This window comes from Rhineura floridana, chromosome 1 (genome assembly GCF_030035675.1).
Source record: "Rhineura floridana isolate rRhiFlo1 chromosome 1, rRhiFlo1.hap2, whole genome shotgun sequence".
Taxonomy (NCBI): Eukaryota; Metazoa; Chordata; class Lepidosauria; order Squamata; family Rhineuridae; genus Rhineura; species Rhineura floridana.
The window spans coordinates 291,848,345-291,992,523 of NC_084480.1; the positions used below are offsets into that span (position 1 = coordinate 291,848,345).

The following is a 144,179-nucleotide window of genomic DNA, read 5'->3' on the forward strand; positions in this document are numbered from 1 at the left end:
TTTTTTTTGACGAATCTGCTCACTCTTTCTGCTACTAGTTATTTGGATGCTGTGAACTAAAGCTGTTTTTGCACTTCTGGGCATATAAGAGATAAGGAAATCCGTGCTGTCTAGAGTGTGACGTCAGTTGGTTTGAAAGATTAACTCCTTTGTAACTGGATAAAGAAATAAACTGCTCTTTGCTTGGGACATTGAAAATTGAAGGAGTTTTGCTCCTTTGGTTTTAAGAATGACAATTAAGAAGATCATGGATGTACAAAAAGGGACTTTATCTTTAGATATGTTTCAGAAAATAATGAATGGGATTAAGTCAATAAAACAAGAACTGAGAAATAATAGACAAGCGTTGAGAATTGAATTTGACGAAATGAGACAGGAGCTGAAAGAAATTCAGGATTCTATGAGAAAGGAGAATAAAGATAGATCTGGAAAACCAAAAAAGGATGAAAGAAAAATTAAAGGCAAGGTTCAAACTATGGAGATTGGATTAAATATGGACTTGGAAAAAGATTTGGATTTCCTGGCTGTGATGGATCCTGGAGACAAATATTATGGTTTGGAACTCAGCGCTGTCCCTGAAGGAATTGATGAAGAGATTGGAGATAAAGATATTATCGGTTCGAAAAAATTCCTGGACTGGAAGGATTTGATGGAACTTGAAATGGAGAAAGTTAACAGAATTAATCCCTGTTTTGTGTCAATGGAAAAATCTTCAAGAGATGTGCTAGTGTATTCTGTAAAAAAGAGGAACAGAGATGCGGCTTTGCAACAATACTTCAGTGATACGTTCGGAATTGATGGCAAGGAAATATCTGTGATAAAGGAAATTCCTATCAGACTCTTATTATATGACTATGACAGCAAGATTATTGGGTGCGTAAAGATGGAAGATGGAAGATGGAACCAACACTGATAATGGAAGAAGAGCGATTTGAAATTACTGGACTTAGTAGACTTGATGAGTTGGATTAATTGACATGTTTATCTAGAAAAAAATTGATGGACATATATCTCAAGGATTGGAAACTTCTCTTTGACTTTTTGTGGAAGAATAAAATGATATGATGTTAATGAGATTTGATACCAACTAAGATAACCGCTGGAGGAAGGTGATTTTATAATATATTAAGAGACAGGCTTGTTATATATTATAGACTTATAGCTGAACTACGACAAATCGGAAGTCAATATTTTAATATTTTTTTCTTTTTTTATTGTATTAGTTATTGATTTGTGTTTTTTCTTTTTGTATTGTTTTGGTTTTGAAAATTTGAATAAAAATTAATTGAAAAAAAAAGATAGGAGCAGCTAAACAACTTGTGCATCTTGACTGAACCAGCTCTCAGCCTAACCTCACAGGGCTGTTGCAAAGATAAAAGGGGGAGACAGGACCCAGGAAAAAAAGCAAGGTGCAAATATATCATGTTATATTCACAAACCATGCAGTGAGGGGAGAAAACATGCACAAAGACACTGCTCCACAACTCCTCCATGCAGAGTGTGTGTTAACTTACCTAATGGACTATGTAAAGGTCAAGTAAACAGAAAATTTAGTACGAACACCAGGGATTAAATTACTGGCATATTTTTGGTGTCATAAAAAAAAAGGATGTTAAGAGCCAGTGTGGTTTAGCAGTTAGTGTTGGACTGGGACCTGGGAGAACAGGGTTCAAATCCATACTCAGCCGTGAAGCTCACTGGGTGCCCTTGCCAGCCAGCCAGCCAACTGTAATGTGCATAGTGTGCACAGCTGTGTTTCTATTCCTTTTAAGTCTGCTTTAATCCTTTGCCATCAAGTACTGAAGCAAGTCACTATGCGTATGAGTATAGTGAGTGCTTTAAAAAAGTAAAGGGTAATTTAGGGTAGGGTTTTTTTAAAGATCACTTTAAACTGTCTTTATTTCACCCTTCAGCAATAGGCACCTAATCCTGCTCCGCTCATCATAGTAACTGAAGAATAAACAAACTCATAGTTCTTACTGCAGGAAAACAAAAACTTATTATTCATGTCTGGGTAGAGACCAAAACTGAAACTGAAAAGCAGAGCAAAGGAAAGTCTAACTCTAGCCCATAATACAAAGTTCTAATATTTAACTCTTCAAGGTCATGCTACTATACTGGTGTTTTTGGGGGGACTACTTAAGTAATTATAGGCTGTTTTTCAGAGGATCACTGAAGTAATTATAGGATGATTGTGATAATGAAAAATCCTCCCTCAGTCAGGAAAAGTCTTGAGTGAGCAGACTTTTGCAGGCTCCTCCGGATTAAGCTTTTGTTGTGTCCTAGCCCTGCCTTATTCACTTAACTTTTTGGAGGGTCCTATTCTTAAATTTTCTCTGTTAAAACAAGCTGTTGAGGCTGCCACTGCTTGTTATGTCACAAATTAAAAAGACAATTTTCCCCAAAAAGTCCTAGAGGGGAATGAAGCACAACTCTGGGGGAGGGGTGCACCCACCCTGGCTACAGGGCTGAGAACACACAAATATGCTAACCATTTGCAGCTTGACTGAACCAACTCTCAGCCTGACCTGCCACTGAAAATGTAAAAATGCATACACCCCATATAATAGTTTACTATCAAAACCAGCTGGTCATTGTAGAACTTTTTTTAAAAAAATCAGTATTAGTTTCCTGCCAAGTAACAGCAGTGACACCTAGGTAAGGCCTGCCTAATTGCCTTAGAAACAGGAATGGGGAAGGGAGGGAGGGAGGGAGAGAGAAGCATTAACAATACAATCCTATGCTATGTCTACTCATAAATCCCATTGATTTACAGCATAATTCTAACCATGTCTACTCAAAAATAAGTCCTATTGAATTCAATGGCATTTACTTATTTAGGATTGCATAGTTACACCCAGAAAAGTGAATATAGGATTAAAGCCTTATGTAGGGAAGGTATTCAACACAGGCCATGAATTAGACAAAGTAATTGTCCTGTCCAGCAGCCCAGGAAAATTTAAACTTATATGACTCCTTATATTTAGAAAATTATAACACATTGTAATGGCATCATAAGCTGCATGTACACTTGTTTTATTTCTGTTCAAAAGTATTTGATAAGATAACATGTATAATATGCTACTTTTTTTTGCAAACAATTAGAAAACCCTACATGTACACTTTTGTTATCATCATCACTGAAATTATTTACTGTGCATGCCTACCAAGATCCTGCTATCCTATGTGTGCTTCTTTGATTTTCTGGACCTCATGCTGGATGTGCAGAGAGAGAGAAAAGTGGGCAGGCAGACACATGTGCTGCTGCTGAAAGCTATACTCTTTCTCAACTTGTGATGTTACATAAACACCATTAACCAATTTGCAGAGGCAAGCAGGACAAGGCAGCACTTTTCAATACTTCCAAGGCCTGCTAGCTATTGCTTAGTGTTCAACAAATCCCTAGTCAATCACAACTATACTCATTGGCTAAAACCTGAAAGGGCAGGGATTGAAGCAGCTGGTTAGCTCATTTCATAGAAACTGTGGGGAGTGGCGGTTCACATTTTGGTGTATAACTTTTGTTCCAGAGCACTTAGAAACTTACTCTTTTTTAAAAATGAAAGCTAAGAGCTTGGGCACCTGATGACCCTGGGCCTGGTAGAAATGGACCTTTTCTACTTGTCTGTCAGCTGCCCTGCATACAAACATATGTACATTAGGAGAAAAATCACACTAAAATACTGATGAATTTTCATCATGAAGAAGTAAAAATAATAATCGCAAACTCATTTGGACATGTGGAGAACTGAACTTAAAACTGGAAAAATAAGAAAATGAATCAAAATCATCCCTACTGCTCCAGCCCTCCCCCAAGACATCAGTGGGCCCTCATGTGGCATTTTGAACTTGGTTGCTACCCTGGCTTCTCACTTCACATGAAATGGCCTGCATGGGAACTGGACTGTTGAGAGACAAAAGAAGAGACACTATGGCAGGAAGTTGTTGGATGCCAACTCCCATCAGCTCCAGCCAGCATGGCCAATGATCGGGGATGATGGGACTCAGACTCCAGCAACATCTGAAGGGCCACCTCTGCGCTATGGATACAATACCATGAAAACATGACACACACACAAGCTTGAGGGCAAAGCTGATGCAAGTTTATTTTAGTATTTTGTGGTAAGGAAGAACATTAAGTGTTGAGGTGAAAGCTCGGATATTCATAACAGAAGGGAAATTCAACAGAGGAGAAGAGGGTAAAAAAGTTAGGTCAGCTGTTTTGCCAAAAACAGACCCCTCAGATTTGGAGGTATGTGCAAAATCGGAGTCCCCTTCCTGTTTGCCATATCCAACCACCTGAAAATGCAAAGGCCAAGCAATTACCCAAGAAGGCAGCAAATATCTGGATTCTAAAAGCTTAAACAAAGTCTGGTTTCCTGCAAACACAACCCCTTACATTACGTTATGACATTTCTGTCTAACTTCCTATCAACAGACGATACTTGAATAAACTAAGTACGCTTTCACCTATCATAAACTGGCCCGAAACTGTTGGGTTACCGGCTGCAAACTGATTTCATGATGTACAAATTCAATAAACATAGAACAAGTTTGCAGGGGAGATGCCATGAGGTCAATCTGGAGATGAATTCACTGAATCTCAAGATGGCAAGCATCTGCAGTGCAAAACCCCAAAACATTCCCCACCTGCAAACTTTTTCTAGCAATGTAGGACAGGGGTAGCCAACATGGTGCCCTACAGATGTTGTTGGACAACTCCAATCACCCCTCTCCATTGGCCATGCTGGCTGGGGCTGATGGGAAGTCGAGTCCAGCAGCATCTTGAGGGCACCACATTGGCTACCCCAGACATAGAATTTATAAAGGAACTGATGGAGGAACTTCCATGTTTGAGATTTATTTCTAAGACACTGCAGTCTTTATTCAGCAAAATTTAAAATTGCACTGCTTTGGTTTGTATGGATTTAAGTCAGTCAAAAAATATGAGGGGCTCATAATACTATAAAAGTAGGGAGCATTTCCTTAATGTGTTCAAATAACTGTGTTTCTTTTTTCAAAGCCAAAGTTCATGACAAGGAAGAAAACATGTATTAAATTGTAAAAACAACCAAATCAATGTTGTAGAGCTCTGATGCAAATATCATCATAAGGATTTTTGAGTACGTAGGTATGGAATATTTATTTATTTTGATTTTTGTGGGTGGGAGAAAGGCTACAGCTCAGGAGGAGATCATATGTTTTGCATGCAGAAGGTCCCAGGTTCAATCCCCAGCATCTCCAGGTAGGGCTGTCTGAAATCCTGCTGCCAGATAGTGTAGACAATACTCAGCTAGATGGACCAGAAGTCTGACTCAGGATAAGACAGTTTCCTATGTGAGCGGTGAGTGCTGAGTTTAGTTTGATGTGTGCATGCAAGTGAGTTGCAATCCCTTTTAAGGGTCCAAAGTAGAACCTACTCATCTCCCACACAAACTCCCAGGGCTTGGGTTCCCCACACCTGATCTAAAAAATGAAGCATCCATTGATGCTCCTCCACATACATACATATCTATTGGGGGGGGGAGCATGCACTCTAATTTAAGATATACTCACATGGGTGCTCAACACTCTCCTGTTCCTGCCCCTGAATGTCCGGAACCAATCAAGCAAATGGGATTTAGTAAAGCTCTTCAGTGCTACAATCTATAGGTCATACATAAACAGAGTATCTTAGAATCTCCAAGTATTACTACACAAACTTTGTGATATAAACAAATTGATCTCCCATCCTAATGCAACTCTGTAGCCAACCCTGCTGCCCCCTTAAGTTTTCAAACAAAAGCAGAGAATGAAAATGCCATTTGCTGTTTCTGTGGGGAAAAGAACATGACAAAGTTCTCAGTATATAGTTTATTATTATTACATTTATATCCCACCTTTCCTCCAAGGAGCTCAAGGTAGCATACAAACATGGTTCTCCCCCTCCTGATTATATCCTGTGAGGTAGGTTAGGCTTAGAGAAAGTGCCTCGCCAAAGATCAACCTGTGAACTTTATGGCTGAGCGGGGATTTGAACTCTGGTCTCCCAAGTCCCAACCTGATACTCTAACCACTATACCACACTGGTTCAGCAGAACTGCCCTCAGCATGCACTACCACTTGAGGGTCAAGGAAGCAATCTGATGCCTGAAATAAACGCTAGCCCTCCAGCACATGTTGAAAAGTCATCTGACTGCTGCCAGCATGGGCAGACTTCAGCATGGTGGCATGCTAAACGGACATCTGTGCTGAGGCTTGCTGGGCCTGGCAGAGGCTGAGCATTTTTTGACAAAGACTTGGTGGATGGGGGCCATGTGAAAGAGATCTAAGCCTTATTTCACATCAAACACAGATGAGGGGTGGCACTGTTCTTCGGTTTCACTGTTTCAGGCTGCAGGGATGTTTTTGAAGGCACATGGTTGACTGTTCTTGCCTTTGATAGTTAAACCCCTTTGTTATTTTTCTTAGTCTCTGGTATTCTTGATTGGATGTGCTGATGGTTTCACACTGGCATTTGTTCATTTTGGTTTTATTATTTAAAAACTGATTTTTATACTTTGGTAGGATAATAATTATGTCAATCATTATGTAAAATGTAAACCAATTAGGAGACATGAAACCATTATCGGCACATAAAAATGTATTGTGGAGAAACGTTCTAGCTTAGCCTTCTCTCTGGTTTGCTTCTTGTCTCTATGCAAGGATTGCATCCCTCTATGAAGAATTGTGCAAATTCTCTTTCCTACCTGCAGTACCTGCAGAAGTAGGGCTGGTGAGGGTTACGACTAAGTAAGAGGTTTAGCTTGGTTGGGGAAGGCCAGGCAGATAGGCCTGGAGGAATTGCATTTGGGCCCCAGTACTGAGGTGCCTCACCTAAAAGGAAATGCTGATATTGCCCTAATAGAGGGTTCAATGCACGAGCACTATAAATTATCTCCACTGAACCCTGCCATTACATGAATTCTTCCATTCCATCCTCACTTTTTCCACAGTATGATGAGATATCCCTTGAACAGCCTTATACTTCATTGTTTATCTTGCAGTCCTATGGCCACTTAGTTGGAAGACTCCCAAGTAAAAGAGTTGATCTGGATGTCTTAACAATTCTCCATAAATAATAGAGGCTTGTTACACATCAGTGCTCCTATTACAGGGATTCTCATTTTGGAACTCACCCAGTGCAACAGTTCCAATAGCCCTGTACACTTGTCATACTTTATAATCCTGTTAATAGACAAAGCCCATATTAATAAACTCAGTTGTCTGACAGACAACTCTCACTGGTGCACAGCTGTGATATATAACACCAGAAAAGAACATAAGGTTAGCATGTGCCAGAATAGTTTCCCAACTTGGGGCAGGAGATGAGAGGCAAACGAGATGTTTATTCCTACACATCCCAAGAACGAGAAGATCTGACACAGATTTAAGAAATTTTCTCCAGTAACCACATTTTGGTTTCTTGAAGATCTCAGTTGCAGCTGCCTCACACATGGCATATACCAAGAGAATATTCATGTGACAAGCTGTTCATTTTCACTTTTGAAGAGCTGTGTGTTTCGTTTTTCTGCAAGAACGTGATTCAGGAAACTTAGATCTCAGTTCTTTCCTTTTTTTGCCACGTCCTCACCATATAGCAAATGACACATAGCCATCCCGCTCTCATGAAGGCAATAGATCAAAGTGAATTAAGTCTCCATTTTCCATTCTAGCTGGTTTGTGGACCAGGGTGAAAGTCACTTACAGAGAAATCCTAACCAAAGAAAACCAGCATAAATATAGCGGTTAAGGTGTTGGAATACAACCTGGGAGACCAGGGTTCGAATCCCCACATAACCATGAAGCTTACTGGGTGACCTTGGGCCAGTCGCTGCCTCTCAGCCTCATGAAAACCCTATTCATAGGGTCGCCATAAGTCAGAATCAACTTGAGGGTGGTAATTTTACATTCAAATTATGCTGGTGTAAACCACCCCTGTGCAAAACTATTTGCAGGACGAATTTGAGTTATACCACCCTTTTTGCTGGCTAAGTTCCTCTGGGCTGCTAGGTCACATGACTGAGCTGAAAGGGGTTTGGAAGAGGTGCAAGTCTCTCCTTGCCCTGTTCTACTCCTGCCACCCCCCTGAACACCCTCTTTTTTGGATTGATGCCAGCCAGCGTAAGTTAGGGACGTATGCCAATGTATCTCTGACTCAGCTGGGGAAGCCCAAGATCCACCACATCCAAACTCGTTCATCCCAGTGGATCTTGAGTTTGGATTGCACTGCAAATGGTTAAATTTTAATAATAATAATAATAATAATAATAAGCTTATATTTAATCTATCTATCCATCCATCTATCTATGCTGTGCATAAGATGTAACAAACAAATATCAAGAGACTAAGACTAGCAGTGTTCTTAATTTATTACCTCTCGGGCAAGTCTGTCAAACAAGTACTGCTGAGTAAGCACTTCATTCCAGTTCCTGTCCACCTCTTCACCAAGATGGGAATCATCAGTTTGCTTAAGCGTTATTAGAGCAGAGACCTACAAAACAAGCTGTTCCTTACTGCTCTCATAGGAATATCTCTGTTTATGAGAAAGTGACAAAATTCTGCTCCCAAAACGTTTCTGTAAAACTCTATATGTCTCAAAGCAAAGCTAGTGTGTTGCCATGCACATTGTTTCTAGTTCCAAGGCATTCTTTCAAACTTCATTGTGATTTGAATTAAGTGGCTAGCACACTTTTTATATCCTGATGCAATGAACAGGTGGGCAAAATCTGTGCAAACATGCAACAATGGTTAGGGACAGAATACCAGCACAATGAAATTAGGGTGCAACAGCAAAATATTGTTGCGCGCCTCCCCAGTCTCCAAGTGGTGAGATTTCCAGGGTCCCTGCGCTCCTCCAGGGTTTGGTTTCCTTTGGGAAGAAGGCCAGCGGAGACTGCAATGTCTTTATGAAATGTGGTTTATTAATTTACACCTGAGTTTAAGGTGGAGGGTGTTCAAGGCATCAGCAGTCCAATATCCGGCTTTTCCATCTGTATTACAGGAGGCACCCCAAATGCCATGGTGCAGAGAGCCAGTCTGTCTGCCTGCCTCCAGTTAACAGCCTTTCTAGTCTAGACCATCCTAAAAAAACTCTAAGCACAAACTTCTGCTAGCAGCCAGGACGGGGGGGGGGGAAGGTTCTCCTGAAGAGTTTCAATGACAAAAGGGTCTTCCTGGCCCATTCACCAGTTGCTGGGCAACTGACAGACCCATTATCCTACCTGGCCACTGTATTTGTTTAACAAAAGAAATTCATCTGGCCAGCAGAGCCAGCCCCGAGGCACAGAATTCCAAATCAGAGGCTGGAAAGGGGACCCACAGGAATCATCCATTCCAACCCCCATGTTCATAACACTATTTAACCTCATAACTGAACTTAGCAAATGTATAATAGTGTTATGGAACTTTCTTCAAAGAGGGGTGATGCAATCTAATTACTGCACAAATGATCTTGTGTCAGGGCCCTTCTGGCTATGTGATGGGAGAATTCACCTCCTTTAAAAAAATGCTATGACTCAACCAGGCTCCAACATATATGCATCCTTCAGTATTGTACTGGTGTCCTCCATCCTCATCTGAATGCTGCACCACTCTGTGTCCTTTGCTAGGTCCTATGCAATGAAAACTGTTCAGTATCTTTTCCAATTACCTAGGTCAGGGTGGACTCTTTTTTTTCTGTTGAGGGCCCCATTCCCTTGGGGGCAATCTGTTAGGGGCTGCATACCAAATGTGGGAAGGGTTGTAGCCAGAGATGGGTGGTCTTATCTGGCTTTTAGTTTTCCGGCTGCACTGCTTTCCTGTTTTTATTGTACTCATCTTTTTTTAGTAGCTGATTGTTGCTTTTAGAACCTTTTGTGAATGTTTGAGAGGCTTGCCCTGAAAAATGGCATACAAGCACCATAAATAAATAGAATGCACTCCAAAAGAAGGTACATATAATCTGAGACTCTGAAGAGGACTCTGTTTAGACTAGCTGGATCACAAGCTAGATCTCAAGATATGCTTATCAGCATCCTAGAAAGACCAAAAGGAGCTGTACTTGTACAGTTGTCATCAGTTGTTGCATTGTACATGTTTTACTTTGGGATTGCTTTTTTTTTAAAAAAAAATAACCTGTGCATTGCCACCATATAGAAGCAGTTCAGTTTCACAAACCTGTGCTGTACTTTTGCATAATCAAGCAAGGAGTGATAACCACAACAGAAAATGAACCATGTGGAAAGTACCATGAACCATGAAAGAATGAACCATGTGGCTTATGTGAAATTACCTAGGGTTTAAGTGGGTTGAGCAAAAAGAATGAGTAGCATCAAAGCAGACTTGCCCCTTCTTTTCCCTGTAGCTCTCTGAACACTCTCAAAATCTGCTCCAAAGAATTGGGGAATCCTCTGGAGCAGAGTTTTTTTGGGGGGGTAGAGTGGGGAGAGGACAGGAAGGGAAAATCCCAATGCGCAAGCAGAACTTCACTTGCATGGCGCTGAATACAACTGAGAATCTCCATCCGGCAGAGAACAATGGGCTCACTACTCTTTGGGGGAGGGGCCATACTTTGCATGCAGGCAGACCCATGTTTGATCCATAGCATCTCCTCACAGAGATGAGAAAGATGTATAGCATCTCTTGGTAGAGTCTGAAATCCTGGAGAACTATGGCTAGTCATCATCATCATCATCACTGTTATTTGCATGGTGCCTTTCTATAGTAAACCATGCTCAAGACTGCTTACAGCATCAAAACGTTTACATAATTTCACTAATAGTTACAAGAAATCATACAACGTAAATAGTCAAGAACAATAATCTAACGAAAACATCTCAATAAATACACAATAAAATTAAACAATCCACATGATCTAACCATAAAAACACAAGAATACAGTCCAGACAATAGCACAACATTATTAAATCCCAAAACTAAACCTTGACCCCCAGCAACAAATCTAAAACAATACTCCACCCTGATGGTGTCTAGACATCCGGAGCAACTGAAGTAGTTGGAGTCTCTCAGGCCATGTATAAATAGGCCAGACAAAGGCAGGCATAGGGGTGGGAGGGAAATTCAGTTGTCATTTGAAAATATGTGAACTGAAACACAGTTATCTATTAAAATTCACACTTCTCTGAATTTTGCAACACAGTTCTCCAACCAATGTAGGCAAAAATGCATACATTATAGGGATAGTGTCCTTAAAAATTCATATAGTGAAAATAACATACAAAAATAAACTCTATTAGAGGCAATTTCTTGCACAAATATGTATATTAGTCAAAACTGCATAAAATGTATTTTTAGGAGAAATTCACACTAAAATGCTGATTAATTTTGCTGAGGATTTTTTTTAAAAAAATTGCAAATTGCTGCAGAAATGTGGAGAACTGAATTTAAGATTGGAAAAATGAGAAACTGGGAAAACAAAAAGTGAAGGATTATTCATCCCTGGAGGGGCGTAGGTCTTGCAGGACTCTGGCACCTTCAGCAGTAGCAGCCTTTGGAGGTGGAATTAGTCAAGGCTCCACCCTCCCAGGACAGGTGGAAATAGGCCAGACAAAGCAAGAAGCAGGTCTTGCAGGACTCATAGCAAGATCAATTTAGGCAATATTGAACTACATAGACAAATGTTCTGAGTAAATACCTCTTCCTATGTTCCTAAGCTTGCTATTAGCTGGGCTCCAACATATTCTGAAAATGGGGGCTGTTTCTTCGAACCCCGTGTCATGGTCAGATCACTATATGGTGAACATAGACCTCTCATTGCCGCACACCCTCCGAAGGGGAAAGGGACCTATTAGGATGGTCCATCCCAGACGCCTGACGGAGCCAAAGGGATTCCTGAATGCGCTGGGAGATTGGGAGCCGTCAGAAGGTCACCCGGTCGAAACCCTGGTGACAGAGTGGAATAGGGAGATCACCAGGGCAATAGACCAGGTGGCTCCAAAACGTCCTCTCCCCCTGAATAGAACTCAGATTGCACCCTGGTATACACCACGCTTACGGGGTCTGAGGCAGGAGGTGAGACGACTAGAGCGCCGGTGGCGGAAATCTCGCTCCGAAGACGATCGGACACTGGTTAGAGCAGCAATAGCTGCCTATCAAGTGGCAACAAAGACAACAAAGACAACAAAGAAGGATTTCTTTGCTGCCTCTATTGCATCCGCACAGTGTTGTCCCAGGAGGTTGTTCCAAGTGGTCCGAAGCCTGGTCGGTCTGGTTGCGCAGGAACCCTTGGAGCATTCTAAAGCCTCCTGTGACACATTTGCCAAACACTTTGCTGATAAAATCGAGTGCCTGAAGAACACAATTCCGTACGCCATGGACACAGGAAGTGGGCCAGAGTCGGCCAGTTGCATCCCGGTCCAGTGGGATCGGTTTCAGCCTCTTCCCTCTGAGGAAGTGGACAAGGTGCTCTCTACTGTGAGGCCGACCACCTGTCTGTTTGACCCTTGCCCTACGTGGCTCATTGTGGGCTGCAAAGAGAGACTGAGCGAAGGGATCAAGGCAGTGGTAAATGCGTCCTTGGAAGAGGGTGCACTGCCATTAGCCCTTAAGGAGGCAGTAATAAAGCCCATTCTGAAAAAGTCCTCCTTGGATCCCCAAGAGTTGAACAACTTTCGCCCAGTCTCTAATCTACCATTTTTGGGCAAGGTGATCGAGCGAGTGGTGGCCACACAGTTACAGTCACACTTGGATGAAGCAGATTATTTAGATCCATTCCAATCGGGCTTCAGGACTGGACATGGAACTGAAACAGCCTTGGTCGCCAAGGTGGATGATTTGAGGAGGGCATTGGATAGGGGAGAACATGCCTTCCTCGTCCTCCTGGATCTCTCAGCGGCTTTCGATATTTAACATCTATGTAAAGCTGCTGGGGGCCATCATCAGGAGATTTGGGTTGCAGTGTCACCAATATGCGGATGACACTCAGCTCTATCTCTCATTTAAGTCCTCACCAGAGTTGGCTGTGGATACCATTTCCAAGTGCCTGGAGTCCATAAGTGAATGGATGGGAGGTAATAGGCTGAAACTGAACCCCGACAAGACCGAGGTACTGCTTGTGGGAGATAAGAGGAGGTTGGGTGATATTGACCTGGTGTTAAATGGGGTAAGATTGCCCCTGAAGGACCAGGTTCGCAGCCTCAGGGTCATTCTTGACTCCCAGCTGTCCATGGAGGCTCAGGTTTTGGCAGTGAGCCGGGCAGCTTGGTATCAATTACATCTAATACAGAGGCTGCGACCCTACCTTCCTGTCCATCTGCTCCCACGGGTGGTACATGCCCTGGTCTCCTCTCGCTTAGACTATTGTAATGCGCTCTACGTTGGGTTACCCTTGAGGACAGTCCGGAAACTACAGCTGGTACAGAATGCGGCGGCACAGTTGATTAAGAACAGCTGCCGCCGTGATCATATCACTCCAGTGCTAGAAGACCTGCACTGGTTACCAGTTGTTTACCGGGCCCAATTCAAGGTGTTGGTGTTAACCTTTAAAGCCCTACACGGTTTCGGTCCAGTTTATCTAAAGGAGCGCCTCCAGCATCATCAAATATGCCGCCTGACGAGATCAGCCTCACAAGACCTTCTCTCGGTCCCGCCAGTTAAAACAGCTAGGCTGGTGCGGACCAGAGAGAGGGCATTCTCAGTTGTGGCCCCCACCCTCTGGAATTCTCTGCCATGTGACCTTCGCCATGCCCCCTCCCTGGTAGGCTTCCACCAAGAATTGAAAACCTGGTTGTTTAGGCGGGCCTACGGGACTTTTGGGTAATCTAGTATATTCTGTAAAGATGTGGGTGGGTTTAGATTAAATAGAGTTGATGTTGTATTTGTATTTATATGTTATATTTTAATTTTCTGTACGTCGCCTAGAGTGGCCATTAATTCGGCCAGGTAGGCGACTTAGAAATAAAATTTTATTATTATTATTATTATTCTCTGTGTAGAGGCTCACTGCTTAAATCACCCTCAACTCAATGCAATGCACAGCATAAAACAAGCCATGAGCCTTACCTGAGCAAAGAATTCTTCTTCCGTTAAATTCCGGAGTTTTTCCTCAAAGTACAACAGGAATTCTTCTATTTTTCTATCAACTAATTCAGTGCTAAAAGTATTAATGGTATCATGAAGAAGTTCAGCATTTATTTATTAGCTAAAATGCATTGTGAACTGCCTTTCAACTAACTGTTTCCAAGGTTGCTAAAAAGACCACCTAAAAACAATAATATATCATATCACATATAAAAATGTATGTATGTAAAGTTCAGAGGTAGAGCCTCTGCTTTGCATGAAAAAGGTCTCAGGTTCAATCCCTGGCATCTCCAGGTGGGGCTGGGGAAAACCCTGGAGAGCTGCTTCCAGCCAGTGTAGGCAATATTGAGTCAGATGGACCAATAGCCTGACTCCTATATTCTCTTTGCTGCCTTTCTAAAAGCAACTGTATTAGACAATACCATTTAGTTTGTCTAGTTTGCCCTTAGCCACTGCTATATGTGACCCAAGTTTTTGCACCCCAATGCAGACTGCCCCCCAGTGCTCCTCTCCACTGCTTGAGCTAGTTGTCCATTGTGAGAACAGGATGCTGGACTAGATGGGCCACTGGTCTGTTCCAGCAGGCTCTTCTTATGTTCTCCTGAGCTCCCAATGATACAGCCACCAGCATCCTCCTGCAAGTAAGTGGGCTTACTCAGTGGAAGTGCTGAAATGGTCAGCTCCCAGCCAATTATATCACCAGTGTTGCCACTGGGTAAGTATGTCAGGGGGTTGGGAGTATTTAGTTGGTGGCTGCCTGTATAATACCAGTTTGCATGGTATAAAATACAGGGTGGTATTCAACTAACTTTTAGCTAGTTAGCGCTAGCACAAGGGGGATTCCTCCTCTTCCCCCACTGCACATACCCCACACCATTTCCAAAACTGCTCTGGAACCTCCAGAACAGATTTAGGTAGCATGCAGGGGGAGGAGAGGGGCAGATTGTTCTGTTGCGCAAGGAGAAATCCTTGTGCTGATAGAACAATTGCCTCTGTGCTATGTTGAATACAACCCATAGAGCAATAGTCTTCTTAGGCCTACTGATGGCATGAGCTCCCTGGTTTGGCCTCCCTCACTTTTTAAACGATGGTTTCTTCAGATGTCTTTCCTCTCTCCCACACACATAAAAACCCAACTCACAAATCGCTTCACAAATCACTTCAATTAAGATGTATGCTGGAAACTGCAGGAGGGGAGAGTGCTCTTGCACTCAGGTCCTGCTTGTGGGCTTCCCATGGGCAACTGGTTTGCCCTTGAGAGAACAGGATGCCGGACTAGATGGGCCATTGGCCTGATCCAGCAGGTTCTTATGTTCTTAAGGTGACAGCTCTATGTGTGCTGAACTGTTCCATCCACAGCACTGAATGGGCAACTGTGTGTACACCTGGCAGCAAAAAGAGGACAATGGATCTGGCCAATTGTGTTGAGGATCTATTGGTTGTATTCAATGTTAGTTCTAGTCAAAATAGACCCATTGAAATTAATGGATGTGGCTAACTTAAGTACATTAATTTCAGTAGGTCCACTCTGGGTAAAAATTAGCTGGGAATGGAACATATTTAGCAAAAGAGAATGGACTATGACATATTTTAATTTCACTTAAAAAGGTCACCCAATGAAACAGAGATAGGTGAATCTGTCTATTTCTGGTTAAGAATGTGTGTTTGAGGACCAATTTGTATTCCAGAATGTAGCCACCCATTAGATTTCACCCTTTTCCAGAAGCTGCAACATAGTTCTTGGCAGCTGAAACATAGGAAATAAGACATTTAGACAGTATTTTTGAGAGAAAATACAGCAGGTTGTATTCAGTAAGTTCTACTGAGAGCAGACCCATTGAAACTAATGGATGTAAGTTTGTTGTGTCCATTATTTCAACTGGTCTACTTAAGTAGAACTAACATTGAATACAACCCACTTTAAATAAATATTAAAACATATTTTGAGAGGAGTTAAAAACAATTTGCATATTAATATGGAATCAGAATGGAACAGAATGATGATGATCATCATCATAATCTTCTTCTTAATTTGATTTGTATGCTGCCTTTCTCCAAAAGATTATGCTTAAAGTGGCTATTAATGGTGGATAAAAACATGCAGAAACTGACTCAACTTGGAGACAGGAGAGATTCATCCATCCCTGTTTCTGATCTGTGCCACTTTCACATGTTTTTAACCCATAAATATGTTCTGTTTCCTCTGTAATTGTGAATGAAAATAACAAAATACATATTTTCATATTTAAATGAATAATGTATTTAATATGCATTTAAATGTGCATTTTTGATACACTTAAAAGTGCTGAGTGCTGCATTGCAACATTATGAAGAAGAGCAACATCCAGCTAAGTTCCAATCTGAATGTTAGTTGGAGAAGGGCTAATCAGGTCATCCTATTTGGTGTGGAAGCTGCAGCTAATGGAGAATGCTACAGCATGATTGCTGACAGGAGGGAGACCATGTCAGCATATAACACCCATTCACAGAGATGTAGCTGCCAATTTGTTACTGGTCCAAATTCAAGGTGTTACAGTAGTATATAAACCCTCAACAACTTGGGACCCATTCACTTGAAGAATCACCTCACCCCATATGTGCCCACTCAACTGCTTAGATCTGCAGAACAGGTACTTTATAAGTGCCACATGATGTTCATCCCATGTTTGCAAGAAATTGATCCTTTAGTGCAGCAGCAATTGTAATGCACTGTGCTAGATGGTTACGATTTTTAATTGTATTGTGATTGCTTCTTTTATTTCTTGTACAGGGATAAATTGCACAGAAGTCAAATTGTAATACAATAAGATACAATCTAAGAAATAAAAGAAGCATTAAAATACAATATCAATACTTGGTGCAGATCTACCATGGACCACCTGAATGGAGCTTGTACCACAGTTGGGAACCCCTGTATTAAATCAAACCAAGCAGGAACAGGTTCAGAGGAGGGCAACAAGGATGATCAGGGAACAGGAAACAAAGCCCTATGAGGAGAGATTAAAAGAACTGGACATGTTAAGACTTGAGAAAAAGAAGACTGAGGGGAGATATGATAGCACTCTTCAAGTACTGGTTCTTTGAGGACAATCATGGGCTCAAGTTACAGGCGGTCAGATTTCGGCTGAACTTCAGGAAAAACTTCCTAACTGTTAGAACAGTACAACAATGGAACCAATGACCTAGGAAGGTGGTGGGCTGTCCAACACTGGAGGCATTCAAGAGTTAGCTGGACAGGATAGCCATCTGTAGGGAATGCTTTGATTTGGATTCCTGCATTGAGCAGGGGGTTGGACTCAATGACCTTATAGGCCCCTTCCAACTCTACTATTTTCTGATTCTAAGCAAACAATAAACTTTCATATAAGAATTCACGAAGACTGAATTCCTCAACAATCTACAAGGAAGCAAAGAACCTGTGAAAACCAGAGCTGCCTGAAACATTTGGTAGATCAAGCACCTGCTAGGCCTGAGAACCTTGAATCTGACAGGCCTTATATAGTAAATAATAGTAGCGCTTCATGTGGAATGTATTGTATTCAACAGAGATAATATTTCACAGCTGGTTAATTAAGATAACAGTTTCTCTCAAATAAACAATAGGGAACTAATTTGTTGCTTGAAGATTCTTCTCAAATGCACTGCCTGAATATAAAGATACTTGGGTTTTTATATTACCAATACTGAACATATTTTCATAGGCGAGAACTTCAATTAAACTCCTGCACTGTTGGTCTTGGTTCAGTTAATTGATTAATTGTAACAGCTACTCAATTAAGACTTTAACATTTAAGAATCATATTTAGAGTACATAGAAGAAACAGGTGTTTTAAATTCTGGGGTTGACAGCTAGACACATTTGAAAATTGAAATGCAGGGTTTTTGTTTAGTATGCTGCAGGACAGGCAATCAAGTAGGTGAAAAAAATCCCAGGATTTTGTTTCTCTGGATTTGTTGTATTAGAACTTTCTAGGCTCCTTCCATGCATGGAAGGGTTTTGATCCAGTGTGGGTATCCAATTGGGGGAGTGGGGAGGCAACTGTTGCTTATTTTCCTTTCCCCAGCCCTACCTCCCACATTGTTATGGAGGGTCCAATCCTCCACAACACTTCTTCCCGACCTCCACCAGTGGGCGTATCACCTGAGGTAACGCTCCTGCCACTGGGAGTGAAGTTTACTGGATTCAAGCCTTTGTTGACTCAGGCTGTAGCAAAACCAAATGAAGACTGGGGAAAAACTTTGTAAGATTTGGGTATCAAGTAAAAGATGGTCTCCATCCTTTCAACATCTGCATCATGCCTTTTGAAGGTAAGATGCAAGTATGCTGGAAACACACACATCTGGGGTCCTTGGCCAAACACTCCCAAGCCTGACAGCCAATCTGGTGCAATGGGTGGGGTGTAGGGCTTACACTGGGGGTGTGGCTAACCTTTTCCAGGTTCAGGGCCACATTGAGGATTGACCACACCTCTGAGGACCACATGCCAGTGTGTGCACACATTCACATGGGCACACAATTGCACACTCACAGAACACACAGACACATTTGAGGCAGGGAGACGAACAGCTAACGCACGCACATGCACACTCATCCCTCCCAGCTATTCATAGAATAGTAGAGTTGGAAGGGGCCTAGAAGGCCATAGAGTCCAATTCCTGCTGAATGCAAGAATCAAAGTTAAAACATACCTAACAGGTGACTGTACAGCTGCCTCTTGAATGCCTCTAGGTCCCATTGTTGTACTGCTCTAAGAGTTAGGAAGTTTTTTCTGATGTTCAGCCGATATCTGGCTTCCTGTAACTTAAGCCCATTAATCTTTGTCCTGTACTCAGGGAGGATCAAGAAGAGATCCTGGTCCTCCTCTATGTGACAACCTTTCAAGTACTTGAAGAGTGCCGTCATATCTCCCCTCAGTCTTCTTTCAAGGCTAAACATACCCAGTTCTTTCAGTCTCTTCTCATAGGACGTTGTTTCCAGTCCCCTGATCAGTCTTGTTGCCTTCCTCTGAACCTGTTCCAGTTTGTCTGCATCCTTCTTAAAGTGCAGTGTCCAGAACACTTTGTCTGCATCCTTCTTAAAGTGCAGTGTCCAGAACAGTTAGGTGAGGCCTAACCACCAGGGCCTAATAGAGCTGCTTGAAGCTGCTCTAGCTCCAAAGCCCTCTCGGCCAAAAAACCCAAACCAACCTAGCCAGTTTGTTCTTTGTTGGTGCTCTCCTGGCTGCCTACCTTTTTCACCTCCTCAGTGAGAAGAGGTGTTTTTTTTTTTGAAAGGGAGATGTTGAAACGTAAGCACAAACAGGAACCCCTCCACACACAAACAGTTGCACTTAAAGATTCTCCAGAACAGGCACTTTGGCTGATCTTACCATTTTCAAGGAGAGGTCCATAGGTAGGAAAAACAAGGGGCAAAGAGAGATGAATATTCAACAGCAATCAAAAGCAAGGAGTGTTTACAAAACCTTCAGAAGCCCTCTGAAGAAGTAAACTCAAAGAACGCTTTGCTCACCATGAACTTAAACATAACCACCAACAGACACAGACAATGCTACTTTAAAAAGAAGCCATATTGGGGCAGAATTACATGCCCCCATATACCTATAGCAGTTTGGGAAGGTCAAAACCCTTTTAAAAATTTAGGAGGCGGAGTTATAAACAAAATCTAACCCTGCTATTAAATTTACCACTGAGAAATGTTGGGGAGGGCACAAAAACCTCTTGGTAGGCCATATATGTATTGTGGCTGTGGGTTAGTAACCCCTGGTTTAGGTGACTCAGACAAGGGTTCAAAGTAGAGCTGCCACCAAATTTGCCTAACCTGAAATTTTAAGAGAAACTGAAAGGTTCTTGCTTGGGTGAAACATCAAGGGAGGAAGAGCATATGATAAGACCTGTGAATATTGGTCTTCAAGCAATATTCTGAAACCAGTGAGGAAGTTCTTGTTCAGGCAAAGTATCTGAGGATTTTTTTTGAGGGCAGCAAAGAGAGTTTTGATAACATTAGTGAATTTTCTCAGAAAGACTTTGAGCATCCTTAATTCAAATCTCTTCTCCCTGAAACTTTCTGGGCTGTACCAAATACAGGATCCTTTAACTAATGATGTGAGGAATGAATTAAGTCTGAGCACTTCCACATATGTTTCAAAGTAACATGAAATAAAGGATTTCATGAACTATATAGTCTAATAAAGTTTACCTTTATTAGACAGAGACTCTAATCCAGCTAAAGTCAGTTCTGTTAAGGCAATTGGACTTGTTAATCACAACAGCCATGTTGGACAATAACATCTCAGCTTAATAAGCCAAGATATATGATAACCTTGTTTCCCAGCATGCAGCCAGTTCTCTCTCTTTACTCATATGAATAAAGAAGTCACAATGCCTTCAGTTAACTATAGTTTTCTGTTATTCTCAATTGGGAAACTATGGTTAATGGCTTCCATACAAGCCAGGGTTTGAAGCCACGATTTAAAAGGTAAACAAACTTTAAAACAAAAATGATTTAAGTTTCATATTCTGGCTCATGTGAAATTTGTTAACCACAGTTTCCCAGTTTGGATGTAATGGAGATCTACAGTTAACTGAAGACTTTCTGTTTATGTTTCCCAGCTTGCTAAAAGGAAGCAGCAAAGCAGTTATGTGGGAGCACGAGCCTTGTTCCTATCTAGGTTTATTGAGCTGAGATATGATAGTCCAAATGCTGCCAATGAATTTGTTCCACTAGTTTTAATATGACATAACACTGATGGACTGCACCTGCACCATGGCCACAGGCGTAAAGAACACACATGTCTCTTACAGGGCATGCAGTTCATGTAGAAAGTTTATAAAAGGAAACATATGATGTATCAATAAGCAAATGCATGTCAGTAAAGACACTAAGCTTCTCAAGCGCTTTGGAAGAGAGCAGCAGAAACTTTAGTAATGGAGAATAATGGGAAATATGACGCCTCTTGGCTGCATTTTATGTTTTAAACATGTCATAGTTTTTTGGAAAACTGCAGGTCTCAACTACATAGAACCTTAGAATGGAAACAATAATATTAAATTTAACTGTTCTTTTTTTTAAAAAAAAATCAATAGGAGACTTACTTATATTTGGTTGCCTGTGTTATTACGGTAACAGAGAAACCCAGGATCCCAGAAGTATTTCTTGTGGAAGGGTAGACATGGTAGCTTAAATCAAAGGAGAAGAATAACATTCCACAAGCACAAGTCATTTTTTCTGATCATTAACAAGTACTAACTACTATATGGGAGCTATTCATCAAAACTGCTTCTCCCACATGTTCAATTAAAGCGTATGGAAACAATACTTGTTTGGATTGCATCATTAGAAGTTGTGCTTTAAACTAGTGATTTCATTACTGCCATTCAATCTGCCAGCTGCCTAAATGGAAGGGGAGACAATCAGGGTCTATTTCATGTTTGGCTGTTATAACTACATGAGTTCTATTTTTTAGGCTAATTGTGTATCCCTTACTGCAACATTTGTATCTGCTGACTTATTATGACAGTAAGTACAATATGGTACCATTTTACATGTACTGGCGTCCCTGTGTTTGTGTTGTGTTTGCAATGAAACCAAAATTATTAAATGGCTGGACAGATAGAGCTTCAAAGGTTTTGGTCCCTGATTCTGGAACTGCCATACATATTGGAGTCATGACAAATGTAGCATGTGGACAAAGCCTAGTGTGGCTGGCCATGGGCTGGAGTTGCCCTCCAAAGCATCTTTACTTAACCTCCTACTACCACTATTATTTATTTAATACTAAATATGAATCTAGATGTAGTAAAGAGGTTGCTCTGAAGTTCACTTGCTGAAAGATGATTCAGTGGGTAATATCCAAGATTAGTCATACTCAGAGTAGATCCAGTAAAATTAATGGATTTAAGTAGCTTCATGCCATTAATTTCAATGGGTCTACTCTGAGCATGACTAATTGTGGATGTCACCTATAAGACTGTGTGCAATATCATGACATCTTCTTTATTGTTGCCTGATGTGCATTTTGGAAACATACAAATTTCCAAATTTGCTCACTGCCAATTTGCTCATTGGAGGCATCTTTTTGGAAGTTCATTCACCAGTCTGCCCTCCTCCCCCGACCTCATTAATGACCTTATAGTATTCAAGCACATCAGTCCAAATCTGTAAAGCCTTTATTGCTAGGAGTAGCCAATGTGGTGCCCTCCAGGTGTTGCTGGACAACAACTCCCATGATTCCTGGGACTGGGGCTGATGGGAGTTGGAGCCCAACAATGTGGAGTGCACCATGTTGACTATCCCTGTGTAGAAGATGCCAGCTATATTATAGACCTTTGTCATCTCTGACATAAAAATATTTGAGTACTCCCTTGCTCCTAGAAATTTCTGGACTGGTGAATGAAGTGTCCCCCAGGAATACAGAATTTGGTGACCCCTCACTTGAAAACATTATTATTATTATTATTATTTAATTTAATAATATGGCATATTTATATCTAATATTAAATAACAGCAAGAACTTAGAGAAATCAAGTGCATTGGAATTCTTGTATACGATGGGACATTTACTGCCAAGCCTTTCTGGATATGGAAAACTCACCCAAGGGTATTCTTGGTTCGCAGGAAGTCAAAGCATGGCTCCTCCATGTGCATCTGAAAATCAGCATGATTTCTGCATGAGTTTTATCTGATCCAAGCCACACCCATTCAAAAGACAATAAATCTCAACATGAAGACTCGTTTTTCCTTCTTTTAAAAGGTTAGCAGGTGTTGAAAGCTATATTTTTATACCGTAGTTTCTCTTATTTGAAGTATCTTAAGGTACATTTTAAAAGAAATGGGTACATGTATAAGCAGTTCACATGTACTATCTTGACATTTTATCTCATTAGAGAGAGAAATACTTGCTACTGTTCAACAGAAATTTTGCAGCCAGTCATGTCTCACTGGCAAATTCACAGTTCCTAGAAGAAGGTCCTGATATGGTGCCAATCTTATGCTGCATCCCAGTAAGGTAAAGAAAATGGGAAGGTAGAAAGACTTTCACTGGGGAACTATTATAGAGACTGATCCACACTGGATACAATCTGGGCTTGGATTATTCTTCCAAACATCTACACAATCTGGGTAGGGAAGGATGGTGACCAAACCACTCTAACATGCATTAGGCATGAGAAAAGCACACCAGAAAGCAATCTTTGCAACTGACCCCAGGTCTAGCCTTTGGAGCTCCAATGTTTAGTGTAAAACCTGGACTGGAACTGCTTCAGACTCTGCTGAACTGGAACACATAAAACGTGGACTGAATTCTCCACCTTTATACCCTTTTTTACCGCTAAACAGAACCTCCCATCGGATTATAACTAACATTTCGACTAAACAAACTGCACTTCATAATAACCTGTTTCTGAATCCTTAACATTCTCCAGCTGGAGATCATTCTGGAAAAAAACCCTAGTTTTCCAGTATGGACCAGGCAAGGTCTGTCCATCACTAATATTTTAAGAGGCATGCATAATTAGGGTTTTTTATGCTATGGCTCATATTAATGGCTCATTGCCTAGCAACCTAGTTCCAGTGACCTCTGACACACAGCCCTCCCACTGACTGTAATTTCAGGATGGCCAGAACTGGTTTCCTGACCTCAGTAAGAAATGTATTGACTAAGCTAACAAGTAATAAGGAAGTTTCCAAATTCCAGGTTTACCCAAGAAGTTATCCCTTTAACTAAACAATAGCTCCTACCCGATGTAGTGTTCACGTTAAAAAAACTCATTAAGGTAAGATAGTACTTCACAGAAACAAGAATTTACACCTATATATTGCACTGGAGACAGCAGATATAATCTTCAACTTCACCTGGGTAAGGGAAATATTCCAGAGGAAATCCTTTCATGACACTAGATCACTCACCTGTTCCACCCCTCCCAGTTTACATGTAACTCAATGCGACCCCAAAACACATTTTAGGTTAGGTTTTTGCCTGGGTTAACTGTATGCTTGTGGTTCCAATGACTTTCTGATACTCCATATCACTTCTTAGGAACATCAGTTTATGGTATGGGACATCGGGCCAAGGAAGGGGGAGATCTTTTGTGTCTAGCCACAGGTTGAATGAATGAATGAATGAGTCTTTATTTTTACCCCGCCCTTTTTCCAAAACTGGAACTCAGGGCGGCTTACAAATAAAAACTACACATAGATAAAAAAACATACAAAAATATACAATTAAAATAGAATTAAACTATTCATAACATTAAAACCATAAAACATACACTTAAGATACTAAGACAATTTAAAACATTAAGAATAGGACCATAGAACAATACAACAGACCTTATGAGGCCCTATCTTAAACAGCTTCTAGTCCAAAAGCCTGTCAGAATAAAAAAGTCTTTGCCTGCCGACGGAAGGATAGCAAGGAAGGGGCCATTCGTGCTTCCCTAGGAAGAGAGTTCCAGAACCTGGGGGCAGCCACCGAGAAGGCCCTATCTCGCGTCCCCACCAATCGCGCTTGCGAAGGTGTTGGGACTGAGAGAAGGGCCTCTCCTGAGGATCTCAACACCCAGGCAGGCTCATATGGGGAGATACGGTCTGACAAATAGCCTGGACCTAGGCCGTATAGAGCTTTATAGCTCAAAACCAGCACTTTGAATTGTGATCGGAAACAAACTGGCAGCCAGTGGAGCTGTCGTAACAAGGGGGTTGTATGGTCCCTGTAACCAGCCCCAGTTAGCACTCTGGCTGCAGATTTTGTACCAGTTTAAGTTTCCGAACAGTCTTCAAAGGCAGCCCCACGTAGAGCGTGTTACAGTAATCTAAACGGGATGTAACTAAGGCATGCATCACTGTAGTCAAATCAGGCGTCTCCAGGAACGGGCGCAGCTGGCGCACCAGTCTTAGCTGGGCAAAAGCACTCCTGGCCACTGCAGAGACCTGGGCCTCCAAGTTCAAAGCTGAGTCCAGGAGCACACCCAAACTGCGAACCTGTGTCTTCAGGGGGAGTGTAACCCCATCCAGCACAGGCTGAATCCCTATTCCCTGATTTGCCTTTTGACTAACCAGGAGCACCTCTGTCTTGTCTGGATTTAATTTCAATTTGTTCGCCCTCATCCAGTCCATCACTGATGCCAGGCACCGGTTCAGGACCAGGACAGCTTCCTTGGCTTTAGGTGGAAAGGAAAAATAGAGTTGGGTGTCATCCGCATACTGATGACACCGAACCCCAAACCCCGGGACAACCTCACCCAGCGGTTTCATGTAGATGTTAAATAACATGGGGGACAAAACTGAGCCCTGAGGGACCCCATATGTCAACGGCCAAGGAGTCGAACAGGAATCCCCCAGCACCACCTTCTGGGTTCGTCCCTCCAGGTTACTTCCAAGGGGAGAGCTTGGCTCTTGCTAGACACAAAAGTCTTATTCTTCACTTTGAATTAATATTTCTTCAGGAAAGGTATATCTCTTCTCAGTCATCCCAGAGTACAGGACACGGAATAATGGGCTCAAGTTGCAGGAAGCCAGGTTTCGACTGGACATCAGGAAAAACTTCCTAACTGTTAGAGCCATATGACAATGGAACCAATTACCTAGAGAGGTAGTGGGCTCTCTGACACTAGAGGCATTGAAGAGGCAGCTGGACAGCCATCTGTCGGGAATGCTTTGATTTGGATTCCTGCATTGAGCAGGGAGTTGGACTTAATGGCCTTGTAGGCCCCTTCCAACTCTACTATTCTATGATTCTATGATCTCTATTATTTTCACTTCCTTTTGTTTCTTGGAACAGATCTATGTGCTATGTGATCAGGTGTAAGGTTTCTCTATGCTTTCTTAACTCTAGCGTGTGATCGTGTTAGAATACTGCCTGTGTTTTCACTGTAAATGAAATGCTATATTTTTCCTATTTCCTCTTTCAAAAAAACAAGCTTTATTTTATCTTTTGTGTGTGCTTTCTTGGGTTATTGTGTGTGGGATTACATGCATTAGAGTGATGTACAGGTCTGAATTCCAGCAATAGGTTCCGCTCTGCTCTTGGGGATACATTTGGGTCTCTGGTGAGTAAACTTCCATTGGGGGTTCAGATGTATGCATGTAACAACATGAATGATACACTTGTTTGTAAACAGGTTTGTTTCATTTGTTTTTCCCACTTTTTTAGGTGTCCATTGAAAACCTGAGGATGCACATTAAAAAAAGCATCAAAGCTTACCACGAGCAGTTCTGTGAGCGAGTAGTCTCTTAAATTCTTTGCACCAGTCTTAAAAAAAAATAGAGTCAGTGAGAGGTCAATGATTTATCTATGAACCTGAGAGCGCCATTCAAATCTTAGTTACCATAGTGATAACTTAATAGCAAGGAAAGTACAGAGCAGCAGTTTTCAAATTTCCTGTCTTTAAGAAACCTTACCAACAGACCTGTTAACTGAAGAAGCCCTGTCACACACAAGTGCCAGTTAGCCTGGCTGAGAGTGTGGCTTAAAACGCACACTAGGAGAATCTATCTTTCCTGGTAAGCCTCTGAGGACATTTTCTAGAAGCATATGTTTCCTAGAAACAGAGCTTGAAAATTAATGTCTCAGAACATTCTGCATGAGTTTGCTATGCCATGAATGCCTGTTATGAAACAATTCACTGAACATTAGGTGAGGGGCAAGGAGCTCAATAATGCAAGCACCCCCTTCTTGAATCCATGGGAGGAGCATCAATGCAAGAACAGCTTGCTGTAAACAGGTCCACACCCCTGCAGCATCACCAGCTTCGTCCCCACCTTCCCCATGGGGATAAAAACAGAAGAAGAGTCCTGCTGGATCACGCCAAAGGCCCATGTAGTCCAGCACTCTGTTCTCACAGTGGGCAGCCAGATGCTCATGGGAAGGTCAAAAGCAGGACCTCGGTGCATAGCAGCACTCCCCCCCCCTCCGTGATTCCCAGCAACTGGTATTCAGAGGCTTGCTGCCAGATAGCAATCAAGTACGAGACAGGAAAATATGGTGTGGTGATGGGAGCATCCGCCATTGCTTTTATTTTCTCCTAGAAAGTCTACTTTGCCTTCAGAAAAAGGGAGGGGAAGAAGACATGGCAGACACTCACAAAGCCCTGCAAGAAATTTCAACAGATCGACCAGTACTCACAAAGCCCTGAGGACTTCAGAGGTAAGCAGATGATGTGTGTTAAATAGCAAATTGTCTGGGTGAGGGATGAGGATCCTTTGAGGGCCACATTTCCTCAGGGGTAATCGGTTGGAGGCTGCCTGCTGGCAGTGGGTGGGGCCAGAGTAAAAAATGGATGGGGTACCCCATTCTCTCTTTCTGCCGTCCCTCTCTCTTTCTCTGATCTCCTTCCCCTCCGTTTCCCCCCATCCCTGTTACCCACATGAAATTAGTCTGATGGCTGATCATTGCGATGGTGTATTAGATCAGAGTTACTTCTCTTGCCACTTCATGATTCAGGACTCTTTCTACAGACTGGGCCCTAGCCATGGCCTAGGCATTGCTATTTATTGGCAGAACAAATAGTAGTGCAGCTAGGAAAGGATTTCAGAGCTGAATTCCAGAATCCCCGGGCCTGGGGGCGGGGGGAATCACTGCACAGACAGATGCAAATGTTAGGGGCAGCAGCAAATAGGCCCAACTTCAGCATCTGGGCTGGCCTACAGGGCTTAGCAGAGCTGATGCTGATCACTGCAGCATCATTTCTTCTTATTTTTATTTATAAAAGTCCACTGCCATATAATAAAACAAACCAATTCTTGTTTTAAAAACATTTTATCAGGCAGGAGGGCAGCTCATTGTGCATATACCTGTTACAGATGCTTATTTTATTTTATTTTTTTTACTTTAAAATATATTATCCTTTTCTGCAACAAAATCATTCTTATTCTCAAGTAAATGCGTTTAACATCAGGGCAGCAGAAGGAAATTCTAATTTATTCCTGTCATGATGATGGTACTAGAAACTGCACATGCTCAGAGTTTGTTTGTTTTTTTAAAAAAATCAGTGTTGGCAAAATGTCTTTGTTTGCTTTCACATGTCAGGAATTTAGAAGCAGCTGTAAAATGGGGAATGGTGGTTGGGGGTAGGGGAAGAGAAATGTCAATTGTGTGCTTCACAACTGAGGACATACATGGTTGTCAACTCCTTCCTCCTTGACTAGTAAGTCCAAAGTCTAAAACTATCTAGCTGCACCACTGATGGTAAGAAGGGACTGTGGTTAGGGTTAGAAATTCCTTATATAAAACCCAATCTTTAATGTTCAGCCATGGTGTTTTACAACTGGGTGAATTATGGTATAATCCTTGCAACCACCATGGTTTCATTTAACAAAAAAGATGGAAAAACAAGGGAAACCATTGCCTTACCAAATGACAACAAAGCTCACCATAAAGTTTGCAATCCTATGTTTCCTGGGAGTAAATCACACAGAACTCAATTGAACTTACTTCTGAGTAGACTTATATAGGATGGCACTGTAATAGGTCCAAGTCTACAATACCTGGTAGTAGACTGTGACATCAGAGTTTGGATCACCTTTGTGAACGGATTTCACTTTACACAGGATGTGAGTATTTGGCAATTCTATCACCCGGAACTGAATAGGACATGGGTGTATTAGAGGAACAAACTGTAATTTTCTGAAGAGAGAGAGAGAGAGAGAGAGAGATACAAAGCAACAGACAGCTGCTGTCTGTCATCTTCTTAATATCAACGTATTTGAAGAAAGTCATCTTCACATATTAATATTCACATTTGTACTAATTTCCTATCAGTCTCATGCCAATACTTAGGTGTATCCTGAAGTGGTAGATTGGCCACATGATTGGCTAGTGTCTATTTTCTTTATCTCCTTTTCCACCCAGGTGCCCCTCTCACCTGCATTCAGATTGCTTGAGCACTGAGCAAACTTGCACCAAGTATGACTTATCAACATTCTGGTAACATCCAGGCTAGATTATTGCAAAAGGTTACATAAGTGTTTGGAAACTTCAGCTTAATCCAGAATATTATCACTAGATCATTACTGGATACCCATAATGAGGGACGTATTTCTCCAGTGCTTAAGAAACTTCACTGGATTCTATTTTCCTTCCTGGCACATCAAAGTGCTGATTTTAACTAAATGAAATACCAGGGTCTTGGACTTGATATAGTGAAAGTGGAAGTGAGTTCATGACAGGGAACTTTCCTGTCCCATTCTTCCCACACACACTTCCAGCCACCTGTGGTCCCAAAAGCATTTCTGGAGAATCAGGGGACCTTCCTGAACAGCGAGGAATGAAGTGCAGGGAGTGATTAGGGAATTGCCTAAAATGAGGTGGAGGCACTTTGTGCTAAGTTAGGGATTCTAAAAGGTCTGCTTCTTCCATATGAACTTGCCTATCAATTTTCATCTGGAGATCTTCTCTGGTTGCCTCCCAAAAGATGGTTGGCTACTGGACAGAAGGCCTACAAGATAAGATGGGAAACTATTGGGCAGAAAGCTTTTTCTGAGGTGGTACCCTGGCTGAGAATTACCTCCTTTGGTAAATATGTCTGCCTTCTTCTTTTAAAAGTTTTAGACACCATTCTAAGACTATCCTGTTTATCCACTAAACCTAATCAAGACTCACTAGCTACTTACTTCTTAGCAACATGGAGCAGTACATGGCCTAAAAAATACTGTGAAAAGTGATGTAGGAATTTCTGAAAAGACCAAAAGGTTTGAGTGAATGCAATATAATGTCAATTAATGTGTAATAATAATGTTTACAGTTTTCAAAGTTTTGAAAAGTTAATTTGTTAGAAACTAATTCAAGTTTAGAAAATATTTTTAAATTGAGGCAACTAGCAGATGTACAAAAGAAAAAAAATATTAAAATATTTAATACCCAGATTTGTTCACTGTCCCTTCCTCCTCAGGCATGACTGAGAGGAGGAATTGAAAAGGTTCTGCTGCTATCTTTTTTATTAACCACAGCTTCCTGTGTTATCCAAACCTGTCAAACTGTGGTTAAGTTCACCATGGTTGTTGAAACAAGCCAACTTCATTTTGTAGTTTAAGAAGCTAGTTTATTTTAACAAACTATAGTTAAGAATAATCATAGTGTTGCATCCAAAATGTTAACAGTGAAGGTAATCCAAAACAGAAATGGGATCCTCAGATTTTTCTTCTCAAGGCCGTGCTGGAGAAGGACTGTGGAGGGGAAAGCCTTGGAGTCTGAGTCTCACTACAGCTCATCCGTGAAATGCTAAATCATGGTATACCGTTACATCGACGGTGTTAATAAACATTTGAAAGCAATTAGCAATACTAATTAAAATGTAGTTTTCATTTAATAATAAAAGGGATTTAACAAAACACTGAGCAAATGCAGAATGAATTTCCCCCCCTATATATTATCTAATAGGCAGACTCAAACCAACATACTCACTCAGCAACATAATTCATAAATTCCTTTGATTCCTAGGAGATTAATAATAAAAGATCAAACTTTATTTAGATGAAAGGGATTACTTTCCAAACAAAAAAATTACAAAGGGACCAATAAGGCATTTTTTGCATTGATGGAAATAAAATCAGGTGTTACACAGCTACATGTTTGCTTTCAGTGAAGGCAGAACTCAAATTTCAGCTGCTCAACTCTGTACTTACGTTGCTTGTAAAGTTTCCTTGGACTAGTCCTTCTATCCACAGGTTTGATTTGAAAGCTTTCACAAATGCTAGTAGATCTTCTATGGAAATGCCATTATTCAAAGTTTGATATTTTTCTATTAAAGACCACCTGCCATGCTCCAGTATTGCAAGTCGCAGATCTCTGTAAACGCATGGAAAAGATGCATCAGTAAATGCATGTTAATTCAGAAGTTTTTATCCCGGACCTTTAGTCCCCTACAATGGTAAAGCTCAGAAGAATTTGAAACAAAATGTCAGCTAACCACAGTTTCAAAATAATAAATCCAGAGGGATTGGGTCCAGTGTATCCCCTCCCACTAAGAGAAGAATGGGGAACCTGTGGCCCTCCAGATGTTATTGGGCTCTAAGTCCCATCAGCCCCAGCAATCATGGCTAAAGGACACATACCTTTCTCCCTCCCCTTCTCTTGCTGTGCTATATAATGCTAGATGGCCACCAGCCACAAACCTATTTTATTTCTATTTTGGAATGGGGGGGGGGAGAAGAAAGGGGAAGAACCCTACATATATCCACAGAACCCTACATATATCATCTCACATGTACATTCTCTGAAGAATGAGGGAGGGGAGGTGTTTTTCGTTTTAACTTCATGTCATGCATTCCCACAACTTTAACTCCTGCTCCCCTTGGCACTTAGCATAAGCCACTAGGGGCTTGAAGAGACCAATTCATTTTTCCGCACCCCTGTATTTTATTATTTTTTCTTTTTTTTAGAAAGGTGGGAATGGATTTATTTTCAACTGAAATGCAAATATTCCTTGTCTCGACTGTTCTAAACCACAGACTTACTTGTTAGACGAACTCAAGTCTTACTCACATGCTGTGTTTAAGGCATAAGTATGCAAGGCAGGGCATAGACAATGTGGTGCCCTCCAGGTGCTGCTGGGCTCCAACTCGCATCAGCCTCAGTCAGCATGGCCAATGGTCAGGGATGATGGGAGCTGTACTCTAACAATGTCTGGAGGGCACCATGTTGGCGACCACTGGTATAGAGAAAGGAGCAGTGCTGTTTTTTTAGGCCCATTGTTGCAGTCCCTCCACCCCCTTTCTCCTAACATACAGATATTGGTATGCAATTTGGCTTAATATACACATTTTTCCCCAAAGCAATTTCCCCTAATACAATGCCTTTTTGTATGTTATTTTCACTAACATATGCATTTTTATGTACCCTTTATCCCCAGTATATGCATTTTTGGACACATTATCATTATCAGTGATGCTGCTCAACAAGATCAGCCTCAAAAGACCTTCTCTCCATCCCACCAGTTAAAACAGCTAGACTGGTGAGGACTAGGAAGAGGGCTTTTTCCATTGTGGCCCCCACTCTGTGGAATTCCCTCCCAAATGATCTCCGCTAGGCCCCCTCTGTGATGAGCTTCTGCCGGGCCTTGAAAACCTGGCTCTTCAAGCAAGCTTTTGGGGTGGGTTAGGTTTTATTATTGTTGTTGAGATTCTTAATATTTTAATGTATTTGTATGTTTTTATTCTGTACGTTGCCCAGAGTGGCTGGACAACAGCCAGATGGGCGACTAATAAATCTAATAAATAAATAAATAAATTACTTGGTTGGAGAACTGCTTTGCAGAATTTGGAGAAGTGCAAATGTTGAAGGATGGTTGCGTTTTGCATTCATGTATTGTTTAGGAAAGTGGGAATTAGGTGGATTCAATTTGGTTGAACTGGAAAAACAGTTTTAAATGACTATTCCTTTAGCAGGAATTATTTGCATGCTTGCATCAGGTTTTAATGTGCAGTACATTTATAGTTACAGCCTCAAGTGATGACTCGCATGCCTGCATGATCACTACCCACAGCGTTCTTATCACCTCTCATCAATTTGAACACACTGCTAAGCAATGGATCCAGTTCACGCATTCAGCTGCAAGTTATCAAGCACTGAGTAATGAAGTGACGAAAACTCAAGTAGCATATATATGATGCCACCCACTGGCATTTAAAGATTTGTATTTTCTTATCTAAGAATGCTTTCACAGATTTACAGATTAATCTGGTCTGGGTCTATCAAGTTGACCCTGCGGCTGATTTTGTGCACCAGGTTTTTCCAATCATGGAGTAAAACTGACACGGCTGTGCTGAGCGTTCTCTATTGAACATTTTCAGCACAATTGGGGTGAAGAACCCTTCCCCCTAAGTTCAGAAGGGTGTCTATGAAGCTTTAATGTGAGGAGGCAAACATTTGTGTGCATGTGAGGGTGTTCTTTAACTTATTATTAAATAAGGTGGCTAAGGTTGCTTTATTTTGCCTTTTATAAACTATTTTAAAGCTGGAAGTGGCTTGGCTCCATGCTCTCCCAGTGGCTTCACACTTTAAGAATGGCAGGGAGAACATGCCCCTCCTTGGGAACTATACCATAGTTGGTGTCATTCCCATGGCACTGTATGGGGAAAAGATGGTTGTGTATTCCCCCAATACAGCAGCCAGGCAGGTTTGGAGCCTAGCTAACTGTTGCTCTAAAAGGGTTTCTAAAAGTAAAAGAAAAGGAATCCTCAGTTGTCTTGCCTAATTGTATGTAAAAGAACCCCCCTATCTGAAAGTAAATGATATTTGCAAAACCCATACCCCCAAGGAATCAGAACTGCCCCACCCCACCTTTGTGGCAGATAAATGGTGAGGATGGAGGGCCTGTGTCCAGACTTTAAAAAAATGGTCATATGAGAACTCATCTAATGCTTGACAATCGTTTTGATTCTTGCAAGTGGGAAGTAAAGGCAAATCTCATATCAATTTGACCTTAGACTAATTTTTGGCTATGTGTGGAAGTTTCTTTAGTGAAGCAAATTCGTATCGCTGAGCCCTAATATTACAGTACAGGACTTTCTGATATGGTCTCCCTAAAGATACTCACTTTGCCAGTGTATCTGTTTTGATGAGATAGTTAAAATAAGTCTTTTTAAGCTGTTCTGTTATCATCTGGAAAGCTGAAGGCGAGATACTAAAGTCAGACAAATGATCAATGATCAGATGAAAGAGCAACTGCAAAGAAAAGGAAAATTTGACCAAATAAGAGACATGTAGCGCAATCCTATGGAAGTTTACTCAGAAGTAAGACATGCTAGCTCAGTGGGGATGATTTCAGGTAAGTGTGAACAGAACTGTAACCTAACATTCAACTCATCATGTGTTTTCCTTTGCATGCATGGTTTGAAATCAAATTGTGCATGCAAACGTACAGGGTTTTGCAGGCCAATCAACTGACTGTTAGCCCTTGCAAAGGCATAGGGCTTTGGAGGCATCTTTTGGCAGGGATATGCGTTTTCACTTGTTTCACACCCAAATCTGATATATGGCATCAGGTTTAGGGCAGGTGGACATGGCTTGGGTGAAACAGCCTTGGGCAAATGGGAAGGACTGCCTATCCTAATTATGCCCATGGACTAGAGTTTCCCCACCAGTGATATGCAGTATTGTTCACCTAGGATCAGTGGTGGCTGGTGGGTGCATGTCAGTGGGGCAGTGGAATCTGCTTCGGGTTTGAATCTGAACTTCCAAGGAGCGAAGCACCTTGGACAACTCCTTGACAGTTCAGACTAAAACCTGAAGCAGATTCTACTGCCCCACTAACATGGAGCCACCAGCTGCCACTGCCCAGAGTAAGGACTACAAGAAAGTCTTACTCTATGTCTTATGCATTCATTTTACATAACCTTTTCCCAACACCGTGATGGCATTGCCATGTATGCCATGTATGCATTCCCTGGAACTGTCGGAGGTTAAATGTATTAAGCTGTATGGACTACTTACAGGTAGTTTATGGTTAAATCCCTTTACTCGAATGACTAGGCCATGTTCTTTAGCTATGACTTTGTATTCCAACTGAGCAACATCTGCTTCATATGCTGGTTCAGCAAGGTTGTGGGAGAGGACACTTACAAAAGTATCAAAAAGGACAATTCTAGATGGAGAAGAATATGTCAAAATGTATAAAACCACAGACACAAAAGGGTAATAATAAGAGTGGGTGCTATTACCATGTTATTTCACTTAGAATAAAGTTTTACAGCTTCAAACAGTGCAAAATCCTATTTACATCTTCCTCAGATATCTGTAGTGTTAAGATAGTTATAATATCAAGACAGATGCTATAAAATTTTGTGCCTTTTTCATTTAAGGATTATTATTATGACAAATTATAGTGCATACGAGCTATAAAATACACAATAAATTCTCATATTAAATATATTTTTTGTGTATATTCCTCAAAAAATCTCATACTAGTAACTATAGCAAACTATAATATATCATCATTATAACAATCATATTATATTGCATAATCTTTTGTATTATTATATTTTATTATACAGCCACGAGAGTCGCTGTATACTATACCCCACATGGATTTTTCACATTCTGCAATGTTAAATTGAAAATACCCCCCTACACATTCTGATGCTTCCCATGAGCTCATTTGAAAACAAAACCTTATAAAACTTATAGTGCTGAACTCAGAAATGCTTGCTTAGCAACCCTGTAACTTTTCATGGCAATAAACAAAACAGAGAGAATCGAGAGTTCAAAGTCTAAAGAGAGAGAAAAAAACCCACCTCTGAATACCGTTTACCATGACAGCCCTAAGGTATTGACTTGAAAGCAGTCCATTTCCATTTTCAAACATGATTGCACAGAAATAAATCCCACTGAACTCAAAAAGTATGCAACTGATCAAACCCACCTTCCCTTCTCCTCCTTCCTATCTCCTCCCTCTTGCCCCTTTCTTCCCCTGCAATCCCCTCCCCCTCCAATCCCCTCCTTCCCCCTCCCCTCCCCCTCCTCTTCCCATGGTCAGTTTTACCTATCTTAAGCATGATTGCACAGGAGTAAATAGCATTGAACTCAATAAGCATGCAAATTATCAAACCTGCCCTCCCCTGCCCCTCTTCCTCCAATCCCCTCCTTCCTCATCCCCCTCCTTCTGCTCCCCTCCCTTTCTTCTTCCCTCTCCTCTCCCCTCCCTCTGCCCTTCCCGCATGGTCAGTTTTACCTATCCTAACCATGAGTAAATCCCACTGAACTCAATAAGCATGCAAATGATCAGACCTGGCTTTCGACTCCTTTCCCTCTTCTCTCCCTTCCTTCCCCTCTTCTTCCTTCCTCATGATTGCATGGGAGTAAATCCCACTGAACTCAATAAACATGCAAATGATCAAACCTGTCCTTCTCCTCCCCTCCCCCTCCTTCCTGCTCCCATCCCCCTCTGCCCTTTCTCCCCTCCCTCCCTCCTCCTCCCCTCCTCCCCATCTCCTGTGGTCAGTTTCATCTAGCCAAAGCATGATTGCAGGGGAGTAAATCCAACTGAACTCAATAAGCATGCAAATGATCAATCCATTCTCAACAAGCTTGCACAGGATCCCATTTCTTACCTCCCGGATTAAAAAGCAGAGAAATTCACTAATAGGCAAAAAAAAAACCTTGTGGTTTAAGAACGTACCTGTAGCCCACAGATATTTCTATCCAACTTTAAAAAGCAGGGAAATTGGGCAGCTATAGTGAATGCACCAAGTGAGCAGAAGACCTGACCTCTCTGAGATACTGTACTGCCCTACAAATTTGTCAAAATGCAAACACAATTTGGATTGGTCTTTCACAGTCCAATCCACTTGCTGTGTAGCTTGGATGATTTTTGTAAGATGCGCCTCTGAGCATATGGTGAGTGGTGGCAACACCTGCAATCAGCCCAAATAATAGAAACAAGACATGTGCTGTGCTGATCTTGTCTTAGCAGGGAAGAAGCAACATTATTTAAGACAGTTGACATAGTTTAGATAGTCACTTTATATATGTCTGATTTACTTTGCAATTTCAGTGAAGTTTCCTATAGGAAATCATTTTCTTTTGTTTCTATTTCTGTGAATATGTGAAGTACAGCAACACTTTGCAAAATTTACACTAAAAAAAGTCCAAAAATAATTATAGAATAATGGCACTGACTATTCTGCAGAATAGTCTCCAGTGAACATCAGGAGTGTCTCAGTTTGCACAAGATAAAACAGTGGGAGGTGAAATATATTCCAGTTGTGCTCTCTGTTTTTAATTGACCGTGTAATCAGACTACTACAATATGTTGCTCCTTCAGGCATGACTCCAGCTGTTGGAAAAACAAACTTAGCCTGCCCAAGATGCATGTTTTCAGGCTGCTATGTTTAAACCATTTCATTTAATGCAAGGTGGCACGGAATCTATGTATACCCATTATTCCAACATTCAACATTTCTTACACTACTCATCACAGCATCAAAAAAGCAACAAAAAGAGTGTTCCATTCTTGGGGGGGAGTTGTCTTTTATTTTTTCATGTTAAGGACACATATCTTTAACTACAGTTTGAAGCATAGGTACACATTTGCAGTATGAAGTGAATGTACCACCAAAGAGAGTGGAACTTAAAGCGTAGGACTGAGCTGTAAATCCTGCATTAATTTATTCTGGGTCTTCTAAGCATGGCGGCAGGAGCCAGTGCTTAGAAGCAAACTGCCTGTCAATTTTCACACTCGCAATGCCCAGCTTACCTGTTTACAGGCCAGTGCAAAATATTGCACACAAAAGCAAACTAAATACATAGTATGGTTGCAGGCTACTACAACCTGCCTCACATTTAAGTGGATGCCAAGATAAGAGGAGCATTTACAAGGATGTAAGTAAAATTCTAGATAATCACAACAGTGCATCAGCAATTTGGATGTTCATGTTATCTCCTCTGCCATAATTTAATTCATTGCCCTTATATCTTGCTCTTCCTCAAAGGAGCTCAGAACAGTTTACAGGTGGTTCCAAAAGTGGACACTATTCAGATAGTGTGGAGGGCCAGATCTGCATAGCTTCACTATGTCTTGTTCCTTCAAAAGGTCCCTAGACCAATATTCATACTTAGGCCCTATCTGCACTATACATTTAAAGTAGTATCATATCACTTTAAGAACAGCCTGCTGGATCAGGCTAATGGTTCATCCAGTCTAGCATTCTGTTCTCACAGTGGCCAACCAGATGCCTCTGGGAAGCCCGCAAGCCCCCTGGGCTCCTGCTGGGAGGAAGAGCGGGATATAAATCAAATAATAAATATATAAATAAGCAAGCAAGCAGGACCTAAGTACAACAGCATTCTCCTCTCCTGTGGTTTCCAGCAACTGTTATTCAGAAGGATACTACCTCCAACAGTCATGGCTTTCCCCAAAGAATCCTGGGAACTGTAGTCTGTTAAGAGTGCTGAGAGTTGTTAGGAGACCCCTATTCCCCTCACAGAGCTACAATTCCTACAGTGGTTTAACAATCAATCCCTCTTCCCAGGGAACTCTGGGAATTGTAGCCATGTTCGAAAGCTGCAGATACTTTCTCCAATTCTTCCTCTCTCCAAATAAAAAAACCAAAAAAAGAATGGATGTTGAATACAGTAATATCAATCACACATTCATACAATCCAGACAATAACATTTGCAAATCAAGAAAAATACAAATTAACCTGCATAGAAATGTCAAATCACTACTTACGTCAATGCAGAATTTTGTATCACTGGAGACACCAGAAAGAAACAGATAAATGCTGAGAAAAGAAGAAATCAAAATAGCATGAACTGTTTCCTCCCTCTTGCCTGCTATTTTTTTTTAACATTCACTTAAATGAGACTTAACCAAGGGAAGGCAAAAGAAAAGAAAGGCAGTCCAATGAGGTCAAAGCATATTGAGTATGCTCTGTCGTCACCGCACTTATTTTTTTACTCCCTCAGGTTGTTGTCTTCTTTTTAAAAAATCTTCTTTTGCAAAACTTTGGTGTTTCCCTGAGCATGCTGATACCTCTTGTTCCTCCCCTTTGGACTCCCTCTATATCAGCACTTACCATCTGTGTTTCAATATTAAGAGGGAGTGACGATTACTATTATTTTAAATATCTCCCCACTGAACATTCTCTGGATTTCATATCAAAACTGGAGTGCATAAAGAGGATTGTTCTGAACTGCACCATTTTGCTCAAGTCTAAAAAGGATTTTCTTTTTAATGTGCATGGCATTTCCCAAAAAAGAATGACACGTGATTTTTCAGAAAGCATGCTACAGAATTAAATTTTACAGAATTTATTTTGGCAGGCTCCCCATCCGGAAGGCACTGCTGTAACTCATCACACTGCTATCAGACAATGAATGCATTTGCATGCAGAAGAGATGGGGAAAACATTAGGGTCAGTTCCCATTTAAATGAGAACCTACCTACTTTACACTTCCCAAAACGATACACAAACTGAAATGCAGCTAGCGTTCAAAACTCACGCTTCTACAAATTTTGTCATGCAATTTTCCAATCAAATAAAATATACAAAAATGCATTTAATAGGGGAAAGTGCATATAAAAATGCATAGATTAGTGAAAATAACATAAAATGCATTGTATGAGGGAAACTTGCTTGCAAAAATATGTATATTCAGGCAAAATTTCATGCAAAAATGTGTACATTTGGAAGATTCGGACCAATATACTGATGAATTTTCATGTGATTTTTTTAAAAAAATGCAAACTGATGCAGAAATGTGAAGAACTGAAGACTGGAAAAATGAAAAAACAATGTTAATAAGGTAAGAACATAAGAAGAGTCTGCTGGAACACGCCAGTGGCCCATATAGTCCAGTCCCCGTTCTCACAGTGGCCAACCAATGCCCATGGGAAAGATTCATCCATTCCTGGTGTGAAGGTCATGGTTGGGATGGATCATATAATTACATACATGCCTACATTATACCTTATATTCCCTGATAAGATAGATGTTGTCCGAGTAGTACATCTCAACTACTGTAATTATTTGGGCAAAATATATACATGTAACCCTATCCAGAATAGAACAGGGGCAACTTTGAAGGTGGAAGCATCCACACCACTCCAAGCAATGTGTAAATTGGATCTAGGTCAACTAGGAAGTGTACAAATGCTAATTCAGCACAACACCCTCAATCAACATCACATCAATTGTGTAGAAGGAGATATCTCAATGCTTTGTGGAGATTGGATGGTAATTCTTGACACCAAATTCTTAAGTGACTTCATGTTTTGTTCTTCTTGCAAAGCACTCATTAAAACCGCTTTCTTGTCGGTTTTCCCCAAAGGGTACATTGGTAAGGATCTTCTAAACTGAAGGAGCTCTCCAGGGTGCTGATTGCTCTCAAAAGTAAACAAAAGAACTTTAAAGCCTTTCAGTGATATTTTGCTAGTCCTCTCCCATACTTGTATACACAAGTGTGTGCCATGTTGTACACATTTTTTAAAATGCTATATATTGAATTTTACCTTTGGGGACACCAAATTTATTGTCTTTTTTGTACCACAGACAGCCTTGACGTGTATTCAATATTTTGTATGGATATTCCATGTCATAATCATTTGATGTCTTCACAGAGAAATCTGTAGCTAGCATATGAGATAAAAGAACATTGCTAAATTTGAACCCCATGCCCATTCACACACTTGGATGTAAATGTAGTTCTTACATTACTACTGGGGGCCCTGCTCCTGCTTGCATTGCTCTCCAACAACCCTGCCCCCCAACAAACACCCACCCCTTGCCAATCCATCCCCTAGAGCTCACCAATCCACCCAGCCCATTACAATGGGGGTGAGGAACCTTTTTGTCTCCCACTCTATGGGCCAACTTTTGCCAAGTGGACAGGACAACCCACAAGTCAATCACATGACATAATTGTCAAAATACCAACACCAGAAGTTGAAAGAGGGAGTGCGAGAAAGATTGCAAAATGTGCCTTACTGATTTCAACCTTTACAATCCTCCCCCTACTTTTTCTTTGTCCTCACACCCCCAATTTCAGAGGTGCAAAGGAATGACAACCCAATCTACCCCCACCCCATTGTCAAAGCCACACTGCCCTCCAGGCATCACCAAACCACTTCCCCACTCCCCTTATACCAAACCTCCCACCCCAATCCCTTTAGACATCGCCAAGCCTCCCATACACTTCCCTTTAGACATGACCAAGTCGCCAGCTGATGCTACAATCTTGTCTAAATGTGTATGTAAACCAACCCCATAACTCTTAACACATCATGTAAGCAAGTCCCCCCCCCCATATTAGAGATAAGGTTAGAAAGGTTGTGAAAGTGACTCATCCAAGAACACCTAATGGATTTATGGCTGAGCTGGGATTTTAACATGATTTCTCACTTTATCCAACAGGCCACAGTGGCTTAATAGGCAGGATTATTTACAATTGAACAGGATCCTCTTATTGTAGCACTGACCTATATATTTATTTTCTCCGGGCAGGTGTAAATCTGGATGTAACATGAAATCCGTATCCCACAACTTGCTCCAATATGCATCAATGTCTGTGGATATAACATAAAATGGAATGACTCTGCCATCACTAAATGATCTATTTAGTAGACGTTAATCTAGACCATGCATTAACCTGATTCAACAGCCACAACACTGCATCAAACAGAAACTGGACCTAAACTGAAGCTGAAGCAAACACACAACTCCAGTTCTCATATCCATCTCAGACATCTTTCCAAAGCAGGATGGTGAACATGCAGGCCAGATCTGGCCCACCAAGCCTCTCCAAGTGGTTTGCTAGCCCTCACAAAACTGGGTGACTTTTCTCCCTCTGCAAAGCCTCTTCCTCTGGTGAAGTGCCATCACTAGAAGGTCTCACCAGTCTAAGACATCCTAGTACTGGTACCATGTGAGAGGGGGAAGAAGCGCCTTTGGAAGGTAGGCAGATGGATTTGAAGCTCTATCACTACATTGAGCTGAGAGGAGTTTAAAGCTCTCCTCTCAGCCTAAGTGCTGAAACAAGGTGGTATGTGTGAGAGAGCGAGAGCGAGAGAGCGCATCAATGTGTCCGTATATGTGTGAGTGGACATGATCACTCACTCATGCATATTGGCATGTGGCCCTTGGAGGCTTAGCCAACAGGAATGTAGCTCTTGGGCTGAAAAAGTTAGCTACCCCATTTTTGTAAAGTACAAGACCCCCACTTCAATTGGAGGGTGGCTGGAATCTGCTGAATCAGACCAAATGCCTATCTAGTCCCTTTCTCACAGTGGCCAACCAGATATTTATGGGAAGGTCACAAGCAGGGCAGGAGTGCAATCGCACTATCCTGTTTGTGATCCTCCACCACTTAGTTACTGAAAGTTTAGCATATAAATATATACTGAGTTAAAGTAAAAATGTCCTCTGCTTATAATCATAATAAAACAAATAGAGACCTGTGCAAATTTGTGGGCAGGCACAAGCTTTACGCTTCCATAAGAAAAAACCTACTAGAACAGACCAAGGCCTACCTAATCCAACATTCTCTTCTCACAGTGGCCAACCAGATCCTTATGGGAAGCCCACAAGCAGGATATAAGGGAAATAGCACTTTCCTGCTCATGACCCCCAAGAACTGGTATTCAGACACATCTCCCTCTGATACTGGAGGTAAAATGCTCATGCATCATGACTACAAACCATTTTCTAATCCCATCTCTTATACTGAGTCAGAATGTTGTCCATGTAAGTCAGTATTATCTGCGCTGACTGAAAGCAGCTTTCCAGAGTTTCAGATAGGAGACATTCCTGGTCCAACGTGAAGAGCCAGGGATTGAACCAGGGCCTTTTTGCATGCAAAGCAGATACTATATCACTAAGCTACAGCCCTTCCCTGTTGTTAAGATCCTAAACTGTCAACTTGTTTTAAGGCTTCAGAAGCATGTTTTAAAACATGCTTGTAAAAACTTTAAAGTGTTGTTTTACCTGATGAATTGTACTGTGTCCCAAACCATTTTTCTTTCAAGTTACATTTTCCCTCATGTGCAGGAGATAAGAAAAAAAAGTTTGCCTTTTGAGGGATGAGATGGTTAAGGGCATCGGCAATGACCTATAAACATAATAGAAGCATAACAGAACATATTGATTAATTTTCAGCTAGCCTTTCCTAATTTCTGGTCCGGAAAGTGGAAGATTCAAATTTTTGAAAATAAGCATTCCTCGTTTATTTATTTATTTATTATATTTATCCCCCGCCTTTCTTTTCATGATTAAAACCCAAGGCAGCTTACATATGGTTCCCAGGCAGTCTCCCATCCAGGCACTGACCAGACCTGAGCTGGCCTTATGTGCCTTCAGACCAGTGTTCTGGTTACCCAAAACAGCTTTTACTCCCAATCAAGAATATCAGAGCGACTTCTATATAACATCTTTGCTCCCAAACACAAATGGAGACTACTTACTTCAGGATTATATTCAGTCAGTAGCTGATCTCCTGTCAGTAAGTGCTCCTTCTGAAAAATGTGCATATATTCACAAATATTTTCTACATACTCGAGTGGATCAGCCTGGGGAATGAGCAAAAGATCATTCAGAAATAATCAAAAAGTCAACACATTAGGATTTTTTGAAGGCTTGAAACATCACACATTTGGTCAGTGTGAGAACTCTGGGATATGTGAATGCCACTATCTGAAACAAGTCACATACCGAAAATCTCAGTATTGGTATAGACATGACAAAATATTGGAAGACTGAACAAACAATACCTGTTCCTGGAAGCAAAATTCATTGGCTTCAATCTTCTGAATCTCTTCCCATATTCTGTGAGGGGGGAAAATGAGCCCATATTTCTATGTACTTCCCAAGAAAGTAATCAACCTGAATTTCTAGGCAGAATATCCAACAGAATGTAGGTTTTTCTGCAGTAACTATTCATATTGTTGAAATAAGACTACGAAACCATACTGGTTAAAACCTGTTTCAAATATCTGTATGGCAAAAGCCCTGTTTAGTCCCTTTCTCACAGAAGTAGTCTGGGTAGACAAGATGTGTAATAGGGAGGAAGACTGTGGCAGCAATCCCTAGCCTTTACCTCTGTACATGTTCAAGTCAACTGCCTGAATAATGTGCACAGTTTCTCCACACAGAGACTTGTTCAAGCTTTCTGCATGTGTATACCCAAAGGGCCTATTCAGACAACACTCCAAGCATACTCACTGTAAAGCTGTGAACAGGGTTAAGATTTCACTTATCTTTCCGATAAATGTTGCATTGATTTACCTATATGTAGGTCATGGAGATTATGCAAATGCTTATTTTCTAATATAAATATTGCACATATGAAGCAACAGGTCAACATTTGTTTTGGATTGACCCACAGTGATTTTGTGTGGTCATATTGTTATTAATGTGGTTTTCTGTGATTTCTTTATTTTGTTGCATATTGGAGAATAAATATTTATAGAAACAAATAATAACAATTATGCTCTTGCTTCATATGCATAAGACGTAATGCTGATTACAATTATAGTATGTCTAGAAACATGAGCAGCAATGTCCTTTGGCCACTCTTTAATGCTCCAGAAAGTTCTCGGTTTTCACTATATACTCACATTATTAGGTGGTTACTAAGAAGAGGGCTTCTTTGGTGGTAGTGCCTTGATTATGGAATTCCCTCCTCAGTGAGGTTTGTCTGGGGTCTACATTCACAAATGGCTTGCCCAGTGGAACAGAGCTGCAATGCTAGCTTCCTGGCAACAGGGTCAGTATCACTTGCCAACTCCACCAGTTGGCATTGTGCCTCTGCCCACTAGTTGAGCTGCTTCCGTCTCCATTGAGATGTTTTCAGCACCAAATGAAGACCTTTTTATTTTCCCAGGCTTTTTTAGCCTTTGGGTTTTAAATTATGTCTCAGAATGATCTTATGTTGTTTCTGCTGGTTTTTATGTGGTTAATTGCATTTATTGTAGTGTTTTTAACTTCTGAAAACTTGAAACTTTTAAACTTTAACTTTTAGTATTTTATACTTTATTTTTTGGATGGTGTGAATCACCCATTAAACCTTGTTTATCAGAACAATAAATGTTCTAAATAAAATCAGTTATCATCATGCTGGCTGACTTGCTAATCCCTCAGAACCAAGATCCCATAACAAACAAAATAAAGAAAAATTATGTTAATTAAACATCTATAATTATTTCATGTGTATATAATCAAATGAAAATAGTCATTATTGATACAATAGAATTTAGACAATCTGGCATACCCACTTCAATAGTACAACAAGATCTTCAGAATCATGATGGTTTTAGGACTAAGAAAAATAAATACATGGAAACCGCACATTCATGTACATCATTTGCTCCCATTTCACTTGATTATTCGACACCTGATGAGTTGCCATTGATTGTACAAGCTGATGTCAGTGCAATAACTGTGTGGAAGTTCTATTTATGGTGTTTGATCTGTGATGGCTCATTCACAAATGGAAGTCATTAGCTGATGCTGCCACCGTCACATGATAAGCCCTCATCTGTAGACTGACCCTAAGAACACTGAGCCACTTGCCAGTTGACAATAGCACCATTCCCTCATTTTTTAATGTGTTGTTTTTGTCCCTGGTTACTTTTCTTTTATGCATTTTCTTGGCATCAGTGCCAATATATTCAGAAATACATTAAAAATTTAAAAAGAAAGTGAGGCTCTAGCACATTTTTTTAAAATACCTTTGCACAGGCCCTTGTATTTGCAACATCTTCAAATACTGGAATATAAGATGAATAACCTGAAGACCAGAAAAATGAAACCATACATTCCTTGAATACCAGAAAAATGCTTCACAGAATTCAGCAGAAGGGTTCACAGTTTTCAGTGTATTTAATCAATGGTAGTTTACTATCCTCCTTCATGCATGACTTGCGTGAAAGGGGCATCACACAATTACTGGGGAGCAAGTCTATGCTCCTGGCATCAGGCATGCTGCATGGCCTTGTCTCGGGACATCAGTGCAAGGTCATCTGCAGCGAAGAAGACTAGTGCAAGCAGCTGTTCACCGAAGAAAGTGCCTTACATCAAGTCAGACATTTCTCCATCAAGCTCAATATTGTCTACACTAACTGGCAGTGGCTCTCCAGGATTTTAGACAGAGGTCTCTCCCAAACCTACCTGGAGATGCCAGGGACTGAATGGAACCTTCTGCATGCTCAGCAGATGCTCTGCTACTAAACCTCCCACATGATATGGCATGATCTGTTTGCACAGAAGCCTATGCACAAGTAGCTACTTGTGTGTATGCTTTCCCTTTGCAGATGATGTATGGATATCTAGAAGTGGGGCCAGGCAGTGTGTCTGACACCATGGGCTGGGCCAGGATCACGGACCCTTCACTGATGGAACATCTCGGTTTCATCACCACAATAAAACAGGTCTCATTCATATGCCATTGACATGTGCAAGAGCTACTGACTTTTGGAAAATGGTGATGGGATGAGATTTACGTGAGATTCAGATACACAGCTAGCTTATGATCCAAAAATATGCCTTTTGATTTTTTAAGAAACATAATACCATAGGAATGTAAAGCTAGTAGTGCCAAAATTATGGTAGCTATAAGAATAAGAGAAACTGGATACTGGAAAGCTCAAGCAAGTCCCCACAAAACTGAATGGCTCATAAAAGTAGGAGAACTAATACATGTGGTGAGACTTATTTCAAATGACATTTTAGGATTACACTGGTGATAAGTGAGGACCAGTGGTGCAATATACAAAGAAGGACCTCTCATGACCAATGGTCTTTAATTTGGGCAGATATGATATTCTACAATAGTTGTTAGGAAAACTAGGTTGTATCAATGTTACTTGCACTCAGAGTAGATACATTAAAATTAATGAATAGGGCTAACTTATGTCCATTAATTTCAGTGGGTCTACTCTGAGTAGATCATAGAACCCTTTCTCTCTTGTATAGGTAATCATTGATGTCTATTTCATTGTTGGAGCATGCCTTGTAAATACTAAAAATAAATAACAAAAAGGGAAGTTGACCTCATAGAAATGCTCAAAACCTTCATCTGTCAAAGTCACAGAAATGCTGAAGATGGAATAAGTAGAGTTTTGTTCAAATCCTGTCTCTCCATTTCCTCCATATAATGCAAGAGCCCAAAATCTATTGCAAAATTAAAGCCATAATTAACTAGACACATAAACTGAGTTGCATTTAAGGTGTCTTAGCTCTGATTTTATTACTGTAAGAATGAATGGGGAGGATTTAAAGATCCTTTACTTGTTAAAATAAGTGGCAGTTTTAAAATAACATAAAATGTAAATGATCTTCCAAGTCCTTGAACATTCTTCAAAAGGTATATATATGCAAATTTATTTATATTTAGCAGATTGATTAATTGAATTATTTCAATATAAAACCTTTATAGGTGTATTAGCGGTGGCCAGCCCTACTAGACAATCTTGTTCTTTGAGAAATGCAAAGTGGCTCTGGTGAACTGCAGTGGAATTATATGGAATGACTCTGTGGTCTTTGACAAAGACATAAGCATTTGTAGAATCAGGAAATCAACCCAAACAGCTCTTTGTGGAGCAGCGAGGCACGTAACTTGATATAATTTTGTGACAGCTCAAAGGATCTAAGACGTCCCTCACTTATAAGCCACATTACTGCCAATATTCAAAAGGGACAATTTGGTATTTTAACCTATTCTGTCATGCAACGTAAGATTTCCCCAGGAACCTCCCCCTTTCACATACAATCTGGGCAAAGAAAAAACACTGAGACATACTTTTTTCGAAGAAGTGACAGCACACTGCCTTTGCCTTCATGTCCCACCAACCAGGAGATGTAATGAAGAGGCTTAATCCTACAAACAATGGGGAAAACATTAAATGTCAAATGAAATTTAATCCCCTGCCCCGATAATCATCATATCAAGAATGAACAAGCTGAATAAACAGAATCTTTTTTCTATCACATTATTTATTTATTTATTTATTTATTTATTTATTTATATCCTGCCCTTCCTCCCAGCAGAAGCCCAGCAGGAGACAACGGCTCCAAAGTTTCCATTTGTCTACATGCACACTCGCTGGGCCTGACCTGATCTGCCTCTAATCTATGTCATACCTACACTTTTAAACATTTCCTAAGTATAGGAGAGCTGCCCTGTTGGCACGTTTTAACATTTTAACCTCAATGTTAAGAGGGCAGATTTGCCAAATTTCCAATTAAGGATAGGTGCTGCCCATGTAATCAGCTGGAACATGAAACAGTTTCCCATGCGTTTTTTTTTCTATAGATTTTATCAAGGGGTCAGAGAACATATAATCTACCTCCTTATGAGACAATTTCCCGGTTGATCATTAGAGACTCTTCTGAGTATTTTCCTTGAGGGATCCAATAAATTCATTACTGAACAGGTAGCAATATTTCTGAATGTAGCAGTATCTCTTAGACATTCAGTGAATGTTAGCTCTTAAATACTCACCTTTGTTCTTCTGATTTTCTTCTTTTTCTTCTTCTTTGTTCTTCTGATTTTATGATCATAAAAAATCATCTTTATCCAGTTGTGAACTTTTTAATGTTTGGTTGACCGCAATAATATGTTGTTGTTGTTGTACATGCAAGCTATTATTCCTTTTTGATTTCCCTTTTTAAATTTGAAGGAAGCAAAAGCTGAGAGTAACCGTATGCGTACCCTGGACTTCAGGAAAGTCTATTTTAATAAACTCAGAAGACTGGTAAGCATCCCTAATGAGAAAAGGAGTCCAAGATGGGTGGGAGTTTCTAAAAAAGGAAATTCTAAAGGCAAAATGGCAAACAATTCTGTCAAGGAAAAAAGGGAGAAGACAGCAGAAGAAGCCAATTGTCACGGAAAGCTGACAATGCACTGAGGTTAGCGAGAGATGCCAAAAGCAACAAAAAGCTTTCTTCAAGTTCATCCATAATAAAAGACAGAGGAAAGAAATTGTGGTATAGCTACTCAGTGAGGATGGCAAAATTATAACAGATAACAAAGAAAAGGCAGAAGTGCTCAATTCCTACTTTGACTCAGTCTTCTCCTAAAAGAGGGTCTGTGACCCTCCTGGGAAACGTGAAGGGGCAGGATTGCAGCTTGAGATTGATAGACAAATGGTTAAGGAACACCTAACCACTTTGAATGAGTTCAAATCTCCAGGGCCCAATGAACTGCATCCTAGAGTATTGAAGGAACTGGATAAAGAACTCTCAGAACCGCTATTTATTCTTTGCAAAATTGTGGAGAATGGGTGAAATGCCGGATGACTGGAGGAGGGCTAATGTTGTTCCTATCTTCCAAAAAGGTAAAAAGGAGGAACCTGGACACTACAGACCAGTCAGCCTGACATCGATCGCTGGGAAAATTATGGAGCAGATTATAAAGCGGTCAATCTGTAAGCACCTTGAAAACAATGCACTGATTACTTGAAGCCAACATGAATTTATCAAGAACAAATCCTGCCAGACTAATCTTATCTCATTTTTTGATCGGGTAACCTCCTTGGTAGACTGTGGGAATGCTGTGGACATAATATATCTTGACTTCAGCAAAGCTTTTAACAAAGTGCCCTATGATAATCTGATTAGCAAGATAGCTGAATGTGGACTGGATGGAACAACTATCAGGTGGATCCACAGTTGGCTACAGAATCGTACTCATGGTGCTTATCAATCTGCAGAAGAGAGCTTATCAATGGTTCCTTCTCAAACTTGGGGGAGGTAAAGAGTGGGGTACCACACGGCTCAGTCCTGGGTGCAGTGCTCTTCAACATTTTTATTAATGACTTGGATGAGGGAGGTGCAGGGAATACTTATCAGATTTGCAGATGATACAAAAAGTGGAAGGGATAGCTAATACCTTGGAAGACAGAAACAAAATTCAAAGGGATCTTGATAGGCTGGAGCATTGGGTGGAAAACAAGAGAATGAAATTTAAGAGGGATTAAGTGCAAAGTTCTATACCTAGGAAAAAGAAACCAAATACACAGTTATAAGATGGGGGATACTTGGCTCAGCAATACTACACGAGAGAAGGATCTTGGGGTTGTTGTTGATTGCTAGCTGAATATGAGCCAACAGTGTGATGTGGCTGCAAAAAACGCAAATACTATTTTAGGCTTCATTAACAGAAGTATAGTTTCCAAATCGAGTCAAATATTAGTTTCCCTGTATTCGGCACTGGTTAGGCCTTATCTTGAGTACTGCATTCAGTTCTGGACACCACACTTTAAGAAGGATACAGATAAACTGGAACAGTTTCAGAGGAGGGCAATGAGGATGATCAGGGGACTAGAAACAAGCCCTATGAGGAGAGACTGAAAGAACTGGGCACGTTCAACCTTGAGAAGAGAAGACTGAGAGGAGATATGATAGTGCTATTCAAGAGAGCCAGTGTGGTGCAGTGGTTAAGGTGCTGTAGTACGACCTGGGAGACCAGGGTTCAAATCCCCACACAGCCATGAAGCTCACTGAGTGACCTTGGGCCAGTCATTACCTCTCAGCCTCAGAGGGAGGCAATAGTAAACCCCCTCTGAATACCGCTTACCATGAAAACCCTATTCATAGGGTCGCCATAAGTCAGGATCAACTTGAAGGCAGTCAATTTCCATTTTATTCAAGTACTTGAAAGGTTGTCACGCAGAGGAAGGCCAGGATCTCTTCTCAATTGTCCCAGAGGGCAGGACACGGAATAATGGGCTCAAGTTGTAGGAAGCCAAATTTCAGCTGAACATCAGAAAAAACTTCCTAACTTTTAGAGTGGTACGACAGTGGAACCATTACCTAGGGAGGTGGTGGGCTCTCTGACACTGGAGGTCTTCAAGAGGCAGCTGGACAGCCACCTGTCAGGGATGCTTTAATTTGAATTCCTGCATTGAGCAGTGGGTTGAACTCGATGGCCTTATAGCCCCTTCCGACTATGATTTTATGATTCCCAGTTGGTAAGTCAGTTGGAGCTCAGGATGATTGAACGAGCCATGTATCAACCAATTCTGGTAAGACATACTGTGTCACAGAAGACTAATAATAAGTTTAAAGTCAAGAAATATCTTTTCTCATTTTTCCAGTCTTCAGTACTCGACATTTCTGAAGCAATTTGAATATTCTTCAGCGTTTTAGTGTGAATTCCTCCTAATAAAAACGTTTTTGTCTGCAGTTTTGACTAAACTACTTATTTTTGCAAGCAATTTCTCCTAATGTAATGCATTTTTGTATATTATTTTCACTAATACATTCATTTTTATGCACACTTTCCCCTAACATATGCATTTTGTAAACACTAGTTGGTTGGATAACTGCACTTCAAAGTCCAGATAAGTGTAAATTTCGAAGGATGGCTGTTTCGGTTCTCACATTGTTTTGGAAAGTGCAAATTTGATTGATGCAGCTTTAAGAACATAACATAAGAACATAAGGGGAGCCTGCTGGATCAGGCCAATGGCCCATCTAGTCCAGCATTCTGTTCTCACAGAGGACAACTAGTTGCCTGTGGGAAGCCCACAAGCAGGAACTGACTGCAAGAGCACTCTCCCCTTCTGTGGTTTCCAGCAACTGGTATTTGGAAGCATACCGGCTCCAGCTACTTGCATTTAAATACAAACTGAATCCCAGTTGCCTATGTGCAGTCCTGTTTGATTTGCCACAACAACCCCTCCTACCATGCACTTAGTCTTTCCTGAAGTGTTTTAATTTTTTTCTAGTCTGTTTTTTAAATTGCTTTTAAAATGTTTTAATTACTTGTTTACTCTAAGTCAGCAAGATGGCGGTTCGGGTGAGTGGATGAGAAATCCCCCCTTGCCGAGTAAGCTGCTGAGCTGAACGACCCAACCTGACCCAACCCGACCCAGCGGGTCATCTATGTGGCTACCTCAACCTGCGGGTGGGGTGGCCCGAGTCTCGGCTCCTTTTACCTGGTACCGGGTCGGGAGGAGCTGGGTCGCTGCCGCGGCGGCTGGTGTGGGCCTCGCTGCCTGGGCTGTGGCATGGTTTTCTACCCGGGGTTTTCCACCCGCTTGGCGGTTCATGCGCCCTGGTTCCGCCACCTGGTGAGCGGCACGGCCTTGGAGGCGGTGGAGAGTGACTTCTCGCCCCGCTTGGACCGCATTGTCCCTTCCATGGCACCGAGTACAAGGACGTCACGCACACTATGCTGCTCCGGGCGCTGCTCGCCGGGGACGCCCAGGAATCGCCAGAGGGGGGAGGAGAAGGAGACTTCCCGCCTCCTGCTTTCCCCATCCCATACAGTTATCCGTCATCTAAAGCGGCGAGTGAAACGGGCCCCTCCTCGCGACTGCCGCCGCCCGCTGCCGCTACCACGCTGTTTAGGACTTTCCAGCACCGCCCTTACGTAGACCTGCAGGACTATTGCGACAGCCGAGACTTGGTGCCCAGCCTGGTGCTCCACGAGCTGATGGTGGCCGTTGGGCTGCTTTGCTTAGTTCTGCCGCTTAAGCTCAGCTTGAGATCTATGAGTAGGAGCTGCAGCTGGACTTATAGCGCTCCATCACTTACCGTCTGTGCCTTCTCTTGCTCTACGCAGTGGACGAGAGCAGCAGCCGGGTCGCCTTCAACAAAGCAGCAAAGATTGGATTGCCGTTGGACTTGGGGCATCTTGGTACAGTTTTAGGGGTGGGGGGCTGGCCTGAGAGGTGGACAGGGAGTGGGATATATGCAGACCGGAGGGGGGTACCGTGGGGAGGGTGGGGAGCCATGATATTAAAAGGCTAGGCGGCAGATCCTGGAAAGGTGCAGGTGGCAGGCCATACCAGTATAGGGGAACAAGGGATAGATGCATAATATCCATAATATCCTGTTCCGGGCCTGTCCATCACCAGCAGATTACTGAGGGACGCAGGACTCCATCCAACCTTCGACTGCTGTTGTGTAACGCCAGGTCTGTGGTGCAAAAGACAGCGCTCGTCCATGATATGATCCTGGACGAGAACGCAGACCTGGTGTGTATTACAGAGACCTGGCTGGATGAGGCCTCGGCTCCTGCGCTTGAGGCCATGTGTCCAGCCGGTTTCTGTTACGCACAGCAGCCGAGGGTTGGTAGGCGGGGAGGGGAGTGGCAGTCATCTATTGGGGATCCTTGGTCTTCACCAGACCCCCTCTCCACAAGACCAAGTTTGTTGACTGCATGTACCGGAGGCTGGGCCCAAAGGGCAGTTTAGGAATTCTGCTTGTGTACCGCCCACCCCACTGTACAGCGGACTCCCTGACCGAGGTGCTTGAGGTGGTCTCGGGTGTATGGATGCTCTCCCCCAACCTATTGGTTTAGGGGGACTTCAACGTGCATGCCGAGACCGTCCTCACTGGAGCCCCTCGGGATTTCTTGGAAACCATGACTTCCTGGGAACTGCACCTTAGTAATATAGGGCCCACCCATGTAGCCGGTCATGCTTTTGACCTTGTGTTTGTCTCGGGAGGGGAGGGAAATGCTCTGAAAATGGGGGCTGTTCTTTCTAACCCCGTGTCATGGTCAGATCACTATCTGGTGAATATAGACCTCTCAATGCCGCACACCCTCTGCAGGGGACAAGGACCTATTAGGATGGTCCGCCCCAGGCACCTGATGGATCCTCAAGGATTCCTGACTGCACTGGGAGACTTGGAGCCTGCTGAAGGACGCCCGGTCGAAGCCCTGGTGATGGAGTGGAATAGGGAGATCACTAGGGCAGTAGACCGGGTGGCTCCGAAACGTCCTCTCCCCCTGAATAGAGCTCAGATAGCACCCTGGTATACACCATGGTTGCGGAGTTTGAGACAGGAGGTGAGACAACTAGAGCGCCGGTGGTGGAAATCTTGCTCTGAAGACGATCGGACACTGGTTAGAGCAGCAATAGCGGCCTACCAGGTGGCAACAAAGGCAACAAAGAAGGGTTTCTTTGCTGCCTCTATTGCGTCTGCAGAGTGCTGTCCCAGGAGGTTGTTCCAAGTGGTCCGAAGCCTGGTCGGTCCAGTTGCTCAGGAACCCATGGAGCATTCTAAAGCCTCTTGTGACATATTTGCTAAACACTTTGCTGATAAAATTGAGCGCCTGAAGAGCATGATTCCGTACACCGTGGATACAGGAAGCGAGCTAGAGTCAGCCAGTTGCATCCTGGTCCGGTGGGATCGTTTTCAGCCTCTTCTTTCTGAGGAAGTGGACAAGGTGCTCTCTACTGTGAAGCCAACCACCTGTCTGCTGGATCCTTGCCCCTCATGCCTCATTATGAGCTGCAAAGAGAGGCTGAGAGAAGGGATCAAGGCAGTGGTAAACGCATCCTTGGAAGAGGGTGCAATGCCATCAGCCCTCAAGGAGGCAGTAATAAAGCCCATCTTGAAAAAGTCCTCCTTGGATCCCCAAGAGTTAAATAACTTTCGCCCAGTCTCTAATTTACCATTCTTGGGCAAGGTGATTGAGCGAGTGGTGGCCAAACAGCTGCAGACACACTTGGATGAAGCAGATTATCTAGATCCATTCCAATCGGGCTTCAGGACTGGACATGGAACTGAAACAGCCTTGGTCGCCCTGGTGGATGATATGAGGAGGGTGTTGGATAGAGGAGAGTATACCTTCCTAGTCCTCCTGGATCTCTCAGCGGCTTTCGATACCATCGACCATGGTATCCTTTTGGATCGCCTGGAGGGATTAGGAATAGGGGGCACTGTTTTACGGTGGCTCCGTTCCTATCTCTCAGACAGGCATCAACGGGTGGCATTGGGGGACGAGGTTTCAGACCCTTGGCCTCTCAATTGTGGAGTGCCACAGGGTTCCATCCTCTCCCCCATACTATTCAACATCTATGTAAAGCTGCTGGGGGCCATCATCAGGAGGTTTGGGCTGCAGTGTCACCAATATGCGGATGACACTCAGCTCTATCTCTCATTTAAGTCCTCACCAGAGTTGGCTGTGGATACCATGTCCAAGTGCCTGGACTCCGTAAGTGAATGGATGGGAAAGAATAGGCTGAAACTGAACCCCGATAAGACTGAGGTGTTGCTCGTGGGGGATAAGAGAAGGTTGGGAGATATAGACCTGGTGTTTAATGGGGTAAAATTGCCCCTGAAAGACCAGGTCCGCAGCCTTGGGGTCATTCTTGACTCCCAGCTGTCCATGGAGGCTCAGGTTTCGGCAGCGAGCCGGGCGGCTTGGTATCAACTTCATCTGATACGGAGGCTGCAACCCTACCTTCCTGCCCATCTGCTCCCACGGGTGATACATGCTCTGGTCTCCTCCTGCTTAGACTACTGTAATGCGCTCTACGTGGGGTTACCCTTGATAACGGTCCGGAAATTACAGCTGATACAGAATGCGGCAGCACGTTTGATTAAGAACAGCCGTTGCCGTGATCATATCACTCCGGTGTTAGTAGATCTACACTGGCTACCAGTTGTCTACCGGGCCCAATTCAAGGTGTTGGTGTTGACCTTTAAAGCCCTATACGGTTTCGGTCCAGTTTATCTAAAGGAGCACCTCCAGCATCACCAATTATGCCACCTAACAAGATCAGCCACACAAGACCTTCTCTCAGTCCCACCAGTTAAAACAGCTAGGCTGGTGCGGACCAGAGAGAGGGCATTTTCGATTGTGGCCCCCGCCCTCTGGAATTCCCTTCCTTTCGATCTTCGCCATGCCCCCTCCCTGATAGGTTTCCGCCGGGCCTTGAAGACCTGGCTGTTCAGGCAGGCCTATTGGATTTCTGGGATGGGTTAGCTTTTAATGCTGTTTAGTTTAATTATTGAATGTGGTTTTCTGGTTTTATATTGTATTTTATTGTGTCAGTGTACGTCACCTAGAGTGACCGTTAATTCGGCCAGATAGGCGACTCATAAATAAAATTTTATTATTATTTATTATTGTTTTTAACTGTTTCCATTGACTATTTTAATGGTTGTTTTTTGGTAAACTGCTTAGAGGTTTCCCCCCACAATCAAACAGTATATAATTTTTGTTAAAGAAAATAAATAAATAAATAAATAAGTGTTGTCACTACACTTGTCTGCCCTTTTAAAGATTTTTATTAGACGATTAATCAGTCAACTTTAACTTAAACAATTCATCATTCAGCTTCAATAAAGCTTTACTGCAACTGGGTATTATACTACATTGGTGGAACACCACAGCTGAAATTGTCCTATTTACTTTTTGCCTTGCACAGCAGACCATGGGAATAGGGATTGGATCATTTTGAACTCAACAGTTTTATCAAAATGGACTTTATGGCTATGCGCTGAATAACTTTATAGACAATTTTGGCATGGCTGTCTGTTTAGCACCTTCTGTACAAGAACATAGACCCCAAGGTAACTAAAGAGAAGGAAGGAAACTGTTATTGACTTTGTGATGGACTCTGATCTTTGGTTACTGCATTGTATAAAGGGAAGTTTGTTTAAAATAATCACTTACCGATAATACTTTTCTTGTGGGGGAAGTGCCCAAGAGATGCTCAAAGAATGTATTTCTTTCATAGGAATAACTGAAGCAGGAAAAATGAGTCAATATCAGAAATTCACATGGATGGTTATTCTTGTAGTAGACATTGAGAAAATGGGCAAGAAAAGAAAAAAGAGGTGGTGAGGGGAATTAAATATACATATATATTAATTCCAAATATTATAAAGCTTTGTAAAAAGCAACTGCACCAGAATTACTCTATTGACAAATTTTGTAAAATAACAGTTGTTGTTATGTGCCTTCAAGTCGATTATGAGTTATTTATTTATTTATTTATTACATTTATATACCGCCCCATAGCCGAAGCTCTCTGGGCGGTTTACGAGTTATGACGACCCTATGAATCTGCGACCTCCAATAGCATCTGTCGTGAACCACCCTGTTCAGATCTTGTAAGTTCAGTTCTGCGGCTTCCTTTATGGAATCAATCCATCTCTTGTTTGCCCTTCCTCTTTTTCTACTCCCTCCTGTTTTTCCCAGCAGAATAACAGTACTTATTATTTGTGTGTCACTTTCCTTAAGTGCTAAAAATACATATGAATTTTTTCCCCAACACCCCTGTAAGGTAGGTTAGTATTATGATCTCCATATTAGAGGCTGAAGCTGGAAAGAATGGATTGGATTCTGAACTGGGAACTTCCTGTTCAAATCCCTTTTTCCTAATGATTTCACCACATGTATTTATTCATGGCATTTATATACCACTTAATCGTCCACATTTCTAAGTGGTGTCCAAAAAGACAAACCATACAGAAGACGAAACAATAAAAAACATGAACATTTATCATAAAACCAAAAACTACCTTAAAATGCCTGCTGGAACAACAAAGTTAGTCATGCATCTGAAGTTCAACAGGGAGGGTGCCTGTCTAATCGCAGTTGCAGAGATTGGAAAAGTTACTTTTTTGAACTACAACTTCCATCAACCAAATCCAGTGGCCATGCTGGCTGGGGCTGATGGGAGTTGTAGTTCAAAAAAGTAACTTTTCCAAGCTCTGCGCAGTTGGAAGGGAGTTCCACAGGCTTGGGCCCACTGCACTGGATGCACGGCTTCTAGTAGTTACAAGCAGTGCATCTGAGCAGTATATTAACAAGAAGACTATAGTTTGAGAAGCGATATCCTTTATATTCCCAGCAGCACAAAAAGGATAAATTCCTCTTACCTCTGTAAAGCTTGTGAAATGCAGGTGTGTCAAATGGCTTTGACAGGTGACCAAACGTTGCTTTGGGTAATTCACTTAAAAACAAGCAAGCAATAGTATGGTGTTCAGGGTTTATGGTTTGAAATAACAAATTGTAATACACACTGATTCCTGTCCCTAATTCTCTTGTCCAAAGATAAGCCCTGTAGGAAACCAGATCCATCAGTTTAGGCTGCAATCCTATACACGCTTATCTGGGACTGTCCCAATGAACTCAGGGTTATTTGTTTCAGAACAGATGCACATAGGATTGTAGTGGATTAAGTATCTGGATAGTATTGTTAGAGGCCATCTTCTTTTCATGGGGATGCTATGACCACATCTTAGCCTTGGCTTTTCTAGGTTCTTCAGAATGGATTTTGTTTCCTTGAACTGGACTACGTGTTCGTTGAAAAACCCAGGATTTCCAATTCCATGGTTTCCTGTGTTGTACAAAGCAGCAATACAGGTGAGTGCTTGGGTGGGGGGCATTTGCCAAGGAGAAGCAGCTGGTGGGAACCCTCCCCCTACTGCTTGTTTTTTATTTGAAATATCTTGCCCCAGGAGCATTTCCTGATAGGACTGGCAAACTGCAATGCACAATGAGGGAAACATCAGGGCCTGCTCAAGTCTGGGCTTGCCCCATCACTGGGCTAATGGACACCAGATGCACACACACTATATATTTAAAGTACATGGCTTCCCCCTGCCCCCCAATCCTGGGAACTGTAGTTTGTTAAGGGTACCGGCAATTGGAGCTCTGTGAGGGGAAAACTTCAGTTCCCAGGATTCTTGTGGGGGGAGGGGTGTGTTTTACATGTATGGTGTGTACTCAGTCGCCATCTGCCCTGGGGGAATAGAGAGAGTAAGGGAGGTAGGAGAGACAGCATCAGGGCCTGTTCCTGTCAGACTCTTCCCCCTGCACACAGGGCTAATGCCCTGTTGCCCTTTGAGAAAGAGATATTATTTTATATCATTTATTTGTTTTTGCACTTTAAAATTGTAAACTGCCTTGTTAGAAATGCATTACATAAATGAACAATTTATCAATATGGTGATTCTTCTATTTTTAATTAACATTTTATACTTAGGAAGATAAGCCCTGCTGGATCAGGCCAAAGGCCCATCTAGTTCAGCATCTTGTTCTCATGGTGGCCAACCAGATGCCACTGGGAAGTCCGCAAGCAAGATCTAAGTGCAACAACACTCTCCCCACTTACGATTCCCAGAAATGTGTGTGTATATATAATTTTATTCACTGTTTTTGTGCATTTTGTTTGGAAAATGTATAAACATTTAAAGATAAGTAGGCAGCACCCTAACAGTCAATGAGGGATAAGGGGGGGGGGAACACCTGACACAGTAATGCCCAAAAGTGCATCAGCAGGATTCCAAATTCTATCCAAATTCTATTATATTCAAAATTAAAAGGAAGGCTGAGATCAATATTTTTTACCAGTACATCCACCTATGCGGAATGTTTTCTTCCCCTTGTTATCATTCATCGGTTCTCTTCCCTGACTTGGCAGAATTCAACCAAACAGAACAGGAAAAGAAGAGGCCCACACTTGAGGGAATAAGAGTAGTAAAAAGCCAAAGCTACACATAAACTGCATCTCACAATTATACCTTTGAAATAAATGGTAATATTTGAATGTATTCTTTCCCATTTATATTTCTAATGGAATATATGTCGTAAAGTGTAAGATTTTTGCGAGCAATCATCAGTTTTACATCTTCCAGAAAAAAATTAATTAAATCATCTTACTTATTTGGAATCTGTGAGAAGATTTCCGTCACCCATTTCTCCAAAGTATCCAGAGTGTCTAATAGGGAAAGATTAAGAGGGAGAAGAAAGCAGTATGTTCTCACAAGGACAAAGTGAAGGTGATAATATTGAAGTCTTAAATAATTTGAACAAATGGGGTTGCAACCAACCAAATCACTGTGACTGTAGAACGATTTCCACTCGCATAACAGAACTTTCCCTCTCTCTTCTCCGCCTGTGTGTCACCCACACCATCACAACTCAGCTCTGGGGATTTCCCCAATCCTCTGGAGCACGTAGGGGGCATGTGAGAAGAGGAGAGGGAGAGGGATTTCCGTTGCACAATGGGAAGCTGTTCCATGACTACAATGGTTACGAGATCTCTATTCTCCTCACAGAGCTGTAATTCCCACAGTGGTTTGACATTCAGTTCCTCTTCCCAGGGAACTCTGGGAACTCTAGCTCTGTGAGGAGGAATAAGGATCTCCAAACAACTTTCTTCAGCCTTAACAAACTACAGTGCCCAGGATTTGTTGGGAGAAGCCAAGCCTGTTTAAAGTGGTATAATACTGCTTTGAATGTACAGTGCAGATGGGCCTAGGAGAGGCTAAACCAGTGCAAACAGGAACTAACCAGGAAGAGCCAACAGTATCTCATGCACTGGATTTTTGTGTGGATATTTATGTCTGTGGGCTCCATAGAAAGTACTGGCATTGTCAACCCCTATAGTATGCTGTGATGTTCCTGTATTAATGTAAATATGGTAAGTGTTGTTTATATAGAAGACATATGGTAAGTGGAGTGAAAGAGGAGGGGGGAGTAGATGAGCAGTAGAATGCTGGATGATTGGCTGAGCGTTTGAATGGCTGAGAGTATAAATGGAAGAATGACAGTTGAATCTGGGTGGACGTTGTTGGTGGGTTGTTTTGGTGGTGTTTGGAGGTGGGTGTTAGGTGATGGATGTCAGGAGAGTGTGGAGAAAGAGGGAGTGGGAGTTCTAGTTAATAATAAGACAAGTATCACAGGAATAGATGAAACCATATGCTTATGTACCATTATAAAAGTAATCTTGTTATTTCTGATATTTAATAAATACTATTTTGGTTTACCGAAGGCCTGATCCTTGGCTAGGGTATTCACAGACCAGAAGGGAGGGCAAGGTAATTACCAAGGCTGAAGGGAAACAGTAACGAATGGTGGCAGCGGTGAAGAGAAGAATAATAACATTACAAGTATCCAGCGCAACCCAGAGTTATATGAGTTATCTATATAGATACAAAGGGGTTGGGAACAGCATACGCACGCAGGCACAAAAGTAACCAGATAGAGAGAGACTCAGGCAAAGTCTCTGGGAATATTGGTTACAGGACGTGACTGGTGGTGCTGCCTAGCACGGGGATCTAGTGAGATCTGTGCTAGAGCGGAGAGAGAAACCATAAAAAAGGACCGTCCGGACTGGTGGAGTCCCTGGTGGTGCCTAGTGAAAGGCAGTAGCCACGAGCAGGTAGGAACCTGACAGGGAGAACCAGGGAAGGGCGCCACATATGCCATGAAGATGCATCAGCATGTCAGTCTGCCTGTCTGTACCTTATCCCGAGTGCTGCTTTTCCAGCAGAGCAACTCATGGTATTGGGGCACATTGCTAACAATGACAATCGTCCAAACACTCACACATAAACCAAACAACTTAGTGTAACATTGTATAACTGATATCCATGCTCATGAAAAATAACTTATATTCAGCAAAGTGGGATTTTTATACCTCTAGACTGAAGAACTAGATTCATGTAGTGGGCTGAGTAGTAACGTGTCCTGAAATCCCTTAGCCTCTCATAGGTGTTAATTCTGTTCTTTTTCGGCATGACTTTCAGTGTTTCTGTGTTACCTGTAAATTTTATTGAGAAGAGATTTGCTATTTGACCTCAAATTCAGCAAAGTTTTAGTTTGCTTGTTTGTCAATCACACAGTCTAGTTCTTAAAAAGTTTCTTCAGGGCAGGACTAATCTTTTTTTTTTTATAAGCATGAGTCCAATAATAAATATGAACTGAATGTCAACTTGTAGCAAAGCAAAATCTCCTATATAACATATACATTCCTGTCTATTACATTGCATTCAAAAAGAACTTTCACCCAATAAACCAGCCTAAACCAGATAAGCCAATTATGGATACTTCCAGAGGTGATGTCGCAGGAACATAAGAAGCTGTTTTATAATAAATCAAATCATTGGTCCATCTAGAAATTTTTCTACATAGAATGGCAGAAACTTTCCAGGATTTCAGACAGGAGTCCTTAGCAACCAGGGACTGAATCCAAAATCTTTTTTAACCAAAGCATGTGCTCTACTACTGAGTAATGGCCTTTTCCCTACATCAGCAGTTGGGAACCTCTGGCCTGAGGGCCCAGTTAGGCCCACTAGGCCTCCTCATTAGGCCTGTCAGGTCATTTTGGCCAAGTCATGCCTACTTGCCCTACACCTGATGTCATCTATGGCATCAAGTGCAGGACAGGTAAAGGCAAAGCTGGGCCAAAGGGGGTTTGCAAGCCCCAATTATCAGGTTATCATCCGCATGGGCAAAAATGGCTCACTTGATGTCATTGTCCCATGGAGGAAAAGGTTGATTAGGATCTGGCCCACAAGCTGGATCCAGTTTCCCAGCCCAGCCCCACAGTGTCAAAATGTTGGGAACTCGGTGACAGGTAGTCGTCAATTTCATCTGTTCTTCAGTGTGTGGTTGTTTTAGAGACTGTAAGAATGTGCCCCCACTATGTTGCCACATTTTTATTGAGTTTATCTGCATTATCAACTAAGACTGGGAGTAATCATGGCTGCCTGAGCTTATCTTCTGCAGGACTCCACAGGGATAGCAGGCTTACTTCACACAATCAGCTGGTCAACAAGAATCTGCACCTTAACCTGCTATTTTTCTGTCCCAGGACTTGAACTGCAGGACTATGCTGGGTCAAATCCCAAGCAAGGCAGAAATAATTTTTTTTAAAAAGAAAAGCAACAACAACCATCTATCCAGAATTTAGAACTTTTGTATCCAAAATTAAAAACAGCATCCAGAATTAAGAACTTGTGCAGGTTCAAGCACAATACCCTAATAATCCCCTAACACTTTTAACTAAACCCCAGCGTATTAATTTGAATCTCAGAATGTTATCCTTACCCCAAAAGAATTTTCTCATAGGATGTCCTTCTTTTGCAAGGCTTCCAAGCAGCAATTCCCTTCTGTTAGCATCAGAGGGCCTCGCTATTTGATACTCTGTTTGTTTTGAAGAACGCATTAAGTAGCAGAATGCAGAATATTTTTTCTACGATAAGATCATTTAAACAAGGAGACAGCATAATAAAGACATATGCAACAAGTAGAAGTGAATGAAGTTCCCTACCTCAGCAGACGCTAAGCTCTCAAATGAGAAGGATGGAGAGAAACAAATTGTTTTGTAGCACAAACGTGATGGGCTGCATCACGGAATTCCCCGTGCTCCAGAGGAAGAAGAGACATCCCACCCCCACCCTGTTAAGTCAATAGAAATAGGTAGCATCACAGGTGAAATAGAGCCTGTCAGAGTTAAGGTTGTTGCCTCCTGCTCCTTCAAAGCCCACATCAGCATGGTGCCGACAAAGGTCCAACTTGTTCAGCATTCTCTTTCCACAGCGGTCAGCCAGATGACCCAGGGAACCCCATAAGCAGGACTTGAGTGCAACAGTATTCTCCCACTTGTGCCCCCCACCAATCGGTATTCAGAGGCATATTGCCTCTAATAATGGATGTAATATATAACCATCATGACTGCTAGCCACTGCTAGTCTTATCTTCCACTCTGTCTGCATTGGTAGCAATCACATCATCTTGTGGATTGTGCACTCTCCAATCCAATGCCCTGGGAAGAGGGATTGACTATTAGACCTCTCTGGGAATTGTAGCTCTGTGAGGGAAACAAGGGTCTCCTAACAACTCCTTGAGCCAGGCTGAGAGACTAGCACCAGATCCTGTCCTACAGTCCCATCACACTGTAGAGCACTGAATTCGACTCCATTTTCCCAAAGCGTTTTTATGGGTTTGCAGCCCTAAAATCCTATCAGACCGATAGGTAGGCCATTAATACTCCTGTTTTACAAATTAGGAACTGGGACTGAGAAAGAAGTCATATACAAAGTCAGGCAGTTGAAAATCTGATCCAAGATTTGACACTAAAGTTGAAAAAATCCTGGATGTGTGGGTGCTTAAAACTTAGATTCCCCTCCCCACTAGAAATCTAACTTATTTTTGACTTTGTGAAGCTTTGTATCCTCAGGTTGAAAGACCAGAATTAGACAAAGGAAATAACTCTTTTTCATCTTAGCTTGTCACCCACGTCATCCTCACAATTAAAACACAGAATTCACATGACAGAGTGGCGTATCTCTACATTTTATAATCTTATAGCCTGCACAGGCATTAACTCCCACTGAATTCAATGGGATTTATTTCCTGAAGATATGCTTAGACTTGCAGCCTAGTTTGGTATGCTCTGGGAACTGATAAAATTACATTCTCAAAATTTATTGACCATACTCCAACATAAAGTTAAACACACTTAATGCCATTGATTTCAAAGGGCTTAAGTAGGCTTAAATCTTTGGACTGTGGCCATTATACCTAAATATTACTTTTACAAAGTGGTTATATAAAACATGGGTCATCCAAATTTCACAATAGGAGAGCTATATAAACCTGATGAGATTGTTTCCCTTAAGAACGGCAAGAAAATCAATAATAAAAAGCAAGATCAACCCTATTTGTTTTACCACTATCCACAGCTTCAACTTCCCGGTCAATTGCATCTTTAATCATCAGTGGGTGAATGAAGAACTGTGCCCATCTACAAGAGAGAAAAAAATCATGCTTTTGGCATCTTGCGTTGAAAAGCAGAACAATAACATTCAGTTTTCAAAAATATATGCATAGACCCCCATTTTTTAAAGTTAATAACATAAGCAAAGAGCAATGGAACAGAACCAACAGAACTTGCCACCATTTTAAGGGGTTTATATTGAATGCTGTGACTCCATTTCTAGATCAGCAAATTCTGATGGTAATTCTGATATCCATCATACTTTCAATGGGTTATGAAGAGAGGTGTAGTCATCCAGGGTCTCGGGAGGTCTTAGACCCTTAACTTGTTTTGGAGCAGGGTCCCAGCAGGGTCCCTATGTCTCCAGCATCCTATGAGCCAATCACACGAAAGGGGAATGTGTTAGACACTGAGAAGAGTCTTCTAACATGCTTCCTTGACCTTTCCTGCTGATTTTGGTGCCAATCAGAGTGAAAGGAGGTTAGTCAGCCAGTGAGAAGACTCTCAGTGGCTAAGACTCTTCTCAGAAGCTAACACTCTCCCTTTTCATGCTTATTGGCTCCTAGGGATGTCTGTTGTAGGAGAAGGCATTAACAAGGATCTCATTCGTAACTCAGCAGCAAAAAAGGGGGACGGGAAGTGGCTGTGACTAACATGAAGGGACCCTGCACTTCTGAATTTGCCACCACACTACTAGTTATAAGTTATACTAAGGACCAGACTAGATTAGGGTGCTGAAGACGCACACATCTCTTTACCCTGGCCTTTGACACTTAATATATGGGCCCACCATATTCTTCTGATTGTAAATTGTTTTAACAGCTTTTAATAACATATTTTTATATTGTTGTAACCCACCCTGGAGCATTATGGTGAAAGGGAGGTTAAAAAAAAATCAAATCAAGTTAATAAATAATACATAAGATGCCACTGACAAAATTAGCAATTGAGTGAATGGGTTTTAAAAAGTATATTGCAGGCAGAGCCCCACAATATTGATTGTTGGGAGGCTTTATTTAATGCTTTGCTCCCTACAGCAGTTCCAGTCTAGATCAGGTCCTCCCTTGCTTGCCATTTGCATTGGGGAAAAAACTGCTAGTGCAGAGAAGGTTCTTTTTCTTTTGTCTTCTCTACTAGTGCCTGCCCCACACATATCCTTTTATCAGCACATATAAGCCAAGAGCTATATGAGAGTCTGGAACAAACCTTTGCAACCAAGGTTCATATGGCACTAGTCAGAATATATCGTGCAGAGAGAGAGAGAAGGATAAAGAGATTGGTCATAAACAGGGATTGCAAGAGTACAGAGGAGGATTGTGAACATTCCTGGTTCATTTGTGCTGACTGCAACCGCCGTTAACCCCAGCCAGCATGGGGAATGGTCAGGGATGATGGGAGTTGTAGTCTGGAACATCTGGAAGTAACTAGGTTGCCTATCCTTGTAGTACATCAACCCAATTATTTTTGTGCTGCTAAGTTACCTGTCGAGGGCTTCCTTAAAATATTTTTTCTGGATATCAAACTGGAAGATTGTTCGCTCTGTGTCAGTCGAAGCGTTGTCTGAGCCTCCATGCTTCTTTAAGAAAGTATCAAACCCATTCTCATCTGGGTATTTCTGGCTACCCATAAACACCACTGTAAGAAAACATTTTAAAAATTGTGTGTATGCATATCATTCCAGGAATACTTATATGCTCAGAACACCCATTACATGGGTGTCATTGTTCATTTCAATGAACCCAGTGCATACAGCCATACCTTTGAAAGCCCTTCCTGCAGAGGATGTCTGAGCAACTGATTCACTGGAAATCCTGCCTCTTTGAGCAAACAAAAGGCTTTTGCAATAATTTATAGGGAGTGTGATGCTTGACTGTAGCAGACCTCAAAAGGGAAAATTATACTATAATATTGGGGCCACTACACTACAGAGAAGGCTCTGCTCTGTATCCGGGGCCAATCTCAACACTTGGAACCTTTGGCAGTTCCTGGGGCCTGGGCACTGCAGCAGAGCCCACTGGCACTGACCCTGGGGCTGATGGGAGTCGGAATCCAAAACCTCTGGAGGGTGTCAGGCTGAGTCAGATATGGGAATATAGAGAAATATTTCTTTCTTTGAGGCTTGCACACTTCAGGCCATTAACTGCTAAGTATGTTTATTATGATGAATCAATTAGTTATTTTTCAACCATGATTTCATCAACTTTTAAAATAAAACTGTAAATCAGCTTCAAGCTGTGAGTAAAAGCAAATATGAACAATCATGTTTTGATTCCAGAAAGCTGCCTTCCAGGCCAATAAATTATAAACCATCTTTCCCCTGGCTTTTTGTACAAAGACATATAGAAGTAGCTACATACTGTGCTCCAAAAAATGAGCAAGTCCAGGTAAATCATCAGGGTCACAGAAACTGCCAACACCAACAGCAAGAGCTGCTGCAGACTGTAATAAAAATATATATAAAGAGAGAGAATAGACATTATATCACAAAGAAAGCAACATTTTCCCCAATATAAAAGAATTCTAGTTCTACCACAATGCTGCCCCAGTATAGGAAATAACTCCAGTCTTCCTTAATCCCCCTTGCAGTCAAATTCACACATTGTCTAGTATCTGCAGCAAAATGATGTGACAGAATGCTGAGGTAATGCCGCTTCAGATTGCAAGAGAGGAGTGCCATTTTCTTGCTCTCACCATGTAAAAAAAAAAATCAGCCCCAAAGTTTTTTAAACAAATCATGTTAGAGGAGAAAGATTCTAGCCCAGTATTCTCCCTATTATGCAATTTTTCTGTTTATAGGGAGTATTTGTTTTATGCAGGATTTTAAAATGCACCTCCCCCCTGCAGCCAGAAGTGATATACTCCATTCTCTCCCTCCAGAGCCATCCTAACTACAGTAGGGCCCTGCTTTTCGGCATTCCGTTAATATGGTAGCTAAAATTAGAGTAAGGCCCCACTCATACGGTACTTGCTCTGCTTTTTGGGCGTCAGGCACTATTTTACTGACAGAGTTCCGTTTTTTGGCAGGTTTCGCTTTCAGGCGGGGGTCTGGAATGCAACCCACCATATGAGTGAGTCCCTACTGTACAGTATAAGAAGCCAGGGTAATTTTGGCTGGCGGAAGTTATGTCTGTTCCAAACTCTGTTCAGAACCCTCTGAGAAGGCCTGAGTTTTAAAGATTAGGCCCCCTGTCACATGACCAAGCTGAGCAAGGTTTGGAATACAGTAATATCTCAGTTAACAAATCCTCTTGGAAAGAAGCTACATTTAACAAAGTCTCTTTTGGATGAAGGGGACTGGGGAGGGTGCACACTCTGACACAGTGAGAATGTGGCTCCTTATCTACTGGACTGCAGCTGCTGCAGGCAGCCCTCTCATACATGGCTGGAATGGTGCTCTTTGCCAGGGGGCGCAGGCACCTCTGCAGTAAACAGTGCTTTGGGTGCCCTGGAAGCACTGTTTACTGCAGATGCATCTGCTTGAGTGGGAGGGTGGCACAGAGAGAGAAAGAGACCAGCACATAGTGGTGGTAGTGGCTGCCCCTTGCCTGCCTGCTCGAGTGTACGGAGGGGAGAACCGCGCTCAGAGCTTTAGATTGCTGTAGCAAGACGCTACATGATAAAAGAAAACAGCCAAGGCAGGCATCCCTGGATGCATTTTGGAAGAAGCCTTCAAGTGGTCTGTATGCAAGGCTTACCTGACATGATTGTTTCATTTCAGACATGCATATTGTTAGTTTTGAATAAAAAGTTTGCTGAAATATGTTGAACAGCTCTTTTGGTTTGTGATGTAGTAACTTATCCCAATTCCATGTTATTCCTACCTGTGGTACCAGAGTTCTGTTAAAGAAGTAATGTCCTTGAACACATGTACTTCATTAACTGAGGTATTAGTGTAGATGTTAGTCTCTCCTTTCCTCATTCCTGTCCTCAGAACACCCCCATTTTGGGGGACTTAACTCAGATGTAAGTTCTATTCCACTGACTGAGCCATAGCTCATCTGAGTTGAGGGAGTTACACCAGGGTAGCAGGACAGCCCAAGATCCAACTATTTGAAACTTTGCTTATCCCAGCAGATCTTGGGTTTGGATTGTGCTGTAAACCTCATTCCCGTGTCATTCTGTTGTAGGTGTAGACCAAGCCTCAGGCTTTATCCTGGCTCTGAAGGCAGCAGATCCCAGGTTCAAATACCAGCACCTCTTGTTGAGAAAGGATGAGCACCAGCAAAAGTGAAGCAGGCCTGACAAAGACTTGAGTCTGATGACCTAGACAGTTGGGCTCAAGACCTAATAGTAGCCAGAGTAGCATTAATTTGTGGAACATTTATTCCTTATAATTTAAATATCACGCTGAGATACTTTAGAGCTTCTTTTGAAAAAATGAAGAGCAAAATCAACTGTTTATGGCCCTCCCAGTGTTTTTGGACTCCAACTCCCTTCATCCCCAGACAGCCAATGGTCAGGGATGATGGAAGTTGTAATCCAGCAACATCTGGGCCCCATCTGCACTTTCCACTTGAAGCCCTATTGTACCACTTTAAACAGTCATGGCTCCCCCCCCCCGGAGTATCCTGGGAACAGTAGTTTGTTAAGTAGTTTCCCCTCACAGAACTACAGTTACCAGAGTTCTCAGGGAAGAGAGGCTGTTTGTTAAACTAGTCTAAGAATTATACAGTAGTTGTGTGAGGAGAATAGGGGTCTCCTAACAACTCTCAGCGCTCTTTACCGACTGCAGTTCTCAGATGTCTTCAGGAGAAGCCATGACTGTTTAAAGTGGTATAATACTGCTTTAAATGCATAGTGCAGATGGGCCTCTGGAAGGCCACAGGTTCCCCATCCCTGGTTTACAGGCTCAGTTTAAAGTACTGACCTTCAAAGTTATCTGAAGAACTTATCGTCTTATACATCCACCCAAGCCCTAAGATTGTCATCTGGACCACTGTTCTCTAGGCTGTCACTAGTTAGCAGATACCAGGAGAGGTGTTCACAAGAACACCCCTCAATAAAAGGGAAAAGAAAGGTTGTGCATGACAGTTCCACCAACAATGCTTTGGAACCAGTCAGAAACCACCCATGCATGGAGGAGCTCTATGTGAGTACAACCCTTCTCACATGCACTGGATGCTAGCTTGCACAGCCCTCCCCCTATGCATTCTTTCAATGTATGGAAAGGTCATCTGAACCCTACTAGTGGCAGGGCCTTCTCAGCAATGGCTCTACAGTTGTGGAAACACCTCTCCAGAGAAATCTACTAGGGCCTTTCTCTTGCCATCTTTAGAAAGGCTGTGAATACCCTTTCATTCCACATGGCTTTCTGTGACTATCTTTATGCTGACTCCTAGATGCTATTTTTAAAACTTTTCTGCTGATGTATGCTCTCAAGTTCCTTTCCCTTGTTCATTACCATTGCTTTTACTCATGTTGTATACTGCCTTCGAAAGATTATTTATTTTGAAAGGCAGATTAAAATAAATAAATAAAGGTTAAAAACCACAATGCTAGGAGCTACATCAAAAGTTATGGTGGTATCCAATGCTAGAGTAGACCCATTGAAATTAATAAACATGACTAACTTAGGTTCATTAATTTCAATCGGTTTATTCTGAGTAGGACTTAGTAGAATACAACCCTAAATTTCTTAGGTATACACCCCAAAATATAAAGTGAAAATATGACTAACAGAGGCTTGCAGAGATGGGTATTATACAGGTATACTCATTGATTTGTTGCTACTCTCTGTTGAGTGTACCTTACAGATTTCCCTTCTCTGATTATCAACATGTAGTTGTGTTGTTTCATAACATACCTGCTTTTCTGTACTGCTCATCTTCTTTTCAACTTCTTTCTTCACTTGTTCTTCATATATTTCAGAAGCATCATGCTCTTCTTTTCGTTTTTTATTATGTTTTTTACCACCGTTATCCCTAATAATCCCACCATAATCTTCAATGATTGCATCATTACCAGTTTCTCCACCAAATTCTTCTACATTCTCATCCTTTTCCTCATCCTCATTGCTGCTGTCTTTTCCATCATCTGTATCAGAGGACATATCTTCCTCTTCTGATGCATCAGAAGAATTGCAGTCGTCCAAAGTTAAATCGGAAATTAACAGTGCATTCAAGCCATTTTTTAATTTAATGTACCTGCAAAAATAAGTCCATGAGCTTTTAAAAATATATCTCTCTCTCTCAGGTCTTATGTATGTTACTTTTTCCTGCAGTAATTACGATGGCTTCTTTTAAAGAATGCTGGGAATCAGAGTTTGGTGAGGGTGGTGAGAATTGTCTATTAGAGAGGCCTAGCCCCTGTACAGAAATACAGTTTCCAGGAATGACTCTTAAACCAGCTAGATCTATAATATATAAATGTCCTTTGACTACTGGCTGTTGTTGCAATCATGCACAGCCCTATCAGCCTGTAAATGTCCAGGTTTATTTTTATATGTTTCTCTCCATTTATATCCTGCCTTTTTTCTCCTATGAAACCCAAGCTGGCGTACATGTGGTTCCCAGGCAGACTTCTCTCTGGGCACTGACCAGACCTGGGCCTACTTTGCTTCAACATGGTGATGCCACTATGTCCCTTCAGACAATACCCCAGAAACAGAGAAATCCTAAAATACAGGACACCATGTAACCATAGCTACCCCAGTCTTGTCATCTAGTAGGCAAATATGAAGTTCTTTCTTCTTCTTAATATAGGTTCAAGAGCTGCAGAACATTAGCATCATTCTGGATAAGACCAAGTGTCCAACTAGTACTTGCTTACAACTATAGTCAACATACAATTCCAGGAAGCCTCCAACAGAGCACAAGAGCAACAGCCACTGCACTATCACTTGTCCCCCAGCAAATGGTGTTAGCAGCATGCCTACCTCTAAACCTTGAGGTTCCATTTAGCTAAAATGTCAAGAAAATAGACCTGCACTCCATGAACTTACCTAATCCTCCTTTTGTTGTTGTTGTTATCTGCCTTCAAGTCGATTACGACTTACGGCGACCCTATGAATCAGTAACCTCCAAGAGCCTCCAATCCTCCTTTTAAAAATATCCAAATCCAGAGTCTATAATAATACCTTGTGACAACAAATTGCACTAGGCGGTTAAATGCCATGCAAAATGCTTCCCTTTGTCTATTTTGAATTTGCTGCCAATAGATTTCAGTGACTGACCCTGAGTTCTAGTGCTACGAAAAAGGGAGAAAATATTCCCTCTATCTAGTTTCTGTATACCATGTATAATTATATCAACCTCTATCACGTCATAGAGCTGGTTGGTCATAATCTTTATTTTAAATAACCTAACCAGCCTCAAGCACTTTATCTGTTCTTCACAGTGAAATTTCTCCAACTCCTTGATTGTTTTGGCTACCCCTTTCTGCAACATTTCTGCCTCTATGGTATCCTTTTTGAGATGGGATAACAAGATCTGTACACTACACCACTACACCAATAAAATAGGAGATAAATAAAACCATGGGTGCCCTGCCTCCTTCATTCCTTTGGACCTTTTGTTACTCCCTGCCAAATAATTCAGGATGGAGAAAAGGCAAGGAGAAAGTGAAAAGCTCAAAAGGAACATGGGAAATAATGATAAATAAGATTGTACTTTTTTCCTCCATTACCACTAATTAACCACAGCCAACCCCCATAATATGAAATCATGGAGTGCAGGCCTCCAGGAAGTCAGGTCCCCATCACGGTTTCTTTTTTTAATAGTAAATAAATTCACCACCACTAACCAGGATATGCCGGTAAGTGGGGTGGGGGAATGCCTTGATGTCTTTTAGTTGCTGGCTAACAGCACAATCCAATTGCAAGATCTGCTCAAATGAGCAAGTTTGGAATCTTTGGATATTTGGCTGTTCCAGATGAGCTGGGGCCATGCTAGAGTGACTCCCAGGCTCAGCTGAGGCTATGCTAGCGTAACCCAGCTGAACCAAGACTATGCTGGCTCAGCCAGTGGAACTTAAGATGGTGGAACTTACACTGGGGAAGGTTCCGCAAAAGGGGTGTTCCAGGTGGGAATGGGATCTGTTGGGCAGTGCCGGTTCAAAAGCATTCCATCAACCTGACAGGCTGGTATCAAGTTGAGTTCATCCTTTCCCCAGTAGCTGCTGTTTTTACCAATCTGTTTTTCCCCTTCACAAAAAATATTGATGCTAATATAGATAATTTTAAAGGAAATATCAATATTTTAAAAGGAAATATTGATACAATTACCATTCCTCATATCAATATTTTAGAGGTGGGTTTTTCAAAAATCCATTTTAGAAAATAGCCATGGAAAATCGCTGCATAAAAGTCCAATCTGCAACTATAGAGAATAAGTGAATTAATGGCAAATTTGATACCAAATCCAAAATGGGCAGAATTCTAGCACATCCCTAATTCCAGGGGTGTTGCATGATGAGACAGGGCAAGGAAGACTTGCATCTATTCCAAGCCCTGTGCAGCTCAGTCATGTGATTTAGGAACTAATCCTCAAAGCTCAGCTGACACATACTGGCTCAGCTGGCAGTAATCCCTCCCAGAGGTCCCTGAATGGAATTTGGAATAGGGATGATTTATACTGGCCTAAATTATGCCGGCTTCTTACAGTTAGGACTGCTCTGTAAGTCTTAAACTTGCTATGTTTGAAATGACTGGGTCTATACTCTTAGGCTCTTGATGTACTCTGGGCACACAACCTTATACCAATATATTTATGGTGCTGTTCTTTTTCTCTGGGCCCTTCATGCACCTGTATTCTTTGTGGTCACTGGGGGACTTCATAATATCGGGATCCCCCACATTCTTCTTGGTCCAGCGTTTGTGGCCTCCCTCCTCAGAGTCTTCCTGTAATGCCTGGGTCCTGCAGCTTCCCTGCCGTCTTTGCTGCCGTGGGCGTATGACTGGGCAGTTCTCAGTCCCTCTGGGCTTTGTTATTTCAGACATTGCAGTGGCACTGAAGTGATTTGCAAGGCTCTAGCCTGTTGCCCTGCTCTAGATCTTCCTGCCTAGGATAACATCTGTCCTTCCATTCCAAAACCAGCCTCCTTCCCTGTGACTGTGCAGTCCATCCCACTTCCCACTGGCTGTATGGATTCTTCGGAGATAACATCTGTTTATGACATAGATAAAGGAACATGCCATAATTCCACAAGGGGCAGTGAGAAAAAAAATCTAGAAAATAGCACACAAAAATTAATTCTTCCATCCATTCATCTTTGTTTTTGTTTGTTTAAAACCTTTATTTTCTCTCTTTTGACTGAAACAAGCTCTAAAAGTACTGCCAAAGGCATTCAATTTATTTTACTACTTATAAAATGTATATCCAAAATGATATCAGTGAGTAAAAGCAATCAAATTACATAAAGTCAGTCAGTAAAATTGATACTATATATATATATTCTAATAAAGAACAGAAAACAACACAATATAGCAGCAAGCAGCCAAACAATAACAATCAGCACCTAAATACCTACTATATATTTAAAAATAATCATAAATAACATTAAAAGCTTAAACAAATAGGGCAGACTTTGCCTGGTATTTAAAATATAATAATGAAAGGACCAGAAAAACATGCCCGTGAAGATCTTTCCACCATATGGAACCCTCTACAGAAAAGGTCAATTATTTTGTAGCCTCCGCCTAACCCAGGGGTGGGGGATATTTTTCAGTCGCATTTTCTCATGAACAACCTTCTGGGAGCCTCATGCCAGTGATGGGTGGGGCAATGGATGTGACTCTTATCTTTGTACAGAAGTTTGCTGTGCAGCCATGCAAAAGTCAGAGGTTCTTTGTTGCTTTGCATGTAAACTGAGGTCACAGCCACACCATACATTTAAAGCACATGGCTTCCCCCAAAGAATCCTTGGCGCTGTGGTTTGTTAAGGATGCTGGCAACTGTAACTCCATGAGTTCCCATGATTCTCTTGGAGAAGCCATGTGCTTTAAATGTGCTTTAAATATATGGGGTGGATGTGACCTGAGTCTCTTCATCCTTTGCACTTCATTTGGTAACAGCTAGGCATAAAATGACAGTGTTTCTTGTATCATTACTAGATGCTTACTCTACCCCTCCAGTATTTGTGAATATATTTATTTTATATTACTTATTTATATATAAAATATGTATACCACCATCTCATGTAAAATATGAAGGCAGTGTACCATATACAATACAACATAAAGCACCATCAAAGTCATACAAAATAATCATTAAAATGAACTGTTAACCAGGAAAATTTAAATAGATGCATAGGCCTGTCAGCATAAAAAGATCTTCAACAGATGCCTGAAAGTCAGTTATAAGGAAGCCTACCAAATCACTGCTGGAAGAGCATTCCACAGCATGGGACCAGCAACACTAAATGCCCAACTTTAGTTGAAGGCAATCAGGTCTCTAACATGGGACACAAGTAACAGCAGAAGTGTTATACGCTGTTGGCTGTCTGGTTCCTTCAGCAGTCTAGCCTCTGCATTCTGCACTAGCTGGGGCTTTCAGACCAAGCCCAGGGGTACCTTCACATAGAACACATTGCAGCAATCCAGTCTTGAGGTTACCAATGTTGGGCATGCTTTAAATTGGATTCCTGCATTTTGCAGGGGCTTGGACTAGATGGCCTTATAGAACCCTTCCAACTCTACTGTTTTATGATTCTGTTATTCTAATGCATGGATTATAGTGGCCAGGTTATCCTGATCCAGTGATACAGCTGTACCTGGTGTATCAGACAAAGGTGTAAAAGGTGCTCCTAGCCACAGAGGTCATTTGGGCCTCTAATGACAAAGATGTATCCAGGAGTACCCCCAAGCTATGTACTTGCTCCTTTAGAGGGAGTGCAACCCCACCCAGAACAGGCAAGTGGCCTATCTTTTGGACACAGGAACCACCTACCCACAGAGTCTCCATCTTTCCAGTCCATCACTGTATTAAGACACTGGTCTGGGGCTTGGGTAGCCACTCCTGATTAATGTGTTATGGAGAAATAGAGCTGAGTATCATCAGGTTACTGATGACACTCTGCTCCAAAATGCATAATGACTGCTCCCAGTGGCATCATGTAGATGTTATATAGCATGGGGGACAAAATGGTACCCTGTGGAAGCCCATAGCACAAGTGCCAAGGGATTGAAGAGCACTCCCCCAATACTAATCTTGGGACATGATTGCACAGGTAGGATCAGGACAATAGAATCATAGAACAATAGAATTGGAAAGGGCCTATAAGGCCATTGAGTCCAACCCCTGATCAATACAGGAATCCAACTTAAAGCATATCTGATAGGTGGCTGTCCAGCTGCTTCTTGAATGGCCCAGTGTTGAAAAGGCAACCACTTCCTAGGTAATTGGTTCCATTGTAGTATTGCTCTAACAAGAAGTTTTTTCTGATGTTCAGCCAGAATCTGGCTACCTGTAACTTGAGCCCATTATTCCACATCCAGCACTCTGGGAGGATCAAAAGAGATCCTGGTTCTCCTCTGTGTGACAACCTTTCAAGTACTTGAAGTGCTATCATATCTCCCTTCAGTCTTCTCTTCTTAAGGCTAAACATGCCCAGTTCTTTCAGTGTCTCCTCATAGGGCTTTGTTTCCAGTCCCCTGATCTTCCTTGTTGCACTCCTCTGAACCTCTTCCAGATTGTCGGCATCCTTCTTAAAGTGTGGTGTCCAGAACTGGACCCAGTATTCAAGATGAGGCCTAATGAGTGCTGAATAGAGGGAAACTAGTACTTCAGGTGATATACTTCTGTTAATGCAGCCTAAAACAGCATTTGCCTTTTTTGCAGCCACATCAGATTGGGCTCATATTCAGCTTGTGATCAACAATAATTCCAATATCCTTCTCACATGTAGCATTGCTGAGCAAAGTATCCCCCATCTTATATCTATGCATTTGGTTTCTTTTTTCTAGGTGTAGAACTTTGCATTTATCCCTGTTTTCCGTCCAGTGCTGCAGCCTGCCAAGATCACTCTGAATGTTGTTTCTGTCCTCTAGGGTATTTATTAGCTATCCCTTCCAATTTTGTATCATCTGCAAATTTGATAAGTATTCCCTGCACCTTCTCATCCATGTCATTAATAAAAAAGTTCAAGAACACTGAGTCTAGGACTGAGCCCTGCCATTCCATCGTAATACAGTGTCTCCGATACCTACCCCACACAGCTGATCCAGAAGGATACCATGGTCAATGGTATCAAAGGCTGCTGAGAGACCAAGTAAGACTAACAGGGTGACACTCCCTCTGTCCTTCTTTCAATAAAGGTCATCCATCAGGCTGACAAAGGCTAATTCAGTTCTAAAACCAGGCCTGAACCCAGAATGAAATGGATTCAGATAATCCAGAATACATGAAGTTGCTGCACCACAACCCTCCACCACCTTCTCCCCAAAAGTGGTATTAGTTACTGGTCGGTAGTTGTTACAGACCATTGGAGCAAGTTTATTATTTGCCTCAGAAATGCATTTTGTGTGTATTTGTGTTTTAAAATACAATCTCTGTTTTGCAAACAGAGGAAAGCATATTACGGATGCATGATGAATAACAACAGTTTCTCTGCTATCAGTTAGGGAAGAGAAGGAAAACAAGAGTGAGCAATCAAGGTCAGTAAGAAGCATTGGCAAAGACTCATTGTAGGTTTATAGACCCATTATCACCTCTATTTATGTCAGGGAATAAGCAGTGCTGTGGAAGAGCCAAATGAAAAAATAGGAATGAGGGATTTGAGGTTTATAGTGTAATTTATATTGCTAATGCATCCCACAGAAAAGATAATCCAATTTAAAACCTGATTTATCTGTTATGGATCACATTATATTTTGCTTATGCTCTGAAAGTTTAGTGTAAGAGCCTGGATTATGCAGTGCTCTGAGCCAAAGTTCATTTTAACACAACTCCCTCAAAATAAAATAAAATAAATGTTTTCTAGTTTTTGGCTGGCTATCCTGTTTGCATCCGCTTCTTTTTTTGTTCCAGTAAAATGGGCATGAAAGCAAAGCTGTGATGGTCAGTAACATTTAACAGATATTAAAAAGAAGAATGCAAGTAGCTGATAATATCAGACAAAAAAAATAAGTGTATAATAGGCAAAGTCCTGAAGTGCTATAACAAGTTAGACAACCCTCCCAACGTAAGGTTTTCAGTTATGTACTAAGGTCCAGCCGAGGGAAGTAGGGGAACAGTCATGTGAATACTGACACCATGATATGCCATCGTATATGTAACTATGGAAACATTCAAAGGCATTCAAAAGGATTACCTAGACTGTGCATGCTGTCATCACATAACCACGGAATGAAAACCATAGCTGCCATAGTCTCACAAGGTGATATGGATAGACTCTTAAGCTGCAGTTTTACATGCAGCTACAAGTAGTAGTTTAGATGAACTTAAGCACCTATAACTTGTTGTGTATACATGTGCATGCATGGAGCTTTCACTGCCGTTTGACTCAGTGGTACCCATTCCATCCATCCATTCATCCATCCATCAAGTGCCTGGTTGCACATCTATGTATACAGGAGCTTCTGGATATGGGGCTTTGGTATTTACTTTATGTACTCCATAGCTAGAGAGTCCAAAATAACAGATATGATATCAAGATATTAAATGAAACCATAATGGCATCCATTTTGATAACTATTAGTAATTGTCCATTTGTCTAGATGTATAGGACAGGCAACATTGTTATATAGAAAAGGACACACATACATAATTTCAAGGCCTAAAACCTAGGGGTTATATCCTACTGACAGTAGATCCACTGAATGAATGAACCTAAGTTAGGCATATCCATTAACTTTAAAGAGTGTACTCTGAGTAGGACGAGCTTTGGGTACAACTCTAGCTTACGCTAGAGAGCCTTTCCCAAGGTTTGGGTCCTCAGATATTGTTGTACTACAACTCCCATCAGCCCCATCTAGCATGGCCAATGGTCAGGAATGATGGGAATTATAGTCCAGCAACATCTGGGGACTCAAAGCTTGGGAAAGGCTGGGCTAGAGCCAGATCTGAAGGGAAATTGGGCCAAATGCACTCTGTGCCCCCCCAAGTGCTACCCTGGTAGGTCCCTCCCAAAAAAGCCTAGGATATGGCAAAGCCAGCAGTGGGTAGTGGCTGGGTTAAGTGGCAGCAGGCAGCAACATGGAGTTGGGCATTGACAGGGATGTGTGCCTTCAAAGGAGCAGCAGCTTTAGACACCTGATACTTCCTCATCCCAGCAGTGAGAAGACAGTGCTAAGCCAGACAGCTGGAGTTGCCACCATCTTCTTTTCCCCATAATGCATCTGGACCTTCACATAGCATTGCAGAGGGATGCTTTGTTGGGGGCAGGACCCAGAAACATTGGGGTTATTGAAGATGGCGGTGGCTATAGCCATATGGCATCAGCTGTTGTAGGCCCTCTTAGGAACTGACATTTTCCCAACCATGTCGTGTGTTGACGCTGGGCGAATTACTCTATGCTCACTCCCCAACATCATCATTGTCATCATCATCATCAACAATAACAATAACTATTACTACTACTACTACTACTACTGTTATTAAATATCCCTCTCTTCCTCCCTGTAGGAGCTCAGGGCTATCATTGTCTGGTATGTCACAAATTAAAAATACAATTTCCCTTAAAAATTGGGGGGGAGCACAGTTCTAGGGAGGGGGAGGTGCACCCATTTGCCTCCAGCTACAGCGCTGCTCCTGGTGGAGTCAGCATCAAGCTGGCACTTAAGAAATCCCAAGAAATCATTCCCTCATTCAGTGTTTCCTCTATTTATTGTGTACATTTTATTCCTTTCTTGAATCCTGGCGGATTCCAGAGTAGCTCACAACAATGAAACCACCAATGTGCTGAACTAAATATTTATAAAATCACAGAACAGACTACACGAGAGCAGGAAAATGTATATTGTAGACATCTGACCGGAGTAGACTCCTGTGAACAATGTCTCTGCATTGGCTGCCTGATCCAAGTCCCTGCCTGCTCACCTGGGGTATTTGGCAGCTTAATAAATTTGATATGGTTGGGTTTTGTAAAGCTACTCCGGACAATGTCAACTAACTGATTAAACACAATGCAAGAAACAGATCGTTGGCTTTCTGCTACAATCACCAAGTGATTAACTTAACATATTCCTGAAATTGTCTTGATTTTATGAACCTTGCAGACTGCTCCTTCAGTTTTGGCTTTTAAGTCTTATCTAAAACCCTTCCTTTTTTCCAAAGCTTTTGGAATGTTGGCTTAGGTCTTTATTTTATTTTATATTTATATTATATTTTTATAATTTGTATACCTCTGTTTGTTTCCCCTCCCTTCCTTTGTTGTCCTATTTTTATTTTATTTAGATTGTATGCCTTTTGGGCAGGGACTGGTTTTTATTGTTTTATTTTATGTACAGTGCCACGTAGAAGTGACCTGGCATGTAGACAATGTAATGTGTAGAGGAGAGTTTACCTCTCACTTTGGATAGATTCAGAAACAGAGATTGGGGAGAGTTTTGACTTGAATCACATTTTAATACAAAGTTACCTTATTCACACTTTCTAAAACAATATGTGAACTGAAACAGCTGTCCTTCAAAATCCACTCTTCTCTGAATTTTGTGGTCAGGTGTACAAAAATGAATCTTAATAGGCAACATTGTCTGCAAAAACGTGCATATTACACAAAATCGCATTAAATGTGTATATTGGGAGTTATGTACATTAAAATGCTGATGGATTCTCAAGAGGACTTTTAAATAAATAATAAATAAATAAATAAATAAGCAAGGAAGCAAGCAAGCAACCAACCAATGTAGAAATGAGAACTAAACAAATTTGGAAAAGGGAGAAACTGAGAAAAACTGAAAATGGAATATTTGTCCATCCCTTAAAAAATTTAGAACAACTTGGTTTATTTTCTAAGCTAAGCCAAGGCTTGGAAAAGAAGCCCTCCCCATTAACAGCTCCCGTGCTCCCTTGCTTTCAAATGCTGTCCCTGGAAGAAAATTCTACTGCATGTGTGGGAGAGCCCATTCACCATAGTGGACACTTTTGCAATGGTCCCCCACCGGGATAGACTTTTGCAAACTGACATTAACACTTAGAAGATAGTCCAGTACATTGCACTTCTAGGTTCATAAAACCTAGAGTGGATTCCACTGCACTACTGACATGGCGCTACCAGCTACCACTAATCCTGAATGGCACATATAGAGCAGAACTATGGCCTCACCAAGCATCCTTCAGGTCAACCCATGAAAAGAGAATGTTGAATGCACATGCACGCACTCACTCACACATACATACATTATAACTGGGTCAACCAAACAGGAATCATAATCTGTCATAGATTAGACCTAGGAGAAGCTTATCAAAGCAGCCCTTTCGGAAAGCAATACAGAAATGTCTCCATTGGTGTGTTAGGGAATTGCTTAGAAGAGGTGCTCCTGGGGGGAAAATTGCAAACATAGGAAGCTGTCTAATACCAAGTCACTCTAACTTATTATTGGTTTTGTTGACTGGCAGGGCTCTCCAGGGGAAAAACTGAAGTTGAAGTAAAAGCCCACCTGCCGTGGAGGACCATCTTACCTTAAAGGTGGATGGGCTTCCCCCTCCCCATAGTTTTTGCCCCTTATACTCCCCATGCAACCTAATGGAGTAACTTTGCCTCTCCTTTGAGATGAGATTTTATGAACCCTTGAAGTTCTTCTCCAAGTCCAAGCTTGGAGACGTTTGTTGGCATCCCAAATGTTATGTGATGCTATATGCTTTTCGTCTTCTTTAGTTATGCATAGCTTTTTCTGACACCCATCTAAAGGCATACATTTTTGAAGATGAGCATTAGAAAAAGGAAGCCAGTGTGGGACAGTGGACAGCCGTGAGACTTACTAGGTGACCTGAGGCCAGTTACTATCTCTCAGCTTAAGCTCGTTCATTCAGTTCTTGGGAAGATAAAATGAGAGAACCCACCCTCGGGAAGAAGGTTGAGGTAGAAGTGAGATAAATAAATCTAACAGAAGTGTCAGCTTCTATGAAGACAAGTAGTCAAGGACATGTTATGGAAATATGCAGAGTAATTCAGCCATCTGAGCTGCCTGTGTGCCAATGTGTGTATTTACCTTAGAAAGGCTTTTACCCTGCATTTAGATCACTGAGACTTAAAACTTAGTAAAATAATAAAAGCTAATTTATTTATAGAAATACATAGCAGATATGAAAGGCACACCTAGTTCCGACTAACTAAGTTGGAGATGCAATGCCCAGACATGGGTATTGCCCTCATGACTCAGGAGAGAGAACAAAGACAGAGATGGCTCCTCTCTCCTCAGACAGTCAAAGAAGACAACAAAGGAAAGAAGGGGCAGGTCAGCTTCCTTGAGCATATCAGTTTACAACGGAAGGAAGGTAGGTAGAGGAGAGCACAGGTAAAGGTAAGCAAGCCCAGCCGGCTGGAAGACCCTAACTCTATCTTCCTTCTGGAATACAAAAAAAAACAAAACCAAACAGGAGTTGCTGTTGCCCCACTTCCAACAGAACAAGCATTATTTGGCTCTAGCGAAGTGATGATCACATTGTAATTATCACCTTGTGAATGGCTGTGGCTCAGTGGTACAGCACACGTTTAGCATGCAGAAGATCCCAGGTTCAGTCCTTGGCATCTCTGGATAAGTCTGGGAGACACTTCTGCCTGAAACCTGGACAGGTTCAGTCAGTCAGTGTAGTTGGTACTGAACTAGATGGACCAGTGACCTGACTATGTATGAGGCAGCTTCCTATGATCCTAATAATTAATGATAGAAGAAATAATAATCTGTTTCTTGTTTATAAGTTCTTGTCAGTAGTGTCTTCATATCTGAACTAAACATATTTCTGAATATTTTGCAAATATTTCTTACTGAATGACTTTTAACCTTCTCCCTTACTTTCGGTGTTATTTATTAAATCTACTGTATGTCAAGAGCCGCTATTGAATTCAAGTCTTGGCGAGTGTGTGAGAGCCAGCACTGTTGGCATCCTGTCAACACCAGTCCTCATAGTGAAGTCCTTGACAGGTTTGCCCCTTCGATCTGGCATTCCCCCATGTGAAAGATGGTAATTTTCCTTCAGTGTTTGTGTTTGAAAGCAATGAATGTTTTTTAATTATGTTTCTAACGGCTTCTATTCATTGAGTTATTGTTTTTCTTTTGCGAAGCATCTTGAGGGCCACTTGAAAGGTGGGTAGAGAGAGCAAGAGAAAAGTCATACATATCAAAGAGATGGCTGTTTTTAGAAAATCAATACTTTCAAACTGTTGTTCCACTTCATAGAGTTGGGCATCATAAACCAGTTAAACTCTCACTATTTGGATGCACACTGATTGCCCTTTGATGGGAACCAAATGAGTGTAATCCAACTATTTCTTTGACAGCATTGCTCCTATGTCTTATTATAATTTCCATGTAATGCACATTTTAACATTCTGTATGCTTCCTTGGGCAAATGTTGTTTGAAAGGCAGTTTAGAGACACCGAATACACTAATAATATGGTATTTCAGGTTAAGTTATTTTTAGGTCAGGTTGTAAGAAATATAATCGAAGTGTTAAGGCACACAGCAGATAACGATATGCTCTTATTAGACTACTTGTTAGTGGCAAACATGCTTTGAAATTATTGGGTGAAATTAAGTGCTTGTGAATATCAGCAGAGCCACATATGCCATATATAACTATGAACACCAGGTTGTGCAACAGTACACACTGTTTTCATATCTTTCTGCGGTCAGATGAAATAAAATTTCAATAGCACTTACTTTCTTCCATCTCTGTGGACTGAAAAAAAAAGAGTTCAGGTCAGACTTTGATGTTTTTGTATTATATACTTTACAATAATACAAGATTATCTATGCCCAAAAACTGACTGATGCAGGCAGACCCAAATGCCACTTGGAAATGTTTGCTATGGTGACCATTGGGAGACAGAAGCTTTACAATGTGATCAGCTTAAATCAACACTGATAACTATTATTTTTAGTCCAAGCATCAGCTGACTCCTCATTTTAAATCTAAAAGCATAAGTTGGTGGTCCAGTTTCTGAAAAGAAATGTGGTGCAATTTGAACACACAACAGATATTCCTTCATGGGAAACATCCTGGCAAATAGTCATTCTTGACAACCAGTCTGGATTCATTATGCATTCTTACAACTTATCTGATGAGCGCACGTTGCTGCCATGAACACAGAGACTTTAATTCAGTGATTGTGCAGGCAGAGCATTAACCTGAGAGCACTGTGTGCAAAATCTCTAAGAGGCATGAAAAAACCTCGAGATGATGATGATTTCTAAAATTGATATCCCACTCTTAAATAGTCAATCAGCACCCCTAGAGCAGCTTACAAAAGTATAAGACAAAAATTGCATCTTGCCCCCTCCCAAAAACACACCTTCACAGAATAAAAACTCAGATTAATAAAGAGTAAGACTTAAAGCAGCCTAAAACCATTAAAAACTTTAAAGATTAGTAGTATTTAAAAGCTTGGAGAAATTCTTCACCTACTGCCAAAATGATAGCAAAGAAGGCACAGGGTAAGCCATCCACAGGAGGCCATCACCAAAAACTCTCTCTCTCCCTCTCTCTCTCTCTCTCTCGTTTCCACCCACAAATATGCCTCAGTCTGTTCTGACATTCATTGACACATTCATCCCAGATTTTCCATTCCACTGCAATTGGTATGGTTTTGCAATTGCACTAATATCCGCTGATGCAGAAATAGGCCCATCGCAATGCCATCTGTGGCTTCAGTCTTAACCATGTCTACTCAGCAGTTGTTGTTGTTATGTGCCTTCAAGTCGATTATGACTTATGGCGACCCTATGAATCAGCGACCTCCAAGAGCATCTGTCATGAACCACCCTGCTCAGATCTTGTAAGTTCAGGTCTGTGGCTTCCTTTATGGAATCAATCCATCTCTTGTTTGGCCTTCCTCTTTTTCTACTCCCTGCTGTTTTTCCCAGCATTATTGTCTTTTCTAGTGAATCAGGTCTTCTCATGATGTGTCCAAAGTATGATAACCTTAGTTTCAACATTTTAGCTTCAAGTGATAGTTCTGGTATAATTTGATGTAACACCCAATTATTTGTCTTTTTCGCAGTCCATGGTATGTGCAAAGTTCTCCTCCAGCACCACATTTCAAATGAGTTGATTTTTCTCTTATCTGCCTTTTTCACTGTCCAACTTTCACATCCATACATAGAGATTGGGAATACCATGGTCTGAATGATCCTGACTTTGGTGTTCAGGGATACATCTTTGCATTTGAGGACCTTTTCTAGTTCTCTCACAGCTGCCCTCCCCAGTCCTAGCCTTCTTCTGATTTCTTGACTAGTCTCCATTTTGGTTAATGACTGTGCCGAGGTATTGATAATCCTTGACAAGTTCAATGTCCTCATTGTCAACTGTAAAGTTACATAAATCTTCTGTTGTCATTACTTTGGTCTTCTTGACGTTCAGCTGTATTCCTGCTTTTGTGCTTTCCTCTTTAACTTTCATCAGCATTCGTTTCAAATCATTACTGGTTTCTGCTAGTAGTATGGTATCGTTTGCATATCTTAAATTATTGATGTTTCTCCCTCCAATTTTCACACCTCCTTCATCTTGGTCCAATCCCGCTTTCCGTATGATATGTTCTGCGTACAGATTAAACAAATAGGGTGATAAAATACCCCCCTGTCTCACACCCTTTCAGATGGGGAACCAATCGGTTTCTCCATATTCGGTCCTTACAGTAGCCTCTTGTCCAGAGTATAGGTTGCGCATCAGGACAATCAAATGCTGTGGCACCCCCATTTCTTTTAAAGCATTCCATAGTTTTTCATGATCTACACAGTCAAAGGCTTTACTGTAGTCTATAAAGTACTCAGCAGTACTTCCCACTGAATTCAGTTGGGCTTACTTCCAGGTAAATGGGGTTAGGATTGGAGCCTTGCTATCTTGATTTTCCAGTGTGGGATAAACTTATCCTGTATCATTTCCCTCACTCAGGGAAAGGCAGTTGAGATTTGCTCTTTCTGTTCTGGATTGTATGAATTCCTGTGGGCATGTTAACATCTGACAGGCACTCTAATGCCTGTGTAATATCATTTATATACATCTTTTTGGTAATGCAACATTTTATTTCACAAATGCGTATTTAATAGAGCTTATTCTTCTAATGGAGTGTCCTGACTAATCCCAGGTTTAAAAATAAATAAATAAACATGGTCAAAAGGCGAGGGAATGGGAATCAGGGGTAAGGAAGGGATACTAGCTAGAGCTGATGGAGAAGGAGCAGGGCCGATTCTAAAGGGTGGCCAGGTTGGGCACTGGCCCGAGGGCCCCGGAGCTACAGGAGCCCCTGAGGGGCCCTCCACTCCCCTTCTGCGATCGCTCCCCCCATGCCCCCCACTTACCTGTCAGCCGGCTTTTTAGCATTGCCCTTAATGAAGATGGCGGCCGCAGCTTCCCTAAGGTACTGAAGCCGCTGCCACCATCTTAGTTGATGGCAGATATGTGCGCGCGTAGCACGCACGTGTGCCATCAACAAAGATGACGGCGGAGGCTTCATTCCCTTTAAGGAAACCGCGACCACCATCTTCATTAAGGGCAATGCTAAAGACTAGACAGGTAAGGGGGCCATGAGAGGCGAGCGGGGGGCCGCCCTCACACGTGTATGCACATGCACACACACACACACACACACACCGGGTGGCCAGGGCAAGCTGATGCCCAAGGGCCCCCGCATGCCTGGAGCCGGCCCTGAGAAGGAGAAAGTGAGAAGCCAGTTCCCATAGTGATCCACTGGATCAAAGTGTCTTTTATTTTATTTATGTATGTATTTATGTATGTATATATATATATATATATATATATATATATATATATATATATATCCCGCCCTTCCTCCCAGTAGGACCCCAGGGTGCAATTCTTGACAAACAATAGCATGGAGCAGACTTCTGGAGGTATCCCAAAAAGCTGAATAACTTGGGAATGCAAGGAACATCCAGTTATAGACATGGGTTTATCAGTAAGCATTGACCTGAATTTGAAAAGGAGCTTTCCCTGATGTCTGGGATGAGCATGAGAATAGTTACAAACAAAGGGGCACAGGTAATGAATTAATATCATGGATTTGGCCTCCATTAAGTTTTCCGCCACAGAGATAAAGCAACGTCACATGGGTGCCTTAGCTAAACAGAGCTTGTTTCAACAAGGCTGAAAGGGACAGGCTTGTATTTCTCAAGAAATGCAAAAGAGGGCATTTTTTTAATCAAGGCGGGATAAATTTGCTGGAGGAAATCCTTTTAGTCACAAGGGATGATTAATAGCTGAATTATAGGCATTGTCTGCATTAGATATGGTACTGGGTTCCAGGCATTTAATTAGGCATATGCAACCAATACCTGTTTGGCTCCAATGTAAGTGCTCTTTCTCTCAGTTTAGCTCTAACATAAGGGCTCTGGCTCTCTGTTTTCTCACAATGAGCACATTTACTTATAATCATCCTCATTTATCAGAGCATAGCCCAATTACACACAAAATTTCAGGGCACATCAGAACCAAGTTTTTTTGATAACAAATGCCCTGTTCGTAGTTGGTAAGGGGGTGGGGATTGCCTCATAAAGAGTAAGTATGGCAACTTAACATTTAAGCAAACCTAAGGGAATGGCTGGTAGGTAGAGAGGCTAGATACATTCTTTATTTCACCCTGTTCTTCCTCTAACCAGATTTACTCTGCAATCCTATACCCACTTACATGCGTATAAGTTCCATTAAACTCAGTGGGGCTTACATCTCGGTAGACATGTATAGAACATGCACAGAGTTCAGAGCAGCTTACATATGGTTCTCAGGAGAGTCCTGTATAGACCACTTACAGGCACAGGACTTCAGCATTAGAACTGTGTCACATGCCTTCTGACTATTGCTCATAAGTCAATAAGCTATTGCTTATTGCACTAAGAACATAAGAAGATCCCTGTTGGATCAGACCAAAGACCTGTGTAGTCCAGAATCTTGTTTCCGAAGTGACCAGCCAGATGTCCACAACCAGGACATAAGGTCAGTAGCCCACTCCTGCTGTTGTTTCCCAGCAAGTGATATCCAGAAGCATTCTGTCTCTGATGCTGGAAGCAGCATATAGCAATCATGACAAGACGTCTGTGGTCACATTCACACATCCTGGCTCAATAAAACATATTGTGCAGGATTGTGTGCTGTTGCACACAGCCAGATCATTCCACTGTCCTCTTCAAGTGAGTGTGTAACAAACCAGGAAGTGATAGCTCAGTGTGATGTCTGAACCTGGGATCTGGTTTGTTTCTCCCTAATAAGCCAGGCTCTCTTGCCAGCCATAAAGTATGGTTTGTTGTTGGCTTTCTTCTCCATGAATCTGTCAAATCCCCTTTTAAATCCATCTAGGTTGGTGGTAGCAACTTTTATAGTTTTATAGCTTGTTTTTCTAAGTTTTTTGTTTGTCCTGAATCTTCTGCCAATCAGCTTCATTGGATGCCCCCAGATCTTTGTGTTATAAAGTGGGGGAGAGGGCTTCTGTTGATCCACTTTTTCTACACCATGCTTATTATGTCCTTCTTGACTCATCTTTTTTTTCTATGCCCAAAAATCTCAAACATTGTTATCCTTTCATAGTAGGGTGCTCATCAATAATTTTTGTTGCCATTTTCTGCACCTTGTCCAGCTCTACAATATCTTTTTTGAAATGCAAAGACCAGAACTGTGCACAGTATTCCAAATGTGGGTGCATCTTCATCTTGTATAAGAGCATCAAAATATTGGCAGATTTATTTTTTTATCTCTTTCCTTGTGATTCTTAGCGTCCCTAGCCAGAAGCTCACCTGATGGTGCAAGCAATGTTGAACACGCCACTGTCTTTGGGGCATTTGGGGAAGCCACAGACCTGAACTTACAAGATCTGAACAGGGTGGTTCATGACAGATGCAATTGGAGGTCACTGATTCATAGGGTCGCCATAAGTCATAACTGACTTGAAGGCACATAACAACAAAGTGAAAATCACCTGATTTGAATGATGAGCTGCTGCATATGAAGACATTTGTAGCTCTCAGATGTAGATGGCTGCCATATGAAGCAATTTAATGTAGCTGTCACATAGTGGCCTTAATATGTAACACAAACCCTCAACATCTGCCCTCTCTGACCTCTATGAGTTAATTATTATGCTGTAACAAAAGTCTGTTTCTCACAGGCTAAATTAGGACTTAAAAGAAATACCTAAAAGTTGGTCTCATGAACCAGAAAAACTAATATAAAATATAATCTAATCATTTCCCTGACATTTCTGAAAACTTTTCTCAGCAATTTCATATAGTTCCAGCAAATTTCTGTCATTGTATTAATAATGGGCAACCTGCCAGCTTGGAGAAGTGCCATGGACCTATACATTTGTCCAGCACTCAAACTAAGCTGAACCTATGTCATTTCTCAAGAGATGGGAGGTTGGGATTTGAGTATTTTTATAACATCAATTAAAAAAAAATTCTTTTGGGTGTCTCGGCTCTTCCTCATTCCAGCTGGGATCTGTTATAGTTTTCACAGGATTAGTCTTGCAGCAGTCCCAAGCTATCTGAAATACTGAATTATTATTATTTGTAGTATTATATAGAGTGTTTGAAGGCTTTGCAATCCTTATGTCATTCATCCGTGGGGAAAAACCCCCCACAGCTCTCTTGTGATGCCAGTCATTAACATTCCCTCTTTTCAAGATCAAGAAATGACAATGAGGGATTTTGCATTACCAAAAGTCACGCGGTGAGCCAGAGCAGGATATTCCATTTGGCTGAATGGCGCGCTGCCCTACCAATCTCAATCTGACCTTGCATAGCTCCAGGAGTGTAGTCGTCCAGGGTCACGGCGGGTCACAGACCTGTTACATTTTTGGGAGCAGGGTCCATGCCAGGTCCCTATGTATGAGCCAAACAACATGAAAAGGGAGCATGCTAGCCACTGAGAAGAGTCCTTGTCCTTTCGTGCTGACTGGAGCCAATCAGAGTGAAAGGAGGTGAGTCAGTGTCCTGCCCAGAGTCCGAGAGACAAGATGGAGATGAGACTGGAATTAATTCTTGTTTTATTAGAGTAACAATTACATCAAAAGCAGTGTGCTTCATAGACCTCTCTATGCTGACTCACTGCTGGCCCTAACCAGACTACCTAAGCATGCTCTGCAGCGTGTGGAGTAAGTTGACTCAGCATCCCAATCAGGGGGGCTCCGCCTTAAATAGGAAAGGTCTTCACCTGTAATCTGACCCCTTTGAAGTTTCACCTTCTGATCAACCCGCTTCTCATGGCGTCTCGCATGGGGCGAGGGGGGGCAAGCCTCTGCCTGCTCATCTGGCAGGACAGGCTTGCTAGGTGCCAGCTCGACTTCAGGAGGTGGGGATCCCCCTGGCGGGGAAGCATTTGAAGTGCCAGGCAGGGAGTCTTGGGGGGGTGGAGTTGGCGAGCGTACACAAGGTCGTCCACCAATGGCTCTGTTGAGGCGCTTGTAGGTGGAGCAAGCTCTGCACTGATGGGAGGACTGTCCATGGGAACTGGCTGGCTGTCAACTTCACCCCCTCCCTCAATGCCCTCAAAAACTTCATCCACCTCTGGCTCCTCTCCCTGAACTATCTGGAGAGGCTGGGGCTTGACTGCCTCCTCTCCCTGCTCCTCCTGGGGGAGTTGGGGCTCAACAGTCAGCCACTGAGAAGATTCTTCTCAGTTGCTAACATGCTACCTCACCTTTCATGCTGATTGGCTCCTAGAGACATCTATTGTAGAGGTGTGTGTCCCAGAGACAACACAAAGAGTGAGGAATATGAGGGCGTGGCTGTGAGGGGGTATAATATGACTATAATGAAGGAACCCTGACCTTCTGAATTTGCCACTACGCTGCTGGGTAGTCCCCAGCTTTCTGCCCCCTTACTTGCAACCACTCCACGGGGTGGCACTGGCTGTCAGCTCTCTCCTCTTCAGCTTCAGTGCTGCACCTTATAGAACTCAGCAGAGAGGAGGACAGGGACAAAACCAGGATTATTTGGCTCTGCCTGTCATTGGCCCTGGCTCTGTTGGGCTCCCTGCCTTCTACCCTACCAGTCCCAATGGGCACCAGCCACCACTGCAGTAAGCATCCTGCTCCCCTGGTCTGCACTACAGCAGCACTCTCAGAAATTCATATACAATCATCCAACAAGCAAGTAACCATTGCTATTTATGTCCATGCGACTACTGGTCTAGAGTGTTTACACCTTATGTTGGGTCAAGGGGACAGATTGGGGATTCTGTTGGTGTACCGTCCACCCCACTGCCCAACAGACTCCCTAACTGAGCTGACGGAGGTGGTCTCGGATGTACTGCTGAGATCCCCCAGACTGTTGGTACTGGGGGATGTTAACATTCATGTCGAGACCACCTTGTCTGGGGCGGCTCAGGACTTCATGGCCTCCATGACAACCATGGGGCTGTCCCAATATGTTACTGGCCCAACACATGTAGCAGGGCATACTCTAGATTTGGTTTTCGCGACTGGACATGGAGATGGTGATCTGAATGTGGGGAGCCTTACATCAGTTCCTTTGTCATGGACAGATCACCGCTTGTTGAAGTTTAGAATTACAGCGGCTTCTCCCCTCTGCAAGGGTGGGGGACCTATTAAGATGGTCCGCCCACAGAGACTAATGAATCCGGATGGCTTTCAAAGGGCTCTGGGGAGTTTTCCGGCTGATAGGGCTGGCGCTCCTGTCGAAACCCTGGTTGAACTGTGGAATACAGAAATGACCCGGGCAGTTGACATGATCGCTCCTATGCGCCCTCTCCTGTGTAGAGCTCATACAGCTCCATGGTATACTCTGGAGCTGACAGCGATGAAGCAATATAGGAGACGGCTTGAGTGCAGATGGAGACGAACTCCTGACGGATGCAATCATGCACTGGTAAGTGCCTATACTAAGCTGTATTCAGGGGCAGTGAGAGCAGCAAAAAAGCAATATTTTGCTGCCACTATTTCATCATCTATCTGCCGCCCAGCGGAGCTTTTCAAAATTGTCAAAGGACTATTACATTCTGGTCCTAGGGACATGGTGGAACCATCTGAGGCCCGCTGCAATGCATTTGCTAGACACTTCCAGGAAAAAATCTTTTGCATCCGCCGGGACTTGGACTCCAATGTTATCACAGTTGAATCAAATGAGGTATCCAGAACACAGTCTTGCCCTGATTTTTTGGATGAATTTCAGTTGGTACAGCTTGAGGACGTTGACAAGGTGCTTGGACGGGTGAGTGCAACCACTTCTGTATTGGATCCTTGCCCCTCTTGGCTAATAAAAGCTAGAAGGGATGGAACAGCCGGCTGGGCCAGGGAAGTGATTAATGCCTCATTACGAGAGGGAGTGGTCCCTGACTGCCTAAAAGAGGCGGTGGTGAGACCACTTCTGAAGAAATCTTCCCTGGATCCGGAAAATTTTAATAACTATAGGCCGGTAGCAATTGTTCCATTCCTGGGCAAGGTTCTGGAACGAGTGGTTGCAGACCAGCTCCAGATGCTCTTGGATGAGACCGATTATCTGGATCCATTTCAATCGGGTTTCAGGCCTGGGTTTGGCACAGAGACAGCCTTGGTCGCCCTGTATGATGACCTTTGCCGGGAGAAAGACAGGGGGAGTGTAACTCTGTTGATTCTCCTTGACTTATCAGAGGCCTTTGATACCATCGACCATGGTATCCTTCTGGGGAGACTTGCTGATTTGGGAGTTGGAGGTACTGCTTGGCAGTGGTTCTGCTCCTACTTGGCGGGTCGTCTCCAGAGGGTAGTGCATGGGGAGTACTGCTTGGCACCCTGGGCTCTCCAGTATGGGGTTCTGCAGGGGTCAGTTCTATCCCCCATGCTTTTTAACATCTACATGAAGCCACTGGGTGCGGTCATCAGGAGTTTTGGAGTGCGTTGTCACCAGTATGCTGATGACACGCAACTCTACTTCTCTTTTTCATCTTTTTCAGGTGAGGCTGTCAATGTACTGAACCGGTGCCTGGTCGCGACAATGGACTGGATGAGAGCTAATAAACTGAAGCTCAATCCAGACAAGACTGAAATGCTGTTAGTGGGTGGTTCTTCTGACCAGATGGTGGATGTTTATCCTGTCCTGGATGGGGTTGCACTCCCCCTGAAGGAGCAGGTTCATAGTTTGGGCATTCTTTTAGATCCATCTCTGTCACTTGAGGCTCAGGTAGCTTTGGTGGCATGGAACACTTTCTACCAACTTCGGTTGGTGGCCCAGCTATGCCCCTATCTGGACAGAGACAACCTCGCTTCAGTTGTTCATGCTCTGGTAACCTCTAGATTGGATTACTGTAATGCACTCTATGTGGGGCTGCCTTTGAAGACGGTTCGGAAACTGCAGCTCGTGCAAAATGCAGCAGCCAGATTGTTAACAGGGACCAGGCGGTCCGAACATATAACACCAATTCTGGCCCGCTTGCACTGGCTGCCTATATGTTTCCGGGCTCGATTCAAGGTGCTGGTTTTAACCTATAAAGCCTTACACGGCTTGGGACCACAATACCTGTTGGAACGCCTCTCCCGATATGAACCTACCCAGACACTTTGTTCAACATCAAAGGCCCTCCTCCGGGTGCCTACTCAGAGGGAAGCTCGGAGGATGGTAACAAGAAAAAGGGCCTTCTCAGTGGTGGCCCCCGAACTGTGGAACGATCTCCCTGTTGAGGTACGCCTGGCGCCAACATTACTATCTTTTCGGCATCAGGTTAAAACTTTCCTCTTCTCCCAGACATTTTAGCATTTTAACATTCTAATATTTTAACATCTATGTTTTATCTTTTTAACATTTAATTCAGCATTTTAGTATACCAGCATTTTCATAGTTCAGTATGTTTAAATGTTTTCTTTGTGCTTATTGTATATTGAAGTTTTACTGTTGTGAACCGCCCAGAGAGCTTTGGCTATGGGGCGGTATAGAAATTTAATAAATAAAATAAATAATAAATAAAAATATAATTTATATCCTCAAGGGGGCAGAACAGCTCTCCCACCCTGTTTTATTATCCTCACAATAGCCCAATAAAGCAGATTGGGCTGAAACAGGGGGGTTACAAAAGGACCTTGAACTTCCTCATGAGCATAGCTCACTAGAAATCCAAGTTCCCCTATTAAGAGAACAGCAGGATCTTTTGCTGGAGTTACCCGCACATCACCCCCCAGAGCATGCATAATTTTACCCTTAACCCAATGACACATACACAGAAATTAAAATAAAGAGTGGTTTTATTAAGAGAAGAAACAAGGAAAAATATTGCAATTTACAATTACAGTTAACAACGAGCAGCTTTCTAACTATTATCCATTCATTCAGCAACACTGGATAGACTAAAGCAAAGAGACTAAACTTATGCACACTTTCACATCAAACTCACCCACACAGAAGGAAAAAGAAAAGAAAGAGGCACAGAAATTGCATATACCTTTCCTGGAGAGTTGCTGCAAGACTAAGGCTGAGAGAGAGACTTTTGTATCTAGCCCAATGAGCCAAAGCTCCGCCCTTTGTAACCAGCGCTAGATTTGAAAGTTCTCACCCAAATCCTTAGCTTAGAAGCTCTGCAATTGTCCCAAAGATGCTAGAGTGCGTTGATAAGAAAAACATCTGTTGGAGCCCTCCAAAAGAGGAACTTCCAACCCCTTCCAACCCCTCATGTTTTATACCTTTTCCTAAGTAAACTGACCCCAATGTAAACCCAATGTAAATGTCTCCAGGAAGATGTGGACGTGACAAATAAGAACAATGATAGAATTTAGGATCATCAGTCAAGGAATTTGTTGTTTTTCCAGAAACCATTCCTTGAGGGATTCCCAGATAATGACGGCAATCTCCCACCTGTGAGCTCCTAATGTTCTGTCTCTTCCTTTAAGATTATCATAATGGTTATGCAGACCATTTCCTAGTTTGAAAGGAGCTATCCTGTCTCCTTCAAAGGCTTAGAAATGCACAATACTTCCCAGCCTGAAAGGAGCTATTCTGTCTCCTCCCAAAGGCTTAGAAATGCACAACACTTCCTAGTTTGAAAGGAGCTATTCCTGAAGGCCTAGACTATCATAAACATTTCCTTTGTTTGAAAGGAGCGCCTATCTTACTGGGTGACATTCCCCAAATTTCCATAGGAGTCAGGAAGTCTATACCTTCAGGTTTGCAAGATATGTACTCAGAGGTCACAGAGGGGCTGTCTCCCAGGAATCCTTGCTGTTGCCGCCTTTCCAAACTCTGGTTCACTGAGATGAATCAAATATTAAAAATCCTCAATATTTGATTCCTCATTACAGGGCTGGGGGCTATCTTTCAGCCCGAGGGCTGCATTTCTTCATGGCTAGCTTTCTGGGGCTGCCAGCCAGCAATGGGTAGGCCCAAAGCAAAATTGGTCAATGGGGGCAGGGCCAGAGTTGGCCTACATACAAGCACACAACGACTCACATGCATAAACAGATACAACAGACACAGATTCTCACTCTCCCCCTCCATTGGCAGCAATAGAAGGCTATTTTCAAGCCTAATTGCCATGTGGGGTGGATTGGTGGTGGTGGTGTCAAAGTGCATGTGTGTGCCTGCATGTGTGTTACTCCTTCCCTCCCTAGCTGCAAGCCCCCCTTGAAAACAGCCTCCCACAGAGCAATTAGGCTTGAAAAACCTAATTGTTCCACAGGGGATGGTTTCAGGGGATTGCAGCATTCAGGGAGAGTTAACTCTTTGCTCTCCACACTTGACACCCCCTTCCATGGCCCTCCACATAGGAATTAGGTTTGAAATTAGTCTTGAAGTCAACAGGAGGCTTTTTTTGAAGCCCAGTTGCTATGTGGTGATGGTGGGAAGAAGATATTATTCTGCGGGCTGAATGCAAGCTGGAGGAGGAGACTCTTCTCAATAGGAACACCTGGGAAGGAAGAGTCTTAACATTTCCCAGACTTAACTTTGTGAGATGGGCGATCTAATAAATCTGCAGGTGAATACAAAATGTAAAATGAAAATTGGACACATCATACAACAACAATTTGGTCAGTGACTTGTCACCCATTACTGCAATGGGTCCTAGTTAGTTATGAAATCAGATTCTACACACAATGATGGTTTGTTAACAAGATTAAATGAGAATTGCCTGGTTCTGATGTAATTTGAAACTCTGGTTTAATACAAACATTGGATGAAGCCAGGGAATATGGTTTATGAAGTCAGGAATGATTATCTGAAACAAGCCATTGTGCTCTCAGACATGAAAACTGCGGCCAAGATCAAATCATAAAAGAAAAAAGGGGAGAAAACCCCAATGCATTCAGTACTGGTTAGAGATGGGTGAGAAGTTTGATTCAGTTTGCATTTCAAGCAGAATTTATCAAATTTGCAATTTCCAAAACAATATGAGAACTGAAACACAGCCATCCTTTTAAATTCACATTTAGTAGAATTTTGGGATGCAGTTTGCCAACTAAACAACATTTACAAAATGCATACATTAGGGGACAGTGTGCATAAAAATGAATACATGAGTGAAAATAACATGCAAAAAGGCATGAAATGATGAGAAATGGCTTGCAAAAATGTGTACCTTTGTCAAAACTGCCTACAAAAATGTGTTTATTTGGAGAAATTCTCACTAAAATAGTGGAGAATTGTCATTCATTTTTTTTAAAAATCCACAGATCATTGTAGAAATGTGAAATGGACTGCCTCCAAGTTGATCCCGACTTATGACTACCCTATGAATAGGGTTTTCATGGTAAGTGGTATTCAGAGGGGGTTTACCATTGCCTCCCTCTGAGGCTAGTCCTCCCCAGCTGGCTAGGGCCTGCTCAGCTTGCCACAGCTGCACAAGCCAGCCCCTTCCTTGTCCGCAACTGTCAGCTGGGGGGCAACTGGGCTCCTTGGGACTATGCAGCTTGCCCACGGTTGTACAGGTGGCAGGGCACGTAACCCCTGAGCCACACACTGTGGGGGGTGATCTTTAGCTGGCCCTTTACACCCAGGAGACACGAGCAGGGATTTGAACTCCCAGACTCTGGACTCCCAGCCAGGCTCTCGTCCCCACTGTGCTATACCAGCTGTTGTAGAAATGCAGAGAACTGAATTTAACATTTGAAAAATGAGAAACTGAGAGAACCGAATCTGCCAGAACTTTCCATCCGTAGTGCTGGTACAATTCTATGGAAGACAGAAGATGCATGGGACTGGTGAAGCAGGCAGTAGTCCAGCAGAATTAATCCCTATAGGTTGTTGAATTTTTCTATTCTAAATTATGATAAAGAAAGAAATGAGACCTGCCTATGTAGATCTTTCTCTCTCCCAGCTGGCAATGCAGATGCATAAGTGGCATATTGGATTGAAGACAGATACTCCTTCTTAGCATCTCTATAAATGAGGATCGAAAATCCAAGACAGATGGAACCCATACTATCACGATCTATGAGGCCTTAACCAGAGCAGATTTTCAGTCTGAGTGACTGGGATTTCTCCATGCCCAAGCTGGAAATGCTCTATACTTACGTTTTAAAAACAAAATCCCTTGAATTTTTATAGATATGGCACTCCTTGGGACTACTGTGCTGTAATTAGAGGTGCAACAAACTTGGCTAGGTTATAGATTTATGAATTAGTGCAAGATAGAAAGGCATTCAGTTATCTGTTCAACTGCTCCTGGTTAATGTAATGGAACCAATAAATAGTCATTGGTGCATTATTTGAGTGTTTTAAATTGGTGCAGAATTTTGGTTATCTTTTAATGCTTCCTGTTTCTCTTTATAAAATTTCTATTAACCTAGCATATTATAAGCTCTTCCATTAATTTATTAGTGCAGCATGACATAGTTGTACTTTTATTGGTCTTACATCAGTGTGAAAAAAGATGGCTGTTCTCTGTTTAGTGTCTAATTCTAGACAGCAGTTGTCCTCTTCCTCTCTGTATTTCACCAACACGTAAATTTGGAAATTTACAACCAGACACACTTTGGTGTTTTGTTTTGTTTATCATCAAAGCTTTTTAATGAGAAATTTGCAGGTGGTATTCATCTACAGACGTCAACAGTTACTGCAGAAGAGCTGAGATTTGGGAAGAGGAGGAGGGATGTATGGTTCTGGATGACTATATCAACAGCCAAGGGGTTCCTGTGTTGAGACATGAAGATGTGATCAAGGGGAAATCAGAAGATTAGCAGCAATGGAATCCATTGAAGGTGTAGATGTAGAAATGGAACTTTAGTTAGTGTCAACTCATGATCTGTAGCTCTATGCAGGGCCAGGCCAAGACAGTTTTCTGCCTGAGGCAAAGGATAAGATGGTGTCCCCTCCTTCTTCCATGTACAGAAGGCAGCTGGACCGGCAGCTGAATCTTACGTCAACACTGCTAATGGGTTATCATCCTTTATCGCACCAAAAGGCTGTTGAGGATACACAGTTCTGTTCTCTCAACAGAGGAAAATGGCCCTAGGGCTTAGGATGAACAGCCAGGGGGCTGCTGTTGCTGTCCCTCAGCATTTCATGTTGCCTAATGGAAGGGACAGTCCTGTGAATAATCAATGCACTGATGGAGCAGAACCTAATTCAGAAGCACAGAAGAGGCATTTGGTGGAACCCCCAGCTTACATATTGTTAACTGTATTGGGGAGGAAAGGTTACTGACACTTCTCTTCCACAACACAAAGCCTGTCTTGTATGAAGCAGTTCCAAGTAAAATACATTCATACAGCTCAGACAAGAGAAGCTATGTTCCATATGAACCTATTTTTGTCATTCACATAAACATATATGTGGAGCCAAAGGGATACTTGACAGTAGGGAGTGAAGAATGTGTCAATTTCATTACTCTCAGTTCCTCATTTTTCTGATCTTAAATTCAGTTCTCCAGGTTTCTTTCCACAATTTGCAATTTTGAAAATTCCCATGAAAATTCTTTAGCATTTTAGTGCAAATTTCTCCTAAAAACACATTTTTGCAAGCAGTTTCTCCTAATTTAATGCACTTTTGTATTATTTTCACTAACATTCATTCTTATGCACACTTTCCCCTAATATATGCATTTTAAAAAACATTTAGGTTTCTGAAGGCTTGTTGAAAGAGGAGATTCTTCAACAGGTGCTGAAAGACAATTGAGACAGCACCTGTCTAATATCCTGTCGGAAGGAGTTCCAAAGGGTAGGTGCCGCTACACTACAGGCCTGATTCTGACATTATTGGAACGGACCTCCTGATAAGATGGTTTCCTAATGATTATCTGTACATAGATAACGTTTTGGTGATTCCTGGTCAGCTATCAACAAGGTTCTGTATTGAACCACAAATTGCCTTTAGCGCTGGAAGTGTTAGCTGATTTCTCTGGTTGTCAGCCTGCAGAATAGAAAAAACATTGTACAATATGCCACTGACAGGGAAAAGGCAAAGCCAAACCAATATATGTCAATCTCAAAAACATCATTTCCATGCTAATGAAAACTGTAATTGCCATTTCTTCTTCCTTATCTTGGTCCCCCCCCCTTTTCTTGTAAGAACGAAGAACGAACATGAGACCTAAGCTATTACATGATTCTATCCCCATCGATACACCCAGCTCCTATCAGTGTCCACCATATTTTAAACAAGCTAGATTGTTTTGGCTTATGTAGAGGATAGTGGCTCCAACATTCATAAAACACTGGACCCCTGTAGGCAACTTAATTCCCCATGGAACTCAGCATGCAGCGATTAGAAGGCATCATGTGACAGGGAAGATAATCATTTAGTTTTTCTCTAAGAACGTAGGTCAAGGGGCACCCCACATCTTAGCCAAGCAAGAAGTCTAATCATATAGCTATATGATTACACCTCATAAAAGATGGTAGATCTTACCACTCTCGGTTGTGATAAGTATTTAGTAGATGTTTCCATCATTGCAGTGCAGGGTGACATTAGACTTATGGACTGTGATATTTGGCATTGCCAACTGTGATACTCTTGGGAAAATATATTCCAACTAGTGAAGCTACATTTGCAAGGAAGGAAAAAAGATTTATATGTGTAGGCACTTCAGGATTTTTTAATTTCACCTTCACCAAATGGTCCAGTATTTCAGTACGGGCTGCTACGAAGGCCCTCCTCCGGGTCCCGACTCATAGGGAGGCCCGGAGGGCAGTGACAAGATCAAGGGCCTTCTCAGTGGTGGCCCCCGAACTATGGAATAGTCTCCCCGAGGAGGTTCGCCTGGCGCTGACACTATCATCCTTTCGGCGCCAGGTTAAAACCTTTCTCTACTCCGAGGCATTTTAATTTTTTGTTAATGATTGTAATGTTTGTAATTTGATTTTAGCCTTTGCTGTTTTTAGATTGTGAAATTTGATTTTAGACTGATGTTTTTGTATTATATTGTATTTTATTGTATCTATGTTCACCGCCCAGAGAGCTATTGCTAGTCGGGCGGTATATAAGTTTTAAAAATAAATAAATAAATAAATAAATAATTCAAATTTTGAGAAATATATCTGAGCATGTGAATCTGGTGTGCATGATCTATCAATGTTTCTAATATGAAAAGGAAGAAATGGTAGCCTGGTGTAAAACCTTTTAAATAAACTCACTTTGTAGGAACAATTGTTAGAACATTTTAAGAGCCTGCTATATCAGATCAATGGTCCATCTAAACCAGCATCCTGTTCTCACAGTGGGAACCAGATGCCTATGGGAAACCCACATGCAGGACAAGAGCATTCTCAGCTCCTGTGGTTTCCAGCAACTGAGATTCAGAATCATACTGCCTTCAGCAGTGGCAATAGGATGCATCCATTAGGGTCAGTAGCCATGGATAGCCTTATCCTCCATGAATTTGTCTAATCCTCTTTTAAAGCAATCCAAGTTGGTGGCCAACACTGTCTCTTGTGGGAGCAAATTCCAAGGTTTAATAGTTGTGATGTATTCCATGGCTTGACTGCTCATTTTTATAAAACTGTATTAACATTACTGGAGAATTTAGCAATCAAAGAACAGATGTAGTAAAAGGCAGAGCAATCCTAGCCCCCAGATTCATTGTCTGGAGAGGGTTAGTATTGCATGAAAATGTCTTCCTGTCGTCCCCTCACCCTAGCAAAGAGCTTCGCTAGCAGGGTGGATATCTCCTACATGGAGGCTCTGCAGGCTTAGCTTTACCACTGATAGTGTTCCCACCAGCAGTATAGCTGGCATTAGACCCTGAAGTGGAGTGCTCTGGAGGTAGAGCAGAGTTGGGAGAGGCAGCCTTGGAGCTTTCAGAGAGCTTTTAGTTGTAATCATGTAGGCACTGGCTATGAGCAAGATTTCTATATCTTCTGGTTGTTTTTTTTGACATAGGGAAATAGGTTTGATATCTAACTACCTATTATTTTTAAGTTTGTCAGTCTAAAGGTTATGGCCCTGTTCCAGCCAAGGTTAGTCATAATTAAATTGCATTGAAAGCAATGACACTTGATATCAGTAAGTCATTACTAACTTAGGGCACAATCCAACTTGTATTTACACTGGGCTGAGGGGAGCTGGATGTGGTGGACCCCCGGCTAAGCCAGCAGAGTTCCCACATGCCCTACCGAGTTCCACCGGCAGAAGCCCCTTACCCTGGCTCAGCCATGGCGGAGCCGGAACACTGCCAGTTCAGCCAGAGGTCCGCTGGGGAAGCTCAGTCCGGCGGAAGGGGCGCCAGTGGAATCTGGCATAAGGCCCCCCAAAAGGGGCATTCTGGGGTGTATCAGAGGAGGAGCTGAGGGGGGGACTTAAGCAATGTCCAACTCCCATTCAGAGCACTACTGTGGGTCCTGATCCAGGCCAAAGTTACACCTAGTAAAAGGTTGGTCTAAGAAAATGATTCTATTGGAAGTCATTGACGAGTGCTTACTCACTGGTACAGGTATTCATGAGAGCCACCTTTTCCGTTCCTGCATGCAGCTCCTGGCTGAGCCGCTGTTCAGCTGGCCCGGTGGCTCCAAAAATGCAAATGGATGTCGTGGAGCTTCCTGACAGCTCCTCCACCACCTGCACCCCTTCTGCCAGTTTTCCGTGAGTTGGATTGCTCTGCCTGGCTGCAATCCAATGCACACTTACCTAGGAGTAAGTCCCTTGAACCCAATAGAGCTTACTTCTGAGTAGATACGTATTGGATTGCAGCCTTATTCCATGTTTTCAATAAGTTTAGTTACAACTAACTTAAACTGGATCAGAGCTGGTGTGTGCTCACTTCCAAGCTTCATTAATATCAATTACAAGCACCCATTTTACAGACAACTCTCTGGCTTTTCTATAACCACAAAAACCCACAAAAATAATTTTAAAAATTTAAACCGATTCCCAATACAAGGAGCCCTGTCATTTGTCTCATTGAAAAAGTGGCTTCTTTTCTTCTTCCTCCTTATCTGATCATAATCTCCTGAGTAGGCTTTTGTGAGAGGGTTTCTAATGTAGCCACGCACAAACCAATCTGAAATGAAGTTAGGTTTGACTTTCAGTGGCACTGTAAACATCTGGCTGTATTCCTAGATGTTTTGTTGACTTTTGCTGGGTGGTTGTCACATATATCCCAGTATTGGTTAGAAAAACGCCCTTGGCATGTGTCAAATCACCAAGCTACATAGTTCTAGAGTAAGCATTTTGTGTTTCAGAGTCAGAGAACATTATTCTCGGTAGAACCTCTTGATAAGAGGCCGGCAGTCTGATCCACAACCCAATTAAGTTGAAACATTTTAACCACTCCTTCTAATAGCAAATTCAGCTGGTGAGTGCTGGCCACATAGTCAAAACAGGACCTCTGAAAAACAACAGAGATGCATCAGTTTGCTTGGGAGAAGCCCAGGCTAGGGAAAAACCACATAGGAGTGCACCCACCCCACTGGAAAACTGCACAATGAGGACTGAGTATGCTCAGGGCCACAGGATTCTGAATATTTGACAGGGGAGTGGGAGTAGGGCAAGGAGGAGGGTAGATTGTATGGAGCGTCATGGAATAGAGCATGGCTAACTGGAACACCGAACAGGAGTGCTCCACACTGCAGCATGTTGTTGTACACATATATTGTATATATTATGCTCTTGAACACAATCACACTGATCCAGCAGATCCATAGCAACTTGGAAAGCTATCTTACTGATATATTTTCCCACTCACTTCAATAGATTCAGAAGCCAAGCATGTATGCAGGAATTAAGGAGTTGTTTACTTGGAAAGGAGCTTGGTGTCTCTGGCAGAGTACATAAAGGGTTACTGACCCATCTACTTTTAAGTAGAAGTAGAAGTTACAAAAAGTTACAACACATGGTGGCCGCCACAAAATTATTACTAAACCATTTTTGACCCAGTGCAGTCCAGAAGGACACTTCCTCTTTTTCAAACTGCATATATTCATTAATTCATGCTAATGCTGTGCAAAATCATTCTTGATTCTGGGTCAGGGTTTTGTATGTAGCAGATAGGGCTGTGATTCACTACCTGTTCATTCACTGTTCATTTGAACCGCAGTTGATCTTAGCCCATAGCTGTTTATGTTTTAAAATTTTATGGCTTTTTTGTTCTGTGGCCTGTGAAGATTTTGTTTTGCCTTGCAGAGGACACAAATGCCCCTTACGTAACCATTATCATAACATTTTATATGCATATGCTACTTTACTTATCTTCAAGTGGCTATTAGGCTTATCTGTTTTTGCAATTAAATTAGGCTTTATTAGAGCACCCAGTATCTACTGGACTTTGATGCCCATGGGAAACCAGTTTCTGATGGCAATTAAGTCAGGCACTAACACCATAATATAGCAATGGAACTGGACTGCCTTCAAGTCGATCTCGACTTATGGCGACCCTATGAATAGGGTTTTCATGGTAAGCGGTATTCAGAGGTGGTTTACCATTGCCTTCCTCTGAGGCTGAGAGGCAGCGACTGGCCCAAGGTCACCCAGTGAGCTTCATGGCTGTGTGGGGATTTGAACCCTGGTCTCCCAGGTCGTAGTCCAGCACCTTAACCACTACACCACACTGGCTCTATATAGCAATAGGGACCTTTTATTTCTTTAGTTTAAAGTTATGAAGTTTAAAGTTATGAATGGGTTAGGATATTAATGAATAATGCTATCACACACCCAGTAATTTTGTAATGCTATTCTCTTTTCTTCACCAAATCCGTTAGGATGAATAAAATAGAATGTGATATTGTGTGAAGCTAGTATTCTAGCTAGCCTCAGAGAGGGGAGCTGATAGGGAATTCTTTATATACAGGCATATCCCGCTTAACGTCGCTTCACTTAACGTCGCCTCGCTATAACGTACATGCTCCATACGCCACCATACCCCGCTTAACGTATGCGTGCTTCGCAATTACGGACACTTAATGGCATGACGCCACTGCCATCTAATGGCGATTGCAGTTCAGTACATGCATAGATAATTGCTTCACTTTAAGTACTATTTACCTGAGGCAACAGACTTGTAGACATAGATTGTTATCTCCAGAGCTACAGAGATAAAATAAGAGCAATGCAAGGCAGTTAGAAACATAACAATGACTGAATGGATTGGCTAATAGTTATCATCAGCGCCTCAATGAGAAGTTCAAAGAAAGGGTATACACCTTTCAGCACTTCAGATGTAATGCAAAAGAAGGCTATGAAAAGTAGCTTACAAAAAGTAGCCTACAAAAAGTAGGACTGGGTTTTTCAAAAACATTAATGTAATTTTTGCCTTTTTTATTTTTAAAAAGCCTGTATTGGGAGATCCTGTGAACACTCACAAGCACTCTCATAAAGAACAATTGCTTTCTTTAGGCCTCACACGAGCAAAATTTGGATGAATTTGGTACTGTGTTAGAAGTTAACAAAGTTCTCCATCATCCCTACTAGCAGAAGAGCTCCTCTGCTGTGATGCACTGAAACCTTCCTTTGATACAAGTGGTTTAAAAGCAAGACAAATAAATGTAGGTTTGGCCCTTCAAATGAGTTCACACATTCACAATGATTACTCAATGGCTGCAACATTGAGCTACACTTTTGAATGGTTCAGACAAGCTACAGCGTTCAGCAGCACGGGTAGAACTTTCATATCCTTTGACATAATTTAAACGTAGTACTTTTCAAAATGTAGGGTGTCCATGTGCTCAGCTGTAGATTTTTGGATATTAACTAATTGAACTGAGTGGTATAGAAACATGAATAGTATAAATCAGAATGGCCACTTTTATCAGATGGGGCAACTCTTATCCCTCAACAAGCCTTTATCGTCCATTGCAGCATCAAAGGGAAAGCAAAGCCGAGTCTATAAACGCCTGCCAACTCTTTCCAGAAGTAAAATATGGCCCTGCTTTGCTGTAAATCTACCGGAAAGGCACTGTACTTTGCAATTTTATCAATGGTGACAGTTTATAAATTGAACTATCATTAGTTTAACACACCACTATATAGCGCTTTATAATTCAGAGCTTAAAAGCCAATTCATTCCTTCTTTCCTTTGATGATTATGTCTGTTTCTATTACAAGCTTTTCAAAAGGGAAAATCTTGAAGTTTTATTGGATGAGTGTTTAAAAAAGGAACAGTTCTTGCCCTTGGCAGTTTTGCTGTGCAGAATTGGATAGGAAAACACCATACTGAGGAGCAGAGGATAAATGTGGGCTGTAGTTAAACGTTCAGAGCACCTGACTTTTGAAGGATAGTGAACTTTTGCATGCATATTGCTCAGACAGGCATTGTAGCTTTTAAATGTTTAAACTTTCAATATGTTGCATGGGGCTTGACAAATTGTTTGATTTCTGACTTCTCTCACCATTTTAGTTCCTTGTTTTAGATAGCTTGTTATTGTTTTCTTGAATAATAATGATAATAAAATTTTATTTAGCAGACGCCCATCTGTCCAACTGAACGGACACTCTGGGCGACGTACAATATAAAATACAATATAAAATACAATCTGCTCATATACATAATCATCACATATAACAAATGAGAGAATAAAAATACAATTAAAAAACAATATGAATATTCAGTAGGATAGATGTGCCAACTCTCTCTGAACTGTTTTAGCGCATGGCCTACACAACATGGGTTTGGGTAGCCTCTATGATTTGCAGCTACTAACCTCCTTGCTATTGTATATTTCTGTACTGGCTTTTCAAACTACTCGCTGCCCACCATTTTTGTGTAAATCAATTATATTCACTTATATTGGTGTTAGCCAATGCCTGCAGTTGAGCATGACAATATCGGCATTTCTAAAGTAAATGGGTTGTAGTCAACTAAATAGACCTATTGAAATCAATGAACCAAAGTTAGCCACATCTATTAACTTCAACGGGTCTACTCTGAGTAGACCTAGCACTGACTCCCACCCACTGGTTCCACTGCAGTAACCCCTGTGCTGCATAGTTATCTCCAGAAACGGTTCCCAAACGGTCCCCAGAAACGGTTCACTTCCGTGAACAGGTGTGTAAGATACAAGTTCATAAACGGATTTGCTAACATTCTTCCATAGAACCAGAGGTTTGTCCCCAACTAAGTTCTACTCAGAGTAGAAATTATGTTAACATTGTCATTTAACATTGACATGAAATTGAGCTTTCAGTGTTATCAGCCCAGTTCTCTGGAATGCTCTGCCGACAGACAATGTTAACAGACAATGTTAAATTATGAAATTATGGAAACTGCCAGAGAAAGGCAATGTCATGAGGGGCAAGATGGAAGTGACTCACTAAGTGGGGCGGAGCCACTTCACCGGCTTCCCAGCAGGAGGGTCACTGTTGCTTATTAGGAGGAAGTGCGGCGAGGCTGCAGGAAGGTTGCCGCAGTTGAGGAGCACTGGATTGGCTCTGCCAGTGCATTTGCACTGCCCTGACTTCTTCCTTTCCCTCCAGGTAGACAACAGCAACACTCTTGCTGGGAAGCTGGCATAGTGGCTCTGCCCCACCTGGAGGGCACCTTCTGGGTAGAAAAATATAAAGGGTTGTATCCAATGCTAGTTCTAATCAGAGTAGACTAGAGATGGGTGAGAATTTCAATTCAGTTCACATTTCAAGCTGAATCTATCAAACTTGAACTTTCCAAAACAATGTGAGAACTGAAACACAGCCATCCTTCAAAATTCACACTTATTTGAATTTTGCAATGCAGTTCTCCAACCAATGTTTGCATCAATGCATACATTTGGGGAAAGTATGCATAAAAATGAATCTATGAGTGAAAATAACATGCAAAAATGGCTTGCAAAAATGTGTACATAGTCAAAACTGCCTACAAGAATTAGGAGAAATTTGCACTAAAATGCTGGAGAATTTTTATGAGGATTTTAAAAAAAGAAATAGCAGATTGCTGCCACAGAAATGTGGAGAACTGAATTTAAGACTGGAAAAATGAGAAACTGAGTGAACCAGAAAAATGAGAAACTGAGAGAACCAGAAAAATGAGAAACTGAGAGGGCCTTTTGGCCATAAGGCAGGGTATAAATTTAATAAATAAATAAATAAATCAAAATTGACAGATATTTCCATCGCTAGGGCAGACCCATGGAAATTAACATGACTGCCTTAGGACTATTAATTGATAGAGGTCTCCTCTGAGTAAAATGTAGGTGGATACAGCCTATAATTTATTTATATATAAAGTGGTTTACAACACATACAAATTGTACAATAAATATTATTTAAAAATACAGTAGAACCAAAGGTCAAAAATACATCTTCTTAATTGCCTGCATAAACCTGGTGGAATAGAAAGGTTTTCAACAGGCATTTAAAGGTTAAAAGAGAAGGTGCCTGCTGAATCTCTGTCGGCAGAGCATTCCAGAGAACTGGGCTGATAACACTGAAAGCTCAATTTCATGTCAATGTTAAATGAACCTCGCCAGCTAGGGGGACTACCAATGCCACTCCTGCAGATGATCTCAGTGATCAAGCTGGGATATACCTCAGGTGATCCCTAAGGTACTCTGGACCTACGTTGTTCAGGGCTTTGTAAATTAATACAAGGACCTTGAACCTGGCTCGGTAGTAGATGGACAGCCAGTGTAGATGTTTTCACAGTGGTGTCACATGTTGTCGGCCATTGCCCCCATCAGCAATCTGGTCGCTGTATTTTGCATCAGCTGAAGCTTCCGATCCATGCCCAAGGGCAGCCCCATGTAGAGTGCATAAGCCTCAAGGTAAGCAAATAAAAGTACTTCATTTCAGTTGATGTAAACACAGCGAAATGAACAGGAGAATGCAGACAACAGACCAGAGTGAAGGTGAAGCTGTTCTTGGATATTTATTTATTTATTTATTAAATTTCTATACCGCCCCATAGCCGAAGCTCTCTGGGCGGTTCACAACAGTAAGACATCAATATACAATAAGCACAAAGAAAACTATTTAAACATACTAAACTACAAAAATACTAGCATACTAAAATGCTGAATTAAAATGTTAAAAAGTTAAAACATTAAATGTTAAAATGTTAAAATGCCTGGGAGAAGAGGAAGGTTTTAACCTGACGCCGAAAAGATAGTAATGTTGGCGCCAGGCGTACCTCAACAGGGAGATCGTTCCACAGTTCGGGGGCCACCACTGAGAAGGCCCTTTTTCTTGTTACCATCCTCTGAGCTTCCCTCTGAGTAGGCACCTGGAGGAGGGCCTTCGATGTTGAACTAAGTGTCCGGGTAGGTTCATATCGGGAGAGGCGTTCCAACAGGTATTGTGGTCCCAAGCCGTGTAAGGCTTTATAGGTTAAAACCAGCACCTTGAATCGAGCCCAGAAACATATAGGCAGCCAGTGCAAGCGGGCCAGAATCGGTGTTATATGTTCGGACCACCTGGTCCCTGTTAACAATCTGGCCGCTGCATTTTGCACGAGCTGCAGTTTCCGAACCGTCTTCAAAGGCAGCCCCACGTAGAGCGCATTACAGTAATCTAATTTAGAGGTTACCAGAGCATGAACAACAGAAGCGAGGTTGTCTCTGTCCAGATAGGGGATATATCAATTGCCATTCGTAATCGAGGAAGCTGTCTTATACAGAATCAGACTGTGGTCCATCTAGTTCAGTATTGCCTACAGCTAAAATGACTGGCAGGGGCTCCCAAGCGTTTCGGTCAAGAGTCTTTCCCAGACCTTATTTGAGAGGCGAGGGATTGACCCTGAGGCCTTCAGCATGCAAAGCGTTTGCTCTGCCACTGAGCTACGGCCCTTGGTGGCATTTGAGAAGCTAAGTATGAATTCCCTCTTTATACTTGCCCTAGCAATAAGGGTTTTTAAAAGTGGGGGCTGCTGGTGTTCCAGTTAACCCTCTGAGGAAGACTGGAACTGATGCCCTTTGGGACTGGTAGGGTGAAAGGAAGGGAGCCAGAGGAAATGACAGGCAGAGCCAACTAAATACAATAAATAACGAATTCTAGTTTGTCCCCATCCTTCTCCCTGCTGAGTTCCACAACACTGAGGCTATGGAGGAAAAAGCCAACAGCCAGGGCCACCCCCTGGAGTGGCTGTAAGTGGGAAGGCAGGCAAGCGGAGGCTGGCTGAGGGCAGATTTAGCCCACTTTAGATTCTTTAGCCCACTTTGTCTGGAACTCAAGAGATAAGGAAAAGGAAAAGAATAAGAACAAAGGTATAACATAATGCCTGTACATTCTACTGAGGAAGGATTTCACTATGCATTCATTATAGCATATACAAACTCATTTAAACAAGCAGAGGAAATAATCCATCATAGGGCGGCTGGTAATGGTAGACTGCAAGCAGATAAAATTTACTTTGTTAATTATGATGGTATTTGTTAATTTGTATTATGTATGTATTATTTGTGTTATGGTTTCATTGTTTTTTTAATACATTCGTTGTTTTACTCTTCTGCACAATGCATACATATATATATATATATATATACATACAGTCTATAGGGATAGATAGATAGATAGATAGATAGATAGATAGATAGATAGATAGATAGATAGATAGATAGATAGATAGATAGATAGATAGATAGATAGATAGATAGATAGATAGATAGATAGATAGATAGATAGATAGATAGATAGATAGATAGATAGATAGATCAATCAATCAAACCATCATCATCAATAATTTACATTATGCATAGTATCACAACTGTGATTAATAACTGCTTTACATGGTATTAACAGCCTCCTGATTTGGCCTCCATCTCAATATCTGGAGTTTCTTGGAGTGCTGCTATGTCAATATTAAAATATCTCAACTCCCTCGTGATGATGGCAGTCCTGCATTCAGGACGTTCACTATCTGTATTGTCCAGCAATGTCTGTATATTCCATGTTCCAAAGTTCAATTGTCTTTTGCAACTGCTAAGTGGTGACCTCACTGGATGTGATAATCCAGTCAGGGAGAGAGATGAGGCAGACTATGTTTAGGGCACCTTTTCTAGCCCCCTGCCCATATAGGGTGAGCAGAGTGGATCCTGAATAGGACTGCTCAGTCATGGATATAGCTGCTGAACTACTCAACTGCCTCGGTTCTTGAGCCAAGACAACTGAGTTTGTATCCACTGCCCATATGCCGGTGCATGACTAGGGGCTTCCGGATTTCATAGGCCTGCCCCCGTCGCCATTCGTCGATTGCCATGGGACTTTTGGTTTGGTTTGGTTGGAAGAGGCCTGTCTGTGAATTTGTTTTATGTGGGGAGATCGGCGCACAACGATCAACACACAATCTTGACAGAAAAAGGCTTTGATCCAACGGCATGGATACCACAATGATTGGAAGTCTTTTATCTGCTGCAGCGTTCATCTGCCTTCACAGCCATTGTAACATACACATTGTTATCCTCTGCCTGTTCTGCCATTGAGGACTTTCTTGGATCATTCTTTGTTTGGTTCCTCTCCCTTGACCTTACTGCCATGGGTGACCCTTCTGGGAGTACATGACTCCCAACAGCATTGCTCACAGGGTTCATTGGAACATGCAAGCCCACTCACCGCTACAAGGTGACTATCCAGCGAGGGGTTCCCCAACAACCTGAATTCAGAGGCATACTGCCTCTTATAATTGAGGAAGCATATTGGTATCATGACTAGGAGCCACTGATAGCCTTACCTGCCTCCAGGAATTTGAAAAAAACCCTTTTAGAGCCATCCAGATTGGTGGCTAAAACCATATCTTTGTGGTAGTGTATTCTATACCTGCTGCTCATAAATGCTGTTGATTTATCTGTTTCATTTTTAATTATTGCTGCCTATTGTTGTTTTGAAATATATAATGTATTTATTTAAAACATTTCTTAACTTAGGACCACAATACCTGATGGAACGCCTCTCCCGACACAAACCCAGCAGTACACTACGCTCAACATCAAAGGCCCTCCTCTGGGTGCCTACTCCGAGGGAAGCTCAGAGGATGGCAACAAGGGAGAGGGCCTTCTCAGTGGTGGCCCTCAAATTATGGAATAATATTTCTGATGAGGCGCACCTGGCACCAACACTGTTATCTTTTCGGTGCCAGGTCAAGACTTTCCTCTTCTTCCAGGCATTTAGCATGTGTTTTTAAATTGCTTTTTAAAAGAATGTGTTTTTTAAATTTGTATATTTATTTTTAATGTTTTTAATTGTTGTAAACCACCCAGAGAGCTTTGGCTATGGGGCGGTATACAAATACAATAAACAAACAAACAAACAAATAAATAAATAAATAAACTGTCTTTCACTGAAAATTTCCAAGGCCATGTACTAAAGGGAGAAGAGAGTGTTGAGAAAGATGGCATCCTGATAGGAAGCTAAGTTTGGAGCTCCATTTTCTACTTGTTTTTAGAGCTCCTATTCTAAAAATTTTAATGAACTTTCCTGCACTAGCTGAAGATTTATACTAACTATATCTCAACTACATCTCTCCTGAGACTTAAAAGACTGTTTTCTCCGTGTTTTTCTTCCCTCTCTGCTAATTATTATGAGCCTTGGCAGGACCCCGACGGTCTTTTCTACCGGAGCGGAGTTTATTTATGTGCTAGTACGGTGTTATCTTGGGAACTTGAACTTCAACGCTGTGTGTCTATATCGTCTGCTCGAAAAGAAACTCCATATCAGCGGGGGTGAGTCGTTACAATCAGAGCGTTTTGGGCTTATCTATGCATGAAAAACCCAGAACTATAAATAATAATCCATGGAAATCAAGCCTATATTAACTGCTTAAGGGGCCTTAAGGAAGTGACACTGACCCTTTAAGCAAGATTTTAAGCAAGACTTTGGAGACCTAACAAATTAACACAGTGCCCTGGAATCTACCTTTTGAGAGTCTAAATTCCAGATTCTCTCTAGCAAGACTATAATCTCCAATATTTACTCTAAGAATCTCTATTACTCTTACAAAAGATGGTGCAAACACGGAAAATGTGTTTTAATCAGGAAATGAAAAAAGAAGAAGTTCCAAGAGAGGACGATAGAGGGGGCTCTCAAACAAAAATCACCCAATTTCTTTTAGGAAAAAACATGGACAGTTTGAGGGAAAAAAGGTCTAATGATTTATTTCAGTTGGAAACATCACATTCCAATCTAGACAAGGAGAACATCCCTGATTTAGATGACCAGTTAGATATTCAAAATCAGAATTCCTCACCTATAATGAACACCTTATTTACCCAAAACGGAACATTTGGTCCGATAAAGACGACTCATGTTAACAGCCCGATGCAAAAATCGACAAGTACTCATGATTTGATAGAATATATTTCCTCTTCCGATGTAGCGAAAGAAAATATGACACCTCTATCTCCATCTGTCCCAATACCAGAGGACTTACAATTAAATTCGTCTGATATCCTTAACTCTGATGGTTCTGGCCATTCCACTCTATATCTCCCAACATTGCCTATCTGTCTTAAAAAGGCCTCTGATTCAGTGGAATTAGAAGAGATTGGACAGAAGCTATTATTGACAGGCCAACAGTGCCTGCAACTGAAGATGGAAATTGCAGCCAAAGAGACTGAGAATATCAAAATCCATTTAGACGAGATAAGAAATTCATTAAAATCTCTCATGAAAGAACTCACTAAAGTAAACCAATTCACAGACTCTTTCAGTTTACAGAGTAAGTCAACCAAGAACACAATTAAAAGGAAACCCCAAACCTCACGAAAAAAGAAAAAACCTAAAAACATTAAAAAATATAAATCTCCCAGAGGCAGAAAGATGAACTTCCAGAATCTTTTCAAGCTACTAGAGTCTCAACAACGGGAAAAGACTCCATTAAGGAAACTGCCTGCTCCAATACAAGATAGAACCATTCTTCCTCCTACTGGGGAAATTCTTAGGCCCCATTGCGAAACATCACAAGACAATATGTCCTACTCCTTGAATAAGGAGCTATTAAATAAGTCAAACCAGAAACTGGAAAATTGGAAAGACCGGGTTTACAAAAAAGTCTCTCAGCAAGGAAAAGCTGATGGAAATTGGATTTTAAAATATGTCCAAAACAAGCTAGTTTTACTAAATTTCCCCTGTTATAGGATCAGAGAAGGGATAACTACTAAGAAACAAAGAGTTTGTAATGTTTTCCAAAAAATCGGACTAATAGATATCTGGCCAGAAGACATTTTAAATGTAGAATTTCTATATAACCCGTCATTGTACTCCTCTGTTTTACTCACTTTTGAATCCTCAAATCTGTCAACAAAAATACTCGCTAATAGATCGCTCTTTACTATCCATGGAATTCAGGTGTGTAGATATTTCAGGGATATTGCCAATCCGATACCTCTAATAACAAAAAGAGCTCCTCCAATATTTTTCCCTTTTATTTTGGAGGAAAAGAACGCCCCTTTGGAAGACCATAAAAATAACACTCTCTCCAACAGTGAAATCTATGTGGCCCCAACTGATCGGACCCCCAATACAAAATTACCACAATTAAGAACTCCTCTGGTAACAGCTGAAGAAAAAACACAGAAGAACATCATAGAATACAAATCCTCAACACTGCAAGAAGATTTAAGATCAAATTCACTGAATTCTTTCAATACTGATCTCATTTCCATAGATGCGGTCAACTTCCATATCGACTCCGAATACTCCGTTGATCCCTTCTTACGTTCCGGCAGATGATAAGGAATACTCGGATTCACCATTTGTCTTTCATTGTGAAGACGAGAGAGAACTAATAAATAGTTTTTCCATGTTTACTGATCAAGAACAGAGTGAAGTCATAAACAAATTACAAACCCTTTTAAACAATCTAAGGGCTAGAAGAACTGGATCCAGATATTTAGAGGACGCCGAACTGGGTTCTCCACCTGATGAGCATCTATCTCCTGTTAAGAACTTTTTGGTTGAATTACCAAAAGGTTATTCAAATGTTTGCAGACCCAACCTTTTATGTGAAGCAATAATCCATGAGGATCTGACACCAACTTGACAAACCTTTCCTTCAGTTTGCTTAAAGACAACCCTAAAATATAGGGTAAACCAGTATTTAAAACCTATAAACAACGACTCCGTCATAAAGGACTGTGTCAACAAATGTTGTAAACTAAACTTAAATTCTAAGCAGGTTAAATTTCTTTCGTGGAATATTGCTGGTTGGGCCTCAAAATTAAATCATCCAGATTGTATGGAATTTTTGAGAACATGTGATGTGATATGTTTGCAAGAAACATGGTCTGTAAAAAATATCTCCTTTCAGGGTTTCCAATCCTTAGAATTACCTGCTAAACCTACTGGAAAAAGAGGTAGACCAAAAGCTGCTTTAATTACCCTGATTTCTGTCACTTTGGGTGCAATAATTAAGAAACTTATCCCTTGTGACAATATAGCCATCGCTACCTTGCTTGATTTGAATGTTTTACCCATACTTATTGTAAATGTTTATATTCCTCCCTCCTTGTTAAAAAATGACCTTATATTAATCTGGCAGAAACTGGAAAATTTTATAATAACCTTGGAATTCCAATATCCAAAGGCCCAGTTTATAATTGCAGGATATTTTAATGCCAGAATAGGCCCCGACAACGATACTCTGACCGCATCTTCCCTATGGGGCGAAATGCTTACGGAAAACTTAGTCCCTAGATATGCTAGAAAATCAAAGGATCATAAGATAAACTTTGCTGGAATTTGTCTAATACAATTAGTGGAGCGATTAAATCTGATAATTGTTAATGGACATGAAGAAGTTGGTAGCTTGGCGGAGTTTACATTTATCTCTGGACGCGGAAGTAGCGTGGTAGATTATTTATTGATCTCCCCCTCCTTTCTTACTAGTATTCTAAATTTTTCAGTAGGCGACACATCGGAAAGTGACCATCTACCTTTAACGTTTAATCTGTCTATGCCAGGGTCATACTGTGCTACCACAGAAACTATAAGCGGCATTTCTCCATCTGTTGTTTGCCATAAGAGAGTCCGCTGGAATGATTGCGCCCTCCATCAGGTAGATAAATTTTTAGCATCCCAAATGGCTCTTATTCGCAGATCCTGTATAATAGAGTCACAAGACAACTCAAAGGCTATATATGAATACTCCCTCCTAACCTCAGAGTTAATTAAGAGTTTGAAATTATCCCATCACATTGGTAGTCAAACAAGTAGGAAATATCCAACTTGGTTTGACAAAGAATGCAAGGAATCCAAACAGGAGGTAAGAAGGATCTATACCAATTATAGGAAATCAGGAATAAATATCCTCCCTCCTGAATATTTTTTGGCAAAAAAATCTTACAAAAATTTAATAGCCCAGAAAAAGAAACTAGTAATTCAAGAAAATTGGAAGATTCTGATTAATGCTTCCTTAAATAATGATTCCAAACTTTTTTGGGCCTTAGTAACAAATGCCTTGGGAGCCGCAGCACCTTTAGATTGCACTATCCCTCCAGATGTTTGGGAACATCACTTTTCCCTTCAGTTTACAAAACAAAATAATAACAACTGTTTTCCATCTCTGCCTGAGCTTACCACCTTCACTAAATGGCCTCCTGTAGAGCAAACAGAAGTTGCTCTTCTGATTAAAAATCTTAAAAATGGAAAGGCCCCAGGAATAGACCAAATTTTACCTGAAATGCTAAAAGCAAACATTACTTGGTGGATGCCATTGCTCTCATCTCTGTTTACACAGATAAATTGGACTGGGAATATTCCAAAATTGTGGTTAGAGGCGGTAGTCATACCAATTTATAAAAAAGGCGACAGAAGCGACCCTGCAAATTATAGGCCCATTATTTATTTATTTATTTATTTATTTATTAGGCTTCTATACCGCCTGACTAGCAATAGCTCTCTGGGCGGTGAACACAACTCTTATCAGTTGTAGGCAAAGTCTATGCGAGCCTTCTTAATGCTAAGCTACAACGTTGGTTGGAGGAAGAGGAAATACTAGGACAAGAACAAGCAGGTTTTAGAAAAAACAAATCTACCAACGACCACTGCCTGGTATTAAGGTACCTGGCAGAAAAGTACACAAATGGTACTAATAGAAGCCTCTATGTTGCCTTCATGGACCTAAAGACAGCATTTGACTCAGTACCCCGTGATCTTTTGTGGGCTAAACTGAATAAGTCATCGATTGATAAGCTTCTTTTATTTTTAATCATTCGACTGTACCAAAGTACCTCACTTCGGGTGCGATATGGGCTTGATGGCAGTATGACCAGATCTATTTTAGCAAATATTGGAGTGCGCCAAGGATGTGTATTGGCCCCTGTCTTATTTAATTTTTTTCTTAACGATCTGAGTAGTAAATGTTGTGCTGAAAATCTACATTCTCCCAAAATTGCAGAAGAGAGATGTCCTCTGCTGCTATATGCGGACGACACGGTGCTGCTATCCTTTTCAGAAATCGGACTTAAACATTTACTTAGTATCTTTACGACGTATTGTGAAAGAAATTTTCTTAACATTAATTACACAAAGTCCAAGATATTGGTTTTCTCCCGAAAACAATCAAAAAAACATTGGGAAGTAAAAGGTCATCTATATGAACAGGTCAAACAATTTAAATATCTTGGTGTAACATTTTGTTCCTCCCTATCTTGGTTGCCCCACATGCGGTCTGCATTTCTTGTTGTACAAAAAAGCCACCTCCAGGTTTTTCCATACTAGAGGTGGACGTTACATTCCCGCTGCTTTAAAAATTTTTAAAGCTAAAATACTCTCACAACTTCTTTACGGCATACCGATATGGGTAACAAACTTTAATAGTAAAGTTGAACTAGTGGCATCAAGATTTTTACGAACTATATTTGGCCTCCCACACTGTGTTTCTTCAGAGGGTCTTCTACTTGAGGCAGGAATTGCCTCAATTGAATGTACAGCCTGGCTGATAACCTTTAGATTCTGGGTCAAGATGATCTATTCAGGACCCTCTCTTGGATATCTCCATCAAATTTGGAAAGATCCTTTTGTGAATCTTTGGTCCTGGTCCAAGACCTTTAATGAAAAACTAAACCTTCTAGGGCTGTCCTTGGACCTTTTGGCATCTTGGGACTTACCGATAGCCAATTATACTATATGTCAACGAATAAAGGATTTGGACCGTCAACATCTACTTTCAAAGGCACACACATCCTGCTCGCCTTCGCATTTTGGTTTAAATTTTCGTTTTCCATTCCCAGCACAATACTTAGAAGAGTTAACTCACCCAAGTTATAGATTTTTGTTTTCTAGAGTAAGATTTAATTGCCTACCTTCTTCACTCTTATCAGGTCGCTTCCATGGTATCCCTCTCCAAAATCATCTATGTATTTGTAAGTTAAATGAGGTCGAAACTATTGAACATGTCCTTTTTGTATGCGAGTTTTATCATGACGCAAGGGCAAAAATTATTCACCCACTAATTACAACCTTTACCGACAAACCCCCAGGGTGGCTAACACAATATCTTCTAGCAGATAAAGAAAAGGTTATTACTGAACAAGTTGCAAAATTCTTTTATATAGCCCAGTCTATCCATAAAAAAAAAAAAAACAGGTTCCTCCCTTAGATTTTAGAAAGCAAACTGTATTAAACTCTGTAGATTGTGTATGATTTTAATTATGTCAGTTTTCACACTCCGGATCTATGATTGTATAATAAAGAACTGAACTGAACTAAAGGGAGAATAAAACCATTCACACACCATATAAATACAATATTTAAAAAAATTAAATATAAGAATAAAGAGCACGAAAAACTAGAAACATAAAAAAGCAGAGTAAGGCCCCATCTGCACTATACAATTAAAGCAATATCATACCGCTTTAAAAAGTCATGGCTTCTCGTAAAGAATCATGGGAGGTTTCCAAGAGTTGTTAGGAGATCCCTTTCACCCTCACAGAGCTACAATTGCCAGGGTTTGCTGGGAAGAAAGCTTGAACTGAAAACTGTAGCTCTCTGAGGGTAATAGGGCTCTCCTAACACCTCTCAGCACTCATAACAAACTACAGTTTCCAGGATTCTTTGAGAGAAGCCATAACTATATAAATTGGGATGATACTGCTTTAAATGTATAGTACAGATCAGGCCTTAGGACAGTTCCAAATAAATTGTCATCTATTATTATTCCCTGGCAAACATGAAGGTCTTAACCTGGCACCAAAAAGATGATCAGGTCCAGCCATGCTTCTTTTTGGGTAGGGCATTCCATGTATATGTAAGTCACCATAGACATATTTTATTCATTTGAAGGGGTGGTAGCAGTGGAATATCTTAATTAAACACAAAATAAATTATGGGAACAGTGATTTGACCACCTCCATTGAAGATGGTTCATATCCCCATGTCATAAATGGTGGAGGCAATTTATTTCTTCAATAAAAACAAGAGAATAACCACATGTCAAGGAAGTGAGAGGGAACTCTTGAATTATGTTTCTTTAAAATAAATATATTGTAAAAATATGGAATTTTCTTAGTCTCCTTTCCTTCAGACATGGGCACTTTCATCTAAGCTTTTAAGGAAGACACTTGAGAGAGAGAAAGCTCTTCTTATGTGACTTGATGTTTGAAATATCCAGATGTGACAGATGCATAAAGTTTAATGTCTGAGTTTATAGCATTAGTCTTAGCTGTTGATTAAAAAGTCATATAATATCAAGAGTATTGCAGCAAACACAGACATTATGTTCTTTGGGATCAGATTACATCATATATAGAAACAAGGGAAGTATTTGGGGACTTATGTTGCATTCTTGATCTTAGATGCAAGGTTTGCATGTATTTGTCTGTCAAGATTATGCAATCCTGTTGGGTTATATCTAAGGCTGTGTGAATGGCATGTCACTTGTGCAATGGGATTTCCGCTTTCTCTCCTTTCTCCATGGCCCCCCAACAGAGTCTGAGGGTGCACGGGGGCTGTAGGTGAATGGTGAGGAGGGGGGAGTTCCATTGTACAAGCGGACAGCTCTTGCACAAGTAAAATGGCAGCATGGGATACAGCTGGAGATGTGCTAGAATTCTGCCCCATTCACATATGGTACTGAATTTTTCATTAATTTGCTGCTTCTTTATAGTTGCGGATCGGATTTTTATGTAGCAGGTATTTTTGAAAATTGATTAAAAAACAAATTACCTCTAAAATAGATATTAAGAATGATAATTTCATCAATATTTCCTTTCATGTATTGATATTTCCTTTCAAAATATCAACATTACCTTTCAAAATATCAATATTAATATAAATATTTTTTGCAAGGGGAAAAAACCCAGATTGTTAAAAGCAGTGGCTAGTGGACAATGAATGAACTCAGATCTATACCAGCTTATTAGGTTGACTGAAAGCTTATTAACCGGCACTAGCCAAGGGATTCCATCCCTAGATACAGCCCATTGCCTTTTGCATTTGTATATATTTCATAAGGACATCATTCCTAACTAAACGTATGTGTTATAAAAGAAATAAGGAAGAAAGGGCACCACATAGATTTATTGAACATTGGAGTTTATTTCTAAATCATTGGAGCAGAAAGTTTCCAGACAATGTTCAGCCTTACACTTTGTTTCCATTCATATTAATTTCTTGATGTAGTTAATTGCCTCAATAGAATCTGATAAATGATTACATTAACATAGTTTTACAATTAGGACACACATTTATTGCCTGCTTTTCTTTTTCTGTGTGATGTGAAACTGTTTTTTTAAAACCATTCTTCTATTTTAATTATCCCCCACCCCAGCAAAATAAAAAAAAACGTGATAGTTAACAAAAAAAAAAAGCACCATCCACTCAAAGGTTTCTACCGGTTGGCTGGGGCCTGCCATATTTCTTGAGTTTAGAGTTAAAAGTGGGGGGAGGTTTCACAGAACCATCCCACTCACCTTTTACATAGCTGCTGATTATTTCACCACTTTATATATTTATTTCAGTTATTCATATATCACTTAATATTCAGAATTTCTAAGCAGTGTACATAAAATGTTCTTTAAAACCATACAAAGAATAAAAACAATTAAGATTCATCATAGAAATAGAAAACTACCTTAAAATGCCTACTGAAATAGGAAAAATGGGAAAGCTTCCCATTGACAATTTGATGCAAAAGGGGATGGAAGTATTCAGACACCATTACCTTGAATAGGTTTCATTTGCCATTAATGAGACCATCAGGTTCACTACATGATCCCCAATTGACCCCATTTAACCATTCTAGAAGACATTGCCCTCATTTTATATCAGCCTTGCTTGCTGTTACTGAGAACAATACTCAGCCAAATCTGATTAGCTATGTAGTGTCATGACATCAGCACATTCATTGTGTGATCCCTGATTGGCACATTTCACTTTAGAAAGGAGAAGGAAGCTCTGACAGTAAAATATAACACAAAGGCAGCAGATAGAGAAAGCTAGTGGCAGCAAGCAGTATCAAAAAGCATGAACATTCTTATTAACTAATTATTTCTGCCCCACACCTCTTTCACACTGAAAATCAGAACGGTCAAACATTCTGCACAGACATATATGGAACCAGTATAAGTTTGTAATGTAGCTACAGCTCTAACCACCACTGTCACAAATGCCTGATCAATTTCTGTAAATAGTGGGTTTCTAGTAAATTTCTAGTAAATAGTGCTGTCTAGGTTAACCAAGGCAATCTGGCTCAATTCCTTATTTGACAGGATAGGGAGAATTTATTCTCCTTTCATAGATTGGTTTGAACATGTAAAGTAAACATTTCAAATCTATTTACACATAAAGAGCTACAGGTGTCTGTAAACATGGCTATGCCCTTAGGAAAGGAATTAATCATATTTCTCAGTAATAGATAAACTAGCTACAAAAGGTCAGATATTTCCTGCTAATAATTCCCCATGTGCATAATGCCCTCACTGCCCCCTACCCTTTGTTGTCAACTGTTGAGATATCCCTGTGGATTAGCTTTGCCCAGCCTGGTGCCCTCCAGATGCTTGGACTACATCAGCCCCAGCCAGCATGGCCATGTTGGTTGAGACTATTGGCAGTTGTAGTCCAAAACATCTGGAGGGCACCAGGCTGGAGAATGGGCTGCATCTGAGAGACTTGGCTTCGTGTACTGCATGAGCCATGCACACACTCATAGCCCTTAAGCAAAAAAAATTGGAAATGGGAATTATAGCCAATTATTTCAGAAGGTTCTTATGTGGATGAATTAGAACAGGAAACATTGTGTTAAACAAACTTTGGGGATATAAGGTGATAGATGTCTGAATGTAAGAAAGTGCTTACATTTCCCCTAACCAATTAATCATCCATTCATTTCGTGATAATCTTAGCATGAATGAGCTTTCCTTTCACTAATAGAAAAGATTATCATAAGCCACACAAAGCTAATGCAATTAATTGATTATAGACTAAAAAAAAATTATCTGGGATTAGGGATGAAAGGAATGGTCAATTTTGGTTCTCTCTGTTTCTCATTTTTCCATTCGTAAATTCATTTCACCTCCATTCTGCAGCAATTTGCCCTTTTTAAAAACTCCTTATTGAAACTCTTCAGCATTTTAGTGTGAATTCTGCCAAATAAGTATGCAGTTTTGACTTATGTTCACATTTTGCAAGCAATTTCTCTAATATGCATTTCTATGTTAGTTTTCCTAATATATGCATTTTTATGCACATTTTACTCTAGTGTACACATTATATTATATTATATTACATTATATTATATTCAGAGCTTGGAAAAGTTATTTTTTTGAACTACAACTCCCATCAGCCCTAGGCAACATGGCCACTGGATTAGGCTGATGGGAGCTGTAGTTCAAAAAAGTAACTTTTCCAAGCTCTGATTATATTATTATATTAGGAGAAATTCACACTAATGCTGATAAATTTTCATGAGGACTTTTTTTAAAATGCAAACTGTGGAGAACTGAACAAAAGAATGGAAAAATCAGAAACAGAGAGAAAAATTGACAGATTCACCCATCCTTAGGAGCAGGTGATGTCAAAGATCTCTGTCTGACACCTTGGAGACCAGTACAATAGACAACAGTTTGGCCAAGTATAAGGCAGCTTTATGTTTCTATTTTTATCTGGATTAGAATTTGAGGCACACCTCCCACTAAAAAAAATACAGAAACCTTTTCACAATTGGCTCCCAAAACAACAAAGTACCCTTCATGCAACTGCAGGATAGCTCCATTAATTTTGCATCTTTATGCCCCGCCTTCCCATCGCACAGTCAGTCAGGGCTCTGTTGAATTTGGAAGGAAACACTTCCTGGGTAATGCTGATGATGCTGTGATTTGCATGCCTATAAGAAGTGACAAGGCTGCATCAGGGAATGTTTGTGCATCCTTCTTGGATGATGTCAATTGGGATGATGTCACAGCCCATATATGGTCAGAGAGAAATGGGAGGAATTAATGCGGCATGAGGCCCTTCCCTCTCCCAGTGGACATTAAGGAGACATAAACAGTGGTTTGATTTTTCAATTCATATTTCAACCCTTCTTGTGGCACAGAGTTTGGGGGTGCACATGCACGTGCACACACAAGAATTCCTTCTTGTTGGACCTGGCAGGTCACAAAACTACCTAAGCCCCCAAACCTTTCCCTTAGTCATGACTACTTATGAAGCAGGAAAAATTGCTCCAGTTTCAATAGGCTATACACAAAATGAAGGACAACTCCTCACATTTTGTTGCATTTGCACCCCTGCTTTCCAGATTAAGAGATTATTTTCATTATGCAAGAGTACTCTTTAAAAAATCTCTTCAGACCTTTTAGGTGCCTCCTACTGTTATTCTTTTTCTTTCATAATTCCATTGCAGCTGCCAGATCCACAAACTGGCTTCCTTTCTGAAGAACCTGCCATGCTCTTCCTGTGTCTTGTGATAAATCATATTTTTCACCATCAAACTAACAATAATCTGTTTGGCCTTCCTTTAGGGAATAAAAGTTACAGCTGAATAGCTTACTGGCAAGGGAAGAGCTGGCAATGGTCTTTCATAAAGAATACTGTACTGATCTAAAATATTATTCCTTACCCCCTTTGGACATTTCCTAGACTGCATGCCTTTGATTTAGCATTTCCAGTACAGAGTGTTTTAATCACTTAGCTTGCATTACTATAGATGTAAAAGGTTCAGTATATTTGGAGACTGGCGTTTCATAGAGAGATGTTCATGGCAATGCAACTTTTCCTAAATACACAATAATAGTATTGTTCTTGGTGATACTACAGTTTTGGTGGAAACACAGGGACCCCAATTAGAGTATATTATTATTATTATTATTATTATTATTATTATTATTATTATTATTATTATTATTATTATTAATTTATATCCCACCCTTCATCCCAGCAGGAGCCCACTAACAAAAAACATGTCCCCAGTGGAGGCTGGTGGCCTGATGTCAGTGGGGCAGTGAATCTGCTCCGGAGACCCAGAGCGGTTCACTACCCTACTGACACTGGAGCCACTAGCCTCCACTGCCTGCCCCTTTGCTACGAGGCTGAGGAACGGTCTGAGCACTTGCAAAGAATTATTTGTCTATAATGAGGCCTGCAGCATTCTGGAATGTGGTGCATGAATATGCAACTAAATGGGTTAATACAGTCATTAACAAAAGAAGTGCTTGAAAAATATTTACAGGTGGAACGATATAGCTAACATGCAATTGGGAAAAAGGACATCTCAGCTGTAAAACTGATCTGGATGAAATCTCATTCAAAATGTGTAGATTTTCTGATGTAATCAGGATAGCAGGTCCACATCTCAACTCACTTGAACTAAAATATTTAAATTGCTTTACAGTCTGGTCTTAATTTTTGGTGTGCCAGCAGAAGTGCTATAAATTTAGGTTGTATGTTAGAGCTAACCCACATATGATGCAGGAGATCCATGATGGGATCTCCTGACCTTTGAATTAAACTGGATTTTAAAACAGGTGAAGGAGACTCCATGTTTGATCGGGTCAATAGCACTTGGGGAAGGGTTGTTCATTGTTGAGGCATAACAAAAGATAATTATTAACCTTTGATCCACACAAGCAGCCCTGCAGAAGGGTGTAGTTGCAGGTGCAGTCATTACCATAATTTTGGTGCATTTAGAGTGGGTAGTCAAATGGCTTTTTTGAAAAGTTACATGTTTTCGAGTGATGGTTCATCCAGTCACAGTACAACCTGGCAGGCTTGTCCTGAACATGCTTTTCTAGAATCAGTTCATACAATTGCAGCTGAACATACTTTCTAGTAAGTGTGGTTAGAATTGTTGTCTTACAACATCATTGTATCCATTGCTTTCCAGTATGTGTAAAATTGCCAAACCAATTATTTTGAAAGTTGAAAAGAACAAAGAGGTGACAGCTTCATTTGAGAGTAGTGGTTTGTGCAAATAATGGTTTCTATCTTGCTAGCCTAATTCTGCCTTTTGGGAGGTAAACATTGGTATCTCCATGACAAAAATCATTCCCCCATGTACGTTTGTGCACTCCAGCAATGAATTCAGGCTTTCTGCTTGATACATTAAAGTCAGACAAAAATAGAATTGTCATTTTTACAGATAGTGATTCATCACATTCACCAAAATGTTTAGACATCTGCTTTATGTTTCTGTTTTGAGATTATAAACGATTGTGACCTCCTCCTCCTCCAGAAACTTTAATAAGTTTGCGTGTATGTGTGTATTTTCAGCCTACCTACACAATGTATCATATAAAATTAGTATGAAATTGATGATTAAGTAAAGATGAAACGTACAGCCTTATATTTTGTGAGTCTTCCACTCTACCAGCTAAAATGAAAGTCTACAAATAATAAGTTTGTGCAAGCAAAACTGGATTGTATTTTGAATCGCTGCAATTGCCCATTGCCACTTCTGCCAAAAGTACAGTTCAGATGAACCTCTTCAAAGAAGGCCCAGGTGGGCATTTGGTAAAACAATACTATCTCGCTTTCCTAGCGTGGTTTCCCCCCCCCCAATTTTGGGGGATCTAAAGTAGTGTGCAACTAATTCCATGCACGAAGGATGTCTTTGGGCTTGTATTTCTCAAACGGTATATGTTGACATGTCACAAGCCACTTTGAAATTGAGAGGTTTTTCAAAAGTAGATTGTAATGAGCACAGGAGCTCTGCAGCTAGATAAAAAAAACTGGAAAAACCACACTAGGCATTCCTAATACCTAGGTGTGTGTAACATAGCTGTTCAGATCCCAGTTATTATTATCGCCTTTTCTGAAATTTAAAAACTTGTTTGATAGTAGTACAAAATCTAAAATGTCTTTTGTTTGCTTGGAACCTTTTTAGAATAAGTGGGGTAAAATGTTACATAGATGCCTGGCTATATTTAGATTGTATGGGTTGTGGTCAACTAATGTTTACTCAGAGTAGACCCACTGAAATTAATTACCATGGCTAATTTGGTTCATTAATTTCAATGGGTCTTCTCTGAGTAAAAGTTAGTCAAAAACCACACTGTGTTTTTATATGCTAGGGTTTGACTTCACATGATGGAGAGCCTTTCCGTATCAGATACTGGGAGTTGCTTCCTACATAACATTTTGTACTTAGGCATTGATGCTTAAGTGCAAAATGGCCTATCTATTCTGAAGGATGCATTTTTAAATATGAGTGGTGATTATACAAATGTGCACCCTTCACAATGTTTAGGTACTTATAAATACAAAAAGATCACATAAAAGTCTGCTTGTTTCTTAAAATAAAGGCTTGGAGTAAATGATTCAATGTATCTCATCCAGCTAAATGATGCATCCTGCCTAGGGGCATTCATAATGACTTTTCAGTTCGTAGCAAATAACTCATTATGCCCTGATTCTGCTTGCCATATCCATGGAAAGCTCATTTGCGCTTCAGTAGCTTTAGCCACAGTGTAGCCAATGAATTCTCCTCCAGATGGTTCTTGAACTACAACTCCCATCAGTCATAGCCAGCATGACCAATGGTCAGGGACAATGGGAGCTCTAGTCCAACAACATCTGGAGGACATTACATTGTCAACCTCTGCTTTAGTCTACATCAGCTATTCTGTAGTGCCTTTGTTCATATTTCAGCTAAGTTTGCTTTCACAAAAGATGCTAGGATTCCACCAGACGCTTTCTGCATGAGGACCATGTGCTCTATCACTGAGCTATAGTTCCTCCCAACCTATGCATGTACTAGATGCAAATAAAGTAGCCACAGCTTGAGGAGCTTCTTTCAATTACAAGTTGCTTTTTCTTGCATGAGATGCTACATTAATTGTATCTACAAGTTTTGTGTTCATTGGCGATCACTCGTGGCCGAGTAAGATTGTCTTCCAAGATAAGGTCTTTAACAGTATTGTGACTGTGGAGGCCAATTCTGGATCCACACAGCTTCCCACAGTGAAGACATAGGTTTCCAGATGGAAGATGGTCGTGATGAGGATTGGTTTGGTTTGCTTGGAGGACGCCTGTGCATGAATTTGTTTTATGTGGGGAGATCGGCACAAGACGATCAACACACAATCTTGACAGAAAAAGGCTTTGATCCAATGGCATGGATACCACGACGATTGGAAGTCTTTTATCTGCTGCAGCCTTCATCCGCCTTCACAGCTGTTGTAACGTACACATTGTTATCCTCCGCCTGTTCTGCCGTTGAGGACTTTCTTGGATCATTCTTTGTCTGGTTCCTCTCCCTTGACCTTACTGCCATGGGTGACCCTGCTGGGAGTACATGACTCCCGACGGCATCGCTCACAAGGTTCATTGGAACACTCAAGCCCACTCACCACTACAAGGTGACGATCCAGCGAGGGGACAAGTTTTGTGTAATAATGATGTTACAGACAAAATTTGACTGACCCATTTCTTTGGACAATAGCCAAATGTGAAATATCCTTATCTGTGTGCAGTTGGCTCAGTTGCAGGTATGAAATGCAAGCTGAAGAAACTGTCACCTTGCAAAGTTGGTCAGCACTGTGGACATTTGGAAAGCACGCAGTTCAGAGATCTTTAGTCCACATCAATTAAAATGCAATTAGATGTTTGTTCTGTAACTTTAAATGTCCAAGTTCCAGGACAGATGCCGGCCTGGCAAAACCTCCTTGGGATTTGAAGCAGGGTCAGTGAGTAATACGGCCTGTGGAGAATTCTGAGGGCCAGATGGATAGACCTGAAAGGCTACAGTTGGCCTCCAGGCTTGAGATTCCCCATCCTTGTTTTATAAAGACAAGGCAAGATAATGTCTTCTCCCCTTGCAGCAAATCCTTGGGACAACAATAAAAGGCTTGGAGTTTGCTATTTCAGCATATTTATTTATTTGTTTGTTTGTTTATTTATTTATTTATTTATTGCACTTGTATACTGCCCCATAGCTGAAGCTCTCGGGGCGGTTTACAGCGATCAAAAACATTAAAACAAATATTCAATTTAAAACACGTATTTTAAAAACAATTTAAAACACAATTTTAAAATTGAAAACAATATAAAAACAATATCATCTATATTGTCCAGTGGAGCAGTGATTTACACAAAACGATTGTCTAATTAGTTATTATACATGGGGTGTAGTTGTATGGGGTCTCAGGGTTTTTTAGTCCCTGTACTTTTTTGGGAGCAGGGTCCCAGATGGGTCCCTGTCTCCAGCATCCTACAAGCAAATCAGCATGAAAGGGAAGTGTATTAGACACTGAGAAGAGTCTTCTAACATTCCAAATTATGGAATGATCTCATCGACGAGGTGCTCTTGGCGCCAACACTGTTATCTTTTTGGTGCCAGGTCAAGACTTTCCTCTTCTCCCAGGCATTTTAGCATGTGTTTTTAAATTATTTTTAATTTTTTTTTATATTGTGTTTTTAAATTGTTTTTTGTGTTTTAAAATTTGTATATTTGTTTTTATTGTTTTTAATTGCTGTAAACCACCCAGAGAGCTTCAGCTATGGGGCGGTATATAAATGTAATATATAAATAAATAAATAAACATGCTTCCTTGTCTTTTCTTGCCAATCAGAGTGAAAAGTGAGTCAGCAACTGAGAAGACTCTTCTCAGCAGCTAACACTCCCCTTTCATGCTTATTGGCTCCTGGGAACATCTGTTGTGAGAGAAGCTATTAACAAGGATCTCATTCTCAACCCTGCAGGGAAAAGGGGGGAGAGGCGTGGCTGTGACTATCATGAAGGGACCCTGTACTTCTGAATTTGCTACTGCACTACTGATTATACAATTTACTTGGCTTCTCAGTTGTTTACCAGCATGCTCATGCAACACCCTAGCAAGCTGCCATCTGGAATTGTCCTTACATCTCTCTCTTCTTGCATGAGTCTTCTTGATTTTTATGGGGTATCCCTTTTGTATTCAAATCCCTTTTACTTAAAATGTGAACAGTTGTCTGTTCCTTAGGCCTGCCATAAGAAAAGTAGGCGTCATCCAGAATAGTGTTTTTTTTCCAACTTTAACTGCCTATTTCCAGTCCCTCATTTGAATGGAATTTAAGAAATTACTAAAACGCAGCTGGAAATGAAATAAAGGACACACAAGCAATCATCACCACTTACTCAAAGAATAAGCCATGTTTTTATATGAACTTGAATGCATACCCCAGGGTAATATCCATTCCTCATAACATCAGATTGGACCATAAGCATCTCTTTTAGCAGTGCCCTAAAAAAAACCAAAACCGCAAGAATAATATTTTGCAAACCAGAATTTTTGTCATATAATCTTCTATATCTACAAGAATTCCTTGTGATACAGGCCATCACCCTGATCCTGCTTGAGCCATTGTCACACAGAAGCAAGGCAGCCAATGAGTGTTGAGTATAATGTCCCCTAATCATACTGGAGTCTAGGAGTGTGCATAGAGACGTCTAGCCACCTCAAGCTTCTCCACTTGTGTCAAAGTGGACTGTCAAATATATCTGGGATTCTGCAATCTACTCTGGAGTTTTAGTGGCATTCTGCTTTCTAGCAACACTTTTCAGCAAATGTTACCAGTGACTATTGAAGGTGGAAAGAGGGGTAGAGGAAACAGCCAAAGTCTGCTGCACCTGTTGTTGTTGTTGTTGTTGTTACAAGATCGTCCTTGAATGGTTCGCTTCTTATTCCCCCAACAAAAGCAGCGAGATTGGGGAGGACACGGTCCAGAGCTTTTTCAGTAGTGGCTCCCTCACTTTGGAATTCTTTGCCAACTGACCTCTGTCAGGCACCTTCCTTGTTATGCTTTCGTCGGGCCTTGAAAACCTGGCTCTTTAACCAGGCTTGGGAAGGGGGCTAGGGTGGCAGAAGGTAGTTCCGTGGGGGTTTATTCAGTTTTTAAATTTTATACTGTTTGCTTTTTGAATTGTTTTTACATGGATTGTATTGTATTTTGTTGTACATCGCCAAAATTGGCAGATTAACCTCTGCCAGATGGGCATCTAACAAATCTAATTAAATAAATAAATATGTGTCTTCAAGTCGATTACGACTTATGGCGACCCTATGAATCAGCAACCTCCAAGAGCATCTGTCATGAACCACCCTGTTCAAATCTTGTAAGTTCAGGTCTGTGGCTTCCTTTATGGAATCAATCCATCTCTTGTTTGGCCTTCCTCTTTTTCTATTTTCTTCTGTTTTTCCAAGCATTATTATCTTTTCTAATGAATCATGTCTTCTCATTATGTGTCCAAAGTATGATAACTTCAGTTTCATCATTCTAGTGACAGTTCTGGTTTAATTTGTTCTAACACCCAGGCTGCACCTGGGACATATGTATATGGCATGGGATGAAAAGGAGAGTTTCTCACTAACGTGTTTTTTTCAAAAAATATTTTGACTATCAGGGGAAGTATGATTCCTCCTCTCTTCTAGAGAGTTATAGAGGTAGATTGTGCTTTGAATACATATGAAATCTCATTGAGAAGATTTTGTATGAATTGACTGCAGTCTGTGACATCCAGTGACAAGAGATTTGGATGGACTTGGAAACCTGGATTTGCACCTGACTTCAGACACATCGCTAATCCAGCCTTGAGCTAATCCAGACTCAATTGCTTATTTGTAAAATGAGGCATTTATTATTATTTATTCCAACTATGACTACAGTGACATGCAATTGCTATTTATTTACTGTTGCGACCATCATTGCCATCACAAAATATGGATGATTTGAGGAAAGGGAGATGAATTCTGGGTGGGGTCACTGAAAACACTGCCTTTTACTTTGTACAGATCATTCTGTACAAAGAGAGGACCTCTAAAGAGCTTGCAGAGTGCTTTATCTCCCAATCAGATATGGTTATAAAATTGTAGAGGTTGGTGGGCTGCTTCCTGCAACTTGGTAGGAAGCCTGCAGCCCCGAGTTAGCCACACATGCATTATAAGGTTGATATGAGGATGAACATGGTGAAGAATGTAAGGTGCTCTGTACACTAAACAAGATATATCTGTCTATCTACCCAGTAATAATAAAAGACGCATCCTATTTTTCATAAGTAGAGATTCAAATGCTGTAGAACAGTGTTCATCAACCTTGGGTCCTCAGATGTTGTTGGACTACAGCTCCCATCAACCCCAGCCACCTCAGCCAATGGTCAAGGATGGTGGGAGTTATAGTCCATTAACATCTGGGGACGCAAGGTTGAAGAACAGTACTGTAGAAGACGTATAATTGCATCTTGCAACATTCTCAGATGTTTGATTACCCCCTTGGGCTTGCCTGTAAAAGCTGCAAGAACCCAACTAAAGTAAGACATGGAGAAATTCAGTGTCTTAATGTATAAAAAAGGTCTCATGTACCTTTATATCAAACATTTTACAAGTTCTTTTGGGAGTTACTTATAACCCTTATTGTGAGAATTGCCCATAAATGACTAGCTTTTACAAAGCATGCTTGGTTAGCATTTTGTAACCCTTAAATATAGAAATATATTTACAAATATAAATATAAATATACAAATAGAGTATATAAAATGAAAAATAGTTCAAGGATAATGTGATCTAGGAAGGAATAAGAGGAGATGTTTATGAATGCTGCTGCCTGAAGAAAATCTGAAGGTCAAGAGAAAAAGCAGCAAAGCTTCTAATGTAAGCTGGCCATCCTTTTTATATATATAGCTGCACATGGTGTTTAATGTTTTGTATGCTCACTTTCTTATCCTGAGATGTATGAAATAGCTCTGTTAACAATAGACTTCCACATGCAATTAATAGGCAAGGATGTTGAAAGGGAAAGGAAAAAGCTAAGTACCGGGTATTGGTGAGTTTATAGTAGGGGCAATCTTTTCTGGAAGTAAAACTTGAAAGTAATTCCAAGTGAATTACTGGAAATCCAACATTTTAGGATGGAAATAAAAGAAACATTCATGAGTGATGCAAAGTGGGGTAGTGCTAATGGATTTTGATAACATTTAGCTCAAAGCCTATTCTAATTGCCTATGTCAGTACATATTAGGGGTCTGCAACTGCTCTGTACTGGAGGTGATTTTGGTGATTCCCCAAGTTGAATCACAACATCAACAAAATGCCCTGAGTAAAACTTGTGTTCCTCTGTCACTCTGAGTTGGGTTTTTTTGCACTCTATTTTTCTGTACGCTGTCTCTATGTTTTCTTATGTCTATATGTTTCTTTAGGTTCATGTGTTTTGCAAGAAGTGAGGATGTCTAATGCTCCCTGCAGATCACTGAAGAGCTCTGGATGGTTTTTGTTGCTGTTGCTAATATTTAAGGGGAATGGATTCCAAAGGGTGGGTGCCACAACACAAGGTCCACTTCCTATGTGGTGTGGAATGGACCTCCTGATGAGCTGGTACCTGCAAGAGATCCTCACCTGCAGAGTGCAGTGATCGACTGGCTATATAAGCAGTAACATGATTTTTCAGGTATCCTAGTCCCAAACTGCATAGGGCTTTATACCCCAAAACCAGTACCTTGAACTTAGCCTAGTAGCTAATGGGCAGCTAGTACAATTCTTTCAGCAGCAGTGTGTAACCCGTTGGCGATATCCTTCCCCATTGAGCAGCCACACCAATGCATTTTGAACCAGCTGCAGCTTCCAAGACAACCTCAAGGGCAGTCCCACACAGAGCACAATACAGTAACCCAGTCTGGAGGTTAGAAATGAAAATTATGAATATGTATGTGGCTTTGTGTATTTTGAATAGTGAAGCAATGCAAAGAGAGAAGAGAAAGCCCTCTCATGCATTGCCAGCAACCATGCCTCAAAGGCAGTGGGACATGCAAGAAGGACCCAATGGCTGATCTTAAAACCTGGCAGCTCCACATAGGAGAAGACAGCTCTTAAAGTAGCTTGGGCCCAAACAATTTGGTGCAGTGGAAACCAAAGTAGTTCCCTCCAGCTCCCATCAGCCCCAGCTAGCATGGCCAATGGCTTGGATGGTGGTAATTGTAGTCCAAAAACATCTGGAGGACACCACATTGGTAACCCCTGGTTTAGGGCTTTATTTAAAGGGAAAAACCAGCACCTTGAACTGCACTTGGGAATGGACTGACAGATCAGTGCAGCTGATACTATTAAAGGTTCACATGGAACCAACATTTTGGCCAGCATTTTGTCAAATGGCCATGCATTGCTGTTTTAGCCGCAGCATTCTGCATCTATGGAAGTTGCTGAGTGGTTTTCAGGGGTAGTCCTTCATAGAGTGTGTTACAGCAGTTGAAAGTCCAACAACATCTGGAGGGGCACAGATAGGGATGGAAGGATCTGTCAATTTCGGTTCTGTTATCTTCTCATTTTCCCAATCTTAAATTCAGTTCTTCACATTTCTGCAGCAATTTGTGATTTTTTTTAAAAAATTCCTCATGAACATTCTTGACATAAGAATATAAGAACATAAGAAGATCCTTCTGGATCAGGCCAATGGCCCATCTAGTCCAGCAGCCTGTCCTCACAGTGGCCATCCAGTTGCCCATGAGAAGCCCACAAGTAAGATCTGAGTGCAAGAACACTCTCCTCCCCTATGGTTTCCAGCAACTGGTATTCAGAAGCATACTGCTGACTATGGAGGCAGAGCATCGTCATCATGGCTAGTAGTCTTTGATAGCATTTTCCTCCATGAATTTGTGTCATCCTCTTTTAAAGCCATCCATGTTGGTGGCCATCACTGCCTTTTGTGGGAGCAAATTCCATACTTTAACTATGCGCTGTGTGAAGAAGTATTTTTGTCTGTCCTAAATCTACCAACATTCAGCTTCATTGGATGTCCAGGAGTTCTTGTATTATGAGACAGGGAGAACAACTTTTCTCTATCCACTTTCTTCCTGCCATGCATAATTTTTTTACACTTCTATCATGTCACCTCTTACTCATCTTTTCTCTAAACTAAAATGCCCCAAATGCTGCAACCTTTCCTCATAGGGGAGTTGCTCAACCCCCCTGTTCATTCTTGTTGCCCTTTCCTGAACTTTTTCTAGCTCTATAATATCCTTTTTGAGGTGATGCAACCAGAACTGTACACAGTATTCCAAATGCAGCTGCACCATAGATTTGTATAACGCCATTATGATATCAGCAGTCTTATTTTGAACATTTCCTAATGATTCCTAGCATGGAATTTGCCTTTTTCACAACCACCACACACTAGGTCAACAACTTCTTTGAGCCCCCAAGCTCAAACCAAGCTCTTGTTCCTGGTTAGTCACCACCAGTTCAGACCCATGAGCATATATGTCACATTAAGATATATATTTTTTGCTCCAATATGCATAACTTTACACTGGTTTACACTGAATTGCTCTTGTCATTTTACCACCCATTCACTTTGTTTGGAGAGGTCCTTTTGGAGCTCTTCACACTCCCTTTTTGTTTTAACAACCCTGAACAATTTAGTATTATCAGGAAACTTGGCCACCTCGTTGTTCACCCCTAACTGTAGATCATTTATGAACAAGTTAAAAAGCACAGGTAGCAACACCAATCCTTGGGGGACTCCACCTTTTACATCCCTTAGTTGGCAGAACCATCCATTCTCTCTGCTTTCTGTTTCCTATCTAGGTCCTGATCCACAAGAGGAAATCTCTTCTTATTCCATGACTGCTAAGGTTACTCAGTAGTCTTTGGTGAGGTACCTTGTCAAATGACACTATGTCCCCTGGATCACCTCTATCAATATGCTTGTTGACACTCTCAAAGAATGCTAATAGGTTACTGCAACAGGACTTATCCTTGCAGAAGCCATGCTGGTTCTGCTTCAGCAAGGCCCACTCTTCTATATGCTTGGTTATTTTATCTTTAACAATACTTTCTACCAGTTTTCCCAGGACCGACGTTAAGCTAACCAGTCTGTAATTTCTGGGCTTCCCCCCTCCCGATCCTTTTTTAAAGATTGGTGTTACATTGGCCACTTTCCAGTCCTCATGTATTCATGAGCATTTTAGTGCAAAATTCTCCTAATAGACACATTTTTGTATGCATTTTGACTGGTGTACACATTTTTGCAAGCAATTAATCCTAATACAATGCATTTTCGTATGTTATTGTTACTAATATATTCATTTTATGCACATTTCCCCCTAATATATGTATTCTTGTACGCATTGGTTAGTTGGAGTCCCTAGTCACAAGCTCCCTCTTCCCTCTTTTAAGATCTTCTTCAGAGGCATTACTTACAGTGTCTAGACTGTCTGTTGTTAGGCAGGTGGCAACACAAAACAGGCCTTCCTGCTCATAGTGCATCACCTCTGGAATGCCCTCCCCATGTCCTCTAATCAGGGTTTCTTTTTCCTGACTTTTAGAAAAATCTGAAGATGTTGCTTTTTTTGTTCTTTGCTTTTTTCAAATGATCTGACATTACTGCTTTACTCTGAAATTCTGTTGCTCCTTGTTCTTGGCCTATACACTATCTGTGCCCTGCTATCTTGCTTACCTCTAGCCTATTAAGGATGCAGGGGACCCCAGATGAAAAGGGAGACAAAGAAGACTGAGACTGCAATCCTAGGCAGTTTTTTCTGAATGAGCCACATTGACTACACTGGTACTTACTTCTGAGTAAACATGCTTGGGTTGTGCTGTAAAGGATCCTGCTTGATCAGTGGCACATCAGCCACCAGAACTAGAGGTAGCTCTATTGCTGCAGTGACAGGAACATGACTGACCTCCTCGGAAGACCCCAGGACCTACAACAACAACAACAACAATAGTTGCCTGCCCTTCACCAGTAGGTCCTAGGGCAGGTTACAGAAATGTAAAATATAGTATTAAAAACAAAACACATTACATTCATAGGAATAGTGTGGGTCCTGAAAACGTCCATCTCAAGTGCCAGAGGCCAGCATAAAAAGGTATATCTTTAGCAATTGCTGAAAACTGTACAGTGAATGTGCCAGATGTACCTCTGCAGAGAGGAAATTCTAAAACTTAGAAGCTGCCACAGAGAAAGCTTTCTCCCGGGCCACCCCCCACGAACTTCTGAGTGTGGCAGAACTACCAAAAGGGCCCCCTTTGCTGATCTCAACACTCGAGATGGTCTGTAGGGAAGGAGATGGTCAACTGCAAAGTTAATCCTTCCAACTTCGTAAGTGGGAGGGAGGCAGCCAATGACAAGGCTGCTTCTCTCCTTTGTACTGTATTCTGAAGTCAGAAAGGAGCGATAGAATGAGAGCAAGGGTGCACTTAACCTCCTCAGCTCCACCTTAGGGATAGAAAAAAGGGAGGATTGCTGGGTTGAGCAAGCTTCTCCCTTTTCAGCTCAAGTCTGTAAGGGGAATCCCACACTGCATTATTGTGATCTTTCTATTTCTTAGCTAGCCTCTGAATCCCTCTGAGTAAGCAGTGGTGTATCAATGGGTGGTATCCATTTGCACAACAGAATTTCCTCCCTTTCCATCTCCCCCTGTGTGCACCACACGCCCTATCCAACTCTGCTCTGGAGGGTTGGGGGAAACCCCAGACCAGATTTTGCAGGTGTGCGGTGGGAGGAGAGGGGGGAGGAATTCCACTGCACAGGTGTGAATCCTTGCACTGATGGAACAACTTACTTATCGCTACATTGGATGCAACCCAATATATGAAATGAATGGATGAATAAGACAACATAAAACTGACTGAGAGGAGCCTTCAGCAATGTGGAGTGATGGTTGGGAGTGATGGATCTGGATATGTTTGGCCAGTGGCTCAAAAAGGCCAATATTCCTCAGCAGGAAGATAAAGGGTATTTGCCATCTGTGATCTAGATATGTGCAAGCTGTGCTATCATTAAATAAATAAATAAATATGATGATGGACAACCATTACCTTCATGTGGGAAAGCAGTACAAGGAGTAGAATTAAGAAGAAAAAATCAGCAGGCTTATAATGGAATATGGCATGCAGCGTGAACAACTGAGTGTTCAGAACTTGCCACAAACAACGGAAAGATCAGACAATTGATTGGTGGTTTGCCACCAATGTCAGTGGAGCTACACATTCATCTTGTGTGTTCTTTAGAGAAAGAGAGAGGAAGAAATCCAGATGTGTACTGAGCTTGTTCTCTTGGGTTCTGTTCTCAACCTGGATTTCTCTCTCTGATTTGCATAGTAAAAAAGGAACAAAGGAAGACTATCAGTGCGATAATACTTGCCTCAGAAAGGATTGTCAACTTCAATTAATATTTGCAGAGTACTGAGTTTCTGGAATTTTTTAAAAAACACTTTGTAAGTGCAAAGTATTCATGAACTAGCTGATTCCTCACTGACGTTTCTGTGAAATAAAGTCTTTTATATTTATATTCACTTTTATAGAAGTGGACTACTCTTCTGAAGAATAGAATATTGATATTCCCTCTAGTTCAGGCAAAAGTCTGTTTCTTTTAACTGTCAAATATTATAGAGTCCAAACACCCTTTAGTTATTGCATTTCATTATCTAAAAATATTTTTGCCAAATTCTGCCCCAGTGGTACTTTTTAAGGGTGTTTGGTAACGAAAGAGGTGGGGATATTTAGACAGGTGTGGGCTGCTGTTGTTGTTTGGAAATGTGGCTGGAGTAATAGGGTTTGTTCATCACATTTTGCAGCACATTTAGCTTGACAGTTTCCCTCAGGAGCTGGCTGCCTGGAAAGGTCTATCACACTTTTTGGAAGGCTTCATCTCATGACATGAGCAGTGAGGACTGGAAGGGCCAGAGCTCAGTGGTAGAGCACATGCATTGCATGCAAAAAGTCCCTGGTTCAATCCCTGGCTTCTTCAGGTAGGATGGGGAAAGTCCTGTTTGGAAAGCTGCTGCTTGTCAGTGTCAACAATGCAAGAGTGGTTTATAGCTTCCTATGATACACACACACATTCACTTCATGCTCTTGTTTATGAAATCTAATGCTGCTCTAAATGTGTAAACACCACACTTTAAGGTGCCACATAGGGGTGGAAAGTTCTCTCAATTTCAGTTCTCCCAGTTGCTCATTTTGCCATTCTTAAATTCAGTTCTCCATATTTCTGCAGCAATTTGCAGATTTTTATTTTTTTAAAAGCATGTTAGGGCAAATTTCTCCTAATAAACACATTTTTGTGGGCAGTTTTGACTAACGTACACAGTTTTTGCAAGCAATGTCTCCTAATGTAATGCATTTTTGTATGCCATTTTCATTCAAATATTCATTTTTATGCACACTTTCCCCTAATGTATGCATTTTTGTAAACATTGTGTGGTTTGTGACCTGCATTGAAAAATCTGAATAAGTGCAAATTTATTTCAAAGGCTGGCTGTGCTTTGGTTCTCATATTGTTTTGGAAGGTATGAATCTGATAGATTTAGCTTCAGGTTCAAACTGAATCGAATTTCTCACCCATCCCTCATGACACATGACACATTGTTGTTTGCAATCATCTAACACAGCTATTCTTCTTGAGACAAAGTCATCTATGGAAATCAGACGTTCAGAATCTTATTGGACGGGTAGCAGGAATCTAGCACACTGGTCTTCAACCTTGGGTCCCCAGATGTTGTTGGACTACAACTCCCATCATCCTCAGTCAGCTTAGCCAATAGTGAGGGATGATGGGAGCTGTAACCCAACAACATCTGGGAACCCAAGGTTGAAGAACTATGACTAGCACATATTCAGCTGGAACATCCATATCTATTGAACTTCATTCCATCCAACACTATTTTACTACCATTTCTTCTGTGTTTGATTTCAAGGAGTAAACACTCTTACAATATGGCTGAAACTGTTTACTTGGAGTTTATTCCTTGAAACAAACAACTTCTTTAGAGGCTGAATGGAGACTAAGCTTTTGAAATGGGTAATAGCCATCAGTCACATAACTACAGTTGGGTTCCTGATTGTCAGGCAAACAGTCAAGTCTGTGTATGTCTCCTATGAAGTTAAGCTGAAGTGAGTTTAATGGACCTCTCACTCCCAAGTAAGTGTGCATAGGATTGCAGCCTTAAAGAATTATTTCATACCTTCTTACTGTCATGGTGAAGCAATTACTTGGGTCAAGGGTCTGCTCTGTGGGGATTGTTTTGTAAGGGGCCCACCCACATTCCAACCTGAGCAGGGTAAACCTGACTCTGGACTCCTGACTGGAACGTCATGTCAACAATAAATCATGAAACTATTTAGCTTTCATCATTCAAGTGTCTTCAGGTCTGCCTTCCTGGTTTATGTTTTTAATAAAGTCACATGTCAAAGCTTTTGTGCCCCAGCTGGAATATACTTGGATCTAGAAGATTTAAATACCACATTTCAAACAAATCATATTAAACCTGGTATCAGGCACTCCTATGTATTATTAACTGGGCTGGGGAAGGGAAGTACCAAACAGCTCGTTTTCATTTTATTGATATGTACAAATTAGAATTAGAATACCTTGGAAGACAGAAATAAAATTCAAAGTGATCTTGATAGGCTGGAGCATTGGGCTGAAAACAACAGAATGAAATGTAATAGGGATAAGCGCAAAGTTCTACACCTAGGAAAAAGAAACCAAAGGCACAGTTATAGGATGGGGGATACTTGAAGGGTCTCACCCTTCAACATTTGGCTGAAAAATATACATCATCACCTGGAGGAACCCTTTACACAGCCTTTATAGATTTTAAGTTAGCTTTCGACCTGATCCCAAGAGATTGATTATGGGAAAAATTTGAGGCTTCCACTATCAATAGGTGAGTACTAACGCTTATTTGTAGTGTCTATGAAAACACTCATTTGCAGGTGAAATGTGACCAAGTTGGCCACCTGTCTGGTCCCATTCCAACTTTCAGTGGAGTTAAACAGGGTTGTATCCTGGCGCCTACCCTGTTTTACATTAATTCCTTGGTCAAAAAAGTAACGGATGCCAATCTTTGTCCTCCTAAATTGGCATCTAGATCCGTGTCAATTCTGCTTTATGCAGATGACACAGTCCTTCTATCCTTGACGTGTATAGGGCTGAGGTATGTTTTAAGACTCTTAGGCTCCTACTGCAAAAACAAACTGTTGTCTATCAACTATACTAAGAACAAGATACTGGTTTTCACTAAGAAGAGAATTAAGTCCAGATGACAGATAAATGAACACACAATTGAACAGGTTACATCTTATAGGTACTTGGGAGTAGCCTTTCATTCATCAGGCTCTTGGAATACTCAGATAAATAATGCCACTATTTATTTATTTATTTGTTTTATTTATATCCCACCCTTTCTCCCAGTAGGAGCCCAGGGTGGCAAACAAAACCACTAAAACACTTTAAAACATCATAAAAAACAGACTTCAAAATATATTAAAATACAATGACCATTAAAACATATTAAAACAAAACATCTTTAAAAACATTTTTTAAAAAGCTTTAAAATATTTTTGAAAGGTTTAAAAACATATTAAAAAGCAATTCCAACACAGATGCAGACTGGGATATGAATGCATAGGTTTTTTTTACCAGTGGGGGTCAACATGCACCCTAAGCTATTCAGATGTTTGTAGCTAAGATCATAGCACAGATGTTATATGGCTCACAGTTATGTGTTAATAGCAAATTTCCTCCACTTGAAGTAATCCAAACCAAATTCCTGAGAGCTATTCTGGGAGTCCCAAGCTGCATGCCTAATGCAATCCTTCCTTTAGAGGCAGAGCAAATTTCTATACAGGCCTGTGCATGGATTCTCAAGATGAATTATTGGCTGAAGATGCTCTTTTGTCCAATGGGTTTAGTCCCACTGACGCTCACTGACACCTTCCAATCAAAATGGAGGAAGAAGCTAACACTGAAATTACGAAAGCTAAAGCCAAGCTTTAGGATACACTAAAGCCAAAGCAGTTATAAAACAGCATATTCGGGACATTGAACTCCAAGAACATTTAGGGTTGGCCATTCTTTACCCAGACTTTAGGGATAATATGGTAGCATTTGCACCTACAAATTATTTAATAAAACTGACTATCCCTAAATATAGGGAAGCTTTTATGCTAGCCAAGTTCAATGTTTTACCTTCCGTTTCCTGGAAGGCAGATTTAAGAGAGTACCCTGTCGAGAGCCTCTGTACCCTTGTGGTTCAGGAGAGGTGGAGACAATTGCCCATGTGTTATTCTATTGCTCTTTTTATCATGATTTTAGAGCTATTTTTATTACTGTAACAAAAACTCCCTGCAGAGCTGACTTATTTTATCTAGAGTACTTGTTGTATGACCGGAACCCCCGGGACACAATGAAAGTGGCCAGCTTCCTTGCAGCTGCTATTGATTGTCAGAGAATAATGATTAAATAATATTTTTGGAATTTTAATCTTTAATATTTTCATGCTTTACAAGGAAATCTCCTATTGTGGATTGCTTGGTTTTATTATGTATAAGAGCTACATTATTTTACTCTTTTTCATTTTGCACTTGTAAATTCTGTATCGACTGGTCTTTGACTATAATAAATAATCAATCAATCAATCAATCAATCAATCAAATGCACAGTTATAAGATGAGGGATACTTGGTTCACCAATACTACATGTGAGAAGGATCTTGAGGTTGTTGTTGATCACAAGCTGAACATGACCCAACAGTGTGAAGTGGCTGCAAAAAAGGCAAATGCTATATTATTCTGCATTAACAGAAGTATGGTTACTAAATTGTGTGAAATATTGATTCCCCTCTATTTGGCACTGGTTAGGCCTCATCTTGAGTACTGCATCCAGTTCTGGATACCACACTTTAAAAAGGATGCAGACAAACTGGAACGGGTTCAGAGGAGGGCAATGAGGATGATCAGGGGACTGGAAACAAAGCCCTATGAGAAGAGACTGAAAGAACTGGGCATGTTTAGCCTTGAGAATAGAAGACTGAGGGGAGATATGACAGCACTCATCAAGTACTTGAAAGGTTGCCACACAGAGGAGGGCCAGGATATCTGCTTGATCGTCCCAGAGTGCAGGTCATGGAATAATGGGCTCAAGTTGCAGGAAGCCAGATTTCATCTGAACATCAGGAAAAGCTTTCTGTTAGAGCGGTACGACAATGGAACCAATTACCTAGGGAGGTGGTGGGCTGTCTGACACTGGAGGCATTCCAGAGGCAGCTAGACATCCATCTGTTGGGGATGCTTTAATTTGGATCCCTGCACTGAGCAGGGGGTTGGACTCAGCCTTGTAGGCCCCTTCCAACTCTAGGATCCTATGATTCTATGAATTATTTCCATGGATGAATCTGAGGAAGTTTAATTACAAAGTCTGTGAGGAGACTGCAAGATTACTACAGACTCCTCACTTCTTTAGTTCGTTGTTAAAGCTTTCTTAAACTGAGGAAAAGCAGTGTATCCATAGCATTAAGAGGTCTTGCAATATGAAGAACTATAAGATATGTCCATGCAAATTTAACCCTAAATACTTAATCATCGTCAGTTCTGTCCCCGCTTCTGGTCCCAGGAGTCCTTAGAACCCCAGGTAGTCTCTGGTTCTCAGAGCGCCCCCTGGTGAGGAACTTGCTTGAAGGGTTCTGTTGCCCCCTTTCATCACAGGATCTCACTATATTTATTTTGTTCTATATACACTGTGTTCTCTCCCCTCTTCCCTTATCCAGCTCTTCTCCTGGATGCACTTGTATGGTGTCTTCTCCTCCTTGCTTTTTCACCCTTCTCCCTCTTTCTGGCTCACCACTAGAGATGAGAGCCCTAGATGCTTCTGTCCTACCATTCTTCCTCTTGCCCCTTTTTGTTGTCCTTTCTGAAGCAGCCCAAATTGCTTTTGTAGCTCATCTGATTGATTGATTGATTGATTGATTGAATTTCTTAGTCGCCCATCTGGCTGGCTATCCAGCCACTCTGGGTGACGTACAAAATAGGCATACAAATATAATAGACATTAACAATCTGAAAACAATGACGATAAAATCTAGCCCACCCGAAAAGCCTGCCTGAAGAGCCAGGTCTTCACGGCCCGGTGGAAACTCATTATAGAGAGGGCATGGTGGAGATCATTTGGGAGGGAGTTCCACAGGGTGGGGGCCACAGTTGAAAAAGCCCTCTCTCTAGTCCTCACCAGTCTGGCTGTTTTGACTGATGGGATAGAGAGAAGGTCTTTTGAGGCTGATCTTGTTGGGCGGCATAGCTGATGATGCTGGAGGCGCTCCTTCTGATAGACTGGGCCGAGACCGTATTTAAAGGTCCAAACCAACACCTTGAATTGGGCCCGGCAAGCAACTGGTAACCAGTGTAACTCTTTCAGCACTGAAGTTATGTGATCTCGCCAGCGGCTGCTTTTAATCAGGCGTGCCGTGGCGTTCTGTACCTCCACCCCTCCTTTCCTTGTTAATCTCTCTCCTTGGTCTCTGAACTGTCCTGGTTTCCTTGTCTGTATTTCTCCTCCATCACTCCAATCCCTCTTCTGATTCTCCATGCTGGGCCTTTCCCTCAAAGTGCTCAAATGCTGACCTTTTATCTCTTGAAGGACACTCTCAGCATCCTTATCTACCAACATGTCTGGCTCCTACTCAGTTCTGTGTCTGCTCAGCTGCTGAGTTAAATGGGGAGTACTAGTGTCCACCAGAGTTCTTTCACAATCATGAAGGTGGGCTACCTTCTCCTCTGCTCCTTGACACAAATACCCCTCCCCCCACTGAACAGACTTAACCATCTGCACTGATGCTAATCTTGGTTAATGCTCATTCGGGTTTCTATCTCCACCAGGATTTGAACAGTATTTGCAAAGAGAGAAGCTGGTTAGTGTTAACTACGGTTAGCAGATGTAAAGGTCAACCATGATTAAAGCTGGTAAGAGAAGGTGTGGGGTTTATTGAAGGAGAGATTTACCCTAGAGAAGGAAAGAAAAAGAAAGGAGCACATGCAAATTCACATACAAGGTGGAGAAAAAACTAGACACCAGGGCTGAAGAGCAGCCAGGATCAGAGGGAAACAAGAAAGTAGGACTCAAGAACAATCCAGACATCACGACCAAAGGGCAAGCCAGGATAAGCAGGAGAGCTCAGGTAGACTTTGTTGCTTAAGCAAAGCCCTCATATAAAAGGAAGTCCTTTATACTACTTCCTGTCCAGGAGGAGCCAATGGCCAACTTGGGAAGCTGGAGAGGTGAGATCTTGAAGAGTATTCCCTGAGAGACTGCAGTGACATGGCTCGGAGCTGCATCCCCCCACATCCCCCCTTCACTACACCATTACTCACAAACCTTTATAGTGGTCAGGGAATATAACCTGATATAAAGAAGCTCCCTTGCTAGTGACTGCAGTTCCTTCCATTGACCAGACCTGAAACAGTGCACATACTGAATGATAGGAACATAGCAGATCAATCTATTGTGCACCCAGCTAAGTGTTGTGTAATCTTACTTGGAGCATTTCTCCAGGGTTTCAGGGAGAGCGCTTTCATATCACCTGCTACCTCATCCTTTTAACTGGAGATGACGATTGAATCCCTACAGTAATACAAATGAAAGGTGCTGTTGGTATATTAACTGTATGAGAAAAGTACTATTGGCTGAGTTGAAATGGCAGGAGTAGATTTTGTGAAAAATTTCACCATCAATCCACCATTTCAGTGATTGTTCTCTAGGAGCTGAAAACCATGTTACTCATTCCAAGTGAAAGCAGGAAGTGTCAAAACTGATGGGCTATGTAGCACTGTGATTCTAAGTTGTTTTTAATTGTTGTTAATTATGTATTTTAAACCATTCTAACCTGCCATGGGACCTCACGGTGAAGTGCAGGTAGGTAGGTAAATAAATAGATAAAAGCATTGTCAGGATCTCTATCCAATCCAAGCCCTTACTCTGATTTTGCTTTGTTACTTCTTTGTGTAGTCAGATTTCATTGGATACATTATAACAATGTGGGTCATCACACTACTTATGTGATCCCTGGTTGGCAGGACTCACATCAGAAAGAACCAGAGCTGGGCTGAAATTTCTCAGAAGACAATTTATTTGGCTACAGATAGGCTGAAGAATTATGAGAGGCCAATTGTTCTCTCATGAATTTTCTTGTTTGTTCCAGCTGAAAACGGTAGATCAGGGAAATAAGTATATGTGAAGTGGCAGTGAACAGCATGTGAAAAGTAAGGAAGTTTCTTTTGCCATACCAAGTGCCATTTTGATCATTTTTGGTCATCAAAAATTGGGACAGTTTTTTATTAATTATATCATTTCAGAATTCAACAATAACCCCATCTCTCAATTAACAATATGTCCTAAGGCCATCATCTAAATCACAGATAAATTTAAGTAAGTTCCATTGAAATCAATGTATAAGAAAAACGCATTGATAGTCCTCCTCTGGGATTATTTTTTTCAATGAAGAGTGGGTTAAAAATCACATACATAGATACATACATGCATATATAGAGTTGTATCAACCTAAGTCCTGCTCAGAGAAGATCCGTTGAACTCAAATTGACTTAACTAACTTCTGTCTTTTATTTAACAACATTTGTATTCCATTTAGACAAAAGACCTCTAAGGGCACAATCCAACTTGTATTTGCTCCGGGTTGGGGGGAGTTGGATGTGGCAGACCCCCAGCTGAGCCAGCAGATTCCCAGCTCCACCTGGCTTGGCCAGCAGAAGCCCCTTGTCCCAGCTGAGCCACGGTGCTTCTGGGTGTCCCACCTGTTGTCGAAAGACTCAGTCGCAGACGTGTCTGTGGTTTTTTCTCTTTTTATTAAAGTCATGAATACATTGAAAGCAGTGCACCTCATTAGCCTAACTAAGCTTGCTAGAACTTTGACCTCAAACTTAACACTGACTAAGCATGCTAACGTG

At 41.4% G+C, this 144,179-nt stretch overlaps 1 protein-coding gene across 1 annotated transcript; it reads right to left on the bottom strand.

Annotated features, from left to right (window-relative positions):
- Positions 1-4,104: 4,104 nt before the first annotated feature.
- Positions 4,105-72,662, bottom strand: LOC133377502 (nardilysin-like). Its single transcript, XM_061611701.1, has 31 exons — positions 72,469-72,662; positions 69,531-69,870; positions 66,085-66,166; positions 65,209-65,362; positions 63,681-63,754; positions 62,056-62,151; positions 60,644-60,766; positions 58,882-58,939; positions 57,096-57,169; positions 55,885-55,954; positions 47,263-47,340; positions 46,514-46,634; positions 45,194-45,252; positions 43,235-43,289; positions 42,929-43,033; positions 42,453-42,576; positions 40,949-41,035; positions 39,983-40,102; positions 38,201-38,252; positions 34,464-34,614; positions 33,568-33,695; positions 30,656-30,818; positions 30,435-30,466; positions 28,520-28,658; positions 26,238-26,285; positions 22,629-22,681; positions 21,130-21,213; positions 14,020-14,110; positions 8,396-8,512; positions 5,557-5,646; positions 4,105-4,299 (listed from the first exon to the last, which is right to left on the bottom strand). The coding sequence occupies exons 1-31, from the start codon at positions 72,660-72,662 to the stop codon at positions 4,105-4,107; spliced, it is 3,357 nt and encodes a 1,118-aa protein (XP_061467685.1).
- Between the last annotated feature and the right edge of the window lie 71,517 nt (positions 72,663-144,179).

Bases quoted from the DNA above. Each gene is read 5' to 3' on its own strand.
- LOC133377502 (XM_061611701.1), bottom strand. From the start codon at position 72,662: ATGTCTGAAATAACAAAGCCCAGAGGGACTGAGAACTGCCCAGTCATA. The intron at 26,286-28,519 runs GTATTGTAGACT...TTTTTTTTTAAG, and splicing joins ATGTCACAGTCTACTACCAG to ACTGGTGCAAAGAATTTAAG. The intron at 5,647-8,395 runs GTAATAAATTAA...TATGACCTATAG, and splicing joins TTGACAGACTTGCCCGAGAG to ATTGTAGCACTGAAGAGCTT.